General features: G+C 44.9%; 2 protein-coding genes and 1 long non-coding RNA gene across 6 annotated transcripts; 2 read left to right on the top strand and 1 right to left on the bottom strand.

Moving 5' to 3' along the window:
• Nucleotides 1-28,932: 28,932 nt before the first annotated feature.
• HLF (HLF transcription factor, PAR bZIP family member) lies at nt 28,933-70,071 on the top strand. Of its 3 annotated transcripts, none has more exons than XM_006263281.4 (4): nt 28,933-29,139; nt 30,627-30,962; nt 61,721-61,941; nt 65,495-70,071. In XM_006263281.4, exons 1-4 carry the CDS (start codon nt 29,028-29,030, stop codon nt 65,708-65,710), a joined length of 885 nt encoding a protein of 294 aa, XP_006263343.1. In that variant the 5' UTR covers nt 28,933-29,027; the 3' UTR covers nt 65,711-70,071. The 3 variants fall into 3 exon arrangements, with proteins under 3 accessions (XP_006263343.1, XP_019349939.1, XP_059588057.1); XM_019494394.2 differs by having other exon boundaries at nt 28,935-29,139; nt 65,492-70,071; XM_059732074.1 differs by lacking the exon at nt 28,933-29,139 and adding an exon at nt 29,501-29,775 and having other exon boundaries at nt 65,492-70,071.
• A 29,298-nt stretch (nt 70,072-99,369) lies between these two features.
• On the bottom strand, nt 99,370-126,069 carry MMD (monocyte to macrophage differentiation associated). Its single transcript, XM_014601886.3, has 7 exons — nt 125,930-126,069; nt 117,024-117,105; nt 108,112-108,272; nt 106,662-106,736; nt 105,362-105,463; nt 104,383-104,452; nt 99,370-101,674 (listed from the first exon to the last, which is right to left on the bottom strand). Exons 1-7 carry the CDS (start codon nt 125,956-125,958, stop codon nt 101,474-101,476), a joined length of 720 nt encoding a protein of 239 aa, XP_014457372.1. The 5' UTR covers nt 125,959-126,069; the 3' UTR covers nt 99,370-101,473.
• Nucleotides 126,070-126,102: 33 nt separating this feature from the next.
• LOC132252083 (uncharacterized) lies at nt 126,103-142,301 on the top strand. 2 transcript variants are annotated; one of them, XR_009463808.1, is made up of 3 exons: nt 126,115-126,508; nt 127,058-127,403; nt 139,664-142,301. It is a non-coding gene; the product is annotated as an uncharacterized LOC132252083 (long non-coding RNA). The 2 variants fall into 2 exon arrangements; XR_009463807.1 differs by lacking the exon at nt 127,058-127,403 and having other exon boundaries at nt 126,103-126,508.
• The last annotated feature ends 1,878 nt before the right edge of the window (nt 142,302-144,179 follow it).

The following is a 144,179-nucleotide window of genomic DNA, read 5'->3' as shown; positions in this document are numbered from 1 at the left end:
ACCACTTAACTGCTGCATCCTTTGTAAAATAGGCGTGACATGCATAAACTCAATTTTAAAAGTTTTCATTGATAAGGCCCATCAACCATGTCAATTCATTAGGAAAGTATTTACTAATAGAATTAATAAAAGGCCCTTTGGTAGAGGAATTGGTCTCAAAGTCATTTCCCAAAATGTAAACGTCCCCATTTTCTCCTGACTGGCACGAGACGCAACGTTGGGTAGCAGCTTACTCATCGTGGGCTGCGGTTGTTGGAATGAACCGACTGGGGGACTCTCTTGAAGCGGGCGACCAGGAAAGCTGCGTCATGCCTGGTCTTAACTGTAGGGAAAGTACAGATGCTTCTGAGAGCTGCATTTGATTTGAATTTCCCTGGAAATGTGGAGGTTTGGAAATGCTCTGTTGCATCTGAAGGGAAAACACTGATCCCATTCTGAGAAGCGAGGCTGTTTCTCAGTCAAGGTTTTGGGGACATATTTAACTGTGCAGATTTGATTCTGTTTCCAAGCCTGACCCTTAGGAAGGTTGGGGAAGAGCAAAGGTTCTGCTCTATGTATTTGTAATAAATTAAAGCAAACAGCTGAGAGCCTTGATATCTGGGGGTTGTATTTGGGGGAGCAGTCTGCTGCTAAAAAAAAAAAATCTATCATATGTCTGCTTAATCATAAAGCACTGGTGAGGTTTTTAAACTCCTCCATGCTGGGAAGATCCATCAGCCCACCGGGAAGCTCCAAAGTTGTGGGGCAAAATGTTTCCACACCTGAAGGCAACAGGAGTTTTACTGCTGAGTTCACCATAGCCAGGATTTCACCTCTCTGGCCTCCAGAAGTCATGAAAGGCTCAGAGGTTGCAACTTCTGTGGCTTCTTTACAGCACTGGGCCCATTAGCTCTTCAGCAGTCAACCCTTTCATGCCCCAACTGTATTATATATCCTCAGGAATCAGTCCATTAATAAACCTTGTGCAGGCAAACTTATTAAGCTACGTGTGATTTTAAGGGAAAAGAAGCAAAACAATGCCTACAGCCTCAGGGTTGAACAGTAGAAAGGCTCATCATGGTGCAAAATCCATGGGAAAAACCAAAATATTGGGTTTTCTTCTACTGTGGGCCTAAATAGATTTATTTTTTGCAGTCCCGGAAATGGGAATGACTTGTCTGTACTTTCCAATCCCCATGGTAAGGTAAAGCTGAGACCTCCAGGTCTAGTAAAAGATTCAGTTCCCAAAATAGCGTGCCACACTTCATTTATTAAGCACCGTTCCGTGTCGCTGTGGACCTGACCATTAGGTGCTGTAATTAGTCACCATGGGAGTTGTGCATCTCAGGTCAAAGACAGCTGCACATAATTGATGTCATGGTTTATTACCGGGGCCAGAAAAGCCCATTAAGCAAGTGGCCTATTGCTCGCAGAACATACTATTCCTTTTAAAAAAGAAAGTTATAATTTGAAATGAATACAACTTGATGTAATAGAAAAGGAACTAGGACACCAAAAAGGGTTAGGTAGCGCAGAGTTCACTTGTTACATGACTAACAAAAGATGACCCCAGAGAGGGATGATATTATAATTAAAGGTGGGGAGTGGATAAGTATAATTAACCGTTGGTCAGTTTTCCATCTGCTGGTCTTTGGTAGCTATTTAGATTCATGCCTGACTCGCATTGATTTCAGTGGAGTCGGGTGTTTCCATACCGGTGAGGATGTGAGCCTTAGTATTTTCGCTTTAAATCTGAGAAACCAAGCTGGGTAATTGCTAGTAAATATACAACATGTACAACAGCACCGAGGCCTTGGAGACTAATTAAGAGGACCTGAAAGGGCATTTTCCATCTCTAAGTCTAGGACTGTTTAACAGCCCACTCACACTCATGCCTGCTTCAATCAAGGTCAGCTAGCATTGCTGGCCCTGAATGTTATTTATATCCGAGGATACCTTCCGTCGTGAACCGAGGTACAGCGAAGCGGAGTGAAAGGCCCCAGTCGCTCCGATGTCTCCTACGAGACAATTCATTATCCCACCAGAATGAAGTTTCGCTGCAGCAAGAGGGCTCCGCAAAACTAATCCTCCAGGCAAGGAGCAATAATCTTGAGAGGTGTTAAATACAGGACATGAGGCTGATTAGCAAACTCGTCTTCTCCTGCGTGGCTGAGAGGAGAGGGCTTGTCAGCGTTTCAAAGGGAGGGATTAGGAGAGATGGCTGGTCTCCTCTTTTGTTGCAGTGCAGGCGGGGGAAGAGAAATGCATAGCTGGGAGCAAGGAGAAGGCCGTGCAGAATCCAGCTGGTCTTGGGTCAGGCTCCCCTGTTGTTGGGGTGTGCGGCAGGACCGCGGTCCCTTTCCTAGGGTAGGTGAGGAGGAAGAAAACTTCACCTCTAGGTCTAGTGAAATTTAGTTTGTGGAAGGGGAGGAAGAGATGAATTAAAACCCATCACTCAAAAAAGCGTTTTGCTCTGTGTACACATGGATGTACCTAGGAAACTCATTCACAGAATAGGTGTGTTTTAAAGTGGATCCAAACCTAGGTGCCCCTCGTTATGGGAGCGTGCAGTTGTGGTAGCAGTCTGTATACAGGCTCTTTTTCTCTCGACTTGTTCTCCTGACCTCCTTCCCAGTTGCATCAATCTCTCATTTGCTTCCCAGGTGCTTGGGGCTTTTTTTCTTTCTCTCTCTTTTCTGCATCACCCTTGTCCTCCCTGTTTCAGTGGTGTAAGCCAGGGAGGGAACCGAAGCTGAGAAACCACCCAGATGGGTGAAGCCGAGTTGCTACAGCGCAGGTAGCTGAGATGGGCACAACCCTGTCCCAATCCAGAGGCCCGTACGGCAGGGAGGGGCCAGCACAGGTGTTCCTGTGAGTCAGATGAACCCACACGTGTTGAGCCGCATGGCCCTGCCAGAAGCAGGACTGGTATTTACTTGTGTTTTGCAATGGGGTTGCTGGATCGTCAAGCCAAACTTTGCATAAAACCTTGAAACAACATCCCTGCCTCAAATGGAGCAAAATCCAGGGGACAGCGTGACCCTCAGTGGGTTTGGTTTCAGTTTTTCCTTTGCCTCAATGGAGACAATTCAGCTTCCACACAAGAATTGTGGCACGAGTGTGGGGTGCAGGCAATACGCTATGAAGCAGATCAGGCCTCTGGCCCCTTGCTTCAGTTCCTTCCCGGTGGGCTGTTGCTCTGATTGTTCAGGGATTAGCATGAATTCGCATTAGCTGGGCCAATCTAGAGCCTCACGTTAATAGGGGGAAATGCCTTTTTGTAGGGGAAGGGAGACACTGAATCGCTTTTTAAGCTGCTGCTGGATGCAGTAGGAAAGCAGCTCGGGGGCGTTGTCACTCCTGTGGAGAAATGGATCCTGTTCCCAACTGGCGTTGGCTCTACGCAAACCCTGCCTGCTGCCTAGCTTCCTTCCCTCCTCAGCTGAAACTATTCCTGACACAGAGGCTGTTAACGAGTATTGAGAAAAGGAAGAGGCTATTAGCCAATCTCACTGGTGCTTCCAGTTGCTTGGCCCCTGGATCGGTGCACAGCCCTCTGGGAAACTTCTGCTAACCGTACAAATCAGGCCACCGTGCTCATGGCTTTTCATCTGCCTGTTGCAAAGCAGGTAAGTACTGTCCCTCTGGAACATACCTTAACCATACATCATTGCATAGATGTGGGTGGCAGCTATGGACAGGCCAAGCCACTTGCAAGGCTGATTTGGGTCAGCACTGGGGTAAAACTCTGGCTCCATCAAGCTACTTAGATGTTTTGCTGTGGTTTCCTTTGATGCCAAAATTTCTTCCCTTGACTTTTGTGCTCAGGGTCTGGAACAGACTCCCCCCCAGAGCAGGTGCAAAGCATCTTCTCTGGACTCATTCAAAAGGCGTTTGGATGCATATCTCACTGGGATCATTTGAACCCAGCAGACTTCCTGCCTGTGGCAGGGGGCTGGACTCAATGATCTTGCAAGGTCCCTTCCAGCCCCTAATGTCTGTGTCTGTGAAACCATAATTGGTGCTCATGAAATGGCAATTGAACCTCTAATTAGAAGAGCACTATGGGATGACCCTGTTTCCACGCAGAACTGGCAGAGCAGCATAGCGCTGTGAGCCTGCAAAAACTCCACTGACCTCTCTCGTCGTAACAGGAGATGAGCGAGGTTATTGGAGTGGAAGAAACAAGCTTCTATGAAAGCAAATGCACCCTGTAGGGAAACCAATTTTAAAAAGCTCCTGGTGACCTTTATTACAACTTAATCAGCAGCCATCAGTTTGTAAAGCAAAAAGCTTTCCATTTGGGGGGGTTGGTTTGGTTTTGTATTTTTTTTCTGGAATCTCGCATTGCCTTTGCTCGTGATGAATAACGCTGTGGCTCTTTCAATGAGCTTAAAATTCTGTGCTTCTTTCACTCATTAGTTGAAACTTGGGTCACATCGAACTGTTTTAATCATTTTAGCAGTGCTGCTCGCAGCGCTCGCGCTGAATCCCAGCGCTGGAAATTCCATTTCATTTACCGACATATTCCACGTGGAGTCCATGAAACCAAATCTTCGCTTCCTTCCTTAAACTGTTGGGCAGCGGTGTTAAGCAGAAGCCAGGTTTCGCCCCCAGAGTGGCTGTTTTTCCAGTGGTAAGAAGCAGTAACTTCTATGTGTAGGTTGCTCCTTCATTTACATTTTGTAACACTGAAAATACTAAATCCGTTTCGGAGACTTTGATAAAAAATAAGCTAGTGTAATGTTAAAAAGTGCTTTTCCCACCATCCCCAATAATGCGGAAGTTTAAAATGAAACGTGTTTTTCTTAGTCACGGTAACTTTTCCCTACAGTTATGAACATTGGCAGCTTATAGCAAGAGTTGCCTCTGGTTGCTGCAATGTGTGCAGCAATTCTTGTTTTCCTTTTCCCCTCACTCCCCTTGTTCTAGACTGCTGAAATGTTTCTAAACTTTCAAGATTGCTAGAGCTCTACAAACGTCTTCATCAGACCCTACAAACCTCATACGTCTTGAGTCTTGATCCAAAGCCAATTGAAATCAATAATAGTACTAAATAAGGTGCAAAAAAAAAAGTGTAGGATTAGACCCCGATGAATGCTTTACAGAAGTATTTGTAACAAAGCATCTGTAATAGTAAAGATCTGTACCAAGTAGAGCCAGGACGGGGTAGCTCAGGGTATTGTCTGCGGGCCGAATAGAGAGCGAAGTATTATTGCACCTCTATTTTTTATGCAATGTGATTTTATTTTTAATTTTTTTTTAAGAATTTTGGACTTGTGCATCGCTTGCTTATCTGTTTAAACTTAAAAGCAATTGAAGATGAAAGTAAATCTAAATATAGCATTACTAATAAGCTTGTGTTAGTGCATTTACTGTATCAGGTGGAGTTCTGGTTTTTCTACCAGTCTTATAGTAGTTCTGCTGATTTTTGTTGTTGTTACCCTTAAGTAATTGCAGGAGTAATTCCTAGTAACTGTCACTGTAGTAACCTCACTGGGATCAAAATTGGGTCCTGTGGTAGTAGCAGGTTGCATGTAACAAGCTGCAAAGGTCTGGGCCAGTGGTTCTCGACCAGTCTGATGCTAATTAGCCGACCTAAGGCACCCCACAGGACTGGCTGCATTGCTTCTGGGTTAAGCAGTGCAACTTTAAGCAGAGCAGTATGCTGAAGGGCAGTCAGTTTATTGTCTAGACCAGTGATTCACTCCACCAGGGTGCCACGAGATCCTTTTAAGGGTGTCGTGGGGTGCTTTGCAATATTGCAGACAGCGACGTACGCTCCATGAGACAAACCCAGAGATTTCAAATAGGAAACATTCTGCCCTGGCATGCTCTTTCTGAGGTCTCAGCCACAGAAGAATTGCTCTCTTAGAGCACTTGTACACGTGGCCATGGGCGACTGGTGCTTCCTGAGTCTGGGGGGGACACCAGCAGCCAATCGGTAACCGGAGGGGGAGGGGTCTCCCAGCTGCCAATTGCCAACCCTGGAAGTGCCAGCAGCAAAACCGGAAGTGCTGCCGGCGCTTCTTTCGGTGCCCCCACTCCCTGGCCAGCTAGGGCCAATCAGGGGGGGCACATGCCCCCCTCCTTCCCCCGCGCTACACATTACTTATGCATATGATGAAAATGTCACTTTGTATGGCTTAATGGCATCACACTGTACACGTGCATGGGTTTGGGGGGTTTTAAGAGAGTTTGCATCATTGCAAACTAAACTACATTCAGATGTCGTTTAGTTTGCAATGCTGCATTGCAGCTATTAGCTTGCCCCCCGGCTCCGAGAGAGGTGGGCAGGCACCACAGAAAAAAGGGATTGGGTCCCTCACCACTTCTGCCTTTTGCAGGCACCTGCTGAAGGCAGAACCAGCGACAGGCCTGATCCTTTTTTTTCCCCAGCAGAGTCTGCCTACCTCTCCCGTGGCTGGGGGGGAGCTGCTGGCAGGCTGAGCAGCCTCTGAGCTGCGTAGGGCCCCAGTCCTTCCCTCTGCAGCAGCATTGCCCCACAGAGCTGCCTGGGTCAGCTGCTAGCAAGCCAGGTGCTGCCCCAGCTTGGGGTTAAGGAAGAGTTGGATCGGGCCAGGTGCTGCCTCTGAGCTGGGGCAACACCCGGCCCGCTAGCAGCCCACCAGGGCAGCCCCGGGAGCACTGCTGCCACGGAGGGAAGGACTGGGGTCCCCTGCAGCTCAAGGGCCTCTCAGCCCACCAGCAGTTTGCCCCACCGGCCATGGGCAGGCTCTGCTGAAAGAGGGGCAGGGGATGGGGAGGAGGGGTAGGATCAGGTCCCTCACCATAACAGTGATGGAAAAATAAAACCCCTAAATTGAAACAGTGGTCTTCAATTAAAAACCCAACATTTCAGTTTAGGGGGAATAGCATGCAACCCGTCATGTGTACAGCACCCTTACCTTTCCATAGGCGAAGCAAAAATTAAACGCTATATTTTTCGAGGAGGACCTTGAGTCTAAAAAGTTGAGACCCACCGGTGTAACAGGCTTTGTTTCAGGAGGGATCGCTCTCTGGCAGCTTTAAAGATTCCTAATTGTAAATCTTGGCATACATGGTCTTTGAGTAATTTCCAAGTGATTGGCTGCATCAGAGCTCCAGTAAAATACATACAGGCAAGCCCTGCCTAGCACTTTTAATTGGCCCCTGAAGAACCAAGCGTTAAGCGAAACGAGCAGTAAGTGAGACCAAAAGTATCTGACGACCCAAGATGGTGACTGCAAGTGTTTTTAATGACCCAAGATGGCGACGGCGAGCGTTATAACGAAGCTCGTGGGCGCTAAGTGAAATCGGGTATCAATTTAAAATGAGCGTTATAGTGAAACGGCGTTAAGCGAAGCAGTGTTAAGCAGGCATTGCCTGTAAATAAACTAGTCCTACTCGGTAGTCATCCAGAACAAGCAATGGTGCCATGTGCAGACTGGCAGTAATATAAGGCTGCAGCACTCCAAGGGTTTAATCTTAAATGCTAGGAGAGTCATGAAGACTTCGAATCCATATGATACTTTGCAAGTGTTCAGCGCCTGGCAGGATCTGACCCTTAAAATCTAATTAGGATTGAAGCAGTTTAATAAGTGCTTGTTTACGAGATCCCTTAAATTCATTGCCAAAGCAGACAGATTATATCGATCTGTAATGACCAAGATCAATACGGATTCCATTAACGGACAAAGGCTCCGAGTCTCTTCTTTAAGAAGATCTGAAAGACGAAACACATTAATGAGAGGTTTAGAAATACAGATTGCAGCCACAGAACACATTACCAGAAAATACAGAGCCTGGTTGTCAGGTGTGGGAGACTCACAATCCTTCAGCAGGGTGAGGGAACAAAGCACTTACACATAAATCATTGGCAAACCAATTATAGCTGATGCTAGTGAGTCTCTGTTTGGTTTTCAGTGAACAAATCAAACCTGAGGTGCAGGGTTCGACATGCAGTAGGAAGAGATGAGAAAGATGCACCATTTGAAATCCAGACAACTGTAGCTCAATTCTGCCATGCAAACTCATGCAAGTAAACCTAATGTCTTTGGTGAAACTATGCATCCTTTTCCTGTTCCTGTCTCCAAGATCTTCCAGCATAAATATGAAAAGCAGACATGGGATAGGAAGGAAAACAGTGACACAGAGAGATTTGCTCGAGTTTACTTAAGTCAGCGGCAGAGACACGTTAGAGCAGAGGTCTCCTACCTGCCTAGCAGTAGACATATGCTGTCTTTCATAGATTTCATACACATTAGGGCTGGAAGGGACCTCAGAAGATCATTGGGTCCAGCCCCCCGCCCGAGGGGCAGGAAGTCAGCTGGGGTCATAGGATCCCAGCAAGATAAACATCCAATTTTCTCTTGAAGGCGTTCAATGTGGGTGCTTGAACCACCTCTGATGGCAGGCTATTCCAGACCTTGGGGACTCGGACAGTGAAGAAATTCTTCCTTATGTCCAGCCTGAATCGGTCTTGCAGTAGTTTATAACCACTCGACCTCGTCATCCCTTGGGGCGCTCTGGTGAACAAACGTTCCCCCAATACTGGTGGTCACCCCTGGTAAACTTATAGGTGGCCATCAGATCACCCCTGAGCCTGCGCCTTTCCAGGCTAAAGAGCCCCAGGGCTCTCAGCCTGTCATCGTAGGGTCTGTTTTCCTGACCTCTGATCATGCGCGTGGCTCTCCTCTGGACTCTCTCAAGCTTCTCCACATCCTTTTTGAATTGTGGAGCCCAAAACTGGACGCAGTACTCCAGCTGCGGCCTCACCAAGGCCGAGTACAAGGGGAGAATGACGTCCTGGGATTTGCTTGAGAAGCATCTATGGATGCAAGCCAGCGTTTTGCTCGCTTTACTAGCCGCAGCATCGCATTGCAGGCTCATGTTCATCTTGTGGTCAATCCTGAACCCCAAGTCTCTTTCTTCTGCAGTGCTAGCCAGCGTCGCACTGCCGAGCCTATAAGGATGCTACAGGTTTTTCCTCCCAAGGTAATTTCTTGATTAAAGAAAGCTGAAGACATGAACATACAAAACTTTAGGAAGGAAAACCATCCTTCAAATAAGTATTTCAAAGGAATGTCGTAGTACAGGAAGCAAGAGTCTCTTTCCAGTCTCTCCCCACCTACCACCCTGGTGAACACCTGGGTGAGATACTGAGCTGCATTTTTTAATTGTGGCAACAAAGATCTTGACCCAGCAGGGATGGGGCACCACCACATGGTGTGTGTTGTGTTGGTTGACCCCACCACATGGTGTGGTGGTGTGTTGGTTTTGCACCACCGTGATCCTGAGTTGCTGTGTGGCCACAAGCATAGTGAGGAGACCTGAGGGCCTACTAAAGCTCCAGCCCCTTGATCCCAGCTGCTTGTGGGTCATTGAACCAGCTGGGACTTCCATAGTGTGATGTGCAACCCAGTGTCTACCAGGCACAACCCGACCCAGCACTCCCCCAATGTCAGGGCTTCCAAGGAAATCCTCATATAACAGCTTTTATCATTCTCTTCAGACCTGCCACCAGGTGACTGAGCAACATCCCAAGCTTTTAGGACCCCTGACAGGGCTGTGGCAGGTTGACCCGGCTGAAGCTCTTGCTCCTAATCTAGCTCCTCTATACCCTCGTGATCTCAAGATCTCTCCTGCTCATCCCACACTATTTTCCCTGTGATCTGACATTAAAGCAAAGGTATTGCACTGCAAAATGATTGTGAAGATACACTTGGTACCTTCCCAAGAATAGGAGCTGAGAATGGAGATGGATGCTAGGACCTGGTGTCGTACAAACTTGGTGGAGTTTGGGTCCCGGGTTTATGGTTCAAGTACCGACACACTATGTAGCTGTCTGCAGAAGTGGCTTTTCCAAGAGCCAACTGCATTTTACAAGCTAAGAAATCAGTTAGACTATGCCAGACTAGAATAATGAGGCTTATTGTCAGGAGTGAAAGGCAAGCGAGCTGCAGTCGAGAAGCCTTGCTTAACAGGACCGTAGTGGACTTTCTTTCCTGAAGCTCGGAGGTGCATCGACTGATGGGCTGGAGTTCCTGCTTGGACACGGGGCGATGGGAGTGTTTGAAAAGAATGAAGTTGTACAGGCTAATTTCACATCTGATATCACAGAAGTATCATGAAAAGAAGATTATACTTCATGGAGTTACCAGGAGAGAAGCCAGGTCCATGGCATCTAGGAACAGTGGGTGACACCTGTCACTATTACAAATATTAGTCCTCCTGATGGAGAATAGTCAGCATTTTTATTGGGCTTACCCTGGGGAGGTCCTACATCCAAGACTGCAATCTCTTCAGCGTGTCAGTGATGCACAGTGTATCGTTGTACGTCCTGCTCCAGAACAGCAAGAACGTGCATTTCTTTTCACTGCCCTGCGAGGTGTGAATGTGGTGCACCCACAGTTGCACCAGCCATTCTGCACGTTTCACACTTAGGTTGCAATTTTATTTTTATTTTTTTTGACAGTGATGATGAATGAGGAACATTAGCTCCTTTTCATAGCTGAGGAGAAGCGACTTCTTTATAAAGCAGCTCTGATAAGCACTGCAATGTAAAGCTGTGCTCCACAAATGGGTGAGTGACTGCGATGCTATCTGGCATTATTAATGGCTCAGGGCATTAATATAACGTATCGATGCCTTCTGGCAAGAAATCTAGCTGATAATGGAATAAATGTGTTAAATGTGTTGCCTGCTGCCTGACTGGGATTTTTCATGGGCAGTAAATTTCACAAAATGGTGTTCAGTAAAGGAATAAAAATTAATCCTAGCCACAAAAGAAGGTGAAGTTACAGACTTCAAGCCAAACTCCATTATAAATCTGGAGTAACTCATCTAGCTTCGGTGAATGCTTTTGGGCTTTGTGTAGGTGGAAAGGGAGTATTGAGGAATACAAATAACGTTACACAAGAGTGAAATAGAGGTCCTTATTCCACCGCCGTTGAAGCGGATCCAGAGACGTCCATTGTCTTCTGTCCGAGTGGATCAGATCGCCAAGGAATGGGACATTCGCTTCCTGCTTCACAACGTCCTTTCTGGCTAAGCCGACGGACTGACTCCCTACCAGTAGTTGCGCAGGCATCTATTGTGGGTGGAGGTCTTCAGAGACCTAAATCCCCCTTTTATTTTTCCCCCAAAATGCAATCTTAATCACCCAAAAAATAACTAGTTCTTTCTTTTGGTGAAACTAATATTGTCACCTTCTGTTAAAATTATTTCCTAGATCAATAGGAAGGAAAAGATCAGAGTCCAGGTTGGTTCTAGTCTGGATGGAACAATAACGCAAAGCTCTGAAAGACTCAGAAACCAATATGTGAGATCAGCACGCTCTTTTGCATACCGCTCTCCTGGGACTGATGAAAATCAAATTGCTTCGGAGTGCATAAAAATAACTTCTTTTTTTTTAATTCTATTCTTGTAAGCGGTGAGATGTTCGTAAGGCAGAATAGAACAAAGATCAATTCCCGTTTTGTGCTACGCTTGTTTCCCAGGATAATGGCTTTCCAACTACAGTCCATTCCAGTCCGTGATAGAGCAGATGACAGATGTAAAACCTGGTTCAAGATGCATGCAACGAGTAGGCAGTGTTCAGCCATGAATGTGAACATCTGTTCTGAGTTACCGAAATTCCAATTGAAAAACAAATATTTCCACTGTAAATCAACCAAGGCACCATTCAGGGTGTTGTAATGTTGTAACAGATGCAGAAAGATCCTGGCTCTACTCTGCCCTGTGGCTTGGCTCTTTCTTCACGATCGCGGAGACTCTATTTATTTACACATCTCGGAGTACACATTTGGAACGTGCTTTTACGCATGCTTACAATATGCCTGATGTTACTTCAAAGCCAATGGTCACTTGATAGGCTACTCTTCTAACCCATCTGCTACTATTTAGCATGAACTTCATCCACAGCTGGCCAGACGCACACGATCTGTAGTAACACTTAGCTTAAAATTCTTCCGTCTTTTTTTCCATTAGCTATACATGGTCAAGTCTTCGCTTCAGCCTGACTAGCATTTTTCATTCTCAGATCCTTTCTGCTTTCCTTCAGAAAGGACTCAATTATGTGCATTTTCTGCTGTCTGTAAATGAAGTTACTTTTCCTTATCGCTCCTTTTAATTCATTCCCATAAACTTGATGACTCTCCCAATGGCTGAGTCAGAAAAAAATATTAACTTGAGACCAAAGAAAGAGAATTTCTAAGTAAGAAATTAGATTTGTTTGAAAGGCCTGAAATTTGGAGCTGGCACTTAAGAACGTTTTCTTTTTTCCCTCCGATGTAATGGGCACTGGCTGCCAACAGGATAGTTTGGCTGACTTAGCTTCAGTTTGTGATTTCAATACTTCCAAGATTTCAGGTTTGTGTTTTAGCTGCAATGGGCTTTTAACTCTGAACAGCATTTGGCTTACTTAATGTCCTATTTGTTTTTAAGTATTTTATACTTTTTACTTAATTTACAGCTTTTAGTAGGATCCTAAGTGGAGAAACGATGAACTTAAAATACTCGATGTGCTAGGTCAGCAGAATGCGCCCAGACTCGATTGCTCCTGCGTCTCTCCTCCTCTGAAACTGCTGCACAGTACACCGCGAACGTAAAGGAGCTGCTTTAAGGCTCCTTTAAATGACGAAAGCTGTGTATGGCCATCATGGTGAAATCAAGAATTGGGGCCTAGAGTCGCTATATGCCTTTGACCCTAGGTAATCATACCCTGTATCCCCATTGTTGTCTGCTTGGTTTGTCACTTTGTTGGCAACAAAAGTGAAAGTTTGTGAAATCAAGAATTAAAGAGACACTAACGGTCATCTAGGTCAACCCCCCGCATGGATGCAGGATGCTTTAGTCCTAAACCATCCTAAATGGAGGAATCTGCACAGGCATCTTGTGAACCCCCAATGAAGAATATTGCATCGGTTCCCTTCCCTTCGCTCAGGAACTTATTCCACTGCCCTTGAATCCAGCCTCACCGCTAGGGTTTCGTGACACGTGATCTAAATTTGTTTTGCTGCAGTTTAAACCATTACCACATCCCCTGCCCTTTGTGGAAAGAGAGAAAATGTTCTTCATTATCTTCGTTGGGGGCGGGGGGAGGTCTGCTTGACAGTGCTTCATTTTGAAGGAGTTGCTCTGAAATTGCCTTAATTGGCGACCGTTGCAATATTTTAAGAGAAAATGGGTGTTGGGTACCTGTGTTAAGCATGGATCTACAGCCTAGCAGTCCTGTTGAGCCATGCAGTCCTGCCAGATTTCTATACCCAGAGAGATGGGAATGGTAGAAACACCTCTTCCCAGGCAGCGGTGCGTTTGGTTTGGGCATTAAAATATCTCCGTGGAGTCGACAGGGAAGTCACACAGCTAAAACTCTTGGAGTGTTTACCCTATACACAGCCAAAGCTAATTATAAAAATATAGGTCCCCACTTTCTAAAGGCACTCTTGTTCATTAAAGCATAACAGTCAAAAGTCTGCCTATATTAAAGATAGCACATTAAACTTGTTTTGTTTGACATTTCTCTTGTGAAGGGATTCAAACACAAATGCCGTGTAATAAGACAGAGCCAGTATGTCTAGGCCCTTTTATGGCATAGCACATTTGCTTTGTACACTATTAATTGGACCTAAATTAGGCCTCAAAAGGAAAAAAAATCTCATTAAAATTTTGATTAGTGATGTTGGCAAGCAGCCATTGAAAAACCCTCTTATTTCTTCCTTTGATAAAGTTTGAAAAAGCAATAACAAATAGTCAAAATAAGATCACAGCCTGCTTTCCCATGCCAATCAAAATAATGTACTCTCTGGGTCAGAGGCATTAAAAAAAATACAGGAGGACACAGATCTTAAAGATATCTTGCACGCGCTGTTCGATAGGCCTAGAAACATATAAGTGCAATTTATACCTTGACTGTATAGAGTTGTGGAAAAGGGGGTAAAAAAATCACTCTGCAAGGCAATTCATTACTTTTAGGATAGAAGAAAACATTTCAGAAAGGATTGGAAACAAATGGAGTCAAAATATACTTGTATTATGCCCAATGCATCCAGAAAAGATTGCAGCCTAAATCCTTGATTGCACAAATGTATATGCACAGGAGCATATTCGAAAGGCTTACGGCGCAGTTAGCAAGGCTGGAAGAAAATGTAACACACCTGAGCAGTTACCAAAACTTTGAATGCGTGGGGTGGTGGTTGCAGTTCACAAGCTTAAGTGCCTACCAAATATTGTCTCTAGGTCCTGCGTTTCATTTTTCATTAAAAAAACCCAATTCTATTCAATAAACCAGAGAACACAAGCTGAGTGTTGTTTCAACTGGTAAAGCATCTTAAGGCTTCTTTAAAGTTTTCATCTCTTCACTACAAACTGTCGTCCTTAGAGTCATCTATCAACTTAAGGAAAATTATTTCAAGATCTATGGTGTATTAAACATGACGGGCTCATTTTTGGTTTCAGTGTTATCTGCACAGGCACACAATCGGTGGCGATGCTGTGGATTCTCACCGGTGTAATACTTGGCTATTCAGTTATAAAATGAGTGCTGTCCTTGGCAACCGTAAGCAGAAGAGCGAGCAAATGCTTTCCCGTGATAAAGCTGCATGTAGATGAAGAGAGATGGTTAATATTACAGCTGCCTTTAAAATGCCATGCACTTCTTGTAACGAGGGTCCCTTAAAAAGCTAAGACAAAAAGGTAATGTGGCCTTATGTTTTATAGCCCGCCTCTGTCTCTGGGATTCTTGCTGGTTTTTCCAAAAAGAAAAGCCAGGCTTTCCTACAGTGCTCTTATTTAATTGCAACACCCTGACCCAGGAGAACTGGGATCTGTTGACTGGAAAACTTCAATTCTAGTTGGATGTCATGGCATTGAATAAGGGAGTACAAGATACAACAAATTACAAGCATAGATAAAACTCCCTTGTAGTTCGTTTCTGCCTTGACAACTTCATCATCCTCCCATACCAGGAACGCTTGCTGACATGAACCTCATCCTGTCAGGGGAATCAGGATTATCAACTTCAGTGGGGAATTTTACTTAAAGTTACATGTCGGGGTCAGATCTGAACCCTCTCGCTCCTTTGTTTTATTACAGCCCTGCTCAGGGATGGGGGAAAAGTTTTAATTTTCTTCTTTTTAGTGCTGTTCTTTCATCTGTTTAAAAATCTCCAATAAAACAAATGTCAGCTTTAAAAGAAAACAGCCCAAACATGTCAAATCCTCAAATGGTCCCGCCTGCAACAGTCACTTTTTGCAATGAGGCAAAAGTGGTGCGGGAGAAACGAAACCAGGCTGCCTCTGAAGCCAGTGGGAGCTCTGCCCTTCTACTCCGTCGGGTCCCAAATTGAACCAGCCTTTCTTTGCTTCCTTTCAAGGGTCCTCGCTCACATCACCTTGTTTCAATACCAGCTGGTCTTGCCGCTCAGTTGGCTGTGCTCCAGGTAGCCTACCAATAAGGCTGTCCCAGCTTCGTGCAACAGCAAGGACCTTGAAGCCGTGTCCGCTGCACACCTGCAGGCTCCAGCAGGCTGGCTAATGGTTTACAGGGTTCGGTGCAGCGTCAGTCACAGCCCAGCTCCCCAGAGCACAGTATTTCTTCTAAAAACACTCGGTCGCTCTGCAGAATAACTCTTGCTCGGTTCAAACCAGGTCAATCACCCATGCAAGTAAATGTACTCCCTCTGCTCTCGTGTCAAGGGCTGACTGTAAACTTGGCAGAGAGAACTTATTAATCTTTCAACTCACCGTGTGGAAGTGATGACTAGTAATACCTATTTTTCTGAGAACTGAAATGCCGTTTGGACCCACCCCAGATTACTTCAGAGAAGTTTCTCTGCCATCACCTAGGAGCAATTTCAAACTTGTCTCTTCCTCATTCAATTAATCCGAAGGTGGGAGGTCGCGGTTCATTTGTGGAACATTTTTCCTTTGGTGCAAAATCATGTCCGCTTGCTCAGTTGCATGCCAAGTGGCCAACACGCATCAATTTAGAAGCAATTCAAGGCTGTCAGTAATGGCTTTTGCTCAGAAAGCCAAGTCAGGGCTACTTCCAGGACATAATTCTTGTCTTTAATTTTAGTAGGGCCAAGATGCCTAATGCTTTTGACTGCGCCTCCAGATTGCTGCACAGTAGTCAGATGTGCTCGCCTCCAGTGCATTGCTCTATGTCACTGAACTGTGCCTGGCTGGAAGGGACTCGCATCCTTTCCTCCCAAACTTGCCCCATACCAACCTGGCAGCATCTCATCAGAAGTAACAAACAATACTCTTTAAGCCACTTCAAGCTAGTTTTCCTCTTCTTCCAGCCTGTTGCATGCCCATTTTGCTCCCTCTTGTTCTAGAGGCAGGTTTTGAAGGGCTGAAATAGAGGCACGAGGCTGTCTGCAAACCAGAGTTGCGCTGTTCATCACCTCTTCATCTTCTGCTAAGTTTTCATATAATAGCTAGTCGTCCTGGGTTCCTAAGTGACCCCTTCTTTGCTTTCAAAGTGGTTCCTTTGCCCTCCTTTTGCACCTAGATTTCACATGCAGGGAGGAGGGTCTAAAGGGAGCATCTGCTGAGCTGCCCATATCCGATCTTTGGACAGCTTCATCTAAAGCATAAAGTTTTTTTTTCCCAAATGTGCAAATGCGATAGCTCTTTTCCTGTATGACTCCAAGGCAGAGCAAGATGGGCAGATAAAAGGGCTGGGCACTTGTGCACCAACCATAGTGTAAAATGACTATGCAGAAGGTGGGGGAACCAGGTTACAATACAGCGAGTTGTCTCGTGCTGTAGATAGGAGCGCAGCGTCTTCAACTGTGCTGAGGACAGGTGAGCAACCGGCATGAAGTCGTGAAGGACTTCCTGTGCATCCGCTGCGTCGCAGGAACGGTTTTGTGGGTTTGCTCCTAGCCCATGGCAAGGGGAACCTAAACCACAATAAGTTACCCCTAACTTACTCACGATCAACCCGTTCTGATCTGGATCCTGCCACACGCCTCGTCTCCCCTCCCGCTCCCCCTTTGAACAGGTACAGCTCGTCTGCTGACCTCCCTCCGGCTCTCAAGTCCTGTTGTAAAACTGCATTTTGTGGAGAGACTTTATCATAAACCGATTCCCCTGAATGCCACGTAGCATACACGGCACTTACACGCGTCAGGCCCTATAGCAGGAGGGCGGCGGGGAAACCCCCCTTGTATTTCCACAGGCCTCCTCGTGCAGCAAGAGTTCCCAGAGCAACAGCGAGGCAATAACGGAGTTAAAACACAATAAGTTTTGATGTAAAAAAAGCAATTGGAAACTTGTTTTGCACATTTAAAAGAAAACTGCTTAGCGAAAAAAGAACTGGTAACGTTGCAAAAAGAAAAAAAAAGCAAGAATCTGGAGAGCTCTAGAAACAAAACGGTGGGTTTGATCTATGACGTGAGGAATACCAGATCTGTCTACATCTAGTCAAGCTTTTCCCTCCAGCTGGGAGAGCCCGAGGCCAGATGCAGAGACGAGGTGCCCTTCGCTAGTGCTTGGACGCTGCACGGGCAGGACGCTCCGGGAGCCGACGCCGGAGCATCTGCCGCATCCGATGCCATCGCCCTCGTGCCGCGACCGTTCCCCGAGAACGCCTGGCATCGCCGGCTGTGGCAAAGGGCCCCCAACACGCGACGACCAGCCACGAAAGCTTGCCGCTTCCCCAGCTCCTTCTCGCCCACCCTCCTGCCCAGTCTTTGGATGGGTTGAGGCCCGCCGGCCCTCCAGCCCGCACCCCTGGGCGTGGGAGCGGGAAGGAAAGTGAGCCCTTTGCAAAACCCCCCAAGAAAGGAAACTTTGCAAAACCCCCAGCTACGCGGGCAGGGATGGGGGGTGGACAGGAGCCAAAGAGTGCAAAGTGGGGCTGCAAGTGACCCTTGCAGCAGCCCTGGGCGAGGGGCCAGGCTGCAAACTGGCAGCGTGGGGGGCATGAATTAATTCGGTTCAGCCGCACGAGAGCAAGCGGGCGTCGGGGCTGGTCTGCAGGGTGCATCCCCGGGGAGGGTGCGGTCGGGCGCAGCAAGCCCCCTGCGCGAGGCCACGGGCCCGAAGTAGGTCACCCCGCGCCCCACGTGACGCCGCCGCCCGCGGGCGGGGTTCCCGCGTGACGCAGCGCGGGGGCGGGGCTGCGCAGGGCAGCGCGGTTTTTAGGTTGGCGGCTCGGCGCGCCCCGGGTGGCAATGCGGGCGGGCGGAATTTTGGAGAGTTTCTCTTTGCTGCTGCTTTCTGCCCCCCAGACCCATTTCCTCTCCCCATCAGGTGCTTCATGGGGGGCCTTCTGCTGTGTCACCTCTGCTCAAATGAGGGACCTTGCTCCACCTCAAGTCTTCCCTGCATGGAGCAGTTCAGAAGCAATCAGGGCTGGTGCTAGAGATGATTTCTTTTTACTAGGTTTTTTGCAAAAAAAAAATAAATAAAACAACCTTTCATTGCAAGCTTTGGGGCAGAAGCACCCTTTTCAAGGCATAGGAGGAAAGAGTGCAACCGTTCTCCCGGGTAGAAATGCAAGGTCGTATTTTGCAGGAGAGGTGAAGGGAGTACAGTCTCCTGTTTGGGACAGCTCGCTTTCCGTGCAGATTAGGCCCAGGGAAAAGTTGGACTAGTCTGTTGGGTTTGGGGAGCATGCGGCGCCCACCCGCGCCAGTGGCCCATCCGCCGCTTGCGGACCTAGCCCTGCCCAAGAGCATCTATGCCATAAAAATTAAAGGTGCCTTCAAAGCCGTTCGCCCAGCGCGGGGACCCCCGAGTCTGGCAGAGCGAAGAGGCCGAGTCGGGAGCAAACAGAAGTGACTCTGTCGATGGTCAGGCTCTGAGCCAAGAGAGAGTCTCAAATGCAGCCCCAGCAGGTAAACTGGATTTTGCAAATCCTTCCTCCTGCTTATCTAAGGATTACTGTGAACAGAAGGAAAGAAATGCAGGGGCAGGACTTATTAAGGGCCTTATTGTTCTGCGGCGGCGCGTATGCACTGGTGTAGGTCTGTTGACACCGGTGGGGTTGCATCTAATTCATGTTGGGGAGCACGGGAGACGGACGCTTGGCTGTTAAGTTGGTCCCCTTTGACTGAGTGGTGCTGCGTTTGCAGAGGCAAGGCTTTTATAGATATTTGGGACGCAGCTTTCGCTGAAATATTAACATGAGATGTGCTGCAGATTTAGATTTAAGAGTATTGGCATTTGGGAAAGGAAAATGAAGGATGTCTTTTACAATCGGAGAGGATATGCATTCCAAGTAGGAAAAGTAAGGTCTATTACCAGTGCTAATATGTTCCTCTATATAATATTAGAATCATAGAAAACGAGGGCTGGGAGGGATCTCAGGTCACATCTAGTCCAATCCCCTGCACCAAGCAGGGCCATCCCTGACTACATCATCCCAGCCAAGGCTTTGTCTAGCTGGGCCTTAAAAACCTCCAAGGATGGAGAGTCCACCACCCATTCCAGTGCTTCACCACCCTCCGAGTGCGAACGTTTTCCCTAATATCCAAACTACACCTCCCTTGCTGCAACCTGAGCCCATTGCTCCTTGTTCTGTCGTCTGCCACCACTGAGAACAGCCCTGCTCCATCTTCTGAACCACCCTGCAGGGAGTTATCAAATCCCCGCTCAGTCTTCTATATTCAGTGCTTCTGCACTATATTCACATACTGGTATGCATAAGAGAAGCTGAATGTCTAATCGCTCCTCCTCTTCTTATGACTTCCTGAGGATGGAGGCAGCAAGCTATTACATACTTAAAGTAGCTGGATTTCTGTATTTTTTAAAAAGTCAAATTGCATTTTTTAATGCTTCTTCCTAGCAGAAACCATATGAGGCACTCAGGGTGGTTTGCAGCATTATTCAAGTAGCACAGATTGAGCTTAATTGGAAAAATGGTAACCTTGAACTTCTTATGGGAGGCCAAGTTTCCATCATGAAAACACCAGAAAAAGAAACATCAATATTGGTTTACTTGGTTAATCTTTTAAAGCAAACGAGACATGTTTTATATGAAAACAAACAAATACCTATCTTGTATGGTTTTGCCTTATAAAAATATAAACTAGCCTTTTTGTCTGGGTGAATATTAGGAATAAACTGCTGTTTTATTGTTTGGCAAATGCAGAACTACAACTAGGGGTTGACCGATGAGGTGTATTAGGGAGTGGAGACCTTCCTCAGGAACATCTGGCATCTGCCATAGTAGGAGATACGATAGCATATGATTGTGGACAAATCACAGCTTGTAAGCATGTGACTGTTCCCATGACACTTGCCGATAGGTTTAAAAAAGTCTCTTCGTGATGTGACCGGGCAAGGAGGCAGTCAGGTTTGGTTAAACCAGGGCCGGGCAAAATGCGGCCCGGGGGCCGGATGCAGCCCGCCAGGCCATTCTATCCAGCCGGCGGGGACCCTAAAAATTTAGAAAATTAATATTTATCTGCCCCTGGCTGCCTGTCATGCAGCCCTCGATGGCTTGTCAAAACTCAGTAAGCGGCCCTCCGCCCGAAATAAGTGCCCACCCCTGGGTTAAACGATGGTGTAGCCAGATGATTGCTTTTAGTGACTCCCTGTGGCAGAAAGATGAGAACGGGATGTCACTGAAAACTCAGAGCTTGCATCTGCCCTTTGGCTGCACACCCGATGCGAAAGAGCGATTCCCTCTTCCCTTTGTCCCGTTCGCGGCAACGTGCCAAGACCTCGGTGAGGCTTGTATTTGGTCGCTGGAACCTCTTGCTGATGCTTGTTCTGCATCTGCAGGTTCCAAACCCAATTTATTTTGAAGAGTGTTAATGCTTTTTGATGTCCAATATGGAAGCCGCCCAGCTTGTCTATCACTTATATTTAATTCGGTATCTTATTTCATCTGATTCTACTGAGTAGATTTGTGCCTTAAGTGGATAATAACCAGAAAAAGTTCAATACAGGTAGCTCTGCCCTTCCTTCTTGAGCGTTCACTTTATATCCGTAGCCCAAATTAAAATTGTTTGTCGGTGGTGTTTCCCAGATTCTCTATTACCTTCACTTCTTATATTTCTGTTGACTCTCTTTGTTGCTTAATACCAAGTCTCATAAAGGTTCCCTTCCTTATTTGTTTATGTACCTACTGAATAGGGAAAAAAAAGGCCTGTACAGATCTACACATGCATTGCCAATCATTCCCCTCCTCTTAATGTCATTCACTCTGTACTTATGTAATTAAAAGTCTCCAATAACTAGCAATTTGGCCGTCTTAGGCATCATTGCTATGTGTGTAATCATTTATTAAACCGGTGCTTTTTTTCCTGGTTGGGTGACTTGCAATACGTTGTGCTCTTGCTATCACGTTACTCCTTGAAACATCTCCCGTTTCAAATCATAATGGCTTTCTTCCATTTTAGGGTTCTTTCACAGCCTCTTTAATTGTTTCCTTAACTACCTCTGGTTCTGAAATGGCTAGCGATCACTTTAGATCACCAGATTTTTGCTATACCGATGCTATCATACTGTTTTGGTTGTGGGGGGCTGAATTTTTGGGTGCTTGGGGTCAGTTTGATTGGTTGTCCAAATGTCCATTAAAGTGCCTAAAGTAATACACAGGCACCGTCTTAATATGCTTTATCCTGGTGGTGAACGGAGAAAGTCACTCTCCCTCACTATCTGACAGCTCTCAATCAACGGTGTGCTTTTGTTTTTAAATTATAATAGAGATTCAAAATTCTCCTCCCCCTCTCAACACATTCCTTTAATTCATCGTTTTTGGATGTTTAACAAATGCAAAATGATTGAGGGGGTGATGTAGATGAACAGAGCTAAAGAGGGGTAGCCCAACCCGGCTACATGATAACAAACAGAGATGGGAAGTGCAGGGACACAGATGACTGCAAGTGTTTGAAGCGTGAAAATGCCGTAGCTGGGGTGGAGCTGGAAAACGGTAAATATTGACTGCTCACTTGCGGTGGCAAAGGGTGAAATCTAGGCGCACAGCAAAATAACTGTGTGGGGAGGTAGGATCCTAGACAGAATTGATGGGGAAAGCTCCTTCAGATAAGGAAAATATGGACTAGATCTTAGGAGTTTGATCCCATTGCACTTCAACAAGTGGTTGAAAGTGCAATTCTGCACTGAAATCCTACAGTAAAGCTGCAAAATAACGGCGAGGCCAAGTGAAACGTTGATGCTGGAGGCCAGAGCTGAAAGGATGTCAGCACTAAAATAAGTCAAAACTTGGGATCAATAAACTTGGGATCAATAAAATAGGTCAAACCTTGTGTTCAATGGCTGTCTAACCCTAAAGAAGTGTCTAAACCAGGGGTGGGCAGTTATTTCAGGTGGAGGGGCACTTACTGAGTTTTGGCAAGCCATCGAGGGCTGCATGACAGGCAGCCAGGGCCAGATAAATATCCATTTTCTAGATTTTTTAGGGGGCCGCGGGCCAGATAGAATGGCCTGGCAGGTTGTATCCAGCCCGCGGGCCGCATTTTGCCCACCCCTGATCTAAACTCACCAGCCACATCCTTTCTTGTGACGTGGAAGTCCCTTAAGCAGTTTTGCTCGGTTCTTTCAAAGCATAAGTGAAGGTGTCTACCTTCAGTATCAAAATCTACGCTCTGGGTCCCAAATGGATAGTGGTGTCTACCTTGAAGGCCTTAAATTTTGGAGAGATGCCAGAGGTCCTTGTGCCAACATTTCCAGGTGGCTCCCCATGCATAAGGCTGTTTATTACAGATCTCCTTTCCAAGGCTCCTAACTCTCCTCATAATTGTACAGACAGCCCAGGCGCCTAACTCTGGATTTTTGGATTCTGCTCCTAGAGTCTGGGCTTAAAAGTTAGGTGTTGTGGGTCTTAACTCACAAGCACCAAAGTCCTTTGGATGCGGTCCCATACCATGCAAGATCTAACTTCTGCAGTGATTGAGTCCTTGCTAAATAGACTGCATTCTTTCTGACCCAATGCCCCATCTCATGTCGATTTATCTCACTTGCTTTCAAACCATAAGATCCCAGTACCAGGATTACTTGGATGTTTACTTTACAAATATATCTCAGCCCTTGCTATTTAGCTAGAACTTGTTACGGGGCCGGTTTGTTAATGAACTGGAAGGAAGAAAAAGCTGCTTAGCTGCACAAACAAAATTCAGAAGTGCTATTATACTGGCAGCTGCCAATAGAGAGATATACTTGATACTTCAAATCCCCCAAGATGGAGGTGAAGCCAAAGTATGGGGTTGAGCCAAGAGGTGAAGGAGTGTTCCCCGGGATCGACGGCATGCTGCCCTCTTGCAGCTCGGTCCTGATCTCACTTGTCTTCCTCTAAGCTTTTTCCCTTGTTTTTCCAGTTGCATCTGGAGCCTTGCTGTATTTTGGGTTGGGGTTTTTTTTTCCCTTGCACGCTCAGCTTCTGCGGTCATGTGATTTATGTGAAAAGCAGCTCTGGGGCAGGGAGGAAGAACATTAAGGTTTCTTTCTGTCATGGCCACGGAGAACTTGAAAGCATGAATCCTAGAGGCTTCAAAGCCAGAAGGCAAATAAAACTTGTTAAAAAAAAAAAGAGAGAGAGCAAACTACATGACTTTTTTAACCCAGTCATGTGGGGTTTTGTATGTTTTAGTGGCCTGACTCGTGATTTTTTTTTGAATGCTTGCGGTTGAGAATTGCTGCATATATATACATTTTTCTCTTTGAATTTGGTCGGAGCTTGCGGGTGGAGGGCTGTCAGCGCCAGATCGGTTGGGCTTCTAAATTTGCTTAAGAAGGGAATCGGTTTTTTTAGGCGGCGAACTCCTCGTCTCCACGTTGGCTGCGTGTTTATTCGGGCCCGTTGCAATGTTGGGTTTTTTGCATGAAGGTTTGTGTAAGAGGTTCCTTCCAGGCGATTTCTGAGCATGTTCCTCTATCCTCATGCTTTGATGCACCAGAGTAGGTCAAAAATTTAGACTCGTTAACATGCCTTCTTGTTACTGTGGAAACTAATCTCCGTTTGCAACCCTCCAATCCAAGCCTTGGCTCAATGGTGTGAGCGTGTGTTTCAAGTAGAAGTGTTACGCGTGATAGACAACTCCGCGTTTCTCAGGGAGGTAGTGCAAAGAAACCATCCATCACAAAACAATGGATGATGATTTTGCAACACTTCTGTCCTCCCAAAGGGCCACTTTTTCTTTATTAAGCCTTAAGGCAGTTGACACCAGCATCAGAACTGGATTCTTGTAGAAGTTGGGCTGGCATTAAGGATAGGAGAAGCGGGGCAGCGCCTACTCCAGAGAGAAGATAACGGTGGCGAAAAAGCAATTTCACAGCTGTTAAGTATTCATCCTTAACCTACAATGATTGTTTTCTGCTAAAATTGATGATGATGATATTCGGTGGCAGCAGATGGCAAGCTGTGCTCTCTGCTTGCAGGATACAGGTCAAATTTGGTGGTTTAGAAGTTCCTAGATTAGTTCGTGTTTGGGTTCAAGTGCAGTTGGCTGCTGGTCTTCTACGATACTGCAAATTGTAGTGGCAAGAACTCAGTGGTCGTCACAATCTGGAAAGAGACTTGGGGGTCCTGACGGACCACGAGATAAATATGAGTCAGCAATGCAATGCTGTGGCCAGCAGAGCAAACCAAATTCTGGCGTGCATCCTCTGATGCATCTCAAGCAAAACCAGGGCAAACATCCTCCCGCTTTACTTGGCCATGGTGAGGCCGCAGCTGGAGTATTGCATCCAGTTTTGGGCCTCTCATTTCAGGGGGGACATGGAAAAGCTTGAGAGGAGAGCCACTCGTATGAGCCGAGGCCCGGATGAGGAGAGGCTGAGGGACCTGGGGCTCTTCAGTCTGGAGAAGAGAAGGCTCAGGGGACTTGGTGGCAGCCTACAATTATAAGAGGGGTACATCAGGACCTGGGGGAACAGCTGTTCACCAGGGCTCCCCAAGGGATAACAAGGCCTAACGGCCATAAACTCCAGGAAGGCCGATTTAGACTGGATAGAAGAAAAAAGTTCTTTATGGTGCGAGTGTCCAGGGCCTGGCACAAACTCCCCCCAGAGGTGGTGCAAGCACCCGCTCTGGACTCCCTCAAAAAACATCTGGATATTTTTCTTGCTGGGATCACTTGATCCCAGCTGACTTCCTGCGTATGGTGGGGGGTAGACTCGATGATCTCCCGAGGTCCCTTCCAGCCCCAAATGTCTGTGAATCTCTCGTGGAAACAGAAACTCTTTCTGGACTGAATATTGCAGAAGAAAAGCGGAAGGAGAATCTAGTAATGCAGGCAAGTCGAGCACTTTTAAACTGTCTGAATTAAACTTTTGCTCCCAGCTTGCACGTCGGACTCTCGTGGTTGTGAATGTTCATCAAACCAGAACATCAGTGTTTTTCCTATTGAAAAACCTTAACAGAGGAAGTTTGGGGGGGGTTTCTAATAGGCGAGAACATGAAGAATGTGTCAGAAGTAAGGCAGCTCCGGCTGTAGGTGGGCTATGTCCGTGGAATGGCAACTTTCCGGGAAGACAGAGGCGTCTACCAAGGAGAAACCTCTGAATATTGATGATCTGAATATTCCTGTCAACTGGGCAGTAATAAATGCAGAGGGTTTTTTAGCTTTTGAATTCTAGGCCAGTCCAAACAAACTGTAAAGATTTTCCTTCGGATAGTCATGGAAGAAAAATGTCAGCCATCCTTTTTTTTTTATGCTAACTTTCCAGTGGAGAACAGGTACAATGATGCTGGCTCCTCTTTTCCGTTTTAGATGATCATTTCTGCTGCAAGTTAACTCCAGAAATGTTGCTTTAGTCCGGAAGGATATTCAAGAGTGGAAAAACATATCAAGTGCCCTTTCAAAAATTATAATCAGCAGATCATATGAACCGCTCTCATAGGGAGAACACTTTGAAATTAGACTGAAGCAAGATGGTAACATTGATTTAAAGAGAACCAGCACCAAATTAATTCTCCAGTACAACGCTGGCAAGCTGTTTTGAAAAGGCCTTTTGATTTGAACAAGCTGTGTGGAATTAAAAACATTCTCATATTAGGGTCAATGGACAGGAGCTATTCATCCTACAGTGGGGAAGTTTTTTAAATTAATGTATTTTCTTAAGAAGTATTAAAAGAACATCTCTGACGCAACTTGGAGGACATTCATGACTTATCTAGCCAAAAATATTCAGTTTTGGGAATGTGATTAAGAGGGCAAACCTCTCTGCTCTGAAGGCTACTAAGTATCATTTTGTTATAAGTGACTCACCAGGGAGGACAAGAGATGATGATTTAGGTTTTGTTTCTGCAGAACAAACAGCTCCTGCAAGCAAAGGCAGAATTATACTTAAACCAAAAAAGGTAATTGGATTTTTGAATGTGATGAAGTCTGTTGGTGCTGCAATAACAGCAACTGCCCTCAAACAATTCAAAGCAATGGGCATTGCATTGCACGGCTTGAAGCCCAAGGCCATGACCGCACATAACTATAACTATAAAAGGCAAATGCAACCGAGTTCAGAGAGAAGTCAGAGCCTTAACAAGATTGGTTTTTCCTTTTGTCTTGTGAAACACTCAATGTTTGATTCTCATATTTAGCGAGTTTATACATCTTTGTGACATTATCACACTCCTGGGATTTAAGGAGCCAGTATGTGATGAACTGGTCTCCAAAGCTCTTTCTAAAGAAGTGGGATGGTAAAGAAAGAGAAGCATGCCATCTGCTTCATTTCAGTACTAAGTGCCAGACGTCTACGATGGTTTGGTTTCAAAGCCCAGGGATTCAGAACTAAAAGTATGTGAAGGAGACAAAACTTGGGCAGGAGAAACTGCTCTCACAAAAACTCTGCAACTAGATACTCATTTGCAGCGTGGTGTTTTGCCATGATCCTTTAGGTCATGAATTTAATGTTGCAAGTCAAATGTTTCGGGAAGTTGTAGGGTTTATTCAATGTCCGCTGTATCAATGAAAAGTCTCAAAGGATTTGCTTGGAAACTATCCTTCTGATAAAGGATTCACAAGTACACTGGCTGTTGGTTTTTGTTGGGGTTTTTTGGGTGGGGAGGAGGGGTTAAGGGACTAGCTGATGAGTGTGAAACTAAAGCTAGCGTCCCACGGGAAAACCAGTTTAGATTATATAAACCAGAAAGAGAATGATTATTAGGCTTGACTTGAACAGTTAACTAATTCAGAAAAGAACTGGAAAGCCTGATATGCTTTGGATATTGTCATACTGTCACCCAAGGAAAGTGTTTTTTTACAACTAAAAGTACATAAACTGGGGGTTTTTGTATATCCCCAGAGCATCAACTGTGCCCCTCAGCAACTTAAATACAATGCTTTGCTGTTGCAAGGCATTAGACGATGGAAAGCCTGGTGAAGAGACTTCCTTTGGCACAAGTGACCTGGATCTTTTGCAATGAACTTTAAGCTCTTGGCAAGTGGCTGAAACCTGGAGCAAGCCCAGAAGCATCACCGGAGTTTCCTTGCAAAAATAAGCTTTCAGCCTCGCTTCCAAAAGTATCCATCATGCTCAAGATTTTATTAACCTTGCCTGCCCGTGTCCTGAGTGGAGAATGCAGTTTTTCAGCACTTAAGCTAAAAAGACTGGTTTGCTCTCTACAACGGCTCGGTCTCGGTTGGTGGGTCTTCCTTTAATTGATAGCCAGCGGCAGACAGCATTGATGTGAAAGAAGGCATCCATGAATTCGGTTGTATTTTATGAAGGGGAAATGAAACGCGTTAAATAGCTGATAGTTTATGGGGGTGAAAGGGAGAGGGGGAGCTTTTAAAAGACTAGTTGGATGCTGTGATCTTCCCCCCCTTCCCTCCCCACCAAGTGCTTCATTTTGGTTCATGCTTGCATTATCATCTGTGAAAAAGAAAGCTGAATCTAACACTCTTCATATTTCATTGCAGAATTGGAAAATGCTTTTTGGGAGGAGAGGGGCCAGAAATACTTCTGTCTGCCCCGAGAAACAGTCGAACGTCAGCGGAGGGCGGGTGTCCTGCTCCTCTCCTGGTCTTAGACGTATCGCTCCGATGAAGGTGCTTTCTTTTGGATGCGGATCGCAAACCTCCATCCACGCACCTACCCTGGCCAGACTTTGCCGAGCGCAGCCGCGGAGGGCGTCGAGAAGCCGGCCAGCAGACGAACATAAGAAGGCGCTGCCTAAGCTAACCCAGGAGAAGCGCGTCTCCTGACCATCGTTGGGTATGCGGGTTGTGGCCGTATCGTTGTAGAGCAATCGGGACTCATAGTCGAGGTTAGACGAGCACCTGGCTGGGGGCACTTGAGCCCAGCGCTCCTTCCTGCCCAGGGCAGGGGGTCGGACTCAGTGATCCACTAGGTCCCTTGCGACCCTAGAAATCAATGATCTCCCTCATCAGACCAACTAGAGGAGATTTCCCCACACCTTCAACTCTCCCGTGAAGTACGAACTTTCATGTCTACCCAGGAGACCGTGGACGGACCATCTTTTCCCCTATGCCTGAAGGACGGTGCTCGGGCCTGAAAGCTTGCAATGAAAGAAATCTTTGTTGTTGCAAAAAACTAGTTGGTTTAGTACAGATCTCCTCTACTGCCAGTCCTGATGCCTTCTAGCCATTGCCTTCAGGTTTTCCACCGGGGAGCGGGGGTCCCTTCTCGCCCACCCCGGCTGCTGGCGGTGCTGGAGGTGGCCCCAGGGGCCAGCGGGGTTGCACGAGAGCGCCCCAGGAGCTGCTGCAACAGAGGCCGGTAGCAGAGGAGGCATCGAGGGGGGACACAGCCCTGACCCTTAGCCGCCTTCGGGCCTGGGTTCAAGTGTCGCTGCCCTGCTTGGGGCTTGGGCTCGTGGGGGCCTGAGGGGACCCGCCTGGGACCCAGAGGGCAGCCAGCTGCGCCCTCTCCACGTGCCCCTCTTACAGAGGTGATGGGGGGGGGAAAAATGAGTGGGGCGGGGACGTGACACAGCTGCGGGCTGCCCGGGCGGGGCCAGGCGGGAGGCCCCGCCCCCTCCCGCCTCCCTGGGCGGGGAGCTGGGCGCTGACGTCACTGGCGGCCGCGGCGGCACATGGACGGGCTTGTGGTGTGAGCCGGCGCGCGCGAGCGGAGCTGGGCGGGCGGGCGAGCGAGCGGAGCGGAGCGGAGCGAGCGGCCACCATGGCTCGCCCCGTGCCCCTGGCCCCGACCCCCGCCTTCCTGCCGCCCACCTACGGGGTGCTCAAGTCCCTGCTGGAAAACCCCCTCAAGCTGCCGCTGCACCACGAGGACGGTGAGAGCCGCGGGGAGCCCGGGGCGCGGGCAGGGGCACGGCGGGAGGCGCCCGCGCTGCCTTTTTGTCTTTCTTCCTTTTATCCTTCCTTCTTTCCTTTCTTCGTTGATGTCTTTCTTTTTACTTTCTTTCTTTATTTCTTTTTTTCTTTCTTTCTCTCCTCCCTTCCAACTTGGGTGCATGGCAGCCCCTTCCCCTGGGGAGAATCGCTCCGTCCAGCCGTGACGGGAGCAGCGTCCACCTTTCCTCCCAGGGATGGCTTGGACATGCTGGGGTAGTGAAGTGTGGGCATCCTTCTTTTTGGGGGGGGGGGGGGGGGGTCCTATTTCTATGTCTTTCCTATTTCTATTTCTGCCCTACTTCTCATCTATTTAAAAAACAAAACAAAACACCTGCGAAGTGTATGTGGATGACTGTAAATCGCTAGGATTGCTAAAGCGGATGGATGGCAACTTGAGCGCGGAGGGGGAAGATGAGCTGAAGGCGGCGGATTCGGATTTAGCGGAGCCGGGGGGTTGTGATTAAAAGTGGCCAGCCCCTCGCCTCTGACACTCACGAGGACAAGGAAGAGGCTCCTAGATTTCAGCCCCCCTTTCTTTTCCAGGCTGTCTACAATGTTGCATCCCGGTGCTACTTGTAAGATTTATTTTTTAACATCTGTGTGATGTTTTTTAACATCTGTGTGATGTCCCCGAAAGAAAAGTACCATCATAAATAGACTCTAGAAAATCGCAGAGCTCAAGCAGATATTTTCTTAAAAAAAAAAAAGGATGTTGTTAAGGTGACGTTACTTTTTAACAGACCGTGTAGGGCATTTCCTTAAATAGGATGTTTTAAAATGAGCGCTTTGTTCATATTTTGGTATGAGCACTTGTATTTTTTTCTGGCTGTCCCCTGACCGTACTTCTTTCCAGCCTATTTTGTCATTATTTTAAGCAAGCCATTTCCAAACCTGAAGTAGTGGAGTTTTAATTATGCAGATGATGCCCTGCACCTTACGAGACCAGTTCTTGTAGCCTGAAAAGATGCCAAGAGGGCATCGAATTCAATAGCTACTTTTGTTTGCTTGAGGACTGAAGGATTGGGTCCTCTGACTTGGGTATTTTTGAGGTTTTTTTAAGGGAAAATTGTTGCTTTTGCAAACAAAATATCTGGCAACATGTCCTCTGTAAGTTACTTTTTGCTACTCGTTTAGGAGCTCTTAAGTAATCTGTGAGCTCTATCAGAGGGGACGTTTGAAGCCACATATGCCAGCGTGTTCTTCACTTAAAAATAGAGTGAAATCATGAAAATGCAGCTAGATCTAGCAAGGTGGAAATTTTAACCTGATCCTAAAATAAACACAGCAAAGGAATTGCTTCTGCAAGGAGATATTAGTCTCTGCAAGAGGGGAAATGTATCTTCCTGAAAATCATAATGATAATGATTCATTGCTTTGTTCTTCCATCTTTACTGTATGGTTGTGTTTTGTCGTTGTGTTTTTTAAGCATTTGGCAAAGAAAAAGACAAGGAGAAGAAGTTGGATGATGACAGCACCGGTGCTACAGTTCCCCAGTCAGCTTTCTTGGGTCCAACATTATGGGACAAGACACTGCCATATGATGGAGATACTTTCCAGTTGGAATACATGGACCTGGAAGAATTTCTTTCAGAAAATGGTATTCCACCCAGCCCGTCCCAGCATGACCATAGCCCGCACCAGCCAGGTCTCCAGCAAGCTACCTCAGCAACCCCCTCTGTCATGGACCTCAGCAGCAGGGCATCTACATCTGTCCATCCGGGCATGGTGTCTCAGAACTGCATGCAGAGCCCAGTCAGACCAGGTAAATCGACCGTAAACCCCCCTTAAGGTTTTTTTTAAATAAACATTAGTTCTCACTGCATGGCTGACACGAGCAGCAGAGAGAAATCCAGCGTGAATCGAGTCTCTGCCAGGGCCAGGAAAAAAAAAAAAGAAAATCTGGAGAAATCCTAACCAGCTCTGCAGGGATTTTTTGTTTCAGTTGTGTCAAGAATCCGTGGGAATTCCATGGAAACTTGCCTGTCGTCTTTTCCCCCCACTGGCAATGTAGCTATTAACAAGCTAAAAATACAAACCAATGTAAAAATAGTAATACACAGATGCCACAGTGTCAACTGAACAGGGGAAGGGAAAGGGAGAGGGACCAGGAGGGAGAAGTGTGCTTGTATGCTTACCAGGACACGGTTTGGTAAGAGAAGAGCCTGGTCAGGGCCCAGCTGCTTTGGTGGTGAAAGTAGGGTGGGAGGATTCTTCTCTCCGAAATAGGCCCTATCGGCATAAGCCCTGCATTCCTGCATTGACCTAAGCAAAAGGTAGACAAAATAAAAACTGGAGCTGCAATAGTTAAATATCAGACGTGGAATAAAACAAAGCTACGGGCCAGATTATGATCTCAGTTATATTAGCATAAATGGAGAGGAACTCTGACTTCAGTTGTCAGTGCCAGATTTAGATCTGTGCTAAACCATAGGGAAAGAAGACATCTTGAGGCTGCGCTCTGATTGGGGGGCTTGATTCAATGAGAGCCTTTCATTCAGTGTGATGGACTTTAAACCATACCCTTAGATAACCCCGTATAAATCCAGAGTAACCCCACTGGATTTGCATGAGTGTGGAAGAGATCAGTATCAGATGCAAAATGCCAGCATAGATGTTTCTGGGGCAAATGGAGCAATATGAGCTTCCACGGCTTTGCGATAAAGAGCTTGTTCGTGTTTCAGATTGATTTGGATCCTGACCTCTGCCTGTGTTTGCTAGAGCTGTGTGTTGGGAGCAGGAGACCACTCCTCTCCTCTCTGCTTGACCGCTTGGCAGGGAGAGCAAGCAGTGTCATTGTCAGAACCAGCGGAGAGGAGCTGAGAATAAAGACATGAACAAGGAAAGGCATGGGGAAGTTAATGCGCGCGCGCGCACACACAAAAAATCACATGCATTATTCAGTTCTCATTAAAAAAACTACAACACCTAGCAAGAATCTTTTTGGGCCAAGATAGAAAGCATGTGCAGAAATGCTTCCTTCATGCTGAGTGGCTTTTGTCAGGTTTAAGAACCACTTATCAGTGATTGATACTATTTTCCCAAGTGAAATTATGCTTAGAGTTGGGAATAGGAAAAGCAGGGTTGATTTTTACTTTTTTTTAGTTGTCCCTCCCAAGTCCCTTTGAACTACCCGCACGTACGTATACCCGACACGTTCTCGTGTCTCTGTATTGACACACATGCTTAAAAGCAGCTAATCCCTCACCAGTCCTCTTTCAGAAGTCCCTGGAGCTGAGCCAGCCTTTTAATGATCATCTGTCAGAATTTATTTGTAACCTATGGTGTGGGTCAACTCTCTGCTTGACTTTTTTTTTTTTGTGCAGTCCATTGATTTTGTTGGGTATTTTTTCCCCCAAGCTGTTAGCAAAATGATTTGGGGCTCATAAACTTTTCTCAAGGGTTCAATTATACATGTATTTGTATTGTTTTAAAAGGGGATCAAGCTGTCTAGGCCAGGGGGAAAAACACCTTGATTTTATTTTTATTATTCTGTGACCTCTTTTCTTTCCTAACAATAATATAGTTTGTGTTTCTTAGATGAGGAACTGAGTTCATGTTTATAAATGACAGTATTTTTTTTTTTCCATAGCATAACTGGATGCAAAATAAAACCAAACAGGTCTTTAAACAATAAAAACAGTGCTAAATCGCAGTGATTTCTTTTTCCCCTTCTAAATGCAGTTTGATAAAAATCCTATTTTCAGTCTCTTTTGAAGGCGCATCGGGATTCTACCTTGAACGTCAATATTTGAGCCAGTCCTTCGGTTTTTTGCTTTGAAACCTGGAAGGAACGGTTTTGCAGCTAAATGATGTGTGCTCTAAAAAAATATATTGGCACGGAGGCACTTCACTTACACGCCACACGAGAACTTTTCAAGTTTCTTTTTCAAATTCTCTCTTGATAAATAAGTCTTTTTAGTGGTTGTGGGCTCCTTTTCCTTCTCTAAAGGGTTTGTGTGGTTATGATACCAGTAAGAATTAATTTTTCACGGTCTTAGTAACATTGGCAAAACTAACACGTCCAGGTGATAACCACATAGGGCAGTTATATTGAAACACTTTTTTTTATTTGGGGTGTTTGGTATGTATCCTCTGAGTTTCATTTAGCCTAAGATCACTGGTGCTGTCCGCATGGGAGTGGAGAAACTGCTTATGCAAAGGGCCAAGTCCTGCTCACTTGACTTCAGACATCCTATTATTTTAAATAGACCTGCTGTCATGAGTAAGCCAAGTCGGATTTGGCCCATCGTGTGTGACACATTCATCCTAAGACACGTATGCCTACACGTGCAGGTTGTGTGTGCGCGTGGATATGCACGTGTACGTGCATGTGGGGTTCCAGGTGAGAGGGGTGTGTGTGTATGTACGGTACCCATGTCTGATCAATGTGAAATGTTTGAAATGATAAAAGTACATATTATGTGTGCACGTACTGGATTTCAGCCACTGTGTGAATGACTCCTTTAGATCCTAAAGAGAAATACATATTTTACCACCACTGAAAATAATCCAGCAATTTGCATTCATGTTTGCTGAGGAACTCGGTCCAGCTCAGCAAAGCTAAACTGACCTTGGCTGTGAATTCGGAATTACTGAATTATAACTGATTCATTTTCCTTGGGCGGAGGGGGACCCAAAAAAACACTTTTTCTTAATTAGACTGTATGTCTTGTGGTTGATGGAGAGGGGTCTTTAAATCTATTATCTTTTCTCCAAGCTGTAGTGAAACATGAATGAAATACTGCAACCCGGAAGCGTGCGTGCTTATAGGAAATGCCTTTTTTGTTTGGAGTGCGCTGAGGATCCTGGTGCATTTCTTTTTCATAAGTCAACTTTTTGTTTAGTAATACTGCTGTGTGCTCTACGCTGTTTCAGCTTGCCTGTGCAGTCTTGCCCCCTTCACAGATGCATAGTTGCACTTGGAAACATGTTCACGTGGCTGTCGGGAGCAGTCCTCTGATTAGTGGGTTTAAATCACAAGCCACTTCAGAGAAAAGTTTCTCCATAGCTATTTTTTTTCCCCCCCTTAAGTAATTTGTTAGTACAGGACAAATGTTTTGTTGGTGCACGTCATTGTAGTTGTTCTCCGGCTTTGCAGAGCCGGTACTGTTTCTGGCAGTCCTACAGAAAATCCACGTTTAGCTTTGGGGCTGTTTTTTATGAATCTTTTACTGTACCGAGCTGTTGTTAGGATTAAAAATGTTTAATGTTTTGCAGTCACCAGGTGATAAATGGCTGGTGATTAGCATTTGTTCCCCTGGGTCCATGAGGCTGGTCTAGGATCCTAGCCTGATAAGTTCCTTATTTGCTGGTGTGTAGATTGTGCCCTGGGGGAGAGCACGCACATGTGCGACCTAGCTGTGCGTCTCACGGGGATGCCGCTGACCCCACGTACTGAGCAATGACTGACACTGGCCCAATGACATCAGCTCACAGGATTAGGCCCCCAGAAGGGCTACTCTGGGCTTGGCAGTGCCATAAGAAATATATTCTAATTGGGATCTTTTTCCTCCCTTGTGCCTGGAAAATGCCATAATTTGCTTTAGTGTTAAAATACTAATGCAGGAGGGAGGGAGAGGTGTCATAGGCAATGTGTGATAACTCCTCCTCTTATTTGGCACGTAGAGACCAAGTTGCAATGTCAGAAATGAGTGACTATAGGGAAGTTTCCAGTTCCTGCTCCTAACTTTCTGGTTTCGGTACTAGAGACAGCAGCCACCTAGGAAATGGCCTTTGTCTTGCTCCATCTAGTTTCTCAATGGCCTGTTGAGAGTGACTTAATAAGTAGGCTAACCCCAGGATGGGTGTGTGTGTGTGTGTGCACGCTTGTACGTGTGTTAACAGCCCCTCAATTCTGGCCCGTCTTTCCCCTCCCGCATTTCTGAGCATGACCTCTTCTTTCAGAACAACCTTTCCAAGCCAGCTGAGGGTTACAGATTACCAGCAACCAGATACATGCAGGCTCTCATGCTTGCTTGCAAGCAGTTGCTGCGTGCTGTCTAGTCCATAACGTGAGCCCCCTGACTCAGAGGCCGAGGACGCCAGCACCTGGCACCCCCGTGCGTTTTCTGAGCCGTGGGCTCCACGTGGGGTTGCAGAAAGGACCAGCTAAGCCACAGCGCAGGGCCACGCTGAGCGCTGCTGTTCACATTGACTCTCACGTGCGGCTCTGAATGGCTGTTGCCTGCATGACCATGTGCTTTAGGCACGTGGCAGTGCCCTGTGCAGGCTGCTCAGCACGGCTTTTGCTAGAACGGCAGCAAGCGCACACACTGGGCTGTGTGTTCGTGCCATTACCAGCCTATAGTGAAATCGCCCTGAAATGGAAAAGTTGAGCTGCCTGGGCTGCATGTGCCAGGAAAATGCAGTATGCAGAAGATATCCACAAAACTGCATGCTGGATCAAAAGGAAGATACAGAATACATTTTGGCGAATACAAAAATAGACCGTCACATAAGAAAAAGTGCTGATGCCCCAGCCTGGTTAATACTAGAAGCAAGAACACTGGATCTCCTCCTTCCACAGATTTAGCTTGCCTGTCCACTGTTAAACAGTTGTTATTTGTTTAATAAATTGCTGGATCACGGGAGAAAAAACAATCTGCATTAACGGGGGTTACAAAGTTAAACCATGAGAAGCAACTTTTGTGTGAGATGATTTGGAAAACCTCAAAGGGCAAATTCTGCATTCCTCACGCAGGGTTGGGCTTGCAAGACAAATGGGTTTACTTGAGTAAATGCTTTTCATTGGGAGGTGCACAAAGGGCCAAGCGTGACTCTTCTTGTGTTTAGATATTTGGGGGGAGGGGGTCTGGGAGCAAGCCAAGTGCACCGCAGCCCGTTTGAGTGCTGAATTTGCAGTGTGTTGTCCAGAGTTTTGCTGCCCCTCTGGAGGCGTCTTGCAGAGTGCTTGACTGAGTGATTGTCTAGTTGGGTTATTTGATTTTTTTAAGAGGCGAGCATACCCTGAAGTCGTATCGCAAAGCAACATGGTGTGGTTGAAAAGGGAGACCTCATGGGGAGCTATTCGTGAAGAAGACACTGATGGTGTTTGATTAGATCTAGCTCCTCGTAAGCGCATTGTATGGTTGTAATCTATATTTGTTTGGAAGTAGAGGGGCAAGACGGGATAATGACAGCTAGCATCTGTGTCCAACTCATCACGCTACGTCTCACGTGGTCCCGTGGATGTCAGCGGGGCAGCTTTCAGCACACTGCCCAGCTCGAGAAAGGGATTGCACCTTTTACCCCTAATTTGTCCCCGACTAACAAATTATGGAGGAATGATGCAGTCTTTTCTCCTGTTACTCGTCTTCCTAGACTTTTCTTGAGGTGGGGGATTCACCCTGTGTTTCTAGACATACCCAGAACAGATCATGACATGATCAGAAGCTCAGCTGGCTACTGGGGCATTGCTAGTGTGGCCCATTCAACACACACATTAAGCACTAAAATGATTTTCTTGGGAAAAGGTCTTGTAAGAACGACACTGTAGCTGTAATGGTTCAGAAATTATGCGTGAGACAAGAATTTGTTAGGGTGATATCTTTTATTGACCCAACGATGTAGTTGGGATAAAGTTAGACAGGCTTTTAAGTGCAAGACATTCTTCACGAGGTCTGTGACCATTTCACTTTTCTTGGCAGTTAAAAATGTAATTTTTTTTTTTTTTTCCATGCACATTCCAGAAAAGATCAAGTGATTAGAAAAGTAGCATTTCAGCCAACTGATATTCAGACAGCTGTGTTAAGATCTTTTCTTTTTTTTTTTCTATAAAGCTCTCTGGACAGTGGAAGTGTTGGAGGAACATTAAAAAAACCCAGTATTTCATATTCGGTGGCATTTAGTTGCACACATTACCCTTTGGATATGTGTAATTTTGAGAAATTGTTGGTAAGATGCACCGTTTCACAGCTAGAATGAATGTCAGTCTCTGGGGCCGTAACTATAAGCCGGCAAAGTCAATGGGAATTGCCTACATAAAGCAAGGCTGAATCTGTCCTGAGAGGATTGGGATTGACATGAGTTAATACAGGCAGGTGGGGCCTTGTATATTGGTTTTTTCCTCCTGGAGCTCTTCCTTGAACTTACTTGGCACCGGACTTTCACTAAGACTATCGAATGCCAATTTGGTGCAAGTTGTGCTGTTTTGCCACTTTTCATTTCCTGATAAACTTAAACCTGTCACGCAACTTTCAGCACTATTAAATCACCGCTGCTGTTGGTCTAGAGAGTTGTTCCCGCTGGTCCAAGCTGTATTTGAACTAAAGGTCCCCAGGGCCCAGTTTTGCTCGGGTTTATATATGCATGCAATCCTTTTTTCATTCTGCTGTATTTTTCCATGGCCTCTGATTTCTTGTCCTAGCTACACCAGAAGTGGTTTTGACCATAGGCAGATAGGTAGCCCGCTTCTGTTTAGATGACATCTTTTGCAGTATTTAAAAGGCTGCTGAAATTGCAGCACTTGCTCATAGACAAACACTATGCATTTAGGGTTGGGTTTTTTTTATTTAGGAGGAAAGACTCCCAGTCTCATTAGGGCGTTAGAAAGCCCTGTTGGATCTCAGTACTGTGATGATTGGAACGAGAGTACAGATAATTACTGAAACAAAACTTGCCAGGTGCCTACAAACCAGTGAGTTCCTTAGAGTAGCGTGCATTTGTCACAAACAGACGCCAGAATGAGCCACGCTGGGCTGTGACTAAACATCCTCTTAGAAAATGTAGGTATGTAAATGCACAGGGAGAAAGGTATGTTATTTGGCAGAGGTTTGATGATGATGATGGGGAATGGCAAAAAAAACACTTATTTTCCAGTTAGCAATCTCGACCTGCTGTAAATTCTTTATTCTGAAACACGGCTGTGGACGGCAGGTCAATGATTAAACATATCGTTGCAAAACTAGTGGGTACTCCGGCTTTAATACACAAATGGATGAAGATGGCTCTTTGTCCATCGCAAAAGTCATTACTCTGCGTAGCAAGAATTGGACCTCATGCTTTCTAAAGCACTTAGCAGCTCCCTTGCTGCTCCAGTACCTGCACACGAAAATGCCTGTATTTCCGGTAACCTGGTAACTCAGTAATCACGACACACATGAGAGCCCTAAAAACAAATAGCAAATGCTGTCTAAACAGAATCCCACTAGCAACTGCTTTCAGGGCTTTGTTTTGCACCAAGATTTTTAGCTCGTTTTTGAAAAAAATGAACGTGATGTGAAATGTGTTTCAAACACAAAGCCTCTGCGTAAGTCACGTGAAGGAGTAAAAACCATTGAAGGACAATGACGTTCCTGAAATAACAGCACGCAATCTTCCAGCAGCAGAATATGCCACTCTGGTTGTCAAAATATGCAGCAGAAGAGGGGATGCATGAAAAATAGAGGCAGGAACTTGGAATAGCTTGATCTTGAAGTCTACAATATGGAGTTTCACAATTTTGCCCGATAACTTGGCAGGAGCTAATACGTATCTGGAAGAGGTCAATTTGGTTTCTAGCATGTGCTCTCCAGTGAGAAGTGCAATGACCACGTCTGTGTGCTTAGATTTGCACTACTGTGAGCTAAGCACTTTTAATCGGGAGTGGGAAACTATCGGACTCGGGGCAGGGGGAAGCCGTGGTCGTCGTCAGACAATGGCATCCTCCCTTTTCTTCCGGTCGCAAAGTAGCCATTGCTAAAGTCTCAAGGCTGTCATAACTACAGCTGCTCCGTGCAAGGAGAAACTTGGTAATTTGCAGAGGGGTTTTTTAATCGTAAGTCTCGCTCTATTTTTTTCTTAAAGCCCCAGCTCCTGGAGTCCTGTGATTTATATACGAATGCTGGCTTTCCTTTACAAAATGCAACTGCCTTATCTTGTACAGTCATCGAGAAAAATCTTGAAAAGACTGAACCCACGAGGCTAGAATGTTCCCAACACTTATTATTTTTAAACGTCTCATTTTGCAGCCAACAGCATGACTACTTGGGGCCTGACTCATGGGTTTTCAATGCTTGAATTGGTAAAATTGTGCGTGTTTTTTGAGCTCTTACCAAGACCCACCTCCGCACCCCATTACTTTCTCGCGCTACTTAGCGAAAGGGGGAGTCCTTGATCCTGAACCCCCTTTTGCAGCAAAACCCTCCCAGTTCCCTGGCAGGGGGCGCCTCGTTGGGACTGCCCTGCTGTCCACCACATCCAGTTTAAATTTGGGGCTGCTTATCTCAAGCGTATCATCTTATCAACAGTTGTGGCAACACAGGCAGGAAAGTGTCCAAGTGACCTTGCGTGTCTGTATTGCCATTTATTCTTGCGGTATGCTTCAGCTGGTCCTCTCCCTTTCGTGTGACATGCTCTAACCAATATACATTTCCACTCAAATATCGGCATCTGGACAGGGCATGGGGGGGTTAGGAGCGTGGGTCTTGAGAGGTGGGCTGGAAACTTGGGGACTGAAGAGGAAACTAGATTGAGAGGGAGTAGAAACGAAGGGAAGATTTGTTTTCCTGTTGGCTTTGCAAAGTTGTGCAATTTAAGAATTGGATTAACCTGATATGACTTTGTTTGGCTGCCAGATTAGATATGTTGAGTTTCTTGGCATTGTGCATTGTACAGTACACTGTGTGCCGTCAATATGGGTGTGTCGGTATAATGCCTTCATGACACGACAGTCTTGCAGCATAATATAACACACGGGTACAGCACCAGGCAGGTTTCTCTCCCCCTCTTGTTAGGGCAGTTAAAAGCTTGTTATAGCCCCTCTCTACCATATTTCCTACAAGCCATTCCTGTATTTCCATCAAGTCACTCCAAGTCCAGCTTTTGTAGCTGAGCCCTTGTTTGACATAAAAATCCTGTGGATGTAGCAGCAGCAGCATAAAGGGGCGCACAAAATCATATGTCAAAAGGGAGGATTGCTATATGAAGGGTAACGCAGTGGATGACATTCGGACCCATCTGTGCTTCAACATAAACACACCGTTTATGGAACGGGTGCGGTGCTTTTTTGGTTTTCTTTTAACTAAGTGCCTGAAGGGTAACTTCAGAAACCTAAAATCAGGTCCAGATTTAAAGAGACTTGGAGTGCTGGCCTCACTGCACTCTGACAGGGCCATCTGGTGAAGCAAAATTTTCACATTTAAAAGTATCTATTTTTCCCCCCCCCCCCGTCAGCTGCACACTGGAATTATTTTAACTCGGCGCATCCATATGTTTCCCCTGTTAGGGTGGCCCTGTATTCCTGCAGCACCCCTTAAGTCACAGGTATGCATCCAAGTAGGGCCTTTTGCTATAACTTAAGTAGCAAGAGGGCTACGAAGCCCTAGCCTAGACAAGATTAAATTGCTAGAAGAGGCTCAGTACAGAACTTCCAGCCCTGGAAGAATGGAGCTAAGGTGGCTTCAAGGCATCATTTCCACATTTCATTTCTGGGCTGCACCGGGGATTAGAACAGGCCCCAGCATATAAGACTAACCCCCGGGGGGGGCTGCCCAACTCTGGCAGCTGGCCAGGTCTCCACGGTGGTATGTGCTATGGCTGCATCCCAACATGCCCGTCCTACCTCAAATCATGTTCCCTACCGTGAGGCTTGCAAGTGGGGCCTCCAAAGATTGCTTCTCTTTCAGGAGCACCTCGTGCTCAGAATGAAAGGTAAATGCATTGATTAAAAAATAAATAAAAAAGCAAGGTACACCTAAATCTTTGTTTTGTTGTCACATTTTAATCTTAGCTGCAAGGCAGGAACAGCCAAGCTACCCTTAAAGATGATCTCAGCACCCCCATTCTGTTGCAGATTTTCACAAAGCAGCCCCTGACGTTGGGTGCCCATACTTTGGTTGATGACTTGACACCCTTGGGCACTCCCCGTCCCTGGAGTGACTGGGGATCGTGGGTTTCAAAAAGCAAGAATCCTAAATCTAGAGCACCCAACAACACGGGGCACTCGTGGGGGGGCAGAAGAAAAAGCTGACCTTGATGTTGTACAGGGTCCTTATTGCTTTTTCTCCTAGGTTAGGAAACTTTGTAAAGACCATGCACATGCATTCATTTACATTGGCTGTCATGTTGTTGAAACCCTTGCTAACCGCTACCCACCCTGGTTGCTTCAGCCTGTTGTACATACTACAGGTCTGAGTTCAGGCACCAAGGCAACCTGCAGCTGGTTTCAGAGACCATAGGCAAAGAGGACACTTCCATGCTTGAGCTACGTTGTGAGGCAAGGGTACCTGCAGCCAACCTGCTTCCTCCTCCTGATGGCAGGCAGGTTGGGCAAAGCCAGACTCATCCAGCAAGAGCAGCTCCCTGGGTGTGGAAGTCCTGAAACCTGGCCTCAGGTTTGAAATCAGTTGTAATATTTTACATTAGGCAATGATTGACTGAAAATGTGACATTCACCATAGCAGAGGGACTTGAACCCAGGAGCTCCCCCTTTCCAGGTGGGGACCAACATCGCTGGACTGCAGGGCCTACTTGCTTGCTCTGCTTCTGGCCCCAAGTCCTTGCATTCCTGGCTGTAGCTGCACGGTTTTGGAAGAGCCACGGGGGTGATGTTCATTCCTAGTCCAAGGGTGCATCCCTCAAGTGTCTGGTCATCACCAGCAGAGTTGGATAAACTCGACAGTGTTTAAAAGCAGAGTTCCTTAAGGAGAACACCTGCTGGTTGGACAGGAATTTAATAACAGATGTTGAACTTTTGGGAACCTTCAGTTCCAGATTTTTTTAAGCTGATTTTTTTTCTTAAAGGACACATTAAAAATGAGCTTCATTATATACAACTATATATACAAATATATCTTCAGCTATTTGGACTTTATATGCATACACACACACACACTTAGATGAAGTCAACAGTTTCTATTTAAACCACACTGGCAACGTGTTTGAGTAAGGCTTGCTAGATCAGGGCATTTATGCAGTCAGCTGAATTAAAAGGTAAATAAAATGTGAAAACAAGGCAGTAACTTTGAACTCTTCAGGCCCCATCTTGCAACCGTGCAGTAGCGGTCTGAGCTTTTAATGGACAGCTCTGTGTAAAAGCATCTGTTTTTGTATCACATGAATCATGTATGACTAAGCTGATGCTAGTTCTGCAGTTGCTTGGTCACCTTGATTTGTCTCAAAAATTCAATGATTGCAACACAAAGACCTTTATGATAAAGTTTACTGTGTTAGAAATAGAGGAGTCCAATGAGTGTGGCTTTTTTTTTTCTTTTCTATTTTTTTACAATGCCTGCAAACAGACAGGGAAAGAGTAAGTGCATTCACTTAACAAAAGAGGGACTCAGGCAGGTGGGAAGGGATCATCAGTCCAATAAAAGAGAGAAGACCGGAGGTGTCATTGTCCCCCTGTGCGCACCTCTCGCTCTCTCTCCACTTTCAAGGGCTGCAGCACGTGGCTTGATTATCATCTTATGTCTAGAGTGAGTAAGCAGATGGCATTTTCATGCTGGGTCCCAACTACTCGTTCGTCCTTCACTGGTCTTATCTGCAGCAGAGCTTTACTTTTGAGGTCACGTGTTTGGAGGCTTTCTGTTTTGTTTCACCCCGTGACGTGCTCTTGAGCATAGGAAAGTGAAGCAGTCGCATGCACCTCCCTGGTGCCGGCTAGGGCAGCTGCTGCCTCTCCTTGGGACAGTTACTTGAAAGCGATTCCACGGTGCAGCATCGTTTTATCCCAAGGGTTTTGAAAGCACGGCGCTTTCAGGCAAATTTTGCTGGCCTGATCCGTGAATGGTCCCACATCTCTCTATCAAGGAGGGATGGCGCTATAAGGCCATCAGACTCGCCATCAGATCTGGTCTTTAAAAAGTTTCCTAACCCAGGAAAAAAAGCGGCAAGGACCCCGTACAATATGAAGGTCAGCTTTTTCGGATGGCCGACTGCATAAGGCCTTAGAGAATATGGCCCACCTGCCAATACTCACTTTTATTATTCTTATACTGGGCAATCAGGCCAAGCTCCAGTTGACTTAGGGTGCTGAGGACAGCCTTCATCTTCCAGGTGGGCGCCCACAATCGGTCCACGCCTAGAAGGTGCTTGAGCATCCTAAACTATTGATGCTTTCTGCTGCTTTTCAAAGAACGGGTCTTGCATGATCGTATGAAGAGCCAAATCCTAGGATATGCTGCTCTTCTGTAACCGATGGGTGGTGGTGCTTAGCCCCTTGTAGAAGGTGTTCAGCACTTGGCAGGATCGAAGCCTCATTCATTTCGAGCAACGTCTGTGCTAATGTTCAAGCCAGCCCCTCAACAGTTGCAAAAGCGCCTCTCCTTTCTCTGCAGCCCTTCAGGACGTAGCCTCTGGCTCGTTCCTCCCCGCCGTCTCACGTTTTTCCAGAGCTGCTGGTGTGTACAGGCTGAAGATCACATTTACCCAGCACAAGGAAATCAGCTTGGCCTGACTGACTCCTCCGTCACGTGGCTGCAAATGTGTTCCCTCTGTTCTGCCAGACTGTGGCTAGCTGAGCAAAATACAACGAAGCACTGGGCTTTGGGCCAAACTTTTATTTCTGCTTGGAGTGCACAGTCACATATTTGCTGTTTGGCAGGACATCCATACCGGGGTATATTTGGATAGTAACCTGGCATTGTTTTGCTGCTTTTTTTTAATGTATGCAGGTAATATAGCAACCCCACTAACGTTTGGCTTGTCTCCTCGAGAATTCCCTGCATTCGCGCTGCATGCACTCGCCCCAAACCTATAAACATGGCAGGGAAGAAATTAAAGTTTGGACTATTAAATCTCCCGCGTGGAAACAACTCCTGGACAGCCCCGCTCCTTGCCCCCAACGTACACAGCTATGTTGTTGCTCTTTCTGAGATCAAAAGCTTCTCCAGGATTGATTGAAGTCCAGTTATGGAAGGAAATAGCATTGTTGGAACTCTGAAAATAGCAAGAATTGTTAAAGTAATAACGTCTGTCCTTGTCTGTCTCCATAATCTTTCAAACTTTTTTTTTTTTAAAGTGTACTGTGAGTTTTGCTTTGTTTTTGGTTTTTTCCAGCCTGAAGTGGAAACCACAGATTGTCAGTGCAAATACTAGTAAAAGTCTTGTGGGTGATAGCGGGGGTGGTGAGAGGGGTGTGCAGTTAGACGAGCAAGGATCCATCTCCGGCATTGGGATTTAAGCACTCTCCTCCACCCCTTGCTCGCCTTCCTCGGAAGCTGTTTGCACGCAGTCTGACTCATGCACAAAAATAAAGCTGGATTTGATTTTAACAGTCTAGGAGGCTTTGGGTGCCTGGGGATAACGGCTTTTATGATGCAAATACATTTATTTCTCTGAAAAAAAAATGCATTTTTTTCAGAATTGAATGTCTTTTAGAAATCTGACATTGTTGGATGCCTCAACACGTCCGATGGTACCGCTATACAAAAATACTATGCAGCGTTCAAAATCACTGAAGAAGGGTTTAACCTTGTTCCAAGTTGTAGTAGTTCAGGCTGTAGTTGCAGAATATGCATTGTTTTATAAAGGGCTATGTCTCCTTAAATATACTTTTACTCTTTTTTTTTTTAATACATAGAATTTATGTGGAAAACTTTTATTCGTTTTACTGGACCTGTAAGTTGTGTCTGAACAAATAGCTTTTGGCTATATTTGAAACACCCGTTCCCACAACGGCCATCTGGCTTTCCTTCCGAAATCTGGAAATGGTTCCTTAACACGTGTACTAGGCACCTTCATTAGTTTCTCGGGTGGACTGCAATGGCCAAAAGAGCATTGGCCCAGACCCCCAGCCAATGTAAAGTGGAAAAATTTTCATTGAAGTCGATGAAGCCACAGTGATTTAGGATTTGCCTCTGAAGTGAAAGGGAGCTATGGGAGCTCATCTATCTATAGGCATCTTTGGGAAATGCACTTTCAAATAATTAGATGTAGGTTCAAATACTGTGTCGAGGTTTGTTGCTAGCAAATGCCCAAGACGTACAGTACCTGCATACCTCCTCCTCTTGATTTATAGTTTATTTGGTTGGATGAGCATGCCTAGCAATTTGACTGTCAGTGAGAGGCAATTGAGGTGTGAATATACATAAAAGATCAGTAACTCCTAGGCCAGGGGCGGGCAATTATTTTGGGCAGAGGGCTGCCTACTGAGTTTTGGCAAGCCATCGAGGGCCGCATGACAGGCAGCCCAGGGCAGATAAATATTCATTTTCTAAATTTTTGAGGGGTCCCGCGGGCCAGATAGAATGGCCTGGTGGGCTGCATCCGGCCCCCGGGCCGCATCCTGCCCACCCCTGTCCTAGGCTGATTCAAGGCCTATAGAAATCCATGGAAAGCCTAACTGGACTTGAGAAGGCTTTGGACCAGGCCCCGATACAAAGGCTGGGCTAGATGAACCTGTCTGTCCTCTTCTGCTGTGAAACCGGGCGGGGAAATCCAACGAGTTAAATTCTAAAGCTTATTCCCTCTCCATTAAGGCCAATATGTGTTGATACAGATGAATTACTAGTTCAGTTCAGCCCAATTTAAAAGGGGTTAGGGGAAGGGAACTATGCTTCGGATCCTTGGAATTGCCTTCGCTGAACTAGGATGCAGATAGGCCCACGATTCTCCATTTGGGTGTTTTGTCCCAACAAAACTGTCCCTAGGTCCACTATTCATGCCCTGTGGCCTGACCCGTATCTTGGCTAAGCTCCCCTTCCCCCCCATCTCTTCGCAGTCTCTTCCTTGGCCATGTCAGCGATGCATCCACATGTATTACATGATTCACTTGAGTGGTCACGGCAGAATAAGAAGGCAGGATTGGGTGCCATCCATTTCCTTTTCGAGTCTTGCATGCCTGTGCTCGGGCTGGCTGGCTTGGGCGCGTGACCTAGTTCACTCTGCGGAGCGGGAGGTGGCTTGGAGGGCTCTAATCACCTTTGATCTGATTATACTGGCTTGAACCACTTGTATTAAAATTGTGTTCCTTCATGTGGATTTTTATTTTTTATTTTTTTTAAACATAGCTGACTTAAGAAACTAAACAGCAGATTCCAGCATGATGTCACCTGCCTCACTTAAGGGCCTGGTCCAGAGCCTTCTAAGGTAAAAGGAAAGATTGTCAATGACTAAAAAGGGCTTTGGATCATGCTTCAGAGCATCAGTTTTAGCATCTGAGAACCAGCCAGCTCTCTCTTCTTGGGAGTGCCGGTAGTGCCAAACACGCACGCAAAGCACCGTAAACCAGGGCCCCACGCCTGCTCTGGGAAGCAGTGAGCCCGGCCGGTCTTCAGCTCTGAAAGAAAGCAAAGCCATCAAGAGGACTCAATCCATAGAAATCCCTGCACCCATTTTAATGCCCCCCCCCCCCCGCCCCCACCCCCCGCATGCAAGCTTTGTTTTTGGCTCATGTTAAATTTGAATGCACCGACTAAGGTCTGAGTCGCATATGCACCAAGAGTAGGATTTCATCTTCACGTATGTTTGCATAGCAAACCACCAGCAGAAAATTGGGCCCTTCGTGTCCATGTGGACTGCTGAAAATTGATTAATGTAAAATGGTTAATTACTTTAGAAAATCATGGCTTTATACATTAGGGGTGTGCAAAATGGGCCATGTTTCATTCAGATTTGGATTCGGCCCAAATCGGGGACAGCGATTCAATTCGTTGATTCAGATCACTGTCCCTGATTCGATTCGGCCGAATCTGAATCTGAAGATTCGATGCTGATTCAGAGAATCAACAATCTGGCTATAGACATAGCATTAAATGTTTTTACTTTATACCTTGAGATACCAGCATGGCTACTGAACACTGTGATGCTGGGGTGCATGGAGCGTCCCACAGGAGCATGGGGGCGGGGGGTCCCCCACGTGCTTAGCAGCAAACCTGGAAGCGGACCAGAAATACTTCCGGACCACTTCTGGGTCCTCTGTGGAGCGCATGAGCGACCCCCCAGCTCAGCGATCGGCCATGGGGGGGATCCCGAGTGCCCCCCCAGACCCAGTCCAGTTGCCGGGAGTGGGGGGGGGGGCAGCGCGCTCCCCAGCAGCCCCAGAAGTGAACTGGAAGTGCTTCTGGTCCACTTCTGGGTCTGCTGCTGAGCACACTGGGGACCCCCCACGCTCCTGTGGGACGCTCCATGCGCCCCAGCATCGCAGCATTCATGAGCTGCCTGCCACCTAGAGGTATGTAGAAAAAACATTTAAAGCTGTGTCTATGTCCGAATCGCCAAATCTTTTCTATTCGATTCGGAGAGATTAAAGGGTCTCCTGATTCGGTTCATATTCGGAGATTCGACCACTGAATCGGGCCAAATAGAATCAGGGTCCAAAGTTTCACACCGCCGTATTATACATAGCGCTGTACCGAGCATGAGACCGTTCATTACAAGTTGAAGCAGAGATTTTGGAAACAGCTGGGCAAAGCTAATCAAAGCTCTTGAATTCTCATTTTTCATAAGACTCAGTTTTAGAACAGGAAATTTAATTTCATTGTTTTAGTTATTTGATGAGAAGAGTTTATTAATGAAACATTGAGAGGTTCTATACTATTGTATCTGTATGCTGCCAGTCAGTGGTGTAAGAGAAATTATATCTATCTGAGTCTCACATGAGCCAGATTTCTGTAATGGTCCCAACACACCAGGTACATTTGCACGCTCACTCGTTTTAATTTATTTTCTCTGTACTATTTTTTCCTCGTGGTCCTTGATTATTTTGTATGGGGAGAGAAGAGGGAGATGGATGGTTTGTTAAATTAAATAAAGAGCATGTTTGGCATATAAGCCAAATAAGGTACGTTTTCGGTATGTCGGGCATGTTTTAAAGGTTATAAGAAAAAATGAATAAAATGAAGTAGCTAGAGACGAATCTGATAATCAGTATTTGTACTTTAGAGCCACCTATCTCAAAAGTGTTTTACAAATTTTGATTAAATCGGCTGCACGGTACCCCAGTCATCCAGGGAAATTCTCTTACACCCACGACATAGAGAGGCGATCTGACACACAGCAAGATCAAATGACAAGGTCAGAACCAGAGTTAAAATTAGCTCACAAGCGCTGAACTTTCAAACATTGAATACTAAACTACATACCCCTTTGGAGTCACCCCAGTTGAGTTTTCCTGTTTCCTTGGGCTGTATACTTTTTTAAGTGCATTTAATGCAGTCTTTGTCACTCTGGTTAATTTTCAGTGCAGCAAAAATATTTAATCTTTTTTGGTGCCTTTAGGCAGTCTTGCAGGTTTTTGGACCCTATGTTGCACATCTGTTACACTTATTCTGTCCACAAGTCCATGTTGTTTCTTTGCTTATAGACTTTGCTTTCTTTATTTTTGGTGAAAATTGTAAAAGACCTGAAACAGGAATGTTGTGATTTTCAAAGAAGCCTGAAGTAGTTAAGTACTTAATCCTTATTGCATTTTAATAAGTTCTAGCACCTGATTGATTGTAAGTGTTTTTGAGTATCTTAGCCTTTATCAATAATCTCAGAAACACCTGTCCATGGTCATTTAAAGCATTTTCCATTCAACAGCTCCAGCGATTCTCAAAGGTGTCCTTGGCAGATCTCCTAAAGCTCCTGAAACACATCAGACAGGTTCCTGTTAAGCAATTAGCCAGTTGTGCAGAAAGAAGGAAGGTGTTTCTTTTGCAGATTAATTTTTCCTTTGCACAACTTAACTCATTCCTTCCCAAGTTTTGGGAACTATATACATTTGCCAACATCGGCTGTTCAGTAGCGGGGCCTGAAGGGATAAGAAGGGAGCTGAGCTAACACATACTGACTCACAAAGAGACTCTTCATCTGAGTCGAGGCTAGTCCCTGGTGTAAGGCTATGAAGAGTCAACTTGCTTGTGAGTTTCTCTCATATTTCTCAGCCATTTTATTGCCGTTTAAAAATAAGTTTCCAAAAATCAAATGCCGTTGCCAATGCAGGTAGATGGAGGAGTCCAGTATGTGGTGACTTAAACTCATTGCAATGTACTATAAGGTAACACTAAATATTTCCATTTAAATGAAGCTCAATTTTTACCAAGTTCCATAAGATTGAATACACGTGCATATACGGGCAACCCCCGCTTAATGCTTTTTCACTTTGCACTGTTTCACTGTACCACTCATTTGACACTGATACCCAATTCCATATAGCGCTCAGCGAGTTTCATTATAACACTCGCGGTCGCCATCTTGGGTCATTAAAAACTTTCGGTTTCGCTCAACGCTCGGTTTTTCAGGAACCCATTGAGAGCGCTAAGCAGGGGTTGCCTATATACCAGATTTCTTTGACGTCCGCCTGCTTTTTAAGACAGAATATGTGCACAATTTTTTATGGCTATCAATTCCAGATGTGTGTATGAAACTCAGAGAGGTTCACCAAAGAGACACTTTTGTAGTCTTCTAGATCGTAACTTATTGCACAAATCCTTTGGTCGTGGCTACTGGAAGTTGTGCAGTAGGGGAGCAGCTTGAGTTCTCATGTGCTGAGTGAGAAGAAGAGCTAGGCATAATGCCAGTAGAAGATGAGAGGATTCACTGACTTCCTAGACTGGGTAACTAAAGAGGAATAGTTGGGTGAACATTCATTGTTCTTCCTATCAGCCCACCCAAAAAATAACTGACAGCTATCATACAACCCAAGTCTGTCTCCTATGACAGTAGGGTTGAAGCTTACAGAGAACTCGAACATCCAATCCCCACTAAGTGTCTCGATGCCCTACGTGACTAAGAGTCCCCATCTATGAAGAGTGCAGCGTCTTTCCTCTAGTGAAATCCCCTGAGGCAGACCGCGGCACCTTCCTGGAGCACTGCTAACTTCAACGTACATGTGAGGTATAACCTGGCATCAGGGCTGCTTGTTTTGGAAAGTGACTGGAAACACTTCAGAAGAGTAGATATAAATACTCTTGGCTTCAGCGCAGAGATGCCAGACCTTGAACTGGCAGTCAACCTGCACTTTGTCTGCAGCTGATTTGTTTGTGAGATCACCTTTGGCGGTTGACAGGCCTTTCCCCAGTTTTCTTGAGTAGCTTGAAGTGAGTTCCTGATTATTTGCTATCAGTTTAGCTCACTATTTTTCTATTTTTTTGGTACAGAAAAGTCTACAATACAGAAACTGGAGTACAGCATAATCAGTACTGTCCACCCCACCTTCTGTGTTCCCTTTTAGCTGCACGCATGCATTGCCGCACACAATAACAAATCATGCCGCGCAACAACGGGGGACTTGCGTGCACCTATCTGCCGGCCACAGCGCAGGGGAAACCAATTACAGGCGGACTGAAATGGTGCACGCCAAAAGGGGGAGGCGGGACCAATTTGGAAATGGCACGCTCGTGGGCCGCTACACCTTAGAGCAGCACTTTAGACCGCTACACCTTAGAGCGAGCCGACAAAATACGTCCCACCAGGCCATTCTATTTCGCCCGCGGGGCCCCTAAAAAATTTAGAAAATTTATATTTTATCTGCCCCTGGCTGCCTGTCATACAGTCCTCGATGGGTTGCCAAAACTCAATAAGTGGCCCTCCGCCCAAAATAATTGCCTGCCCCTGCCTTAGAGGGAACATTGCCCCCTTCCCCCCCCACACACTGAGCGCTATGGTGACGTGTGTTAAAACTACATTCTTATAGTGGTTTTTGTTTGGAGAAACGAGTGTGTTGCAAACAACATTAATTGAGCTTCATGTGTTCAGCCACAGTAAAATATATTTTGTTTTGTTAGATTTGTCGCACGTTATATGTGAGTATCGCTGGACAAATTGTAACAAGCCAGGTATTAAACCTGTTTATCTCTGCATAAAAAATGGCAGATCAGCCACAAAGTTGCTTCATAGATTTCTAAGGTCGGAAGGGACCTGGTAGATCATCGAGTTGACCCCCTGCCTCAGGCAGGAAAGAGCGCTGGGGTCAAGTAACCCCAGCCAGGTGCTTGTCCAATCTCTTCTTGAACACCTCCAAGGTAGGGGAGAGCACCACCTCCCTTGGAAGCCCATTCCAGATTTTGCTTGTTGAAAAGTGGGATACTTCCACGCTTGTTGATTGTGGGATACTTCCATGCTTTGTGGCATGGAAGTATCCCACAATCATTTTAACACGCGGGCAGTTGGCGTGTTACCACTTGTTGGGTGTTACTTGCCTACGACATGCGACAAATACAGCCTCTGCCGGAGGCTCAAGGTGTCAGACCCGGACACAAACAGCAAAACTGAGGCACACAGAGGTCAATGGACCTGCTCAGGTTCACACAGCAATTAAGCAGGAAAGCCAAAAACTAGTCCTCATTCCTAGCTGCTAAAACAAGCACTCTCTAAAGCAGGTAGAAAGCTTCAGAGAACCTCTCGCTTGGGTAGACATTTCCTTCCGACACGAGTTCGGCTGCTGAAAGAGGTGCATCAGACAAAATGTCCTGCGTATCGGAGATGTGGAGCGCTGTCTAGGTGTGAATAATGTGGAATTATGTACACACACAGATCTGGGCATGAGGAAGCATACATTTCTTCACCCATGAATGGATTAGTTATTTCTGTTAAGATGCACCAGGACATTGGGTTGTGTTCTTTAGAGGGAACAAATACCTGGTGGTGCTGAGCACTGCCTGTCATAGGAGACTGACTCCTAATGTATCCTTATGCCCCTGGAGCTCTATATGCCTCTTCAGTGCTGTTTTCATTGTTCCTTGTGCATTCGTAAAATGAGACAGGAAAGATGTGGCATAAGCTTAGCCATTAAAAGATGAGACTATCCTCTTACATTATAGGCAACTCTGTTACTTCCACATTTTATGTCCAAAAAGGGCATGAAAATAAAAGAAGGGCATCTACATATCTGAGTTTTTTAAATAATAATTAAAAAAATTGTCTCGGTGTCAGAGAAAGCAGAAGTGATGCATTGTGACAGTTGCTGTAGCAACACTACCTACTTCATGAAAATGGGAGTTAACAGGAGTGAAAAAGGTAAAACCCACATCATTTTCTGAGCACATGCATTATTGCTGTCCTCAGTGGCAGCTCTCCAAGCCTCTAGATGTTCCTCCTTTTGTTGGTTTGCACATGTCTTTTTCTCGGGGCCAAATATTGCCAACTTCATTCATGTAAGGTCTGCAAGATTTGATCCTGTCTGCCTAGATGATAGCATGGTGCCATGCAGGAGCACAGTCCTGCAGGATGCCTGACTGTAGTAGCCAAGTGCACAAGAGGAAAAAGTCTTAATGACTGCAGTCACCCTTGAAAAACCTACCAGTTCCCCAAGACTGCTAAACAGCATTATCTGTATTTGCACCTTTAGATATTTCTTATGGAAAATATGAAAAGGGCAACAGCAGATAGGGCCCAATCCAATGTTTTTGGGCTTGGGGAGAGGGCCCGATCTGATTTCTTTGGGCTCGGGGAGATACGTTCAGAAGTTTAAGGGTGACATTTGATAAAACAATCTAAGAAAAATACATTGTCACTTTTCACCTGTATAGATAACCCCCAGCCAATGCCACTGTATTGTAATAATCAACCATCCAGGAAGCTGGGAGACGATAATGCTTTTTTAATTGGAGTCACATTTACTGTGCTGTTAAGGATGTTGGAAAATTAAAGAAGTTTAGCAGACCACACAAAAGAGCTTCAGTCATTTCCAACATGGATGGTAGATGTAGAGTTGTACTGTACACGATATAAGTATATCTGCTAGGACCAGGTTTCAGTAGTGAAACATTGTTTGAACATCATATTGAACATTGGGATTGGGGACTAATTTTGAACTCTCCACCTTGGGTGGTATGGAGAAAAGTGACATGCGAAAAATACACTTCCTAGTGGCCAGCAAGTGGCTTATGTGGTGCCTTGCTGATAATTCTCAGTGAACAAACTTGCGTGCCAATGGATGAGGACGTTTGCTAATTGTGCTGGCCTAATAATCATTCATCATCATGTTTAATTTGTGAACCTCTAGTTTGGCAGCTAGGCAGGGATGAGTTGTCCTTGGCAATGCACCTTCAGGCACTACTACTGTGAATTGTTTTTAAAACAGAGCAGCCTTGAGTTCCCCACATCCACTAATGCTTCCTCAAGGCATTATGGGAAATGATCACTAGTAGATGGAAGGGGAATTGCATCGTGAATAGACTCCTCTATCTCAGAGTGTTTTGATCTAGGTTTTGACTCTCAGGCCACATCCAGATGAGCGTGGTCATTTGTTTCCCCGGGGATAAGAATCAGTGGCGCACCTCGTCCCCAGGGAATGCCCGTGCTGCGTGTGCTCTGGCGCGTGGCAGGCAAGGCTCTGGCTCTGGTTTTGGGTGGCATGTGCTGCCATCATGTGCACCACCCACCCTGCTTTTTTAAGGCACGGGGTCTTTTTGACCCCTGGATCTCCTGGGGTCACCCCCCCCCCCCCCCCCGCCATGCTTCAAGGTAGCAGCACGAGGAACGGCTGCATGTGGTGCCACATAGTGCACGTCCATGCTCACCTGAACATGGCCTTGGTGTTCAAAATGTGCGTGTGGGGTGAAACTATGTTAGATCCAACATATGTACTAATAGGTGAGCTCTCAGGGTGGGAGTCATAAACAGAGGGTTTCGGAGGGATTGCTTTCCACGGCATTAGGTGTGAAGTGGATCCTGAACCTTTCTTCTGTTCTGCAAGGAGATCATTGCATATGAAAGACTGAGAATGAGACCGAACTGCTGGCCGAGGGGATGGCACGGGACACGTACCTCTGTTGCAAGTGCCTTTGCAAGGACGGTAGTTCAGCGCTTCTCCATTCTCTTTGAAATCTCACTCCTTGGGCTTTTGAGAACAGCTAGCAAAGGAGATGAAAAGATTGGGTTTGAGTCCCATAGCTAGGTAATAGATACGCAAGGCAGAAGTAGCACATCTCTTGCAAAGGCACCATGCGCTCCGGAGCGTGTTTGGCTCGGAGCAGACATACTACCCCGCACATTCACTAGCCAAAGTTGCATGCACGTGTGAGCTGAGTAAATGGAAGAAAAAACAGGAGAGCATGAGCAAAGCCAGGATCTTCCAGGGCTCTAGGCTAATCGCACACTGGCACTCACATCACTGCAGCATGAGGACTTGCACTATCTTTGATTTTAATTTAATATTCTGTGTTAAGGCACGCATATGAGCACCAGATGAGATTATTACCTGGGGGAAAGGGATCAGGTAAATCTGTTGTTTATGGGTTATGTTTATTCAAGGTGGAGAGGGAGCTTCCAGTGGAAGGGAAGGTGGACTAGGATTATTTTTTTCAAAGTTTTTTAGGCCTCTACATGAGCCTGCAAATGCTGCCCCAGGCTTTTCCCCTTAGGAAAGGAAGGGACATTTGAAGATAGGTTAGTGAATTGATGGTAGCAGCTAAAGCTACTCAAGGAACCATTGCACAGTGTCCTAATGTTCAGTACAGCCAAGTCAAATACAAACCAAAGTGGAGTATGTGCATGCAAGTTCATTCATAGCCCCCCTCCCCATTCCTCTGTTCTTCACTGGCCCCTCTACCCCATGCTATCACCCACTACATATTGTATGTGCCCCACTAACCTGGGAGCTGAGCTGGCCTACCTTTGAAGAAAAGCTCACCAGAACGGTTTTGACGCAGTCAAAAGTTATTTTTCTTGTCACTCTATTTTTGGAAACCGCTGAAGTATCTTAGCTGAAAATTGAAAAAACCAAAAAACACCCACACATCTAATACACGTCCATGTGGACATCTATATGTAGCCTGCAGCAACCACCTAGCAGGCGAAATATTAAAAGCAATGGTACAAGTTTGGCAAAGGTACAAGCAGTTGAAGGCAGCGTGATCTTAATAACCTTAATAATCAGACCAACCTATAATTTCATACAGGCACCACGCTGGAAAGCACACGGTACCCAGGTCTGAAATGACTTTTTTTGAATCACTAAAACATAAGATCGGCAAACAACACTCTTGCCTCTCCAAGTTTTGTGTTTCTAGTCGCTCAGCTGACTGTTGTCACATCCTAGGCACAATTCACCTGCCGCTTTCTTCAGACCTTGGTACTGGTTAGCCGCAAAGACCAGCAAGACCAGCCGTTTTCTACAGGGCAGAAATGGCCATACTGGGGCAGAGAAATGGTCAAAATGGTCCTGCGTCCAGCACTGAATTCTTCAGAAACAAATGTAATGCTTCTTAAATAATTGGAATAACATGCTTAAGGGGTGACGTTTCTTTGAAACCTCTAGTTGCCCGGGGTTGGGTTTTTCCTGCAGCCTGAGGACTGGTATCTCCTGCACCGTGCATTGCCACTCAATTTAGTGTACGAGTAAAGTACGTTCTTATTATCTATGTAAATGTTTAGATTTCAAGACCGCACTAAAACATTAATAGTATGAGTGCTAAGTGAAAAGATAAAATGTGGTTTATATTAATGGCACCTGGCAGTTATCACGCAACAAAGCTATTGCGATACTGCCCTAAAATAAATTGCCAGGCTTCCTAGCGCTCCTTTCATTTAGCCCCTCTCCCTTCCATTTTTCTTGTCCTGATTACTGCATGGGATGAGAGCGGTAATAATAGATTAGGGTTTAAGCGGGGACAGGCTGTGATTTGGTGGAAGAAAACTACCCTGAAGAGCTGGACACCTGCCAAAGGGAAAGAAGACTCAGAAAACGTATTTACGCTGCAGTCGTGATTCTCAAGGGCAGCTCCGCTAGAAGAGGATGTGTGTCTGTGTAACGGACACAGCAGAACCGACAAACTCAAAGCGCATTTTAGTTGGCAGAAGGAAGTCTGGTAACTGAAAAGGGCCTAATTTATTTCTTGTTGAGCTTCTAACAATCCTAGTGAATCCCCTGCGTGCAGACAGGGAGGGGAAGCTAGAACAAAATAGAAACGATTGCAATATATTCTTGTTTTTCTCCCCCATTTTCATCTGCATGTTCTGAACTGCAAGGGGGTGGGAAGAGAGGGTTTCCAGCACTGGAGTAGATTTGGGAGAAGTAGAAACTGGACTTTTTTTTTTTTAATGTTGTGACCACTAGTAGGCTCTGATCCTGAACTCGCTCTCTGGGCTGTCTTGCAATACACCTAAAAAGCCGTCAGCAAATAAACCCATGACAAGAGTTTATTCTGTGGTGTTAGTGTGCCGTGTGCTGTAGCACTCGCAACTGGAGACAAATGTTCAAGTCTCCTCCTACTGAGTTATCCTGTGCCCTTGGGCATGTTCTTTAGTTATTTAGGTATACAAAAATATTTCCATGCCTGCCAGTTGGGCTGTTTAATTAGCCACGGCAGCAAATAAAAATTATTACATCTAAGCAGCTGTTTGATGACTGAGGTCAGCGGTTCTTAACCATCTGGCCCCACCAGTGGGCTGCAGATGGGCGTAAGGGTGGATGAAGAAGCGGGGTGGGGAGGTCAGTCAACCCTCCTCTGAATATTTCTGGCACCAGACTAGATCATGCTTGTAATCCCTAATTTACAGGAATCAGTATAGCCTCTGTGGACAGTTTTGACAGATGGGACTAATTAATTAGCCTGGTAAAAGCACAATGCAAATGCATCTATTCTGCTTCTGTTCCAGAGCTAGCAGGATGCGCTGAGCTAGTACAGGTGCAGGGGACAGGGCCTGTGGGGCGACGCAGAAGAGGTATAGAGACTGTGGAGCTATGGGGGCAAGAGGAAAGATGAAAAGTGGGTTTGCAGGGAGGTGGGTTGTGGGACAGGAGGAGGTGTGGGGAAGGAGTGGGGAAATGCGTAAATGGTCCGAGGATGGGCTGCAGGCCTAGGTAGAAGATAGGAGAAGAGCTGCAGGATCTAAAATTCGGAAAACCACTCACCAAGGGGACACAAGTTGGCAGCTTTGATCCTTTCCGCAGTGAACATGTACAAATAAATTGCCACTAGGCTTCCCCACTGCCAGCCACAGCAGCAGTGTCTCTATGGGTCATGAATGCTAAGTTATCCTCACTATTACACCTCGTCTACCAGTCTGAAAAAGTTTCCACCATTGCTAATGCCTCCTGCCGTCACACTGAGGGTGTTTGCGAAGACAAGGTGCCAGTGGGGTCCATGGCTATTAGGGTTGCACAGATGTGTTGTGAGTAGGTTTACATGGCCTGATTGCCAAGGTGGGAGCACACTTATGTGGCCTGATTGCCAAGCTGATTGCAAAGCCCGTGGAAGCCTACAAACACTAACGCGGTCATCGCTGAGCCCCAGCAGTGCTGCCCCAGTGGGAAAGCTTTCAGACAACCAGCTAATGGGGTGTGACTCCTGCAAGCTGGACCTGAGACGCATCACTGGGGCAGCCCGAGCAGAAGTTTCTACAGTTCCCTATAACTTACTTCCAACTTGCTTCTTTCTTCAGTGTCAAAGTCTTTCCCAAAAGAGCTCAGCACTCAACATCCCTCAGTGCAGCGGTCACATTTTTCCAAGAAACCGAGCGCCTACCACCTCCCATTGAGAACAGAGGGTACTAAGTACTTCCAGACATCTGACCCTTCATTACAGACCCCTATTGAGAAGCTTTACACTGTTCTGAAAATTTGGCTGTATTTATCGGGGCTGAGACCTTTAAAAACAAAACGAAAAAACTCTGGCTCCTTTTGCTCAGCGCTGAGATGTCTCGTGTCCGCCTGGCCTTGGCAGCTGGTACCATGGGCTTCCTTCTTGGCTGACCGCTCGCACACCACAGCCTCTGTGGTCTGTTGACCATCTCTTTGCTGGATGTTGTGACAGCTGCAGTGCTCGCTGATGCGAGGATTAGTCCGCTGGGAGGCACGTGACCTTTGGAACAGTGTTCTCATTTGACCTACCCCTGATCGGGAGGCATTGTAGAGCATAAAAATAACACCCTGCGCCAATCAATGCTGCAGAAGGGTGCACATCCCAAGTGCCATGCAAACAGGGGAACGGAGGGTGTCGGGCAGCATAACGTGAGCCCACGTGCTGTACGCTTGCAGAATAAGATCTGCACTAACTCCGCTGCAGCCCACACGAGCATGTTGAGTTACAAGCTCCAGCACCACGTAGATGCAGTGGCCACTGGCCAGTAAGCTAACAAAGGCAGGTTCCTGGCTAGTTTTACTGGCAATACTTGATAGAATAAGAGAAAGACACAGTGCCAGGAGTTGCCTAATGTAAAACACTGGACAAATAACCGATTTTCCTTCTTCTCATGCTGGTTTTCTTAGTTCCTCTTAACACTACTGTCCTCAGTGGCATTACTACTAATTTCTTTTGGTGTAACCACGCTGAGAATTGGGCCATTAGAGCAATGAACCTTTCCAAAGCCAGTACTTTTGGATGTCTACATGATTCATATACATGTAATAGTATTCTTCTTTTTTTTTTTTAACTTTGAAGTACTGACCAGCTTTGGACATTGAATGAATTTTGCATTGACATTGCTTCACCAGTGTGCACATTATAGGCTTGGAGCCCTTGTCACTAAAACTTGTGAGTCGGTAGATGTGGAAGGCGTGTTTGTGAGGAGTGTGTGGAAGACTCTTTAGACTTGCTCTGAAATTTGTTTTTTCTCCTTATGGAAACGTTCCAGTTTTCGACTAATACCTTCCCAAACAGTGTCAGATAAAAGCCTTATTTTAACCAAAATACTGCGATGGAAAAAATAAATTTTCCTAGGGAAGAGATGATACTTGGAAAAAAAGAATCAAACACCTCCTTTTTCATCAAAACCAGTTCACAAGGAAAATTTTGCCCAACCCTAATTGCGACCCATACTTGTATCAAAGACCTTTATATGTTTATTCACAAAATGAGTTTCCAACGCTGAGCTGAGCTGGAAATGTGTCTCTCTCTCCTTTGAAAGCATATGCAGGCCAAACACACAAAACATGTTTTGTATTGAAATAATTTAGTTTGCAAATTGGGAGGAAGAAATCGTCCTGGGAACAGGGCATGAGTTTTGGATTCAAGAAGTCCAGATTCAAATCCTTGCTGTTTTGCAGACTTCTTGTGTGCAAATCGTGTAATATCCGTGTCTCCATGTCCCATCTGTAAAATGGGTTAGTAGTCATGCCCTTCCTCACAGGTGCTTTGGGTTACAAGAGTAAATGGGCGAGAGCTGCTCATATACCGGGGTAATAGGGGGTGCATATAGATGGATAGATAGCGGTATCCAAATTTGATCTGGATAAAATGTAGAAATATTTAGAAAACAAAGCTTGGTTCAGTTTCATTAGAAAGCTAGAGGCCCTTTTCAAAATGCTCTATGCTTTTTGAATCCTGCCCTTCACCAAAAAATACATGAAAGTATTCAGGTTTTGGTGCATTCCTATTTTTAATGAGGAATTTACAAGATCTCTGTGTTTGTGCCTGCGATGAAAAATATCTGCCTGCTCTAGTCTTCGAGATACAAATGTGCTGACATCAAAGGAAACTTCCCTGCATTTAATCCTTTAAATAAGCCTGTTTCTTCCCCAGTCCATATATCTCAAATGAGATTAGCCAGCCATTTACAATAAGGCTACAAAAAGTGCCTTTAGCTTTACTGAGCCTTTCTGGCTGGCTTTCAAATAGTTAACAACCTGGGGGTTTTTCCACTTTTAAAGGCATAAGGAGGTGTGAGACAACCGCGGTTGTTTTAAGCTGTGCCCTGTCCACCCAAGGGAAACGGCAAGCCTTTCCATGACACTTTATTTTTTTACACAAGCCAAAGTCTGGTATGCTCTGCCTCATTCCTTAATTTTTTTATTTTTTTTTTACTTCATTTTGCTTCACTTCCTAAAATGCATCTGAATTGAATTTGCCTTGCTACATGAAAAATAAAGAAATCTATTAATCCCGCACCGCAGCCCGAAGTCAATAGCAGGGCTCTCTGGAAGGGAACAAGTAGGTTCTCTCTAGTAGCGTGCATGCTCTTTGCGACCTCTAATGATTTGGCACAACGATTGCAGCTGCTGCTGCTGGGCTCTTCCGCAGCAAGCTGTGCAACTGAGTTACTGTCATCCATTTGGCCATGCACTGGCTTGAAGACTATTTCTGATTTTATTAATGAATCACAACAGGAAACGTCCAGTTTTCAACACTGTGGTCTTGGCAATAGCGTGCCACATCCTGAGACAGACAAGGAAGCACTTTGCTCTTGGTACAATGCTGGTAACTGAATTATTTCTCATGTAAATTGATATTTCTTTCAATAAAGAGGCTTTGATCCTCCTGTGTTCTTCTCTTGAGCCCTTCCTAGCCTTTCCTGAAATCCGATTTTTATCAGTGCTGTTTTTAAACAGGAGTTACAAAACTCTTGTTTTCTGCGACCAACCCTTGGTTTTGCCCTTTGCAGTTTCCCCCAAATATTGTCGCTGCATTACATAAAAGAATATGCTGTGAATGCCCTTGATGTGGAGTTAGAAATAACATTTAAAGAATTGGGGGCTTTTGGTACTGATCTGTGACTGCTGCAAATGCATCAGCAAATATGGACACGTTAATGGAAGCGGCAGTCTGTTTGTAAAGTTATAATGAAAGCCATTGTCTCCCCAGTGACTGTACTAAAATAGTCAAAACGCTGTCAAAAATAGACACCTCAAGTTAGACTCCTTAATCCAAAGTCAATGGGGCTTGAACTCCTAAGTCACTTAGGTGCTTTGGAAAATCCTACCCTTGGGCTCCTAAGTCTTTATTTCAGTACTGTATCTGCCTTTAGGCTCCTAGTTCCAGAAACTTTAGTTAATGTTTTTAAAATAGATTGAAATGCAAATGCTGCCTGAACTGGAACTACAAGGTCTGGCCCAGAATGAAATATGTTACATTTACCTTTTGTAATGATATATAGACCACACACACACTAACTAGTAAATCAGATCTACATAGGATTTTGCATCTGCAGGTTATATGGCATAACCACATAGATTCGGTTTATATTAAGGAAGTTTTCATCAGTCACAAGTGGCTGAGACCTGAACAGTGGAAACAGGAAATGATTTTTAATCCGACTGTTTAAAACTCTGGGGCAGAGGGTGTTTTATTCCATTTTTCACACCCCTTTAACCCACATCCACAACAACAGTAGAGGAAAAGTCCTCTTTGTTAAAGGTTATGACATTTTCCCACCTCTGCAAAGAAACAGTTACCTGGTCCTCGCCAAATATCAAGAATAGGACAGATGATACTTGGTATTTCTTAAGTCTAAAAAAAAAAAAAAAAAATGCCAGAAAAAAGTTGCCATGGGGCATAGCTATACATGCTTTCTGCTGTGCAGGTAACCTTTATGTAGCCTTTAATATTGTCAGATACTTGTACCGTTTTTTGTAGCATTTGCACAAGAATTGGAATTTGTACAGTCCATCCTAAAACTTTCAAGAACGAGGTGTTTCAGAAAGGCTTTTGCACCAGTTACTGTGCTGCCATAAATGCAACGTACTGTTTCAACCCCAGCTAAATTTGCACCTTGCTTGAAAAGGACACATAAGCAAATGTGCTTCCAAGAAGAGTTGGGAAGAGTATTGTGTAGGAGGGAAGAGCAAGGGATAAGAAATCAGAGGCGATGCTTAACCACAGTATCTCTGGAGGATACTCAAATATTTTATAAGGAACAGTTCATTAAGGTTTTAAAGATGCTCTAAGGTCTGTGACCATTAACATTACTTGCTTTTTGGTTTATAGCATGCCTTAACACTTTCTTTTGTTCTTGCAGGTCAGATCTTGCCAACAAATCGTAACACACCAAGCCCCATTGACCCCGAGACTATCCAGGTTCCTGTAGGCTACGAACCTGACCCCGCAGATCTTGCCCTTTCCAGCATCCCTGGCCAGGAGATGTTTGACCCTCGTAAACGCAAGTTCTCTGAAGAAGAGCTCAAACCGCAGCCAATGATTAAGAAAGCCCGCAAAGTCTTCATTCCAGATGATCTGAAGGTAAATTGGAACTGGTGACCACGTTGGTAGGGAGCAAGCGCTGGCAGCTCTGATCTGAAAATGCAGGCTCTGAGCCTGAATCTGTTTTCGTATGCTGATGTGAATCTGCAGTGACTCCTCTAAACCCAGTGGAAGTATGCTGTGGCATCACATCAAAGCATGAATGAGACGGAGGGGAAGGGTAGTCTTCCTGGTTGAGGCCCTAGACTGTAATTTAGGGGACAGGTTCATTTCCCATGTCTGCCAGAAACTTCCTTTGTGACCTTGTGCAAGTCACTTAAGTTCAGGTCTTTATTTTCCCAACTGATACATCCTTTCACCCACTTTCGCTCTGTCTCACCAACCTAGGCCACATCTTCAGCACACCCGCAAGCCATCTGTGCTGCTCTGCTCTGGTTATGCTTCCTCAACTAGAAGCAATATAGCCTCTTCTACGCGCTGCCGCCTTTAGGTAGCATGAGGGGAAGGACAAGCTAGTTGGTACCGTCACTCACCTTTGCTGATAAGCCTGTGCCGTGCAGAGGCAGCTCTCGTGCTTGGGGTCCAGTAGGCTATCCACAGCAGTACGCCCAAACATGGTTTTAGGTTGTATTAAGGCAGGATCAGACCCATGTCTTTCTGAGTGTCCGCGCAGTGCCAAGCACAGTTGGACCCTGAGAAATGATGAAGTGAAGTTCCCAGAGTTGTGCAGCAAGCTTATCGTTCCCTTAGCTCTGTTTGCAATGGAGGATAAGCACAACACTGCAACCTCGCTCTCCCTGAATCTATGCGGAAGGGTCTTAATTAATCCAACTGTTGTACAGTGTGTCAAGACAGCGAGGCCAATATTTTGGCCCCCTGTTACATGCCATTCTCACTGTTGCATTGGAGGAGGGAAGGGTACATGTATAAATTTGCTATTAAGCTTGAGCCTTTGCCACCACCAAATTTATCCTCATGACTGCATTTTCCACGGGGCTTTGTCACCCAAGGCTGAGCCCTGCCATACTTTAGCGTGCGAATGAGCCAAGCCCCATTGATGTCAACAGGGGTCTCTGGATTTAGCTCCAGGGTCATGGATTGACATGTGTTTACATCAACGTGAAGGTGTTCGGGAAAGAGCGGATGTCACGCGCTATTTTTGCCCCTGAGGAAAGCACTGCCAATATCAAGTGTCACTGCAAAAATCATATTTCAAGTGGTAACTAAATGAGGTGTCGCTGCCTCTTCCTCCACAGCATCCCCAGCTTTCATTCATACATATTTCCCAATAATAGAAAATGACTGCACCCCAAGCCAAGTCTCGCAGTGCCATCAGTGCCACCCCACTGAGAAGACGGTTTGTAGTGAGGGGGCTAGCTGCATAAAATGCGGTCCAAGTTAGACAGCTTACCCAAGTATCAGAAAAGTGGCGTTTGCCCCACAGCTGTGATCACTGTGCTGTGTTGTCTCCCATGTACCACTATATATCAGGTTACATTCAGAGTACGCTGGGAAAGTAAAAGGAGATTGCCGACAAAGTCACCCTTGGAGTGTTTTGTATTGGAGAGGGATAACTTTGGTATCCTCCCTACACAGAGACTTTGAGTTTCAGCGTACGATTGAATGCAGAGTTCGGGGCCTCCTTGCTCATCTGAGATCATCATATTGGTTGGCCTTGGCTCTTAACCAAATGCTGGTCCCAAGCCTGGTTTCTGCCCCAGCATGCAGACTGGCTGTTGAGTCCTGGAGGAGGGTAAGAAGATTAGGCCAGACAGTTGTCTCTGGGCTGCGTGTGATTTTAAAATGCCAGCTTTGCCTCTTTCAGGCATGGGATTAAGGGATTTCCCATAGCAGTCTGTTAAAATAAAGATGGGTAAAGCCTTGGAGGGGGGGAGGAGATGCACAAAATAATAAATTCCTTCAAGCTGATTTTTTAAGATGTTTGGTGGGTCCCACCTAAGGGTAGGTGGAAGGAGATTTTGATATGCTAGGCCCCGTTTGCCATTTCCCTGCACCTCGTAGGCTCCGTTATGCAGATACAGGAGGTGTAAAATTCTTCCACGCCACCATGGACCCATTTTGCAATGGCTTGATGTTGCTGCCAGGGCTGCCACAAGGTGCAGAGCAGCTTATCAGGACTAACCTGCTGAGTGCTGACAGCAGGTGCAGTGTTAAAATATTTGCCTCTTGCATGCAGCCTGAGGACGGGTCTCAAGACCGAGGTGATGTTCTGCTCCTGCCCGGGTGCAGCAGTTGTTGCAGAAGCAAGGGAGAGGGGGGAGCCTCATGAGTGCCTCAACCTTGTGCTACCAGGCAGTGAAATCCATAGGCGCTCTGAGCGGCGTTAGAAGTTGAATTCAAGTGTGCTAAGATCCAAACAACGCCAACATGACTGCACACTTCTTTCAGCCACAGGTTTATACTGTCAAAGGGTGGAAGAATCAGGGGAAGGTAGCTGGTGACGTGTCTTCTTTGATACGCAGTCTAAACTCCTAAAGGCAGCCTGAATTCTTATGACGCCTTAACACTGTGTACAAACTAATCCATGAACCATGCTCAGGACGGCGTGGGCAGCTTCTGGCAAACGTTCTGGACATGAACCCGTGCATGGTTGTAAGATGGATGGAGCTGCAGCAACCGCAGTCGGCTTTTATTGCAGCCTAGCAAGCTAAGCACAATGGCTGCTATAAGGATCTGTGTTCCCAGCACCTGTTTATGCTTTCCGTGTCAGGGACCCCCTTCTTTTAAGCAATATGATATCAAGCAATAATCAGTCCCTACCTTAAGGACTTGCAGTCTCCTTAGATATTGGAGAAAAGGATGCAGCAAACAGAGAGTACAAAGTAAGTGGGCACCAAAGCTACTGAACTGCTGCTATTTCGTGAGAAGCTGAACAGAAAGGCAATGGAGAGAAGGGGAAGGTTTGAAGATCGAGGGGAACTAGAACAAGGGTGGTGAGAGAAGAAAGGTGGAGGATAGGTGGAATGAGAGAGAGGCGAGGAAACTGGAGCAGACGAGCTTTGGCTAAAGCCAGAGCTGTTTGGGGCATTCTAGATTTGCACTTCCAAGACCTGAGTCAGTGGCACTGATGATGTTGCTCTCATTGCACGAGGTTTTAAATCCACTGAAATCGGTGGCAAAATTCACTTCGACCTCAGGAAAAAGCTGAGGGCTCCTGTTCCCCTGATCTGGCAGCTACCAGCCCCCTCCCCGAGCTCAGCCCCTACCACAGATGCTTGGCGTGGGAGTAACCCGAAGAAGAATAAGGTGTGTTATTGCTAGATATGCTCCAGGTGCCCATTCGTTTTTCTTCAGGGAGCCAAGACAACGGTGAGCTTTATTATAAAGGCCTAATGGAGAAGTCTTCCTGCGTGCCCACAGGAGGGGCTACGGTATATAGATGTAGATGCCACCCCGAGGACTGGCACCGTCGGTATGCAGGGGGCAGTGCAACAACGGTCAGCGAAATACCCGCGACCGAGTCATCTCCACGGACTGAAACGTGACTGAGAAACAGCTCGGCGCTTTGGGTCGTTCTTGGTTTGCTGAAATCTAATATCTCCATTTCTTTCTCTTTGTGCTTAATGAGCAGGATGACAAATACTGGGCAAGGCGTAGAAAGAACAACATGGCTGCCAAGCGGTCGAGAGATGCCCGGCGGCTGAAGGAAAACCAGATTGCCATCCGCGCCTCGTTCCTGGAGAAGGAGAACTCCGCCCTCCGCCAAGAGGTGGCCGACCTACGGAAAGAGCTGGGCAAATGCAAGAACGTGCTGGCGAAGTACGAGGCTCGGCACGGCCCCCTGTAAACGCCGGGTTGCTATATTTTTTTTTCACCTCCTCCTTTTTTTGTTGTGGGTTGGCATTTGCCTAGATGGACAATGTGTTTCCTGTTTGATAGCACCACGCCCAAGCCACCCTTTCTGTCATCAGCACTTTACCAGAAGCAGAAACAAAACTGACGTACATTATTTTTCGTTTGCATGCGCGCGCGCGTGTGTCTGCATGTGCGCACGCATGTGTCGATGTGTGCGTGCACATGAGTGTGTGCGTATCTCAGCACTTCCCATTTCTATGAAGCCCTTTTCAAAGGGTGCCACATTTTTACCTGGACTGTTGAGAACTGCCATAGTAAGCTTTTTACTCTATTTTCTTTTTCTTTCCCCCCCAGTGCTGCTTCAGATTAGGAATTTTATGTTATTATAACCAGTTCCATCCTCCTGATTTACTTGGAAAGATCCCAGTATAAATAAAAAAAAAAAAAAAGGACAAAAAAAAATAGATCTCAGTTTTCAAGAGTAACAAGCTATTGTTTAAACATGTCTAATCAGAAAAGTTAACAGGCTACTAAAGTGCACAAAAACATAATTTTACAACTACACTGCAGAAATATTAATTTATAGATTGCTTTTGTTGTATTTTAAGTTTTGGTGATAATTGTCTTCAGATTTAAAGTGCCGTTAGACTGAGTTAGTTATACCTACTATAGCTCCAATAAAGACTTATTGATATCTGTTAAGTTTCCTTTCATTTCCACAATCCCCAGATAGATAGGAATATAATTAATAGACCACAGAGTGTGTATTTTGCACTACCTGTACCTAAAGCAATAATCCTATTGTACGCTAGCGCATGCTGCCTGGGTGTTCCTAGTGGACGTAGGATGATTTCCCTACCTAATAAGAGTTTTAAATGTCTTTTAAATTAAAACAAAAAAAGAAAATTAAAAAGAGACCCATTGAGAAGAGCATGCTAGAAGTATCCCTGAAAAAGGGTCGTGGGGGAAAGCGAGATGGAGAGAGGACAATTAATTGAAACAAGAACAAAATTAAAAAGTATCAAATCAGATTTGACCTTGACATTTTTTAGTTTCAGGTAATTTTGCACTTCTCAGAGTTCCAAGTTGTGATTAAAGACTTAAATACAGGGTTTGTTTGGGGGTTTTTTTTCCCATTTTTTTGCAATATTTTCTGTGGATTCTCGCTCACTGGTTTAAAATACCTTTTATTCAATTAGAAGAGACTATTTTGCAAACCCAACTTTCCTAGTGATTGTCATTTTGAATGTGTCATGAACTGATGGCTCTGAACTTTATTCTGTTGCTCTAGCTCTCTGTTTGCTTTTGAAAATACGTTCTGTTATAAAGTGGACTTTTGAAAATGAATGTAAGAGACACTGGTGTATTTCAGAAGGGGATGGTGTTGTCATATACTGTGGTTAATCCAATCAATTTAAATGTTTACTATAGACCAAAAGAATAGATATTATAAAATGTATAAAGTTTATACAGAATAATTATAGTATGTTTTTGTACAGTATTTTTCAAGTACAAATACTGACAATGTATTTTGAAAGACATATATTATATATAGCAAAGAGAAAAGAAAAAAGCTATTCCATGTTTAAAAAATATATAGCAAAGATATATATTCACCAGTATTGTACAGAGAGGAAATGCTTTAGTTGGTTGTTTTTTTTCCATTTTTTTTTTAACTTTAATATTTTAAGCCTGCCACTGACACATCGGCATGTTTTGCGCTTTAAATTAAATTTTTATGAAAGTAATATGGCTTGCCAGGGTGCTTCATATTACTAAAACATAAGAGGCTTTATTATTTTCTATTAGAAACATATAAACGTTCTCTAACACTGACAAAGCACAACATGAAGTTCAGTCAAACAGATATTGGACAATGCAATATTTTGTAAAGGCAGAAAAATAAAATTACTCTCACGCTCATTTAAAATCCGCTGCTGCTAGAATTGGTTGCCATCTGAAAACCTTTATAAATAGCCTTGTTCATTGACTTGGCTCTACGTACTGCAAACATGTATTTACATGTGGGAAAAATATGGTGCTACATTTCTGGCGCTCAGTTTTCTGGAGTTTTTGACCTTTTTTCCACGTGAAAAGGTTATTCATTCCATTAATTCATATTACTGCTTCAGGAGATTGTTACAAAGGACTCAACGTTTTGTTCGACATTAAACATATCTGTTCACCAATGGCAATTTTGCAGTTTTCTTCCTCAAGCATGTACCCCAAATCGTTACAGTCCTTTAACACAGGGTCCCTTTCTTTCCGGTGGCCCGATTATTTCAGCGGATTGAATATTCATGTGCTGCAACAAAGTTCAGAATGAGGAAAGTGAATTACTTCTCAGAGGCCAGTATAAACTAGATGAGATGAGTGAACTATTTGGACTGTAAGTGTTTGATACAAGTCAATCCATCTACTGACTGTGAAACAAATGGATGTTTCTAAAAATGTTCTTCGGGAGCGGCAGGGTGCAACACATCATCCAGCAACAGGGATGCACTCTCAGCAGCAAAGTATAGTGCAAGGGTGATTTATTGTTAGGGCCATTTCAACTGCAGAGGTTGCCTTGATGATCATCAGCTGGTACATCAGTAGCTAGGAAGCCCGGGTGGATTGTCAATCCGTTTGTCAAAACGCAAAAGTATAGCTGCAAAAAGTATAGATGATCCCTTGGTCTTTCTTGGGGGGAGGTTTGGGGAGAGCAATTGTCTGGCTATCATAGATGACACTATTGGGGCCCAAGGGTGGGAGGATGAGCATGATAGCCTTTACGTTGTGGGCCAGAGGTTCCTAGCAGCTACCTCGTCCAACACCACCAATGTTTCTGAGTCTGTTCAGGTGCCTTATATCTCAGAGTCATCCATGCTGCTGTCATAGAAGGAAGGTTAGCCAAATGGGACCTGCACAACAACGTGAAAACACAGTGTTTGACTTGGAGAGACTCAGAATAAAGCAGGAAGGGCTGGTCAGTCCATAAGCTAATACTAGAGCTACACCCTGAAGTGCAGCTAGCACTAACGTTATGTCAATGTTTCCATTAAAGCCGCTGTTGCCACCTCCACTTCTCAGATGTTTATAGCTCGGTCATTTAAGCTAGGGCCATCAAAGGAGCCTAAGGGAGTTAGACATCCAACCCTTTTAGGGGGATATGTGTACTGTCTCCTTTGAAAATCCCAGCTTTAAAATCCACAATCCTAGACAGAAGGGTTGGGAGGTTCTCAGTAGGTCATCTAGATGTCACTTAGGCCAACCCCATGCTCAGGGTAGGATCCTCCCTAACTAAATCATCCCAGTGCATGCAAACAATTGGGATACAACTTGAAATACATTTTTTTTTCTCCTAGGTTATATTTCCAAGATATAATTTTTTTTTTAATTGGCTTGTATTCAGCTTAGAAAGGCACTGTATTTAGGATGATCAGGATTCGGATGGGGCAGGTCTCCTTGCTCCACAGGTATGCATAGGTCTGTCGGAGTATAAGGTTGCTTAAAAACATCGAAATAAGTCATGCTAATTATAACAACAGCTCCAAAAAGAGCCCCTTTGCAATCTATTAAATAATAAAAATGAACTTAAAATGCTTGTTTCTTGCTGGATCTGAATAGTAAATATTTGGAGTGGGGGGGGGTGTATGTTTGGTTGTTTTTTTGGTTTGTTTTAGTGTTGTTTTTTTTTAAAATGCTACTTTTCAAATAAAAGAAACTAATTTTAGACCTGGTAGTAGTTCTCATCACCCTGGGAGCTGGGGTTTTTAGCACTCAAGAGCCAGCATCGCAGAATGAAAGTTCTGACTTTAATCCTCAAAAGCAAGAAATTCAGAGCTAAGGGAACCAAGCTGGGACTGATGCTTAACTCATTCTCCTGTGCCTCCCTACTGTAGCACAAATACACTACCTAACGTCACACGAGCTCTGCCCAGGCTCCTGTGATATCGCTACAAAAACTGGATGAGCTAAGTACTGAAAGAAGAGCCTTCATTTCTGAATTAACTTGCTTCTGTGGGTTTGTTGGCCTCTGTCACTCAGAATTGCTTTTTGTGTGTGCTTTATAAATATATATATATATATATATATATATATATATATATATATATTATAATTAAAAAAAAAACAAGCGGTGCAGTTTATTTTTATTGTTTTTTTTTTATTTGAAATAAATATATTTAAAAAATAAATAAAAGTGATCAACCATTGTATTTCTGGCAACACCACAAGACAGCAGCTGTTTAAATACAAGTTTAACATATAAGATCAACTTAATTGTATGACATGAAATGGATTGCATCCTGTATGCTGTTCAGCCCAAATCTTTGTCTGTTATTCTTAATGTTTAATAAACTTTTAAATTTTTCTTCTCTCAGCTGCATCTTTCTTTAGCGTGTCAGAGACCAGCCTGGACTCCTATAGCCTGTGCGCAGCCTATGAAAGGTCCCTTCGCACGTCCTGATGGCTCTGTCACAAATCTGCAGCATCTCCTTTTCATTGCAATGAACTGTTCTTCTGTAAAAAACAATGTGAAAGTATTCCTAAACCCCCTGCCATTGCAAGCCATCCAACCTTTGAATCCACAGCTGTTTCCCTAGTGGCTAGCCCAGGGGCAGGCAATTATTTTGGGCGGAGGGCTGCTTACTGAGTTTTGGCAAGCCATTGAGAGCTGCATGATAGGCAGTCAGGGGCAGCTAAATATTGTCTAAATTTTTTAGGGTCTCTGTGGGCCAGATAGAATGGCCTGGCGGGCCGCATTTTGCCCACCCCTGGGCTGGACTCTACACTTTAACTGCTAGTGAGGGTTGAGCATTTAGGATCCTTGCTCAGGACAGCAGGTAGGTTCCTATCTTTGTGGGCCTGCAGTAACGCCTGGCATTATTTGCTTGAACTATCTATATGGTGTGCACAGTGACTACGGCTTAGTGGACTTGAGCTAGCCTGGGGACTAGCTAGCGAGCTGCAACAGAGGGGGACTCCAGTTGGGCTAATGAGCCTGCTTCTCAGCACAACGCAATTGCACCCTTGGATTTAGGCACCTCATTTCTACATGAGTCACTTTTCGATACTTATTTTTTGTGGCTGGGGTGAGGAGTGGGAGTGCTAGGCCACAGGGGGCTGAGAGGTACCAAATTAAGCAACAGCTTCTGGGAACTTACTATAAAGACCTTCAGCTCTGTCTCATCTCAGGGCTCGGCGGGGGGGGGGGGGAAGGGGGGGTCTTAATAAATATTCCCTCCAACTCAGAAGGGAAGAAGCAGCAGAGGTGGTTAATGGCACGTCCTCCCATCCTTTTCACTGCTGCACCAGTAGGTCAGAAGTTTGTCCGTATTGTCCGTGCTGCAATGGAAGCTTGTTTTCTCCCTTATTTTTGTGTCTTCCCATCTGTTGTATAGTGATCTCTCTCTCTCTTTCTCTCTCTCCTGTCCTTTCTATGATAGTAATCGGACTACCCTGACTTGGCCCGCTTCTCGGGTGACCAGTCATACATGCATTCAGTAAATGTTTTGTTACTAGGCGCAGTTAAACAGGGTTAATACACAGCCAGCACAACCTTTAGAGACATGACTTAATGCATCCATGTGCTTCTCCTTGACAGCGGAGGGGTTGCTATGTTCTTGTCCTGTCTAACAGGCGTGGAGGACCAGGACTCTGATCACGCCAGAACTACCATCAGACTGGAATAATTACTGCACTGCCACTCCCATTGTACACCCCTGGAAGAGGTCTGAGCTTTTGAGAACAGCAGTGCATTGTGTGGGCTATCTTCAATTTGTGGTCCATTTATAACCCCCAGATCTTCTGTGGTGCTGGTGCCTCTTTTGTACTGAGCGCTAGCTCTCTTTCTCGCTCAATAACTTAGGGTTTTTTTTGGATGCAGTCAGTTGTAACAATAATTAAAGTAGTAAGTGCACTGAGTACTGGGACTGAGGAATACACTGAACTAAAAAAAAAACCCCAGTCTGGGTTCTTTCTGCTCCTTTTATCTTCACCAGGAACAGCTCATGGTCAAACAAAAAAACCCTCATTTGCTATTTGGGTGAGGAAGTCACAACCACAGCAAGCAGGACCGTGGCTGATTTTGCTACTCCGTGCTGGATCAGCAGTGGTGCAGGACCTTGGGGGCTGTGACGCAAGAAGCTACAGCTCTGGGGCCAGATGTGGTCGGGACAGAGGCAACAAGACCCACTGTCACCTGTCTGATAAGCACCATTGGTGTCAGCACAACCTGGACCTTTCATGAACTCTGGCACATACTTAAAAGTATGCAGGGTTTAGTGCCGCACTTGCCCAGTAGCATCTGTATCTTGAACAATGCCAGCAGCAGTGTCTCCGCAGGAAGGGGAAGCTGTGAACTCAGCTTACTAGGAACAGAAGGAAGGCAACCAAAATCAGCTCCTTCAGCAGATGCTTCTTTCAGGCAGGATTCGGGTTATGGCGCCCCTTCTCTGCCTTATTTTTCTTCAGCCTGGCCCGCAGAGGAACCTAAAGCAAGCTAGAGGTTGCTGTAATGTATACCACCCACTCCCAGAGGCCAGCCAGAGCACAGCAGCTGCTCCCTCTCTTGCTCTCTTTCCCATCCCCAGCACAGCCTCAGCGGCGAGGCCAAGTCGGGACAGAGTGACATCAGAGCACCCCGACCCAGAGGCAATTCATAGCTGGACACGAAAAGTCAGATTCTGCCAGCTGAAGACATGAGCAAAGAGAAGAGTTTGGCTCCCCTCGCTGGGCAGCGCGCGTACAAGCAGCCCAGCTGGCAGCCAGGAATCAGAGGACCTCTTTTGAAGTGCTGAGATACTGCCTGTCCTAGCCGGCGAGCCATAATAGCTGCTTAATAATTATTTCTGCAACATCCCCTTTGCATTAATAAGGATTAAGCTACAACTGGTGTCTTGCTCGCCCCTAATGGCACAGCTCGCGCCGAGATGCAGTCGAGCATTTCTTCCTCCTGACCTGCCCTGTATGGAAAAGCCGGGCGGTGTGGGAAGCTGAGGTCAACCAATCATTAGCCCTTCCCTACACTTCATTACCACCCTGGGTCAATGCTTGCTTCACTGCCTTCCTGTCCTGGGAGGCAGGAGTAGACCTCACTAAGCCATTTGTGTTGTTTTATCCAACCAAACTTTTGTTTCATGGCCTCGCCACCCAGAGAGGCGCTTAATAGCTGCTCCAAAATTTTCTCTCTATCTCTCTCTTCCTTTCTCAGTGAACTCATCCTGCCTCCCTAACATGGATCGTCAAGCTGTGGCCTACAGAGCACGTTCTGGCTGGCCACGGGGTACAGCCCCGCTCTTTCACTTGTTCCTGGTTGCTAATAAGCCCATAATGGAAAAGTGCATGCAACACTTTCTTTGGGGCATTTTTGTCCCCTTTCCACATAAATGATCACTCTAGTTGCTATTGGGTTATGATGGGAATCACAGGCAAGTGATGGTCAGCATGATCACACATGGGAAAGGTGGTAGCTTGGATCATGAGCCACTCTCCCTTGTTGGATGTGGTTAGCGCTCAGGAACCCAAAGTATATCTAGCCTAGCATTGGAGGAGAGAGCCCAGTCTAGAGGAGTATCAATCCTAATACAACAAGGATAAATGAATGAGCAATTGAGGTCGACTGACAGATACCAGATGTTTGTCTACGTAATGCAGGCTGGATTTGGATGTGACCTCTAGTCCCTTACTTATCTAGATGCCATGTTCTTTTCATTGAAAGCAATATTAATTCAATGCTTAGGGTAGACTCAGATGCCTAAGTCTCTCTCTCTCTCTCTCTCTCTCTCTCTCTCTCTCTCTCTCTCTCCCTCTCTTGGCTTTTTTTAAATTTTTTTTTAAATCTGGAACCTAAATACTTTCCAGGATATGGGCCAAAGAAACTATTAATGTGTTCTGAGCTGTAAAGTGAGAGGACTCTTGCACATCTCTTCCTGAAAAAGATTAGATGCATCCTGGAACGTGGCATTACATAAGCAGAGAGATTTAAGCCACCATTTTTGGGGGGGGCGGTGCAAGAGCGCTTGCATTATGGTGAATAACAAGAGGTGTCGGCCTTATGCCTCAAGTCGAGCTCATCTGTTTTGAGTTGCATCATCCCCTGATGGCTCATGGAGAGGACACCTTTACCCTACAAATATAAAATGTAAACTGCCTTTGTTTGACCATGGCTTCAGGACAACAGCCGCAACCCCGACCTCATGGTTGGCTGTTTAGAGCAGCAGCATCAAAGGTACAGCCTGTAGGCTGGATCCAGCCAGCATCTGGCCCCATCCCCATGCTGGCCCCATACGCTGCCTGCAACATGCATCAGGCCCGCCCTATGCTCTGTGAGGCTGGTCTCGGGCACGTTGTGGGTGGCATGCACAGCTGGACCGAGCACAGCTGCACATGGCACGCCAAATCAGCCCCATACCCAGGATCCAGCACAGCCTGAGGACTGACCTAGTGCCATTCATCCTGCCAGCAGCACCTGATGAGTGTGACACCCTTGCTTTAGAGCCACCGCACTGACCCAAGCCCTCTCACCCTCCATGGGAGGCAAAAGAAATGTTGGTTGTGACCTTGGAGCCATGTCGGCACAATAGCCCAGCTGCAGCACCCTTGAGCATGACTCTGTGCAGGCTGTTTCCTAAACCACAAGTAGGCTAGCATCTGTGTGGCACTTCAGGTGGCCCATTTAGCCCCCCCCCCCCCCCCCCATGACTGACAGTGCCTTTCTGTGCCAGCCGAAATGCGACTATACCTATATTGTTTCTGGGCTAAAACGCAACCCAGACGGACAGTGCGTTTGAAAGTACCACTGCTGGGCTTGGGATATAGGAAGAGGGAAGGTCCCATTGTTCAGCATCACCCCCTTTCATTGCCCTGAGCCCTATCTTATTCTGTGCTGACTCTGGAGAGAAGGAAGAGCCCATTGCATGGTGCAGGTAGGATGTGAGGCTTATAATAGGCAAGGTTTCCCAGGAAATGAGGCTGAATAGGAGCTACATGACCCTGCCTTATCCACTACAAATATTTAGGACAACTAACTTTTGCCTGGGTGAGATTAGTAAATCAGGCAACAGGTATTCAAGGCAGCAAAAAAATAAAGATGAGGCCAGTTGTACACACTTTCCTCATACAGCCCTGCCCAAGGAAGTCAATGGGACGATTCACAGGAGCCTCTCATGAGTTTATTAACCCGCCACACCCCAGGGAAGTAAGCATGATGGCTATTTTACAGAGGGAAAAATGGAGGCACACAGGCATTAGGAAATATGCCCAAAAATGTTAGCCAACGCCCATTGGAAACTCCACTGAACTCACCAGGCGCAGGATCAGGGCTTTTCGGAGATAGGGACACAAGGACGCTAGTCACAAATCGTTGGGAGGGGAGGAACTGGCCAAGGGTAGGGAAGCCAATATTGGATGCCTGGCTTTCACGTTCACGTTCGTCACAGGCTGCGCAGAACGCTGTCTGCTGAAAAGCGTATAAACCTGGAAACTAAAACTAGCATTGCACTTGGCGTTTAGTCATTTCTGTTTCTCCCCGTCAATCAAAAGCCTTTGCCTTTCAAAGGCTTGCTTCTTGCCTATAAAACAGCAGGTCCTTGACATGGATTCATCTGTTCACACTCCCGTTTGCTCATACATTGGCCTGGAGCAGATAGTCTTGCTTAAAAATATATCCTCACTGCAGTGTGCCACTGTGCTTGTTTCTGGTGCTTCCAAGATCGTACGGCAACTGAAGTCGATGCCTTTCTCAGCACGGTTGAGCACTGTCAGTTCAGAGGCAACGTCGCATCTGGTGTGCGTTGGGTGAGGTTAAGTGTTACAGCATGGTCCATTGGATGTAAAAAATGGGCCATTGTTTCCAATGAATGCAAAGTGGATGGCGCTGACGTTGAGGCCTCAGTCCAAAATCCTGTTTAGATTAAGACACTGCACCTCCTGTTAGTGATTCTTTGTTAAGTTGGTGTCGGGCTCTCCGTCTACAAAACCCGTCTCTGTGAGCGATGAGAAATCAATTCAAAGTCAAAATGTTGGCTTTGAGGATAAGCACTGCCCGAGAGCTAAATGCTACTTGTGCTGCTAAGCAGAAAAGCAGCTCCCACTAGGGCTAGGACAGCGAACGCTTCCCTCTGATGTGTCACTAGGTCTAAATGCACAGTGCAAACTACATCTCTGCAATGAGAGTAGACAGGGGAGGGGGGCATTTCTTTTCCGCATGTACTCTTGCAACCTCTTTTTTGGCCTCAGGGCTAGGAAAAAAAATCACCCCTCTGCAGTTTGCCTGACTGCTGATTCATGGAGACCCTCGGTACAACTCCTGCCTTTCAGCTTCTTTGTCTTCTTGTGGGTTTCGTCCAGTGGGCGTTAATTAGAGTACGCTCTTTCCTGCGTGCGAGTGGTAGGAAAAGAAATAAATGAAAAGGCATCCTAGGAACGAGAAGCTGCTGCTTTGTTTCTAGCTAAAGTGAGGCTTAATGAAAAGAAATTACAATTTGAGGGCCAGGCAGCCATGGATAAAAATCAGAGGAAAGGATTTGAAGCGATGCTCAGAGGCATCAGAACTGCCTTCAGCCCGTAGAGAGGCTATATCGACCTGGCCTCTAGTGCAGGAGTGAATGGGGCCATCGGAGGAGGGTGCGAGCAGTGGAAAGGGAATAATGTGCCAAATGTGAACTTCTCCCTCAGCAACCAGCAACCTCAGCCTGGCTCTCAGACACCTGAGCATTGGCCAAAGGTGTCTCCTTTTCCTCCCTAACATAAGGACAGAGTTAAAACTTACAATATAATGTGATTTTTTTGAGGGTTGAGAATGGTATGTGCATGGGATTGTTATACATGCAGAAGATGTCTGGAACGTGCACACAGATGTGCGCACGTGAAAGCAGTGACAAGGATGTGGTGGGCACAATGGAGTTAGAGGAGGAACGATTTCCCAGATTTTAAGGGTTTCTGCTGCTGCGTGTTCTCCTTAAGCAAACAGGAACAGGTTGCTCTCTGTGGAAATGTGCATACGTGTGTTTAAGCAACGTATCCCTTCCTAGCTCCTCTACCCATCTCTTTTTACATTGGGAGCCATTTGGAGAAAGATGGTGCCTTTTCTTTGGAGAAAAGAAAGATCAATGATAGCAATGCTCATGTGCAGCTCCATCTCCAAGTTGCCCCATAGCTGCAGTTTTAAATTGCTCTGGATACCGTTGTTGCCATATCAGACTGCAACCTCTGGCTTGCTTCCCAGCAATCCATCTTTTACCACAATCACATCACGGCACAATGTGCAGCCTGATTTGCAAGCTCCCGAGTTGTCAGTAGCTTCTCCATCAGGTCAGCGGACTGCGTGTGTCCCGCACGGCGTGCAGCTGTTTCTACGTTTGCATTACAGGAACGCCGACCAGGTATCTCTATTGTGACTAGACGGTTATTCATGCTTCACATCCAGGTTCTGGAGTCACTTCCTGCTGGTTACTCAATCTGGGGCATTTTAGCAAATCTGAAGCACCAGCCCAAACTCATCGTTTCAAGGGGAATGTGACACGCACACAAAATGCCACGGATCCTTTTTGCAGCAATACAGTCTGCTAAGTGGAATCAAATTCCCCGAAAATCTTGTTATGGCTCCACACCCATCACAAAGGTGCTCAAAGAGTCAAAAGCCCCCCCATACTCCTCAAATGTGTAACCATAAATCTCAAATATCGGAATACCCCAGGATATGTCATGCTCTCCCCTTCTTCATCATTCCCTCCTGGCCCCAGGAAAGTTGCTACTGTCAAGACAAACACTGATTAGTTTGTGCCCGAAAGCTTGCTAAGAAGAATTATTTCCAACTATTTGAGTTGGTCTAATAAAAGATATCGGATTTACCCAAAGAACCTTGTTTGCCTGATTAGCCAAGCTTTCAGAGACTCCCACAACAGAAAGCAAACCCAGAGAACAGCCATGCAAAATCCCCATTACGGAGGCTTCTCCCAGTTCTGTGATGATGATGATGATGGGTGGGTAGCTAGATGTAATGGCCATTTGCTACCATGTTAGGTACATGCCGTTCCAGGCTAAAGTTCATGTAAGCTACATTGTAAGGGCAGCTGGTCATGGCCTAAAGGGAAACATCATGAGGTGCATGGCAGCCTGCGGGTCAAATACAGGGGGTTTATAAAGTCCCTGTGCAACTTTAAACTGTAATAACTTTGGATATACACATGATAGACACAAACTGTAAACAGCACTTGAAAACATCATTCATTAACTCATATAAAAAAAACTAGAAGTCTTGGTTCTAAAATGATACCTTTTATTAGACCAACTGGGAAATTGCAAGAAAAGAAGTTGGGGGTTTTTTTTAGGATACTGTAAGCTATGCATAGGGTAAGGATCACAAATGCAATTCATGAAACCCCTCAGCAGCAACTGCAAAACGTTTTCTATGAGCTGGAAAAATCGGATGCTGTATCAGAAAACATGGCCGTTATGTTGAAGTCTAAAAATTTGAGCTGTATTGTGTAAAAACATAATGCATTATGCTTTTAATTGCCAGTCACAGTTGGCTTCTCTCATGCGTCCATCTGAAGTTATTAAAGTTTAAAGTTGCACAGGGACTTTATAAACACCTTGTAAAAGTGACAGGTATCCTAGGTGTGCAGTCTGCACTGCTGCTGCGTATCTGCTTTCAGGATTGAGCAGGTGCCGTTGCAGCCCTGAGACGGACAAATACACAAGGCAGGGGGCAAGCTCCCTCTCTTTGGCTAGGCAGCCAGTCTCAAATAGTCTTTGTAGACTTGTACAGAAAGGGAAGGACTGGAAGATTTCCAGAAAGCGGGGCTCAGAGTCTATCTCTGCTGTACCCTGCCTTCCTGCCTCCTGCGCTGTCATCCTGTCTGCATCAGGGCACTGGATTTGTCCTTCATCTCCATGTTCACTCAGGACCAGGCTGTGACTGTCTTCCAGACCAGGGGGTCCCAAACTGGTATGCGTACCACAAGACATCTCTGGGGAGATATACAGGAGAAATTGTTTAATTGCCAATTATTATTATAATGAAATGTGAGGGGTTAAAATACAAAACGTATGCTGGTAGGGGTACGTGAGCAGCTGGTAAACCTGGAAGGGGGTACACAATAAGAAAAAGTTTGGGGACCTCTGTTCTAGACTAAAGATCTTCAGTTTTTCTCTAGGTCACACTCGGAAACCCACCTTTTATAGTCGGCCTATGCCAGAGTATCCTGAAAGTCTCCGTTCAATCTGTTGAGGACAGTTTCCTGTTTTCAAGGCTTAGTGCTTTGGCATTTTGCAGGAGCCAGATTCTCCTGGAGTAAGGGAAATCAGCTGTTGAAATCTGGGCCCCCAGAGGGATGGTCAGAGCTTTAAAAGGGTTAGAAGGGTGTCACGGTAGCAATATGAATGCATCACATCAGGTGCTGACCTCAGGCAGCCTGCATTTAAATACAGGGGCCTATGAGCTTCATAAACAGAACTGAGTAACAAAGCCTCAAATATCTTATTAGCACTACGATCACGGTTACAGGAGCACCTTGAACAGCAGCACAAAAGGAGATCGGGGCGCCATTGTGTTATGTACTAGGCAACTCATCTACATAGGAACATTTTTTTGCAAGAACCGTGATAAGAAGTGAAAGCACATAAACTCATTTAGACAGAGCATGGTTTTCTAATTAATCCAAAATTGCTCCAGTCAACTTCCCCATGTCACCAAGCCATGACCGCCCCGCTCACAAGCTAAGTAGAGAAGACGGACAAAGGTTGGGAAGGGAGGGGAGGTGACTTTGCCAAGGTCACACAAAAAAGGGGCAAGAAAGGGAATGGCATGAAGAAAGAAGCCTGAGACAGCTCCTGGGAAGAGAAGACAATGTACTTTAGTTTGGGATGGGGAAGTTATAACCATTAGTGCAGGGAGTGGGAAGGCCGGATCATGCCTATGACTAAAGAGAGGCAGAATGACGTCGTCCTTAATGCCAGCTCATTTCTTTTGGCTTGTGCCAAATGCTGGTTGCGTTTGATTCCCTTCAAATTACATGCAATCGAGGGACTCTTCCTATTCTGGCATGCACACAAGGTCCCCCTTGGACCTTGCTGGAGCAAAAGGGAGGCTGACAGATATCACTGCTATTGTGCTGAGCCTTTGGTAAAGTGTGCTGATAGGCCAAAGTGCTGGCGTTAGGCACTTCAGTCTCTTCCGTGCTTTAGCCCATAGCTCGGGGGATGCTAAGAGAAAACGAATCCACCTGAGAGAACTTCTCTGGATCTTGCTGCTAGGACCCTCTTCTGTAGGGTCTCGCTGCACCCCCGTCATTAGGATGGGAATAATGGCACTTCACTACCCTACAGAGCGTTGTGAAGATACGTCTGTTGGACGATGGGATATTGCAGAGAGAGGGGCCTATGGAAGTACTTACAATAGCTGCTTCCAGGTGAATGCAATCTCTCCCTCTTCCTCCAGCAAGAAGTAATGGGGATGGACCCGTGATAGCAATTTGGTAGAGCCCTGCATGCTACCCTACAGCCTTCACCTCTTCTGACTGCTGTTGTACATCATGTGAGCTGAAAACACTGTATGCAGATGCTCCACACGTCACCGATCCCCAACGTCAGACTGGAGCGCAGGAAGCGGGAATGTCGTCTTCTAACAGCGAGCAATTATACTTGTCAATTGGCTTCCTGGAAATCAGCAGTGATTTCCTGGCCTCGCACTCTCACTTGATGCTGGTTTTGGCTTCTAGTTATCTTTTCGCTTCCCCTCTGGAGTGGGTCGATAATCCCTCTAATTCAATTTCTCTTTTGGAAATTTGGATCTTTAAAATCCATGTGTAGATCCAAAGACTTTTTTTTACTAACAGTGACCATCTCCTATTTCATTTAACTGTTGACGGGGCAGGGAAGAGAGATAGGCAGCCATGCTAGTAAAACTTTATTTGCTGCAGGTGTTTGAAATGCCGCTGAGGAAAAGCCCTGCTGGGTTGTTTTTTTAAGGAGAAAGGTGGCAGCTCCTCAATTATATTTTATGGCTTTCTCTTGTGTGTGAAGCCTGTGGATCGAATAATAACTGTTAGGAGATGGAGCCAAAGTTTTTAATGAGTTTGGTTTGCAAGGAAAATAGCTTCTAACTCTTTTATGGGCTTCCAGTGTATTTAAGCCATGAACACTAAGAAGTCCGCAGTTCTAACCAGAAGGCTAAATTCTGCTGCTAATGATGTTAGTTTACGGCTGGGTTAATGCTGCTCTATGGGATGATTCCCAATTTACATCAGTGCAGCCAAAAGCAGAATATGACCAGGGTCAGTCTGGGGAACCAGCGGGCAGGATTTCATGCATAACTGCCCAATAGCTATTGCTCTAGGTGGCAATTACAGCCATTAGCACTTCCAGCTGTGCCCTCTTCTGAGTTTAACAGCTCCAGGGGGCCTTGCAAGAGTCAGCAATTGGATGGAGAGTCTCAGGGTCATGTAGGAAGTGGTGTTTTGAGTTAATGTTGGATAAGTACATCTGCTAGAGGAAAGGGAGGCTTGTGGCATGCCCCGGCCCTGGGATGGGGCTGCTGTGATGAGCCAGGCAGCCTGGCCACAGCCCCCACTTCCCCCTCCTTCCCCATGGGCAGCATCTCCTGGCTGCTAAGCCCCCATGAGCATGGACACCGACCCCCGTGCTGCCTGGCTGGCCACAGAGTTCCCCACTGCCCCAGCCTCTGCCCCTGCCCCCCCTGCCCTGCCCAAATGTCAGGGATTTTACTTTACTCGGCTGATGGGAGCAGGGGGAGGGCGATCTGAGCCAGATTGGTATTCGGCTTCCCCAACTGGAATTTGCGGGGAATTGCACATGGGACTTCATTCGTTCGAAAGCCCATTGCATGCAAACACAAACCCAACGCGCCAAAATAAACCAGTTTAAAAATTTTCAAGCTCGTTTAATTAAGGAGGATTAAACGCCATGGTGTGTACAAGCACCCAATAGTGCCAGCTCTTAGTTTTCACTTGTTTTTTGACTATAGAAAGATGAGAGAACAATTCTGTTGTTGCAAAGAACTCTGCAAGACTACAGCAGGGCAGAACCGACGCTTCTGACGCTATGCATACCTTTTTGGAAACTCCGGGTTTATCTTGTGAATCATGATATGTAACACGCTGGTTGAGAATCGCTGGCCAGACAGTAAACTCACTGCCCTAATTCATGCTGCACTGCCCAAACTTACCCATATTAAATCAAAGCAGTGTAGCCACTTCAGTGGGAGACCTTGGTTAGGCCAAATAGCACTACTAAGTGATAGTGCCAACTAGTCTGGCCTTCAAGCTAATTCGCAAGGCCATGTATCCACAGATATTTTGCTTCTAATTTAGGAAGCAACCTATCTGGAGCAGTGCTGGGGATAGTGCTTAGGGACAGACATTATACATAAACTGGTTCATGTGATCCGTAACTGGTTTAAACTTGTAACAGAACAGACATTCAGTGCACATAAACCAGTATCAAACTGGCTGTAACTAGTTTGAGATAAACTTGGTTGAATGTGATATCAGACTTAACTGATTGAGCTCAAACCAATTTATGCAATGTCTGTCCCAGACTTCTTCCTGGTTTAAGTTTAACCAGACTCCCCCAGCATCCCAGCATACTCTCTGGGCTAGGTTGTGCTCTCTGATCCAGAGCAGGGCTGGCCCCACCATCTGCTCTCTAGCCCAGGCAGGGACCAGTGGTGGTGAGACACTGGCCAGCACGGCCCTGTTAAGGCAAAGGGGGCAGGGAAGGGGTTAATTCTTCCTTCCTTCCCTTCCTCTCCCACTGCAGCTGGGGTCAGCCTGTTTGCCAGGGAGCAGAGGGGAGGGGGCTGCATCAGTGGCCCCGGGGGCTGGAAGACCCCAGCTGCAGGGAAGAAGGGACGGAAGGAGAAATTAACTCTTCTGCCTGCCGCCTTCACCTTAACAGGGACATGCCGGGGCTCTTCCCCCTGCATGGTGGGCCACAGGGGTGGTGCCACCCCCAGCAGGTGCAGCACAGTGGCAGGGATGCTGAGCCCTATCAGTGAGCACAGCCCAGCCTGGCATGCGTGGCTGATGGCTGTCCAGGCAATGGGCTAGTTGGGTTGGCTTGGAGGTGCTGCGGGGGCTCATGGGTCTGCAGCCAGCCCAGCTGTGCTCCAGGCCCACCGGCACCTCTGAGCCGGCCTGGCTAGGCCTGTTCCCAGCCAGCTGCCGGCTGCGCATGCAGGCGGGCTGGAGGAGCAGGGGGAAGAGTCCTGCTCTGAGGCCGGGCAGCCCTGCATAGAGCCCCCCTGCCCTGCACTTGCAAACCGGTTCAATCTCTGCAGGTTAGACTAACTTGCAAAGATTGAATCAATTCAGGCTTGGACTTTTTGAATGTCTATCCCTACCTTGGAAGCAGCCTCTCTAGAGCAGTGCCATGCACTGGGGATATGTTTAACATCCTGTCACAGCTTTCAGCACCTAGAGAGGGGTTGGTGCCTGAGTACCTTTGCATGTAAGAACCTCGAAAGGTGGTTTTAAAAAGCTCACCTTTACATACCTGCTTCCCTTCACTCACAGAAGTCCCTACAGCTTCAGCTGGGGTCTAGTTAAGCCTCGGTGGGATGTGGCCTTGGTGAAATAAGGCACATGACACTTGCTTTATTTGCTTGCTTCTCCATTCCCAAACCCTGCTTGTCACCAGTGCTTTCTCAGCTGTTTCAGCCTAGCACCCTTGAGGTGATAGCAAGTTCAATAGACATTGAAATATATATTTTAATCCTGTTGTAGTTGCTATGCAGGAAAGACTGCATTTGGAGGCACTGGAATCAAAACAATGTCCCATTATTGCTGACATCCAGCCAGGGCTGCATGAAGGCGGTGTGTTTCCAAGGAGCTGGCCTATTTATGTTCATATTAAAAAATGTACAACTGCCCCGGTCTGAAGACCCTGACGGGAATAAAGCCCCAATTTGTCTCCCTTGCCTTGCAGTTTGGGGATGACTACTTTGTGGTCAACCCCTATCCCAAAGCGGTCACCACTCAGTGGAAACCTGGCTTTTTGCCAGAGAGGACTTTTATGCAAATCATGTTCATTTGCCTAGTAGGAAATGAGCTTCCAGTTCTTTAAAATCTGGCTTCATTTAGAAGGAGTTTGTCCATCTGGATCAAAGCTGGGTGCCTAAAATGTAGGCATCTAAAATCAGAGGTCTCGTGTTCAGAGGACCTAGGCATATCTTTAAGTAAAGCCACTGATGGAGGATGATGTAAGACTTCAAATGCTTAATTTTAGACTAAGGTCAGATTTTCCAAAGGGAGTCGTGATTCGGGGGGCGGGGGGGGGGGGGTGAAGGGGTTTGGCTGGTGCACTCAGTGTTTATGGAAAAATACGTCAGGCTGGGCCACGCAGATCAGCAGGTTCTTGGAAAATCTTAGCCCTGGGTTTAGAAATTTGGGTTATTTTTTCATTAAAAAAAAAAAAATCAAGTCATCGACTCTTGCTCCAAGCAATTGTCAGCACATTCCTTCTCCGCGGTATATGAATTTGATGTGGAAGTGACCCACCCTTCTCCCGAGAGCTGTGGTTAATTAACATAAGACAGCAGATTTCTTGTGTCCATCAGAGTACTAAGGGTTTTTTAATGGCCTGCCTTTTTCTCTCAGCCCGTTTACCATTTCACTGAAGAACTAAAACAGTCACATCCATGCTGAAAAGAGTCTAAACTCCATTTTTCCGATATACAGGACTTGTATATCCCAGTATGAGTCTCATGGCTCCCAGTCTTAGGCCTGCATTATTCTCTCAGACTCTTTATCCTTCCCTTTATCCCCCAGTTTGCCCCTGCAGCTGAGACATGTGGGGCCAGTTGGTGTTCTCATTTATGCTAGCAGAAATCCATTGCAATCAACAGCATAAATCAACATCACTATTCATGATCTTCCACCCCATGAATCTACTTTATGTTGGTGTCGCTGCATACAGAATCTGGCCTGCTCCCGTGTGGGTCCCCTGCTTCCGTACCATAGATCGAGGCACTGTGATCCGATAAGGATCACGGTCTTATCTTCACTTCTCGTTCAACCTGCTTGAATCACAAAACACTAGCAGTGGCGTGTTTACGACGTCTTTATCTTCTAGCCAGACCGAGCAAAGCGAGACGATAAAGATCAGTCGATACAGAGACTCTGATCACAAGTATTTGCCCTTGAAATCCTTCTAGTAGGGTTGATTTGGAAAGATATTTGTGTGCAATATCTGCAGGATATATGAATATGAAAGGATGAGAGAGAGAAAAGAAATAGCTTTTCTATTAGGAGGGGGCACAAAGATAGAAATGAAAGCTGTTCAGCTGGGAGCCAGGGCCTAGGAGTGGGTGGAGTGGAGGAAGAGTTGTACCAGCCCCACAAGTGTGGGGAGCACCCCAAAATTACATCACTATTTCCTGCTTTAAAAGTGGGAGGTGGGGTTCCCCCTACCAGGAATATCCTGAGTTCCCAGATTTCTCTTAGCCTAAGATGCAAGGCCTCCAAGACGATCCAAAAAAGATCACAGGAAGTTCTGCGGTCCCTCTCTCCCATGGTTGATGCCAACCCAAGGAGTTATGCAGCTAAATCCATAAGTCAGCTGGGAAAATCTTAGCCGGTAAGATGCTTAGGACCAACTGTGGGTCAGCCGGACTTGACCGACTTCCATCTTTGCACTGGTCTAAGGGAAAGCAGCCCACAAGTCCCTCCCCAAGTCTCTCCATCTGCCCATAAAGTATAATGGTGCATTAAAAATAACTAGCGTGGCACTGCGGTAGGACAGGCAACTCGCTCGGTAAGGGTGCTGCACCTTGACAGACCCACGGCTAAAGAGCGAGGGCTAGGTGCTCCAAGAGGATCGGTTCCCTTCTAAGCGCACGGAGGAAGCAAGCAGGATTTGCAGGCTGCTGTTGGGTGGGCTTGGAAGCCTTCTCCAAGGGCCCTCCTTCAAGTAATCCCTGCTCCGTGGTAAGCTGGGAGAGGGAGGGCAGACATAACTACCTGCTGGAGCACAAGGTGATGGCTCAGTTTGGGGGCAATCTGTAGCAAATGGCTCTTTCTCCAGCCGGAGCAGTGACCACCCACCGGTGTGAGCGCAGCACGAGGACTACGTGATGCTGCCTCAGATACGCACTCGCTATGGAGATCCCTCCGCTCTGTCTGGGCACTGCCCGAACAATTCCCGCACGCCACCCCGACTCTAAGCAGGGCACACAAACTCTCCCTCCTCGCGCCTTGATCTTTTCCCAAATATTGAGTTGGCTTCTCTTGAAGACCATAGGAATCCCCTTATTAGGGATGAAGTCAAGAGTGGGCTTGGCCCACGCAACATATACACCTCCCATCGTACATGGTTTTTAAATATTACTGGTAGTTGGTGCCCTCTAGCGGCAAGCAGCGGCCGTGCTGAGATTGTAGCGTGTATGAGTACCATCTCTCCCTCCAGCTGAAAGCTTAGCACAGGCCAGTAATGGCAAGTTAAGATAGAAAGCAGTCCACGTACTATAAATCTGCTTCTGCTTTTGTGCCGGCATGCAGATGATGGAGTGCTCCCCCTCGGCTGTAAATTCTTTGCAGGCGCCAGGAGTAGCTGTTGCAGTCCGTGGCATAAAGCCAGCGTGAGAGCAGAGTCAAGTGCCATCTCATCTGAACTAGTCTTACCGTTTTTCCTCCGACACACGTAGGGAAGGATAGAGCCAGAACTAATTTGGGCCCCCTGCTTCCTTCCCATCCAGCCATTATACCAGGTCACAGCTGCAGGTTTCTGATATTTCCACTACTGATCCGATGAGGTTATTCCACATCCCCGAATCCCCGAGCTCTTTCCGAAAAGGCAGCGGGGACGCAAGGAGGGATAATTTGGACTTGTCTGGTAGAACGCCGTGCTTGGGTCCTTTCCACCAATGCCACCTGTGCTTGCTGTCAGCTCTGTCATGATAACCTGGCAGCTGAGTGCTGAACATGTCTGGATTAAAACAGGCTTCCCACTGATAATGCAGCCTTCCAAGGCCATTTGTACTCCACGGGGATTCAACCTTGCTACCTCATAGCAAGCATCTTGCTCCGCATTCGAGAACTGCAGCAGTGATTCGACTGGCAGCCAAACACTCAGATTGAAATGCTCTTTCCTCCCGGGGAAGGCAAGGACTCAGATCTGGGCACAAACTCTGTGTGTGAGGTCTTTTGCTTGTTATTAAATGCCCTCGGCGGCCTGTGGCATTGCTGCATTTTTGTCTGTACAAAGAATGACATGGCCGCAGGCCTTTTGTGTCCCCGAGAATCATCCTTTTGGGACAACAGCAAAGACTTAGGTAACAAAAGGATTCTGTTTTCATGCAAACCAAGGAGTTGCTGGCATTCAACTATCTGGTTGAATAGTCATGGGCATGGGAAGTGGCTAAAAGGGACCTCTACTGCTTGAGGCACATTGATGCACTAGGCCAGACCCAGCTCGCAGCACAGTGTCTTCTGGGCCATTAGTCTGGAAATTTGGTGGCCAGGGAGCTACCTGTGGGGAGCCCTCAGCCCTGCATTTTGGGCTCTGGTGCCCAATGCCAATGCACAGGGCTGGTGCAGGGCCCCAGGGTTCAATCTGAGTCCCTGGGACCCAATCCTGACATGCAGGGGTGGTGCTTGGCCTCAAGGCCCAATCCTGGCATGCAGAGCTCAGTCCAGCCCTGCATCACACACCTGGTCCACAAGCCAAAAAAACCCTTGAGTACCACTGTGCTAGGTCATGGGAGCTGGCTGGGACGCTACCTAGGCTGTACAGATGACATGGTCTGAGCACACAACCAGTTCTACTGGAATAAATGCTGAATAAAGCACCTCTATAGGTGTTTGAAGGTTGCGGTGCCTTGGATATGGGCTCTGGGCTGCTATTTGAATGGCCAACGGCTTCTTTCCATAGGGTCTGACCCATGGCAGGGTCTTCCTCACTAGGATCCTGACCCCACACAACAGGGCACCCCGATATAGCGCCCCCTCCCCCCTTTCAAGATTGTGCTTCACCTCTGTCAGCAGCCTTGGAAGAGGAGCTGGAAGACTCTGAGCTTTAAACTGAGCACTTTGCAGGTGCCTGGATTAAACATGAACAGAATATAAATTAACACTTAGAAGATGAAACCTTTGGCACAGAGTTAAAAAGAACACACAGTAAAACTGTTCAGGCAAGAAAACAAAGCTATAAATCTCTGCAAAGTGTGATAGGACACTTATTCTTCCCTAATGAAAGGAAACGTACATAATTGCGGCCTTGGATCCCATCACATATATCTCCATTTCCAGTCAAAATACACACTCAGATAGGGATGGGCTCATTTGTCCGCTCAGTTTATAACTGAAGTATGCAATGCATTGTATCACATGCTGTACTCAGACTCTCAGATGCTCGGATACGAGTCAATGAGCACCAGCAGAAAAAGAGACGGCAGACAGATGTATGATGGCCACAAAGCCTGTCAATTTGGGGCATCACCTATTACACAGGACTAGATCTTCCCACTTCTATTCCTCCCTAGAGCAGAAAAGATGAATCATCAAAACCCCTTGGGCACAGAGACAGGTGAGATCTATTCTTAATCGCATCAACATATTCTCCTAAATGCACGAGCATCACTTATTCATGTTAGCCTTTCTGACTGACAGCCTGCTCAGAGGCTAACTCCCTTAAGCGCATGTGAAAATCCTAAGCTATGACTACAGTAAACATCCACCGTGATGAAGAAAGGTATAAGAGATTAAGACTGGCAGATGGAAGGCTGTGGGGGGTCTTAAACAAAATCTTTAAGATGGTGTTTCTTTAGCCAGTTTAGCATAAGGTTTAATTTTTTTTCCAGATCCCATTATCCTAGAAACAGAGTGCACACTTGCATATGATTTAAATTCATTACATTCATGCTACACATTTCATTGGTCATACCATAGCTTAAAAGGTATCTATCTCACACGTATTCTAACACAAGAGATCATAAAGGGACTTCTTTTCTAATATCATATTTTTTATGTAGTATCTGGAGTACCTTATCTGGCACCATGGCCAGCTGTCTAGTGTTGGGTGCTGTATAGAAGTGCTACAGCATTTTTTCAGGTATCCTGGTTGTAGCCGAATTGGTCTAGAGGAAAAGGCAATCAGGACTCATAGTAGAGATGATATCTTTTACTAGACCAACAAGATTTTTGCAAAAAATGTCCTTAATTGCAAGCTTTCGGTTACAAACACCCTTCATCAGGCACTGGAGAAAAGATTGTAACTTTGATTGAGAACTTTACAGTCTTTTCTCCAATGCCTGATGAAGGGTGCCTGTGCCTGAAAGCTTTCAATTAAAGACATTTTTTTGCAAAAGTCGTGTTGGTCTAATAAAGCATATCATCTCTACTACAAGTCCTAATAGCATTTTTTAAACTGTGTGTTGGGGGCTTTACTCTTAGCTGTGCATTTCAAAATTACAGCACAGGACCTACAGCAATGGATGTATGCTTTACAAAAAAAAAAACTACTTAAAGTAGCATGTTAGAAAGATTTGACCGGGTAGTTGGGCAAATGGATTTATCTCATGGAACACCCAGATCAATAAAAAGTGTAAATATAAAAAATATCATGTTCTAAATGCGTGCAAGATATGTGAAAATCCCTTTCTCAAAAAGAAACGGAGGTAGAAGTTTTTGTGATCCTGAACAGACGCCCCCTAGTATTTGGGTCACTATAGAGTAGCCTATACATAGATTTTGATAAACGTGTATAGACATATATGTCAAATTTCATGTATGCAGATATAGGTGGATAGACAAAGAGCATATTCACAAACATACATACAGGGTGCATCTACACGTGCGCATTTACTACACAGTAACCAAAATTACTGTGCAGTATAGGCACACATCTACCAGTGCATGTCTATACTGTGCACTACATATAGCGACTTATGCTGACTTAATTAGTTACTATGCAGTAACGCATGTGTAGACAACTTATTGTACAGTAACACTGTGTGAGTGTGTGTATGTGTGTGGACTAACTTGGGACTAACTTTAGTTCCAAGTCAGTCCACACACAGCATTAATGCGCTTCAATGTCTGCACATGAAGATGCCGGCCTATTCCCACTTAATGCGCAGTAATTTACTGCACATGCTGGCATAAAAGCATGTGTAGACATGCCCACATTTGTGTGATGTGCTACATATACATCAATGCATGTAATACACATGTACACAAGCTTCCTGTGGACATCTCTAGTGATCGAACCATGACAACGAGCCTGCTTTCTAACACAAGGGGTCATGCAAGAGCTATTTTAGCAAACATCCCTATTCCTTGAACCTCTGACTGAACTGGGAACTCAAATGACTTGTCACTTTCTGCAATATAAATACTGGATTGAACTGTAGCCGGAAGGAAGGCACCTACAGAAGCCTGCTTCGCTTGCGTGTTTAAGTTGATGTTATTGGCACTGAAACCACTGAGACACCAACTGCATATGTGGTACGGCCAGTGAGAAGGCACAAGAGTCACTAAAAGAATAGGGTGAAGAGGTGCGGTATCCCCCCAAGGATATTAATGCCTCTGCAGAACTTTAGAGGGTTGACAGCACTGCAATTCAAGCAATGCAAATGCACAAAGGGATGCACAAAAACATCAAGGTTTCCATTTCTTTTCTTAGCAATTGAACAGCTTATAAAACCGGTGCAACAATCACCACGGTTCTGCTCTGCTTAAATCCATTTAGGAGTGGAAATCATATTTGGCCTTAAGGGGGAAATGGCCAGTGGCTTTACATCCTGGTTGCCTGAGCTTGATAGTACGATGGCTAACTAATGTCTAAGCAAAGGGAAAAGTCAGATTTCTCCCTGGGTGGGTTCACAGGCTGCCACTGACTTCTGCGATGTACACTCTGTACAACAGCTATTTCACTGACCTTAATTCATACTGGCCTCAAGCCAGGTATTTCATTGCATTAAAATGAGACATTACATCCTTCACAGTAGCAGTCAGTTTAGGAACCTGGCAGGATGCCTGCATTGGTACAGTCTATAAAACAAACCACTCTGAACCCAGCCTTGTGCAGGCAGAAGAACATGAAAGACAGCTCGAGGAAGCCTGCGTTTGATCCAGGAAATGGTATTGTAAGGATCAGATCGAGTGGTATGAAGTGGGCACTCCCAAATGAGCGTTGTTTAACTGGAAAAGTTACCATGGATTGAATGAAAACTCACACGGGCAGATCCCTGATTTCAGGGTACCCATTCCCATCTGAAAAAGCTTCACACGTTGTCAGTCGAGACTCCTAGCCCCCAACACAAATAGAAACAAGTTATGGGATAAGCAGTTTTCACCAGGCTAGCAACACCCTCAAGTTATGACGATCTCACTACAGCTTGAGACCACTTGAGGCACGAGTTTAAGTCCTTCTCCAGACTTATACCAGAAGGCATCCCCTCCACTCAACCCAGCTGTAAATGAGTATCACGTTATTCAGACCAAAGAGTGAGAGGTGCCTGGATGTGATGCTAGCTCAGGGGTGGGCAAAATGTGGCCCGCGGGCCAAATATAGCCCTCCAGGCCAATCTATCTGGCCCACGGGGCACCCAAAAAGTTTGGAAAATTAATATTGATCTGCCCGTCTGCCTGTCATGCGGCCCCGATGGCTTGCCAAAACTCAGTAAGCGGCCCTCTGCCTGAAATAATTGCCCGCCCCTGTGCTAGCCATATCATTCCCTTATATGCTACTGATTACAGGAAGCGGTGGGCTTTAACCACCCTACCTCTACGGGCTGCTAGGCACTGGAGGACTTTTCAACCTTTTGGATCCATACTCTACTCGTCCGCTGTCCTCTCCAACCTCAGCTTCCCTTTGCTCCGTTGCAATGGACACCTCTCACCCCAAATGCTGTACCACTGATTCCTAATCTGCAAAAATACCTGCACTGACAGGCATAGCCACTGGAAACTATGAGCACACAGCTTCCTAGGGGCACGGTCGGCAGAAAGCCCCTGGGAAAAGAAATGAATTTCTCTGGGCCTCTACAATGGGGTATGGCCTGGCTGCTGATCTGCACTTCGATGCCAATCTAAACCAGCTGCCAACATCTCTCTCATCCAAGACAACAATACAGAGCCTGGTTCTGAAGCCAGGGGCAAAATCCACTTCCTGCCAGCACTGAAATCGCTCACAAAGCTCCCACTGACTTCAACGGCAGGAGAATGGGACCTAAGTGCCCCGGCACAGCGAGCGTCTGTGTTAGTCGGTGCCGCTCCGTACCACTCCGCATTAACCGTCCATGCCAGCCCCTCTGAGTCACCAGGGCAGAGAGCATGGGATGGATAAGAGTGTCCTTATTTTAAAACAGGAAGGACTATTTTGGGCAAATCAGAGCTGCGTTGAGCATAGACAGACTAGTGATCACACTTGTAAAGAGGCTAAGACACAAAGGGCAAGCGGAGACAGGCCACCTGGCTCCAGGTTCCTTGCTGCGGCCCGGGATCGCTGCTTCTTAGAAATGCGTCCCTAACAGAACTGGAAGATACTTGAGACTGAAAAGTGGTTTCTCTTTTCTGGGTTCCCAGGGAATCACAACACTGGGCTTCAAAGTGCACAGAAAGTCAAACAACTTGTAAAAGTATCATTCTGACCTCCGTCCCTGAAATGCGTCGTCACCCCTGGGTTGGAAGTCAATAGAGGTCTGGCTGGCGTGACGGCTCACCACGGAAAAGCTGCGCCAAAGCAGGTTCACGCTGTACTGACTCACCGTCCACGCCAGGACCGAGGAATCCAGGGGCTGACCACACCCACACGCTTGCTGGCAACATATAACAAAGGGCCCGATGTGATTGGCTCATGCAGCACCAGGGGGCAGGAAGTTTTCCTAGGACATGGGATGTCCCTAGGATGTATGCTGAATATAAATGTTCTTGTACTATGCCAGGGTTTTGTCATTTGGGTAGACGCCAACTGCAGCTCATTTTCTCACTGGGGAGATGGAAGGTGCCAGCACCGATTCTACTCCAGCAACATCCTGAAACTTATCCAAACCTTGCAAATGCAAATAGCTGGCTTGCAAGCCCCAACCGCTATGCTATAAGTGCAAGAGTATGATCACCAGCCCATATCTGCTGATCTACGCCTGGCAATACTGGTTCCAGAAAAATCTTACTGGACTTGCTATGGGTTTTGAGGCTTCCTCCATCAATGGCACTTGTTCAGGCTGGGTCTTCATTATGAATTATCAACAAGCAAGTCGACTGGGTCAGCCTCTGACTCACTCAGCTTCAGCCTCGGCTGTGAGTCATCACAACGTCAGCTGGAGCTGGAAAAGGCCCTAATTGCTCTGTATAAATTATAGTCGTACGTCCAGATGATGAAAGTCCCTACGTTGTTGGCTGTCATCGATCCTAGCAGAGGGACCAAAGAGCTAGAGGTGATTCCCTGATATTTAAAGTCAAAGTCCAATAGTGAGACAGACCAGGTACTCTTGCAGCGCCAACATCTCTGCTATAGATGCACAACCTTCCAGTCTCCAGGGCTGTCAATGAAGCACTATTCCCTAGCATGAAATTCATCTGATTTCTTTTAAAGTGGGCATACAACTGAGCACCCACAATTGAATACAATTGCTGCACATGCCTTTTTCGCAACTCTATTGCAGTGACCTACATTATCCGCTTAAGCAGTTGAGTGATTTTCTTATCCTTAGGAAAAGGCAGGAGCAGCACGTCCCAGAAAGAGAAGGGATCTTGCTGTAATGGGACCCTTAAAATTACCAGTTGAACTGAAGTTCAAGTACTACAGCCTGGGCGTGGCTCAGGAAATGAACTCCAGGGCCCAAGGAAAAGGAAAAGGAAAGCTAAAGTCATTTAGAAAACAAATCTCTAAACCACATCAGATAGCCTACGGTGAACTGCTTCCGAATAGCACAGCAAATGCTGGGTGAGATAAGGAAGGATCCACCGAGGTAGTGGGGTTAGCTCATTGAGGAGTGGCAACATTAACATTTCATAAGCGGCGGCATCCATAGGGAATTAGGTGGCCCAGATGCAGTTGGCCGTATAGCCACTGTACCTTCGGTAAATAGCTATACCTATTTTTAACCCAGGCTTCCCTTAGCTAGACCCACAAGTAAGGAGGAGAAGGATGTCAAGCCAAATGCGAACCTCTAATGTACACATATAACTCCTGCTAGACTTCTGGAGCTGGCAGCATCTCTCTTCGGTCAGAATTGGGCTCATTCAGTAAAATCCCCAGTGTTGCTCAGCACAGATGGCTCTTCACAGGAATAACAGATAAATCATACTTATTTTTCAAAATAAAATTAGGCAGGGGTCATAGTGTATAAAATTCTTTTTCAGACTGCTGTAAAGATCATCAAAGCAAGGAATAGTCTAGGACAGGAGTAGGCAACCCCTGGCACGGGTGCCAGAGAGTGGCATGCAAAGGCATTTTGCTTGGCACTCATGTCTCGGGGCAGACGGTGGGAAAGGGGCTGAGCTGCGCGGCCACAACAAAGATCTGGCCTCTAGCAGCTCCCCTGCGGTCCACCCTGGCACACCAACATCTTGTAAGTCCAGGTTGTGGGTGATTTTTGGCACTCTGCCCAACGTTGCCGACCCTTGGCCTAGGAGAGCAATCATGGAGGAAGCAAAGGCAGCAAACTTTTGCTTCCTTTAGTTGCCACTAATATTGCTGAGACTATTTTAAACAGTGACAAGAGATGTATTTGAAATGATCATTTTGTCCGCAGAGGAACACAAAGTTGTGCCAGATCAGCAGCAGCTGATGAAAATTCAGGCCGACTGGGGCCGATGACTGTGGCCCGAGTAAAAGCTGAAATGCTGCATTTGCTTGCTGACCTCTGCAACCACAAGCCTGCCCTGCATAACTGAAAATGTGATTGCCCTTGGTTTTAGCTCAGCTGCGCTACATGGCACAACCTATTGCGGCTGAACAACACGTGCAGACGTCTTGTGCACGGCACAACTATTTTCATGTCCTGAGAGGGCCACGGGGCTAGGACAGCTTTCAGGCACATCTGGTGATAGGGCAGTTGCAGTGAACTTTTGCTTTCTTTAGTATGATTGCTATTGCTAAAGTTATTTAAAAAAACAAAAAGGCTGTGGTGAAGCACTGACTTTAGAAACGCCCATGTATGCTCACTCTGTAGAGGGGTTACTTATGTGCCTACTAATTCAGTGCATTGTAGGTATGTATTTCATACGTTAGAACAGCATTTCTATGCATTCCACCACTGCATAGAAACATGTCTGCTGGGAACACAGGAGTCTTTTTGCTAGGATGGCATCTGCTGTCTAGAAAGCTATCTCCATAGGCCTTAAATCTTCTCCACAACCCACTAAACCCTGAAAATGCAAAGAACTTGAAAGCAGAGGGAAGATGGGTGGATAGTGTAAATGTCTAAAGGGAGGGAAGGAAGGAAGGAGCCTGTCTTTGAGGTCTTTTCTTCTGCACATTCCCCATTAAGCATAAAGCAGTGCCCTTCCCAGCATGCCATGGATAAATTCTAGGCAAAAAAGTGGCCACCTTAAGGAATCCAGGATCAGGATATGCTGCTGAAGTCCAATGTGAACCACTAGTGAGAGTATGCACTAAATTACACGTGGCTGCTTTGCAAGTACATGTACACAAAGGTGCCAGCAATGAAGGCCAGATTGGCATCAACTGCAGGGATTATATCAGCAGGAAATGGAAGTGTCAGTCACAGCCCTTGAAGTATATGGCCACTCATCTACCACCAACTATGCTGTTGAAGCCACTGATGCCATATGTGGCAATTGGCATCCATATGTGGATGCCACCTGCCACATATAACATGGGGCATATGTACTGGGCATTGGGATACTCCCTGATGGTGAAGAGGCCACGAGGTCCTGGAGCCATTGGGAAGAAGCATTTTGTTTGCAGGGGTCATATCTGGGTGGAATAAGGTCTACACTAAACTACCTAAAGGTCTTGCCAATTTGATCTTAGCATTATTTTAACATGATTAAATTAGAACCACCAAACGTCCTATGACCTGATTTAAATGTTTGATATTGATTTGATGTTTGATAATGGGGCTGGCAAACCAGCTAATATAAGGTGACTGCAAGGAGGTTAGTGCCCACTACCATATTCTGGCAGGTCAAAAGCTTTGTACTCTCCCACCCAAACCTGTGCAACACCACTCTGGTGCCAGGACAGGATGCATAAGAGAGCAAGGTTCTCATGTGGGCTGTACAGACGGAGGAGTTTACGGGTCGAGAGTCAAGGTCTTCTCACTTATATGAAAACTAAAGAGGAAGGCATCAAAAGATAAAGGAGCACAAATCTTACTGAGCACCAGTGCAAAATAACGTAAATGAAATCCTGGCTTTGCTGAAGTCGATAGTGAAGCTTCTGTTAGCTTCCATAGGACCAGGGTTTGACCCCCTAGCCTTTTCTTTTTTTTTTTTAAAGAGGATTTTGGTTTCTTTATAAGTAATGACTCTCCTGATTTTGCAAGGGAAAGGTTCAGTAACTCGACTGTGCTGGAGACAGGCTGATGACAAGGACACTCAGGTAGGTAATGAAATGTCACCGCTGTCTACCAACTGCAGACTGCCACCTGCTTAGAAATCCAGACAGCTCTCTTAAAGACAGTCATCTTTCTTCAAGGCTCTTCGTTGGCTTGGCAAAATGAGGTCCCAGTCCTGTAAGGTAAACTTCCCTGAACTGCAATGCAGCCGAGTGCTCAGTATCTTGCAGTATTGGCCCTGGCTAGCCACTTCCCTCCTCACTGAAAGCAGAATTTGATTAGAAATACATTATGACAGGTAGTGTTACGGAGGGAAGGGGTATATGACATCCAGATGTATTTTGAAAGTATTTGTGGGGCATAAATTACAAATATTTTTTACGTTAGGCATATTTATGTATAATAGATTCTAGCCAATGAACTAGGTTCATACTTTATGAAGATAGAGACTCATACTATAAAGATGGATGAGCAAAAGATTTTTTTTTCACTGGTGCCCCGCTTCTCAGATTAGTAGCATTTACCCTTTCAAAGAGAAAGACCAGCCCTGTTCATTACGTATGTGCTACTCCAAAGGAATAAGGGTTTTTCTAGCTGAGCAAAGCTGGAAGGAATAACATCGTATACCTTGCACCCCCTAACATCAGCAAATGAGGTTATGGCCACCTGAGCCAGCTCATGCACCAGGTGCAGTGTAGCTACAGCAGCATGGAGCTCAACTCAGGCTGCAAAACCTACCATAAAAGTGATGTGTTTGGATTGTTAGTCCACACTCGGTTCCAAGCTACAAAGGTGAGACTGTGGCCAAGAGCCAAGCCGGCTATTATTAGTTTATAACTAGCTAAGGTACGCCAGCATGATGCTGCAGCAACTGCAAGCTAGATATGGGCTTCAAACACTCACATCTGCCAAGACCGAGTGCCATCTTTAGACATTCACCTCTCCAGCTGGATCAGCTTTCTAGTTGAATTGCTTGGTGGGTCATTTTAGATGCATTTTAAAATACAGTTGAAAAGTATAATGCCCAGAAGTGACCCTGAACAAGCTGGCTATTTAGTGTTCCTATGGAGTTTAGAGTTGAGCAGAGCCCTAACGCTCTGCTCAACTTTACACAAGCGACGTGGATATTGTTAATAGAGATTCAACAAAAAGCTTCCAGACCAAGAGAGACGGGGCTCGCTGTCCCATAGGCAGAAGAATGCTCAGGAGGAAGTTCTCTCACCCCGCTGAAAGCAATTGTCTAGTATAGAATAAATGTCCTGTATTCCTGTAAGCAGGGAGAAGAGAGTTAAGCACACAATGAGAACATGATAGCTACAGATACATAATAACTCTGGAGGTTAAGTACACAAGGTCTAAATAAGGAATCATCATGGAAACGATTCAGAAAAGCAATCCACACAAATAGTAAGAGAGCTGTAGGCTAATGTACCTGAAAAGCAGAGGCGTGCTAACCTACGCTAGATTGCATTAAAATCCAGCATTATCTGCTTAATAAAATCATTGTTTGGTTTGCTCAGAAACATTCAGAACAAAGGGTGCAATAAAAGCAACATGACATCCATCTGTTTAAGTTAAAATTTAAATGCCAGCATGCAACATCCAGATCGCCACCTCTTGAAAGCAATTTGGTTAATGAATCAAAATTCAGAATATAGAGAAGAGTCCAAAATGATGCACGTGTTAGGATGAATAGACTTTTAGTTGCTTTTATCACAAGTTTACATTACAAGCACTACAAAGAAACCTGTTAAGTAACACCCTTTAGTGCCTACTGGTCAGAAAAGCTTCCCATTTCAAACCAGTTGGGGTGGAAGAAAAAAGGAAGAGACCGAAACAGCAGTGTTGTGTACAAAGAGAAATACAGAATTGCTGATTAAGCTATTCATTTGGACTGAGTAAGCTGTTATCTACTGCTAGCTTATCTAAGTGTCTGAAACATTCAATGTTAGGGCACATCTTTTCAAGGCAAGCTGCAAAATGTTTTGTACTTCTCTCTAGTTCCACAGAAAAATTGGGCTACACGCTTTCCAATGCCCTTCCCCCTCAAACGCACAACTCTTCTTGATGGTCAGATTCAGGCAAGTATGTGCTTTGATGCCTTTGGAAAGAGACCGTGTTTTGGCGGTAGTTTTGTGGGTAGCAAGACACTGAAAAGTAGCTATGCATCGACTTATTTTTCAGTCTCTAACTATTTGGAAATACCTACTCCAAGCACTGAAAATATGGAAGCATAACAAAACTAGATAGGCACCCAAATTAAGCCTTCTCTGATTTGGAGAGATTCACGTAAGGTCATCTGTGGGGAGGAGGAATACGTTTGGTGTAAAATGAGCTTAACACATCTTGATTTCTATTGTTATCAGAGTAGCAGGCGTTTTCCTTTCCTTGTGTGACTGAAGGCTGTTGTGCCATAAGATGAACACGAGTAACAGATGCATGAACAAGTCACGGGGGTGGAAGCTGTGGTATGAGCTTACCAAAGCGATAGGCAGACATTCTGTAAGTGCTTGCACACGCATTTTTACCCCACAGTGGGCATGTCTACGTGTGCCTAAACCTAATGAGCCTTGTGCGCATCTACATGTGGACGCGCTAATGCGCATTAAATTTAGCCATGAATAGCCAAGTTGCATTAGCACGCATGCAGACACGCTAATGCACATTAATGTGGTGTCCGTCCATTGACGCGCACTGTGTTAATGCGCATTAGCACGTATATACGTTCGCTAATGCGACATAGCTAATTGCACATGAATATGATACCTGCTTTATGCAGGTATCAAATGTAGGCTCGAATAGCCTAAAATTGTCATTTTAAAGGCACATTAAGGGCACGCATGTGTACACATGCGCCTTTAATGAGCCTTAAATTGGGCTAATACACACTGTTCTACCACTGTAATCCTTCATGTCTACTGAACCTTTCTGAAGCCTGCTTTCCCCACACAAAGAATGCTTTCCGATGGTTTTCCTTTCCAAGTATTTTGAGCTTCAAAAGCAAGTGAATAAAGCGTAGCTCCTTTAGGGTTAAGTCTAATCTCTGTGGACCTGCACCAGGGCAGCAGCAGCATACCACTGAAGAATATTTGCACCAATTCCTAACCAAAGCGTCTTCAGTGGAAGTTTCAAAGTTGATTTTAGTAGAGGCGTTTCCATTTAGCCACGCATACTCTCTGGACTTTCCAAATTGCACAAAAATGTTTATTGTTTTAGTCTAGTACATTCAGTCTTATACGGACTCGAATACAGTAGTTCAAAGTTTTTTGGCGAGGTCAAATCCTTATAAACCCTTTCTCGCTTTTAAACACACAAAAAAAATTGCCATGACAATTAAAGATAATGGAACAAATGAAAGCAAATTTCAGTTTTGATAAAGCTTAACATTTATGTATATATTTTAGTGGTTTTTAATATTACTGCATTTAAACAGAATAGACAAACACACAGAAGTGAAAATATTAAAAGACATACATGTCAAAAAAAAAAAACTGAGGCATCCAGACATTTGAGACTGTCGGAATAGAAATGATCTGCCCAGTTGTCCCATTTGTATGCTTTCAGAGCAGTGAACTGGTCTGGAATACTGGTGCTGTTTTCTGATCACCAGTTAATACTGAACGGCAACTCAGTTTCAATGCCTTGCTTTTAAAATTTTGCTGCTTCCTGCAAACAAATTTTATACAAATGTGCAGATTCTAAAATATGCAAACAACTGATAAGTCTAGATGAGATATTAAATAGTCCCTCAAAACCATCCCTATTGTACTAGTCTATTGTTGAAGACAGGCAATATCCAGAACAAAATCTGAAAAAGGCAACACGTTTTGTTTTTAGTTTTGAAACACTGACATGAAAAACTGAGTAAATTAGAAAAAGGATAAAGTCAATCTTAATATAAGACATTCATAATATAGTGGGACAGGATACAATTAGTGGAGAAACGATCAGCATTACAATGAGGCTTCTACATTTGGTTATTTAATGCACGTGTTCTACAATCATGACTTGCTACCACATTTTATTTTCCTGTACAGAAAATAGCAATACGTTTAAAGCCCTGTTTTGCTCTTTGTAAAGTCCCAGATCAACAAGAGGCGTTGTATCAAGTTCTTCAGGCTTCCCTCCCTAAAAGGCCATGTGTGAAGAACCATTAACAATACTTGTCAGCAATTGCAGTGTACCAATTTTTGCTGGGATTTTCAGAAGGGCATCCAGGAATTCAAGTCGCACAACTCCCATGGGATGTCAGTGGAAATTGATGCCATGGTCCCTTGAGAGCCTTTTGAAAATTCCAGCCTATTTCAGCACCAATAGATATGAACACTTCTGGACAACTGCTGACTCTTCTTCAGTGTAATTTGGATGTTCAGATACATAATAGCTGGCCACCTTCCTTAATACTGCCAAGTTTTGAGAGGTCTGCAACTCATTAATGCAACTGTCTCTGTAGACAGCATGGAATGGGATAGGAATCTTAACACATTTTACTGGTATTAATTATTTCTCTGAAGTACTTTTGCTTCTGCCTTTGATAAGCCAGGCTAAGCATACTCTAGCAAGCAGAATGTTTTCACATTACAGCTGGCCAGAACTACCTTTTGAAATTCAATTGTCTTAAAACTTTCAATACAACTACACTTGTCATAAAACCATTGGAAGAGGTATAATGTTTGCTTGTCAGTACATTATGTGGAATGTAACCAGTTGCTGCAAGGTTTTGCAATATGAATAACTGCATAGATGACAGTTGCGTGTTTTCAGTTCGAGAAATGTACTTTTAAAATTTATAAAACACAAAAAAGTTTCTATAAAAATCACGTTATATCAAGATGACGGGTGGTAAAACTAGGTTTATCCATCCATGATTCATGATTATTAAATGGCTAGTGGAAAAGTGATAGAAACCAACAAAAAAAGGTACATCGTTGCTATTGCACTGACTTCACAATTTGAATCATTAATTTAGAAAATCCATGTATTAAAAACTGTAGATTTAAACTAGAATACAAAAATTCAGGTTTGTAAACATCAGGTAGCCAGTTCTCTAATGCGGAATGGACTATCTGTACTGTAGTACAGTATCTTGGTTATTTACAGTACTTGCTGTACGAAGAGCAATTCCAGGACACATTACACAATAGCAGTTCACAGTAAATGTGTTCAAGAACTACCAAAGTCAGTGCAGGTTTTCCTGTGCAATTTCTCAATTCCCCAGAACTCCTTAAGTCAAATAATACTGCTACACGCACCTAGTGCAGGGTTGGTTTTTCTGTTTTGTATTTATCATAAATGGCGAATAATGTCTGCGGGGCTTCTGTAAAGGTATTTCCAAATGGCATAGTAATGAACTGCAGCGGCTGTGGCTACAAATATGTGCCAGATGGCATGGGCGAAGGGAATGATTCCGTCGCTCTTGAAGAACACCACTCCTGTACAGTAAATTAAGCCTCCCCAGGCGAGCTCTTGAAGTCCATCAGTGTTGTTCTGTTAAATGGACAAGGAGAGGGGGACAAAAAAAGAGTTAGCCTCCAGGAAATTAAGCTGAACACAGAATTTCAAGAAGTCACCATTAGTAAGAGGGGACTTCATAACATTCAGGAGGACAAACAGCATTATTTTGACACCTGGCTGCCGGCTACATAATATATTATAGTTGTATGAGGGGAAGCTTCCAAGCCTTTCCATGCAACAGCTAACGTGATTAGAACATGCAGGGTAAACCGTCCTAACAGTTTATAATTTGGGCCTACCATGTCTTTCCACAGTCATCCAATTGCATTGCTTGTAAAAGATTTATACTGTTTCATCAAGTTCAAAAGTGAGCATTTTTGCCTTTTCATTTATATTTAAAATCCGTCTCTCCATATTTTTGGCAGTTTGAACAATAAGACTATCATAATAAAAACGTACAGTATGAATGTGTTGTTTGAAGGTTTACAGTTTACTGCTATACAAACACTATCAGGGTGACATGATCAAAATTAAAGCAAGCTGAAAAAAGGCTGTGCGCCAGGGCCCCAGGGAAGTGCACATTATATTTAAGATCCAATTACAGTGTTAATTGTGCCATAAATAGTAACCTGGCCACAGGTTAAAGCCAATTTATGGCATGATAGTATAGCTAATGAGCCACAAAAATGTTGAACATTGCAGCTCAGTTGCATCATGCCTTAAACTGAAAGGGACACAGCCATCCCATACCTAATCGGTGCATTTAGGCTAGGGGCAACATTGAGTCCTGGACTCAGAGTCCCTGCCAGATCCCTGGAGGGGGGTGAGAGGAGTGCCATGAGCTTGACATCAGGGAGCATCTCCCTGATCTTGGGCTCACCATGTCTGGACTTTTTAAAAAAGTGAGTGCGCAGCAAGGAGCCCCAGCTGCACCCCTGCTGTTTCATGCTCCCAGAGTGCCCATGGAGACAGCAGCTGAGGAGCTGGGCACTGTGCTCCATACCTGCAGGCACTGCTTTACAGAATGCAGTACAAGCAGCTGGGAAGTCAGGAGCTCCCAGCTTCCTGTACCCTGCACCACATGCAGAGCTCTAAAAAGCACTGCTGCTGCAGCTTCCCTGCCACGGACTTTACACTCTATGCCAGGCAGCTCTGGCCATGTGGGGGTCAGAGACCCCTAGCAGGGTTTAAAGTCTAGTAGGTGAAGCCCTTTGGCTGATCCTCCACACCTGACAGCCTGACCAGAACATGGAATTTGAAAGACAGATGATTGTTAGCTCTGATCTCATCAATCAGCTGATTGTCAGTCTGGGCCCCCGATCTGCGTCCCTGGTCGAGTTTCACGGCCGGCCCATGCTGACTGTTGGCTCTGCCGAACCTGCGGGAACTCCTCTTTCACCTTATGATTGTGATCCTGGGCTCCTCCTGCACTGGCATATAATAATAGTGTGATTGAGATCTCATCTCTAATGCCAACGATCATACACTAGAAGGCATGATTGTTGGGACTGGAGCTGCCTGTTATCCAAATTTGATGTACGCAATGCTATTAACTACAGAAGTAGCATGTGCTAAGCTTGTTGCACCTCATTAAGGCTGCTCATATTGTTTCTCACAAGTCTGTATGGCTCTAACGGCAGCATTGATACTGGAAGCTTTCATCAGCTCAAGGCTACTTCAAAAGGCCTGGAAAAACTGACAGCTCCCAACCAGTGCCACCAATTATGCACTGGAAATTCAGTTAGGGTGCAGAGCACACAGAAGCACCAGAGTGCCTATGTAATGAGCCAATGTGCACATAACCAAATTTTGTTACAGTGTGAGCAATGAGTAACCACTTGAGGCTGGTATGTTATTCACTCAAGCAAATTATGTAAGTCTAATGGATATACACGGAGCATACTTTATTACGATTTTGATATGATTATTGATATGCACATAGCAAAAGTCTGGTACATGATTTTAGATATCTTCAGATTATCTTCTCTATTAAATTTTGTAGAGTTACTCAAAGCACAAAAGGAGCTGTTATGACCATTTTATAGGCCCTACTGCACAACCCAGGAGGATGAAGGGGTTTTTGTTTTTAATATATTTCCGAGTTGCCTGGTATAAGGACACTACAAACAGATCAGTCTTTAACCAGTTGCATTCATTATTCTGGAGGTGCCTCTAATAAGAGCCAGAAAATCTTCTAAGTTATGTTTAAAAAGGAATGAGGAGCCTATTTGCATTTAGATTTTAAGCCAGATCAGGAAATAAACTGCTCACTTATTAAATAATCCAAACTGAAAGCACACTGCCCTGTAGGAAGCTGTAGTACCCTGCAGGAAGTTTACATTTCTAAATTAAAAACTTTCTTCTGATTTTCCAAGGGAAAAGAAAGCTTTAAAATAGGTTCATAAATATTAAGACCCAAACACATTGCTCTGATACATTTATGATAGAAGATAATTGAAACACTTTGATTTTCTGCCACTCTAATACAAAAGTACCATGTTTACATGATAATTATTTAAGAAAGAGTCTGTAAACTGGATGACATTTTACTGGACGGTTGTTAAGCTACAAGCTAAATGGATGACTTAAATATATCCGGTACTTCTGCACCTAGCATTTAGAGTAGCTTGTTGGACTGAAATTAAAACCTATTCAGAATAAAAAAAAAAAAAAAAGGAACTTTATTGTAAGTCTGTTGCTACTTTTAAAAGAAAGCTCATGTTAACAGACAGATTCCTTACCATGGATGTCACAACCAGAGCAGGAGAAAATCCCATTGCTAAATAGAAAAAGAGTTCAACAATCTTATACCTGAAACAGAACAAATTAGGTAATTTAGGAAACAGACAAAGTGAATGTTTCAAGCATATTTAATCTTTTCTTCCAGACAAGATAAACATACACTTTTTACATTAACAGTTGCCTATTACCTACCAAAAAGTTTTGTACAAAGATGGATATTATCAAGGTTTCAAGTTGCATAATATTAACATTCAATTTGCATAACAGCAGACTGATATTTTTCTAACTATTGGAAAAGGGCAGCATGCTAGAAACCTGGCAACACACCTGTCTAAACATCTGCCAAAGACAATGATGTCTCTTCATGGTTTGGAGAGGTACTTGCAAGTACCAGTCAGTCTCTTGCGGGGGGGGGGGGGGGGGGGGGGGGGGATATGCATTATTTAAAACCTTTTTCCTAATTTGCTGGAATAAGGTCAATGAGTGAGACTCAGTCAAGGAGGCAATTACAGCAGCTTGAGGAAACAACAGCGCAAACTAAGCAAACCAATAAATCAAATTGACCATTAGTAAAGTTCAAGAAGGGCTTAGCATTCTTGTGTGTTGTTAGTATTCTTGCAGTTCAATCCACCTATAACTTAGTACTGCAATACAATCCTATCCAGAATATATTAATTAATAAAAGCATCTCAATTGCCTCAATCTCTCTCTCAAATACCTCCATAAGATACTGAAGAGTAAAACATCTGTTCTAAAGATGTAAAGTTATTGTAAATTTGTGTCCATTTGATCATCTATAAAGATCTATTGACAAGATGTAAGCTTGCATCCTTCTATTTATGTATTTCTATATTTTAATGAATTTAGTTCAATATGAAAGATGAATAATGAACTGATGCATTACTGCAGGAATACTTTTTTTAAAAAAGCAAAAAGTTCAAATTGAGTGGAAAGTTAAATGCAAATTATAATTCTTACTTTTCATGGTAGAGAAATACATAAATGGTTCCTCCAGCCGCCATTAGCCAGATAAACCAACGCATATGAGATGCCAGAGGTCCAAGCTCACGAAGATTTAACCTGGAAGCGTGAAGATTACAATAAATAACAAAAGTGATGAATGTGTGGAACTTACTGACCTAAAAAAGAGGTGTTTTGTTTTGTTTTGAAATGATGTACAATTTGCTTAGATACTAAAAAGGAAAAAGTCCTGCAAAATCTTGGAGAGGTAGGTAGTTTTAGTTTAACTATTAGCTTACATTCTCAAACAAGGGAAGTCCACGTTCCAAAGAAGGTGCAGGTAGGGGAAGGAAGAGAACTTCCTTACTTCCAAAATCACTTCCTGCCATCCATTTAAGGAGCAACAAATGGTATTGGGAGAGAGTCAATCAAGAGAATTTGGAGACAGGTATGTATTTATAGAAGGGTTGAAACCCATTATACCTGTGTAGCATCTTTCCCATCCACTTTTTAAACTCAAGTCCTTGCAAAATAGTCAGGTACCAATTTCAGGATGGGATTATGGAGGCATATCAGATGACTGCTCCATGCATGCAGCCAGTTAGCAAAAGAGTAGAAAAGCTGACAACAGAATTTAATACTCCTGAACCCAGGCTCCTGCTCTAGCCACTAGCTAACTACCTTCTTCCCCACCCACCCCTCACCACCCCCAAAGCTGTTTCTGGTCCCCAAGAAGTATTTCAAGAGTATTTGAGAGTATTTCAAGATGTGAACATTATATCTTTAGAGAGATTTTTTCACTGCAATATTAAGAACAGGCTACAGAAGCAGGGAGAGAAGCAGGGAGAGAGAATATGGCAATTCATATTCAAATTCAGAATTTGGATAATTTGGTGATCGATAAACTGAAAAAAAATCATTATTTAATTCCTTTCCTTCTGGCACTCAGAAATGTCCAAGTCTAAGAATGGGGGAACAGGACAATCTGTGGCCCCACTTATACTCCTTATATAAACGCTGAAGTGTTGAATAAAATAGGAATGTAGTTCAAGTTCTGAGTATCTCCGTAAATGAAAATTATGAAAAAAATATTAAGGAAAGTGACAAAAATTGTATATTCCCCTTGTATTACAAAAATATGGCAGTGACAGGATAGTTGGACCCTGAAGGTTTATGCCATATTCCATTTCATTCTGGCAGCGTGGTCAGTCTAATCAACTCCCCCCCACCCAAAAGCTGTTAAGGATTATTTGGAAGTCACATTGATAAAACACTCGAGGAAGCATTAGTTTTTGAAAATACAGATCAGATGTCTTACCAAGGTGCATATGATGCTGCAATAAAGACATAGATCATCATTCTGTCACACATGTGAAAACAATGTTCCATTGTCCTAATAAAGAGAGAATAAATCACTAAGACAGAGGTTTGAGAATGATTTCATGATTCCTTTGATGAATACAAAATAGCAAGTAAGCCTTCTCTGGCATGAACATCAATGTTAGCTGCTTTTACTAATGATAGGGTAACTTTCTGAGTGTGTTCCACCTCCTTTAGTACACTGCAAGAGGAAGAGGAGGACCTTCTGGCAGCGCTCTGTGCCATGCTCTCCAGGCTGGGTCCATATTTGTGTTCCACTGACTAAGGCCCCAGGAAGCCATATTCAGGCCAATAAGAGCACAGCAGCATTTCAGCCAAGTCGTTCCCTCTCCCTACAGCCTCCTTGTTAAAACACAGACGTAGCGGGCTGATGTACCATCTCTGCTAGCCAGACTGACAGGCGGCAGGAAGAAATCTTAATGACACTGCTTAATTTGTAGCCCTGTGACAGCACAGCCAAGAATCTACTCTGTTTTGATGTTGGGAGACCAGCTTTGAAGTATTACTTTCATCTGGTCAACCATGCATTAGCTTGTAAGCGTCTTGGCAGGTTATACATCTACCTCAGTATACTGTAATGTGCCAGAGTCCCTGACAAACTCGCATTTCTATAACCGAGACTAAATCCACCTCACATTTAAACCTAGCAGTCCTCTCAGGCAACTCCGTATTTGCAATGCAAATTCCCATTCATGCCAGCATTACTTTCGGTTAATGTTGCTAGTTGCGTGGTTTTGTTGTACAGCCCTAGGAGGATGAACAACTTCCACGTTTCAGAGATGACAAAGATTTCATTATATAGTTAAAAGCGATTTAGGATTACGTGTTGGAAAGCGGTGTGTGCGTACACAGCTATTTTAAAGAGTTGTTTTCAGCTTGCCCTTCTCCCAAAAGGGCCATCGTTACAGGGTGTGAATGTAAAAGCCTGACTAAAAGTGACAAACTGATATTCTACATAAACATCATCAAGACCCGAAGGCAGCAAAGTAATTCCTTCCCATCAAAGTGATATCTTTAAACAACAATTACTGTTACAAGAAAAACATTTCTTGTTAATCAGCATGGCTATTTTAGGACTGTCACCTCGACATGGAAGGCTTGTGCAGAATAATAATTAATTAGGCACTGAATTGCAAACTGTCTGCAACAGAAGCAAGGTTTTCTAAAGAAAAAACAAAACCAAGCACTCCACGACAGGTAAAGGTGCTCCTACAATAGTCTGCAAAACACAGTAAATGTTAGGGAGGACCTACGGGGACTTATCTGAGATACCAGTTTCATTCCTAGCTCACTTCCTGGGAGTGATATGAGGTTACTGATTCAGAAGCATATCAGCAGCGGAATGAACAACGCATTATGGACAGCACAAACACAGCAACTGAGCATACCTTAAGTGACTCTTTTTCCAAGAAACTATGTGAAACACAGTCGAGACTATGAAGAGTGCGCAGAGGCCTATGCCGTACATCCATGCTGTTATCTTTTCCCAGCGATCATCTGAGAGCCGATGGAGGAGGGCACTACCCACAATGGCTGGGACAATGAGGAACTAGGAGAACAAGAACATGGTTATTCTCTATCCCTAACCAATATAAAATATCACTGGCCATTTTAAACCCACTGCTGAATTATGGAGCCCTCTGGTTACAGTAGTCGGGCAACAGCCAACAGATCCAATGATACACTGTATTGTATTGGCACCTACATCTTTCTACACATGCCCTCATCTTCATTTTACCCAGTATTTATTAGCTGTGTGGCAATTCTCTAATGGCAACACCTTGAAAAGGATACAAAACCCAATTTAGATGCTCAAATGTTTCATGAGTTATCATTAGTAGGTAGTAATTAATTCTACCCTCTCCTTGCAGTCTCGTTTAGAAACCATCTGTAACCTCATTAGTCACAATGCAAGTGAAAAGACTCTCAACCCAACTCTATTTACAAGCCCACTTATACCCGGGCAGATGATATTTTGCCTTTACAATTGTTTTTCCAAACCCAAAGCAATAGTGTTAAAATTTATTTTTTTTTAAAATCAAAGTAGATGTTATCCAAATGAAGGGCTGGCTTCTGCCTTGAGATGTAGGCATAGCTGCCACTACTGTCCAATGGAGTCCAATTCAGTACATGTATCCAATTAAGAGAAAAAGTTGCTCCTCTGCAGGCCAAGCAAGACACAGACTGAAGTCCTACTGAAGTCAATAGGCTTCAGATACCCACTTAGCTGAGCTGGTGCCAAACAGGCTACTGACACTGAAATTGTGTTGTATGGCAGAAACTTCCCCTTGTGTAAATGAGGTGATACATGCCATGCCAGTGTAACACTCTTTAAAGAGAAGGGCAATAAATGGTACCTTTAAAGCACCTTTATTCTATAAAACTAGATCCATACTAATGGATGAATCAATACAATTATTTCAGTACCATTCTCCTCTGACCAAAATAGAGACATACCGCTATGAAAACCTGTGCATAGACCAGACTTTCATAAGTAGCAGTAAAAAATTTGTCACAGATGCAATTAAATATTTAGAAGGGGTTTTTTTTCTGTACTCTTGATAATAGAACAAATTAATCTGTTAGGCCAGCCTATATTAAGGCATAGAAAATAATTCTCAATTCACAGCTCCAATAAGGCATAACCTACTTATGTCATTTTTCAAGGCTGAAGGAACAATCTGTATGAATGATCATTGAAGACATTTGAACTGTGGATTTGAAAAGGCATTTCAAAATCTGAGGAATGGAGTGTGCAATAATTTACAACACAAAGAATAGTGCCTGCTACAAAAGTACTCAGTGTGGTAGAGGCAATATCTTTCATTAGGCCAACTAGATAGCTGCAAAAAATGTCTTTATTTGCAAGATAATAAAAGATATCACATCTACCACACCGACTGCTTTTGCTTTTAGACCAACACAGCTACCACCTTTATCCCTGCTAAATGAGTAATGATTCTTAAACAGGTACGGTAACAATTGCATATAATATCTATAATACTTTGTGCCTTCTATCTGAAGGCTCTTTTAGAAAGATTAGTAATTTTAACCTAATATTTTAGGGCTTTGCAAGCTGATACTATTATATCCCTAATTCCACAGCATTGTGGACACATTTCCCCTCTTTTGAGCTCACGCTGAATGCAAATTCCACAAAATTAAGGATTGTCACAGGCCATCTAGTCATCAGCGGTCAACTTATTACATGTCATTTAGTTTCACCCAGATATCCCAAGGATTCTAGCTAAAGCCTTTCTTTAAGTCTGCAGGAGACTAAGCTGCGCGCCACAGGCAGAGAACAAGGGACAAGAGTGCTACCGATGAGGCCCCTACAATCACTCGAGGGAACCGATTAGGTGACTTCCTCCATTCTTACGATTTAAATGCAAGTCACATCTAAATTCCCTATTTTTATTAAAAGCACAGTACGTTCAAACTCTACCAGTATATCACCTATGATATTAAGCTTTAGATGTCAGTATTTAAACAATAAGGCAAACACTTATTCAGGTAAATTACAGAGCATTTAAGACAGAGGATATTTCCAGCAGTGGGTTAGCCAGGTACTTTTTAAGCAGTGACGAATATATTTACTTACTGCTGCTAAAACAAAGTGCCGGTTTATGTTACTACATTTTCATTAAGGCTGTTTTAGGAAGAATGCAACTGCAGATCAGTGCACGGATGAAAGGTATGAACAATAAGTCGGTTACTGCCCTCTTTTCTTTCTCTCTGCTGCTCCCTGGCCCACCTGTTTTCTTTTTGGCTTAAAAGAAAATTTCCACTCCTACAAATGGATGAGCCACACACAAGAAGGACTTATCCTTTCTTCTGCATATTCCATTTAGAAAGAACCCTACTTCACCTTTGTCCAGTGACGGGTATCATGAGAACAGTTAGACTAAACAAAGGGTGTTTTATTACTTCGGGATTTTGTTTCAAGTTTTAATCTAGCTGTTTTACGTCAAGCCAGACATGAAATTCTGCTGTTTACTGGCCTACTAGAAAAAGGTTCTTTAATGGAAAACTTCTATTCAATACAGGCTCTAATAAAAAAAAAAAGAAAGAAAGAATTACATGTACATGTGTATTATCATCCCTCTTTTGAAAGCAGGATATAGCTGCCTTCACAGAACAGTGATAAAAATACATGTTTTCCACTAATGCTTTTAATCCTTGCTACAAATTTCTCAATCCTCAAAGGCAAAGAACTGACAGGTCCTTCAAGTTGATGCATACTAACAAACTAATAAAAAGGAACTATTTCTGATGGAGAGTGATAGAAATGCTGCCTCATCTTAACCTACTGTAACACTGCTAAGTTGCCAGACAGTGTTCTTGGTGTTAAAATTTGCTGAAAGTTATACTTTATTTATGGAGTAAGCGAAATGGCTTGTGCTAGTGCTAGAAAGACACCAACTTCTGACTATCCGAAACCAAGTCAGCATTAAGATAAATTGATTTGCCTTTGGAAGTATCCCCTTTCCTAGCTTTAGCACCTTACCTAAAATAATACTTGCTGAATAAAATAACATAGGGTTGGGAAGGAACTTTGGAGTAGAGACTTCTGCTCAGTTTTACAGAAAAAAAGGCCAGAAAGGAGTGAAGATGTATTTGCTTATTTAATGGATTGTCATTTTCAAAGATGCCTAAAAGATTTCAGGGGCTGAATTCCCTGTGTGCCTGGATGAGCTGTGGGCACTTAATTCTTGCACCCTTTAGAAAATGTCACCTTGCTATAAGAAAGTCATTCATAATCACAACCCATGAGATCAAAAATTAAGTTAGTTTCCTGAAGTACTGGCTAAATATCATCTAGCAACTGTTAGGCACAGCACCAGCTATAGGACAAGGAAGGATAGAGAAGCAATAAGTTTGAGTCATCAATGGAACCAGTAACCCCTAAATGTCAATAGAATCACATTGTCAGAACATGCATTTTCGCTGAAAACAACACTTTGCAAAACCTAGCTGACTTTGCTGGAATCTCCTTTTCAAAGAAAATTGTCGAGAGGCGGGGAATAGAAGAATCGGGGATATCAAAACAATCCATTTCCCAATTTTTTGGAATGAAACATTTTAAATTTAACGTACAGTACAATGCATTCAAATCTGAAAGTAATGCTTTCTTTTGTCAAGACGAAATGTTTTGATTGGTCCAGAAGGGGAGGTTTTTCTCTCCTGTGAGTTGTTCCCTCACCAAATATCAAAACAGGTGGTTTGATTCCAAATCTGGAACAAACACAATATCAAAATTCTTTATAACAGGATTGTCCAACTGGCAGCCCATAGGAGACCAGTGTGCAACCTCTCTCCCTTGGCTGTGTGATGGGGAGGGGGCATGCCTCCGCTGCAGCATGCATGGTTGGCAGGGAGTGGGGAGGCAGGGATTCTGGAGAACTGCGCAGCAGAGAGGTGGGCAGACAATCCTGGCAGGGCTGCATACTGCTGGTGCTGCCCATGCGGTAGCGGTGGAAAGTCCTAGGGGGCCTGCTCCCACAGTGTAGGATGGGTGCATGCCAGCGCTGCCTTGAAGTTGGGCAGCCCTGCTTTACAAACCAGGACTTCTGTCTTGTGCACAGCTGTAATGGGTCACTCGCATTCAAGGTGAAATCCACACACCGCTCGTGTTAGGAGGACGCAAACATCTTTATAGACTGTAGGAGCTGGGATCTGCTTTCTATCATTGCAGTGTAGCATAGCTACAGGAACTGTCTGTGTCCATTACAGTTTACTTGGGTTCATCAGCAAAGTAAGGGGAATATTTTGCCCCATTTCTCCAGGCCAGTCCCTTAGCAGATCTGTGTCACACCATTTGTGACCTTTGTGGCTCAATCAGTGGCTATGCCAATGTGCACCCGCTCATGAGTTACCTTCTCTTCACCTCCAGCAAGGGAGGAAAGTTTCATGGAGCAGGGAATTAATAGCTTACGCTGTGTGTGTACAGGGAACAGTGGCTGTGTAGAAAGAAGGGACTTGGCTCCAGAAGCACATTTCACAGCCTGCGTCAGTCCTCCCTTCCATCCAAGAAGTCAGCCGGGATCCCACAGCTTCTCTTGGACTTGTGCAACCTCTCTGCTTCTGCAGTACCAACTCTGAGGTATGCAGACCAGGACTAATATTTTGAATGAAAGAATGCGTCCTTATATGACAGCAAAGCAAAGACTTCAAAAAACTAGTAGAAACTAAGTACTGTTTACACTGTTGACCTCTGTGTAATTTAGTACAGCCCACGCTTTCTGTTCAGTACATGAGAAAATTTCACTCCCACATCAAACAAAGCTTACCTTACAACTCAACTGCGACCGTCTCCTGCTTCACTCATACGCAGGTTCCTTCCTGATCCTCTAACTACTGAGCTGTCTTTTCAGTGTTTCTACTTTCCTCTGTTTAGCTGCCTTTCCTGCATCTCAGGAGTCTAAAGACAACTTCAGTGTTTGAATTTAAGCTAAAAAAATCAAGACATTAAAAAAAGCCATTCCAAACAGCATTTTCTACATCTGACTATACTACATGCAGGTACCTTTTCATCCATTTGATGGTGTTCCATAAGGCAATCTGCATCCTAACATTTTAAACATTATTTTAAAAATAGCTGCAACTAACAGACACTTGCAAGTATTTAAAATATTGCACAGCAAAGGTATTAGAATGCATGTGACTTAGTATTTCAAAGCGTATTAAGCTACTGTTAGGCCTGAGCAGGAAACAGAGACCAATCCTACAAACAGCTTAGTACATGAGGGCACTTCCTGCTTTTGAAGTTATGGATAATGCTTTGTAGCACACATCTAGAGGGTTCTTGTACTATACTGTATTTTGGGATAAGCGAGTGAACATTTAATGTCCACCAGAGGACTAACTTGTAACACGGCACTGAATATTTGGGACATTTGGTCTCCAAAAAGCAAGCCCGCATAGGACAGCCAACAGTCCATGAAAAATTGATCACAGAAAGGAAAAGGCAGCAATGGCTACCAGGAGAAGAAAAACAAAAAACAAAAAACTTTCCCAGCTGTTTCTTCACATGCTCAATTAAAGTTTTAAGTTTGAAATTTGGATTCAAAGATTATGCATATTTGAGGAACACCAGGCAATAAGCTGAAACACTATACACACATTCATATATATCCATCTCTTCACCCCCCTCCTACCCTTTGGTTTATTGCAGCTCACTTATCTTAGCCTACTCAGCTTAGGCCATTTTAACATTACACATCTACAACCTGATAAGGAGTTTGCAGTATTTCATGACATGCAGTCTGCAACTCTACCAGTAAATGCACACATATATTTTACTAGAAACAGTGGCATTTCCCAGAACAACAGTGACATATTAACCACAGAGCAAATAAGCAGGTATGACATGCCTGATACTCTACATAGATGAAAAGGCAGCAAGACATTTAGAAATTCAATTTGGCCAGTAAAGGATTTGGCAGAAGCATCAGGAATTAAGCTACATTACGGTTACGATAGGTAACATTCTGTTACCTCATCCCTTTGGATGAGTAAGCATGCATTACATAATTTTCTTCCATGTTAAGAAGATGTATAGCTTTAGCTAAAGAAATAAATCAAGGCCTCATTTTGTATTTGTGAATCAGAGCAGGGAAGTGTAGTGATCCTAGCAATGTGGAGTTCGATTTCAATAGTTTGATATACTTCAATTAGCATAACAAGGGATACAGGAAGGGTACTTATGAATAAAGATTCGTTAACTACACAAGGCTTTGCTGTCTGTTAAACACGCATCTGAGAATCACTCACAGAGGCATGCAAGAGGATGCACTCTGGTAAAATGGATGCAGAAGTCAACCATGCTTCAGACTTTGGGGTCAGGCAAGCAAACACATGGGCTTTAATAAGAGATTGAATTAGACATTTCTTAATGACTTGATTTTAAGTTCTCCTTTTCCATAGAACTGGAAAGTTAGTTTTCCCCCCAAAAAGCAAAAACTATTGTTATATGTCAAATCTGTATACACTGTTAACTCCAGCATGGTATTTTAAGGTTATGAAAAAAATGTGCATTTACTAGACAGTCCAGATTATGTGAAGCAGTTCAAAGTTTACATATGGCACAATGATTAGTGTGCCTTTCAGAATGGTTTCACTAACCAATTTACAAGCAGATTCTTTATCACGTCATTCTGTTCCACTTCCATTCAAACAGCCTGTACCACAGCCTCTTACACGTGTCTAAAGTTTTACTGATAGATCTCCCTTGTTCCTCTACTGCTGCAAAACAATCCTGAGTAATCATTAGCCTAGTAAAGAGCCATTTTCATGACACTTTAGTCATCCTTTGATTGGACAGAGTTAAAAAAACTGCACACAAAGGACACGCCTAGACAAGCATGGATGTGCAGTACGTGGCACTGCAGACCTGTCTGTGGAGCCATCCATGCTGCACATGCAGGCAGGCGTTCCCCACTCTGTTAATTTGCAGCATGAGGAGGGTTGACCCCAGGAGATCCCAGGGTCAAAAAAACCTGTGCCTAAAGAAAGCGGGGCAGTGCATGAGGCAGCAGTGTGTGTTGCCCAAAACTAGAGCCTGGCTGGCCGAAGCCACACCCCAGCTGCTGACCAGACTTTCTGTTGCAGGATTGCTGCACCTGCAGCTCTTGGAGTCCCCCAGAACCCCAGGTAAGGCTGCTGGGACCAGCACAGTTGCTGGCCCCAACCTCCTCTACTGCGCCTGGGCCAATGTGCTGCATGCCAGATTGTGCATGGCACAGATGTTCCCTGGGAACAAGCAGCAGCAGCACACATTGTGCCACTGCTACTTGTCCCTGAGGAAACATGTTCCTGCTCATGGGGATGAGTCCAGAGGATGCAAAGCATTTAATGCAGGGGTGGGCAATTATTTTGGGCAGAGGGCCGCTTACCCTGTTTGGCAGGCTGTCGAGGGCTACATGGGTTGCCCCGCCCCTTGACAGGTGCCCCACCCCCTGGTCACCATCTTGGGACCAATGTCCCAGGGCCAGCATCGGTGGGGCCCAGAGCAGGGCATGGGCCGGCAACGGTCTGTGGACCTGGGTTGGCCTGCACCAGCAGGGAGGGGGGAGCTGGCCTGGCTCCATAGAGCCCCTGCCAGCTGGGACCCCACACTCCTGCCACACTGCTCTGGGCCCCAATGGCACTGGCCCTGGGACACTGGTACGGGCCCCATGCTCCCACTGGCTCCCTGCCCACTCACACCCAGTGCCCCCCAGGTGGGGGGCAGCACTCAGCCCCGACCACCTGCTCGCCAGCAGGGAAGCTAGTGCTGAGCATGGGGAATAGTGGCCCCTCGCCAGCCCCATGGCCGGTGCTCCCTGCCCGCACGGAGCTGTTTGGAGCAGGCACAGCTTGTAACCCTCCCCACTGCCAAGCTGGCAGTGGGGCCGGGTTACAAGGTGGTGCTGAGCGCGTGCGGGGGGGAATGGGAGGGCTGCCTGTGCCTGCTCCGGACAGCCCTGTGCGGGCTGCGAGTGCCTGCAGCGCGGGGCACTGGCCATGGGACGGGCGAGGGGCCACTTTTCTCCATGCAGGGAAGGAACCTGGGGAAAAGCTAAGCATGGGGGGGGGGGGGGGGGGGGTGAGCAGCTCTTCCCCCGCCCCATGCCCAGTGCTCCACAGTGCAGGCGCTTGCAGCCCGTGTGGGGCTGTCCGGAGCGGGCACAGGCAGCCCCATGCAGGCCGCAAGCAGCTGTAGCTTGGGGCACCGGGAGTGGGTGGGGAGGAGCCACTTCTCCCACCCCCCACACTCCTTCCCTGCTTGGGGTTCCCCCCCCCAATGCACTTACCTGAGCTTCCCATGCCGGGGCAGCCACATGCTCCCAGCTCAGAAACCGCAGCTGGGGCTTCCAGCTGGGGGGCAGGCCCTGCTGTTGTGGGAGCCCGCCGGGCTTCCCCATTTTTGACAGAAACCAAGGGCAGAGAAATATTAATTTCCTACATTTTTTTAGGGGTCCCGTGAGCCGGATAGAACGACCTCGTGGGCCAGATCCTGCCCGTGGGCCGTATTTTGCCCACCCCTGATTTAATGTGTACTTGTTTTTTTTAAGTGACCGTTTGAGCCCTTGTACATGCAATTGAGCTACGTGCATTTTATGGTTGATACTCGCACCTTTTTAGATGTATAGATGCTAACCATCTTACCAGCCTCTTATTAACTATTACAGTCTTGTCCAAGCTTTCAGATCATTCTATTTATGTTAAAAGCTGCAATCATATATTTAAATATGCAAAGGGAAAAGACGACAGAATAGATTAACTGAAGCAAACTAGAAAGATGATGAAATTCACTTACTGCATGTGTGTAGCAGTTAGCAGCATGTTCATAGCAAGTAGGTTTGTAGCGGCTATTTGCTGGAGCTGGGTGGTTCATGAACCTGTTGAAATAAATGAGGAAAAAAGGTCAGCAACTACCCCAAAGCAGTGCCTAAGCAAGAAGGTCTGCCTTCAACCTAGTAACGTTAAAAACAGCAAGCCATGTTTAACATTTCTTGACATAGATTCTTTAAAGATAAAATATACACCTGAAAACTGAGGTCAAGATGAAATGCATTAAACCAGTGGTTCTCAAACTGTTTTTTTCACGGACCACTTGAAAATTGCTGAGAGTCTCAGCGCACCACTTAATAAACTTTTTTTAGTCCTACAAATCAAAGCACACAACTCATATTTTAATATCAGTAGTCTTATCAAGTACAGATATTCTCAATTGTTCTGCAACCTTTCTGTGGACCACCTGAATGGAGCTTGTGGACCAGTGGTGGTCTGCAGACAATGGTTTGAGAACCTCTGCATTAAACAAGTGTGTGCGCACGCGCCCATCTAACTAAAGAGAAGTAAATCCCCGTGTATATAAGGCTCTTTGCATTTAGTAGCCTTTGCATTCACGATCAGACTCTCACTGTTCCCTTGGATTGTTCAAACGACAAGTAAATATTTCGTCTTTATTAACATACACAGGGGCAGCAGCTCCAAGGAAGGGCAAAGAGAAACCCTGATCCATATATAACTCTAATTTTAATATGTATCCTCTTCTCTACAGCCCCAGCAGGCTTCTCTCATGATATGCAACTGTTAGAAATGAACCTTTTGGAACTAGGACAACTCGGATATTGCTGTTTCTACGTTTCTAAGGGGCTCCTGTTCTTTTGGTCCAAGTGATGCATGCTTAGGGTTTTCCTTTAAGGCTCTGTGCCACTTTCTATCTATAAAACCCTAAAAATAGATATGCTGCTTAAGGCAGTATTTAGATCACAAAAGCTTCAACGGCAAGCAAACAGTAAAGATCAGACTGTAACTTGTTGCCGCGGCTGTATCTTTTATTTGGGAATTTTCTGGGATTACCAGGAAAAGGGAATCTTCCTTAAATAGGTATGCGGAAGTTTAGAGGTCTCCCAAATGGAATCTTAAGCAAATTTAAGAAAAGAAAAAAAACTTGCCTTGCCAGTATTTTAAGAAATACTTAAAAATCATGAATAATGTGAACATACAGACATGGACAACCACTATGCAACTCTCTGGTGTATCATTCTAACATTTTTTTAAACCGCACACAGAGTTAAAATCAACACCATATAATTAGGATTGCTTAGTGTTCAAAGCAAAGAGTCATACCAAAGAAGTGCAAAACCATATTGTACCAGTGATCAGCAGTGCCCGCACACCCATGAAAACAATCTCTCATGCTTTCCCCAAAGTCCCAGTTTCCTAGACTTTTGAACTGGATCACTATTTAAAGCCATATTCTGAACGACTGAGTGTCTCAAAGGCTCCCAAAAGGCACCCAGCAGAAAAGAGCCATGCATGCAATTTCATAATGCATGCAAACATTTGCTCAAAGCTCAAAACTACTTTGTAAATATGCCCTTTTATAAGCTTTTTGCCAACATTTGTGCTTTTTGCTGGGTTTCTTAAACCAACAAACAGTCTTATTTTGATACCACAGATATTTCTATCTTTTGTTCTCAGACTAAACGCCAAAGTTGTGGCATTTGGAAGTTAATTCTTTTGACCAGAGATCCCCCTTTGTGAATCACAATAAATATTCAGCTCCATCCACAGATCAAAAGTCAGAGCAAGTTTACCCTTAGCACTCATGTTCTTTTTTCACTGGTATAAATAGGCTATTTAAATTATACTACGTAGTAAGCAATCCAAATAAGTGAAGTGCAATATGAAAATCTCCCCCCAAATTGGACCAGTTGAAATGTAATCTTTAGAGAAAGTTGCATTTTTCTGAGTTCTCTGCAAAGGGATGATACAAAGCACTAAGGCAGGCGCTCACAAATAAGCATTTATGGCCACCTGTACTGAATATTTACCGTTAAACCAACTACACTAATGCTCTAACAATGAAGGATTTAGCAGGTATACACACTTGTTGTAGTCCCTGTCGCCCCTACTCGTGCAAGACAATAACTGGACTGTCACATGTACCTATTTACAGAACATTAAAAAGAGGAACTGATGCTTGGTTCTCTATCTTTATTCTTATGTTCAACAGCTGTTAAAGATTACGTCAACATCCTGTAAAGATGGAGCAAAGTATTCACTTAGCTTTCTTTCCAAGTTGGGAAAACTGTTAAAAATAAAGCATTTGTGGGTTTATTTGAGTGTGCAGAATTAAAGTGCTCTCTCACAGTTAAGTGGGTTCAAACCCACAGGAGACTATTTCTACTGATTACATCTAGAATGATTTTACTAAATTTCTCCAAGGACCAGAGTGGTACCTTAGAGGCCTTATTACACACAGAAACAAAAGTCAACTTTAAGGCTTTGTGTATTAGAGGAACTGCAATATTAACCTCTGCAAAACAACCAAGCTATAAATGATTTATAGGATATTTATAAGTTTGAAATGGTTCTCTAGTATGACATCCCATTATCAGCTGCAATTTGATCAACCAGATCAGTGGTTCTCAACCTTTGTAGACCTCAGAAAATATCAGGTTTGAGTTTTCACTATTTTTGTTTTAATACAGAGCAATAATAGAGCAATTCTGTTGCAAAGACCTCAGAAAGACCACAATAGCTCAGAAGGCTTTTAGCACCATGGATTCCTATTTGAAATCCCTGGATTTATCTGGTGAATCATGTTGGCACACCTCAAGTGCTGTGGCACCTAGTTGAGAAGCGCTGACCTAGATGAAAGGAAGAGAACCATCTGCCTGGGAGATAATGGACCTCACAATGCAGTCACCCGAGGAACTGAGAAAGATTTTCACTACGGCTTGATTTTTACTAAAAAGGATTTTCTAATGGGACTATTCCCGGATATGCCCCTAGTGGCAAGAGGGAACGGTTACACGTGTTTTGCCAACAGCTTATTTCAGTTCTCCGAATGAATTCAGCTACACCGGCAAAAGCACATTTTTGCTGTTGTGTCTGTAACTTCACAAGGGCATTTTACAACATTTTTAGACTACATGACAACTTTATGCTGATAGAATACCTTAACGCACACCTGGCCTTGGAGTTTAGAAACCTTCACAAGTATCTACGTTTTTTCTAGAAGGCTCCAGGAGCCTATTTGAAGTTTTTCAATCTATCCCCTCATCTATAGCTATTTGCAGCGCACGCACAGAGAAAGTAAAAGATCTCTGTAGCAAAACGTTTATAAGAGCAGCAGCCTTGGTGAATAGTGGGAGATAGGTAAGAGAAGGGTCAGGCCTATCTGCAGATTGTATCTTTAGGAAATAACAATCTATTTACATACATATTTACATCTTTCCTCCCCCCACAAATACACAGTTAAACATTCATATTTTCTTTTTATGGCTGCAAAATTTTAGAACCATTTCCAAATCTACTTCGAGACCCATAGACAATTTCAGGCGTGGTTTATATGACATACTCTCATCCTTCCCTTTTACTGAATGACCTTTATGAGTCTATGACAGAGCGAGTATCAAAACTAGACCTAATAATGACTACTTGGTCCCATCACCTCCCAGTCTACATTTCTAGAAAGCCAAGATTTCACAACAGTTTCCTTGTGCCTTCCAGCCATAATTAAGCTCCTACCTAAAATGCATTCTTTCGGAGAAGTTAAGCAGAAAGATGGTGCACGTACACATGTGCTTTACTGCAGCTGACTAATTAGTTCTGCAATAAAGCATCCCAGTCTACACATGTGTCTGTTAGTGCATGGTAAATTAATCAACTCTGCTGTAGGATAGATCTGTCTGGAACCAGCACTATCCTACAGCAGAATAACTGCATGTGCTCAAACACGTATGTAGACTGTGACCGAAGCTGGCTGGGGCACAAGGGTGCTACAGTACAGGGGCTGCCTACCACCTAGCCTTGCACTGTAGCCCTCTCATGCCCCAGCCAGCCCCTCTGCTATCTGTCACTGCCACCATCCCCTGCCAGCACAGGGCTACTTATCCTCAGCTCGAATTGCTGTGGTCCCGGGTGCACGTAAAGATGCTGCGCCCGGGAAGGAGCTGCCTATGGCATGAACTGTGCCTGAGTTTATTCAGGCACATTAATAGCACATGTAGCTACACCCAGAGTATAGATATGTTAGCATCTAGATTTCATATTTTTACACAGGTCAATTAAACTACTCCCCCTTCACAGTACAGATAATCTCCAGCTCTCCCTGAAAAGCAGCACAATTTGAATGACACCTATTTGCTAAAAATCTGTCTTGCATCCGAAAGGATCTCCATCTGTACCAAATTTAAGTCTGCTCCTCATCAGTAAGCTACAACTGTAAAGGGCTTAAGTTGCTGAAGATGGGCCTTTCTTTACAACATTATTGTGACTCGTCTATAGCAAGCTCTGAGGAAGCCCTGAGAAACAGCCAAGTTCATTTCCTTTCTGCTAATTTCGTTAGGAGTTTGACGAGTTCTGTTATTTTTGTCCAGTGCAGGAAGAAAACAAACCTGAGGAAGGGAGTTTATTATGAAGAGTTTATCATGAAGGCAAATGTTACTGATCACTGGAAAAGTCATTTCAACATCATGTAAGAGGCAGACTCAGACAATTATCCCTGCACATAAAATTAGACTTGCATAAGTAGCATTGAGATGGAAAAGTAGGAGAATTGCTTTCTAGATCCAGTGTCCCAGGTTAGAGGTGACCGCGGGATGCTTGTTCTCAGCTCCTTGTTTAAAGGACCAGCGTGTACAAGATGTCTGGTGACTTCTGTGGAAGGCCAATGCTTTTTGTTGTCTATAACACAGATCTCCTACATGTTGCAATGTGACAAAATCTGCCTTTCCTGCTAATCCTCTCTCAAACACCATTTTTTTTTTTTTTTTTTAAGTGGAAAACTAGGGTCTGGAAGAATCTCTCACTCTTTAAATGAAAACTTTATGCAATTTATTCAACCTAAATCTGATCCTAAATCAGAATCAGGAGTGATATGAATCTATTACACCTCTATTTAAGGGAACTTTCCTGAACTGAATGTGTAGATTTGTTCAACACAAAAGCCAGACGCATGAAAATCAAGGGATATACAGCAATGGTTCACAAAACCAGGTAGTTCCAATAATCAATCCAGCAATGAAAGACTCTTTTTAAAGAGGCAGATTTTGGCACCATATACTAATAATTCCTTCAATGAATCTACAAAAGCACTGTTTGAGCATGAAAAATTATTTTCAGTGTTAGACTGCTATTTGGTTCATTCCCTGCATACAGCACAGAAGTGGCACACAGCAAAGCATTTGATCATTTGATCTGCCAACTTCTCTCACACAGCTCCTTTGAACTCTGTATAAACATCAGCACCAAGTGGGATCCCATCAAGAAAAAGCAGCATGGGATAGGATTCCCATTTTCTTGACTGCTGAATTTTACTAAAACTTAGTATTTATGAAGTTAATGGACCATTAGTTTAGAGACAGACGCTGCATATCCGGGGTAGGGATGTTTTCCCAGCTGGCTCTCCTAAAGGAAATTAATCCCCATATAAGACTTCCTCCTATCTGGTACCAGTCAACTGCATCAATCAAAGAAATGTGAAAGCATTACAGCGCACACAACATATTTCATGATAATTGAATTATAAAATGAAGTATTTCTCCAATTAAAATGGTCTTGCACCAAAGGAAAAATTAAGGGCTTTGTCTCTGAAGAATCACACATAAGAGCAAGTAGTGTCATTTTTTCAGGTGGGGACAGAAATGCAGATGGAACAAGGACTTTTGTTTCTTATGCACGCACACACAGACCCACCTACCTCCTTGAACGTTGGGTTTAAGATGTGCAATAGAGTCTTTTAATAAGGAACAGATTAATTTACTGTATTAGTTGGGGGGGGGGGAGAATTGAGAGAAAGGGCATCTAGAGTTAGCATTTTTTTTCATTCCCTGAGACACCAAAACATATGCTGTAAAATTAATTTTAAGGATGACTAATCTAGAATAGCTGTCCTATTACAAGAATAATGTTTTTTTTAATTATACAGTGTGTCATGATGGGTTCACAGAGTGAACACTGTGGTATCCCAAAGCAATACTTCACAAACTAAAAGGGTTTAAAAAAAAAGTTAAAATCAAACCTAGATCATTTTCATGAATCCAATATGCTAGCAGTGGGTTATAGACAAATCTCTAATAAGAACAGCTGTGAATTTCAGCCGATTACTGACTCCATTTAAACGTGGAATTATGCCTTGAAGCCTGAAGCGATAGCCCTTGTAAGCTTTCACCTTCATTAATAACTGCAAATGCTTTTAAGAGTTTCACAAGAAACAGGCTTTAAAAATCTTTTAGAGGTAACTATTTTTGGCCTTAATTACACAGACTGGACCACTCTAAACCCAATGCATTTCCTTCCATCCATTTAAAATGTGTTCTTTTGTGCTTTCTTATAGTGCAAGAATAGAAGGGCACAAAGTGCAAGAGAAGGAAGAGAGCTGAAGTGACTTTTCCAAAAAACATTGGTTGATAAAAAGTTAGAAAAATACGCTGGAAGGACAGACAAACCTGCCTCAGCAACTGAGTGGATTAAATGGGATTACACATGTCAATACCAAAGAAATAGGCAGAAGACATCAAAAGCAACCAGGACAACCCAACAGGAAGAAATAAAAACCAAGACTCTAAACAAACCAGTTCTGTAGCAGTCAGTCTCTAAGGTGCCACCCTAACCCTGCCTTCTTTTTAAAGGGAAAAAAACACTCAGATGGGATTATAAATTTTAAAAGATCAGTTCTACATAAAGTTCAAGATATGCAGTTTAGTTGCCCATTATTTCCTTCCCAGAATACAGAGGATAAATACAATCCTGTCACAAAATAAAGCTCCCAATCATCTGCAAGTGTAACTACCGCTGTTTACAATTGTTCATGGAAACATAATGGACAATCAGACGGCACTGATTTAAGTCAAAAGAACAAAACCAGCTTTTCAGTTCATTTACAGATACAGAATCTGGATACATGGAAGTGACCTCTCGGCAATTAAACAGATGATATTCTCGTCACATCTCATGCAACTATATAAACTCAACATAATGATGCGCTCAAAGTTTTCTCAAAATAGCCGGATGTTGAAGATTAACAGAAGCCCACGATATTGCAAAAATAGCTGGGAGATGCTTAGAGGTTTTCCATTATCTAACCTAAAGTTTACATCTCCCCAATGTCCTCACAGCACATCCCCAGATTTCTGTGTAACACAGGGAGACGAAAAGGCAAAGTTGAAATTGAGGAGAAAATGAAGAGGAACAGAAAGAAAAGCAAAACTCAGGCAATGCTACAGCACGTGTCCGAGCAGGGGAGCAGACCAGCACCGTTTCTTTAAGATATTATTTTCATTGCATAGCGGAGTACAACTAAAGTAATGGTTCCATCTGTCCTTTAGCTTGGGTTGTCTCTGCTTTTTTCCCCACCCTGGTCCCGAGAAAGACCACTCTTTCTGTGAAAAGTGCCCTAACCTCTCGCTCACCTACACAGTTGGTAGGAGAGAGAGAGAGAGAGAGAAAAGAAAAGGGGGTTGGCACATACATATACATACATATGTACATATCTATCTATATTGATGGATAGACATGGACAGATAGACACGGATATCATTTTGATAGACAGATAGGCATGGATATCAATGGATAGACATGGACAGATAGACATGGATATCATTTTGATAGACAGATAAACATGGATATCAATGGACTGACATATAGGCATAGATATCAATGGATAGACAGGCATGGATATCAATGGACTGACATATAGGCATAGATATCAATGGATAGACAGATATACAGACATGGACGGACAGACATGGATATCAATGGATAGATAGACATAGATTCATAGATGTTAGGGTCGGAAGGGACCTCAATAGATCATCGAGTCCGACCCCCTGCATAAGCAGGAAAGAGTGCTGGGTCTAGATGACATAGGCATAGATAGATATATAGGCATGCCCTTCTATAAAATCCCCCACCCTTTTCCACTAGCGTATGATAGATAGATAGATAGATAGAGAGATAGATAGAGAGATAGATAGAGAGATAGATAAAATGCATGCACGTATTTATATGCGATATATATATTACCAACCCCGGCTCCCTTTTCTACTAACATATCCAGGGAAGGATAAATCCCCCACCCTTTTCTACTAGCATATGGCAGCTTGCTGATTTATACACACACACACAAAATAGTATATGCATGCATGTATGTATATGCTATATTATATATATACTATATACGACTATGTATTATGCTATGTACTAGAGCGCATACTATGTATTATGCTATACTATATATAGTATAGCATAAACCAACCCCCGCCCCCTTTTCTACTAACACATCCCGGGAAGAAACACCAAAAAAAAAAAGCCGGCGGCCGGACCGGACGGGACGATGCTGGGCAGGATCCTTCCCCTCCGTCTCCTTCCACAGTTTTACCTCTTTGGCCCTTTCTTGGCTCAAAAGTCAGCCCGGCCCCATCTGAACTGCGCGGCCGCCTTCCTGGGCAGACCCCCCGCTCACCGGGGGGGGAGATGGAGCAGCGCCCCAAAAGTAACCCCTTCTCTCCCATCCCCCCCGCAGATGCTCCCTCAGGTTTAAACCCTATAAAAACCACACGTTGTCCCAGCGGCTCCTGGCGGGGCCTGAGCGCTGTGGCCGCCTGAGCTGCCCCCGCACCCCGGGGTGGGCGGGCGGCGGCGGCATCCCCCGGTGTGGGCGCTGCGGCGTGTGGAGCGGGACAGCGCCGGGCGCACGTGCCTCACCTCCTGAAGCGCTCCTGGAGCCGCCGCATGGGGCCTGGCCGCCGGCTCCGTCCCGAGGCGGCTCCTCGCCCTCGTGCGCGGCAGAGCGAGAGCGAGAGCGGGGCCGCCGCCGCCGCCAGCCCGCCCCGCTCCGCCCCGCCCAGCCCCGCTGCGGGCCTGGAGCCGCCTCACGGCGCGGCCTAGAGCGTGGGCGGAGCCTCCGCCGAGCCGGGCGCCGCCCCGCCCCCTCGGCCCTGCCCCGCCCCGCCCCCTCGGCCCCTCAGGCCTGAGGGGTGTCGGGCCGGGCAAGGGACTCCTTCAGCAATTGCGATGACAGAGAGGCACGGTTGTTGCAAGGCAGGTCATATTTGGGAGGCCCTAACGTGGGGGGGGTGCGTAGAGGTGTAATTGCGATGAGCAATGAGCACATTGGACGTTTGTTGCAAGCAAAATGTCTTGCTGTAGTATTTGGGGGTTAAAGTATGGGGCTGTCCGCTGAGGTTGCCGCAGGCCCACGGGTTGGGTGAGAGACGAGACAAGACGAGACGAGGGCTAAGTCCAGACAAGAAGCTGGAGGTTGAATGGATTCAGTCTGCACCGGTGAGTGCAAGCGGCGGAGATTGAACCGATTCGGGAGGGAACGGACGTGCACGTTTGAGCGTGGGGTGTGCCTGCAGTGGAGCAGGCCACGCGCTGGGGGCGCTAGAGCACACGGCCCTCCTGGGCTGGAGCAGACAGCGTGGGCCAAGCCTAGCCCCGCACCCTGCGAGGGAGGTGCAAAGCATCCTGGGATGTTGGGGGGCTGTGAGTTAACATCAATCTAGAACTGAACTTCAATAAACCAATTTAACTTGAATTAATTAAGCCTGGGTCTCCGCTCCTCCAAAAAAAATTCCTGCCCAGGCGTGTGCATCAAAGGTCTGGGTGGACCTCATGATCCAGGAGGACTGACCATGATCCAGGAGGATCAATGGTTGCCGCCACCACCAGTTAAGTCTGATACTACATCCGTCCAGGTTGATCTTAAACTGGTTTTGTCCATTTTGAAAGCGGTTTCTGCGCACTGAAGTTCTGTTGTGTTACAGATTTGAACTGGTTTCCAATCTCTTATACCAATTTATGTGTCATTTCTATCTCTGCGTTACCTAGCAGTTGTCCTGGAAAAGCAAGGCTTATGAACCTGAAGCGAGCTTTGTCATTTCGGCGGTTCCCCCCTCGCAAGTTTGCTGACAACCCAGTGTTATGTCGAGAGGCATGAACTACTCCATTCAGTGCAATTTTAAGTGCCGATGTTCCCAGTTGCTATCATGGGGCATTTGACTTTGTTTCGCTGCTAATCAAGCAGTGGAAATTAGGTTTGTATTCTGAAAATCTGTAAACACATCACCTTGTTTTGCCAGGGCGTCATCAGCTACAGCAAGAAAGAGCTAAACTCTTAAGAGCCCAGCAGAGTATATGTGATAGCAGTCTTGAACACAAGTGTTATCTCATGCTGGTGAGACTAATTTGGAAGGTGCCTTCCCTGCAATACCACTGTGCTTGGCTTCTGTTGCTTCTCCCACTTGCTTGCTTTTAAGAAAGTCATGACATGCGCTGGTGTGTCATCAGATTTTGGCTGAAAAGCAGGGGCGGATTAATGCATTAATGCATGGGGTGGGCAGCACATGCCTCCTTCCCTCCAGCCAGGCCAGAACCAGGGGCTAGGGATGGGTTCAGGGCTCACTGCAGGCGGTGGCGGCTTCCTGGGGCCGTCTCCTGCCAGGAGACGCTGTGGGCGGCCCTGCTCCCACTTCTGCTCCCGGCTGTCTGTGGGTGGCCGCCAGCACTAGCACCAGTGGGACAGGATGGGACAGCCCCGTCCTACTCTGCTTGGGCTGGCAGAGGAGTGGGTGAGCAGCTGGGGGTGAAGTTTGTGCCCCCACCAACCCCTGAAGCCTGCCCTGGCCCCGGGTGGACCTAGCCATAGCCCTCCGGTAGGCACAGAGGGAACCTGCCCTCATCCGGTGGGGGGCCTCCAATTTTCTGTTCACCCAGGGCCTCTGTAAAATTTTAATCCACCACTGCTGAAAAGCACAGCGTGTATGGAGCCCAAGGAGCATAGGTAAAAGCATGAATGAGGTCTTGTAAGTCGTTACTTTGCATCTATTCCAGCACAACCAGAATCATTCTCTTTTGCCCATATTATCACTCCTGTTCTTCAGTCTATTCTCCCTCAGCCATTTAATATCCCACTGTCAACATCTTCCACCTTGCCTCCAAACATTTAGATTGGTCTTTAACATGCTTTTTTCTTCCCAACTTTTCCACAAAAAAAAATAAAAAATCACCTTTTCCCTAAAAAGCCTCCTGTCTTCTGCAATCACGCATCTTTTTCATGTTATTTATATTTACCGGTGAACCCAAAGGAGGAAGGTTCTGTTGTACTGAACACTGTGCAAACAAATATGTACTGTACATAGGCCTGGTCCCTGCCCTCCCAATCCTAAGAGACAAAACTATATGAATGATGGAAAATAGGGTGAAGGTGGGATATCAGGAGAAGACGCACTCACATTTAGTCCTTCTTTACAGTTAAAAAGTTGCCAGAATTATTATCCTGCTGTGCACTTGTCTGATTTCTTGTGCGTTGCAGTTCCCTGTATGGTAGTTTTCAGGGATGCAGATTATTTTGCACTGATTCATTAGGTGAGAAACTTTGACCTGCAAGATTGACTTACCCCTGTGCTCCAAAACCCTGCTCCTCGTTGTTTCTAAAATACAATGTGATGACTTTGTTAAAGAAGTGTTCTTGGCATTGAAAACCATGGTGCCTAGAGCAGATGAGTCAGAATTGCAACAATTTCAGACAGTTCATTATTGAATATTCCCCTAGTTGATGTATGATGATGCAGTTTGTCCATTTGAAAAGGAAAGAGCCACATGTTGACGACGGCTAAGGGATTGATAAGAAGATATCAAAGCTTTCATTTCTAATTTTGTAGCTAGAATACAGCCCTCCACTGCTTGTAATGAATGCCAGCTTATTTCAGATGATCAGTTGCACGAAGTAGCCTCAGTCCAGCTCTTAGTAAAGAGGTGCACGCTTAGCCAAAACTGCTACTAACTGTTCTTATTGGCAGTCTCAGCAGAGAAGACAATGAATGAATAAATGAATGAACATAGGGGCCACTTGGGTTGATTTCTCTTTTTATTAGTAGTTCAGGCTTTTAATATGAGGGATAGGAAAAATGCACAAAACTTGCACTGGTGTTGTCTACCTGTCTGTGGAGGGAAGACTTCCTTGTAGACTATTCATTCAGCCTTTTGTATGAGCAAGGTACAGCCTCCCTTTATGGCACAGACCTCAAGTACAGTGATGGGATTGTGTAAACAGGGACACAATGGAGGAACCTATACTTACCCACAACACTAATTCATGGGTCAGTCAAACCGAAGAGGACTTGTTTAGGAATCCTCATTAACCCTTGCAAGATTAACTTCTCTTGGTGTCTGACCAAGCAGCAATGTTAGGCCAGAATCAAGTCACAAAATTTACTGACAAAATGAAAGCTCTCATGCAAAAGCAGAATTTCTTTATTTTGGCAATATAGATGTTGCTGTCATTAGCATACCGGATGCAGCCTGTGTTCATACGACAGATCAGTGATAAAAATCCTGCAACTGTGATTGCTCCTGCCGTTTAACAACAGACAAAGCAGACAAGCCAAAGCCCCTAAGATATAAAATGTACAGCTCACTTCTTGTTTAATGATGATATTGTACCTGATAGTTAGGGTCTTCAGCTCAGGTTCCTGCATACACATAAAAAATAGCTGGATTTCCTTGTGTTGCTTTGGGAGTTGTTTGCTACTTAAAAGTTAACGGAGAAGCTAGCTGAGCTGAGCAGTATAGGGTCTTTTTGCTAAGATGTTCTCATTGCTCCCACCAAGACTAGATTCACAAGAGAAGAGGAAGCTAAAAAGCCTAGAAGGACAGGTCTTTATTCCCTTGCTAGTGACAAAAGACGGATGTAGGAATGGCCGTAACTGAATGATGGCCTTCTTCATATTATTTATGTAGAATTATTACTGTGCAAATATCTGAAAAGGTAACTGTGTGTTCTCTCCCTATTCCCTTTAAAAATTCTTCCAATAAACTGGATTCTTACTAACCCAGGGGATCAATTTCTTCTTTGGGTCTTTAATATGAAACCCAGTTTTGCAAGAATGAAAGCTATGCATCAAGATAGGTTTCTGGTTTCTTTTTTTAACCAAGTTTCCCTCCCTTATCTGACAGCCATTTTTAAACAGTTTTAAGAAAAACAAATTTTAAATGTCCTCTTACATACACACTAGTCTATAGACTATTGCAAAATAAGCAGCGCCCCTCAGTCTTACCTAATTTGAGTGAATAGGTTCATCTCACTAAAGGCAGACTTAAAAATAGCTTTCGCAGGTCTAATAGAGCTAATTCTGGCCTGGACAATTTTTCCAGGCCAACAGATAGATGTATCAATGAAGGACTGGCAGCTTAGCATAGACTCACACACACTGAAAGCTATGAGCAAATACAAACCTGAGGTTACAGCACTCCTATTGCCAGCATGAGATTTAGAAGTAGATTGCAGAACTCCTGGCTAATATAATGTTACAGATTTGCTACTGGTAAAACAAGTTGTTTAAGAGAGGTGGGGCTCAGATTAGATTAGATAATTAAATTTTAACTTCTATTAAAGGTTTTTGTTGTTGATCTCAACAATGTTTTTTTCAGAAGCTGTTTTTTCCCCCATGATGAAGATGATAAGTTTTTATATCGACATTGGGCAATCATTTCAGGGCCTGATCCAAAGATCTCTGAAGTCACTAGGAACCTTTAATGTTATTAATATAATTACTACAGCTCAGCTGGTTAAACTGCAAAGGTGTCAGAGGGCAGCTGTAATTGTAAGTTATTATTCTGATTATTTAAATGGTCTAAGGTGAACTGACCTGTTGGATCCCTCTGTGAGCAGAGGGTTAAAATATTTACATTTCAAAATTTAGTATGTGGTCCAGGATCTCTGAAGAATAAACGGACATATTAGCAGGAGAGAGGGGTCAAAGATGCACAGACCCCTCGCTTAAGCTCTTGATCTTACACGTGCATCTCTTGGAGTGCCCATACAGTGCCCCATGGTCACTGTCCAAACAGGGCCATGTTTAAAGAATCTTGTATTACTATCAAGGCTTCAGGTGGATAAATGGCTCATGGAAGCACAAAAAGCCACCTACTTCGTCCCTTCAAAATCCTATTGATTAAAAATATAATTGTAAACAGTGTACAACACCACTTTCCCCCTCATTCCTTTAGCTACATAAGAATTCTTGAACAAATCTTTCTCCATGATCACAAAAAGCACAACAGCCACAGTGCTGCACATTTTAGCACAACTTTGAAGTCTGTAATAATGAAGTTTTTTCTACACTTTTGTTTGCTCTCTATTTACATAACCTGTGCGCGTCAGGCAGTGTTTTAAGGGAAGTCAACCTGAGTTGCACAAAGCTCATCTGTCAGAAAAATTATGCTTGCTGTCTAGAAGGAGAAAAAGGAAACAAACTGGTAGACTACCAAGAACAAGACTCCCCACGTTTTCTTACTCCCAAGCAGATCTAATAGCCTTCTCATTAGTTTGTCAACTTTTCATCCGTTAGACTTCTGTTGCACCTACCTCCATAGCAAGAATAATATAATTACCACACAGCACCCCTGTAAAGTGGAAATGCCATCATCCCCGCTGTTTCTATCTCCCCAGCTTTTAACTGTGGCATGTTATCGAGTGTTTGTGTTTTGGGTACCATCCCTAGCCGTGTGGGCAAGGGTTCCACGTAGCAATTCTTTTACTTAATAACCTGTGAATAGGGGAAGGGGTAGGGGATCTTGGGAAAGGGGCTGGACACAATGGCCTAAAAGACCCCAGGTTCTTATGATCCATTTTACAGAGTGGAAACCAAGGCACAATATATCCAATAGCTAGACAGGAAGACAAGATTACAGAAGAGCCTTTGCACTCAGAAGACTTGTGCTCAGTTACAAGAGTCAGGCCCCCAAAAGCATCCCAAGGGCCTGTGCTTACTTGCTCCCCAGTAGCACAGGCACACGCAAACTTGAAGGGAACTCGGGTTTACAATCTGTCTCATCAGAGAGGGATGACAGCTGACATCAGCTTTGAAAAGGTTCTACAACCAGTCCCTCTTTACTTTCGCTTGCACGAGTAACCTGCAAACCCACACAGATAAGAAATACCTGCATGCAAGTTTAAACAAACAGATGCCTGCATGCTCTGCTCCCTCCCTGCTCTTCAGCACTCTTTGGGATTAGGCCGAATCCAGGATCCTTTCTGCCCTTACATGTGACCTTTCCCCCAAATCACACACTCCAAATAGGCCTGTCTCTTCTTGAGCACCCTCCCATCTCAGCTGGCCCTACAATTAGACCAGTCACCGCTCCTATAAAAAGCATGCTCCTTTGTTCATATTCCCAGCCCAGGAGTCTTATATTTCTGTGAATCCCTTGGAGTCTGTGGCATTTAAGACCTCCTGTTTTCATTCTGCTTCAGGGGAAATACCATTGCTCAAAAAAACACTTCTCTCAGCACAAGGTACTGCCACTTAAGTAGAGCCTCCAGAGTTAAAGGTCCCTTCATTTTCCTTGGGATGGGAGATATGGGAACCCTGATATCGCATAGCTGGATCCCAAAACACTGAGATAAGGCTAAACAATACTGGAACCAGGATTCATAAACTGTAACTAGGGTCCCTGGATGGTTATGACCTGAACCGAGGATTCCTCTTTGTTGTGAAACCCCTTGTCAAGCCAGGAGAAGGTGTCTGGATGGAGTTGCCGCCATGTGGGTCAAAGAAAGTTGTTAATCACCATGCTTTTCTTTGGGTTCTTCATCATAAGGGGTGCAACCTCTATTATAGACAATTTGCAAATGGCAGTTGACCCTCAGCTTTCATTGGTTTATTAATTGCCACAGTATTGCACTACCTACATTTCTACTTTGCTATCACTGGAAGATTTTAATGTACATTGCATTAATTATTACAATACTAAAATATCAAATTAGTTATACCAGGTACCAATAGCAGAGTGTGGCAACATGGGGCTCCCTGCCAGCTACAGTGCTAGGTTCCCCACTTGCCTTTGGGCACGCCACCCACCTGACTCGCCTGCCATGCCTTGTTCTTAATTATGATGTTAATTAAGGTGGGAGGCTGCCCGTTCTTGCCCCGATGCCAAGGGGTGCTATCTGCAGCTCCATACCTTCCCTACACCACAGCCCATGCCTCGCAGATGGTATCCAGCTGCTATTCTTGCCAGCCCCACACTAGGCCCCAGAATCCTCCAGTTCAGACCCCTCTAAGATCCCTCCATTTCGGTGGCATACCCCACCTTCATTCAGGCTGCCTAGCTCCCTAAAACTATTTCCTCCTCTGGCGCATGGTCCCCTCGGGACCTTTGGCCACACAGGCCCTGGCCTCACCTCCAAGGCCAGTCAGGAACCCCAGACTCTCAGCTCTGGGTGTCCCTCCTGCAGCCATGCCTGGTCTCCACTCTCCCTCCTCAGGGTCTTTCAGGGTCATGCACCCCACAGGGCTCAGGTACCTGGCCCCCAACTACCTCCGGTGTTACTTAACCCACCCAAAGGTGAGGGCTAGGGTTAAGGCACCCCTTCTCGCCTTTCACCGGAGTGATAACTGGCCTGGCATTTCCTGGGGGCTCCCACACCACTGACAGCCCCACCAGGCCACCTACTCCCAGCAGGGGGCAGTTTCAGATCATACCCAGGACAAGGAGCCTCCAATCCATCCCCTACAGCTCCTCCTTTACCCCTCCTCCAGGGGGATACATGAAGCCTTGCAACCAGGCAGTATTGCTGCTAGGGCTGCCAGCAGGGAACTGCCCTGTTTATATAGACAGCCAGGGATCTAAAATAGCCGCTGCAATCAAGCACCTGCTGGCTGCTTGGCTCAGGTCTTAAAGTGGCAGGCACCCACAGTGCCCTGCCACACACCTCCCCACTTAAAATGGTACCTGAGGGAGGTTTCCCCTGCTGCTCCTCCAAAGCAGGCTCCCCTCAGAGCCGGTGAGAGCCCTCAAGTGGCGAGCACCCCGAAAGGTGCTCCGTCACACAGAGCCACACTGCACTGCTGTGATGTGCATTATTGTACAGACAGATCAACTAAGGCTCAAAGATATTAATTCCAGGCCAATAAAGACATTTAGACACCACCTGTGACTGATTTCAAATGCTTTTAAGGAGTTGGACCAAAGTGATCTGGCAAAGTTTAGTGGCAGAACAAAGAAAACAATGAAAAAGCTGCTATGCAGTTCCTCCGCTCAAAGCACTAGTCAGTAGTACTCTCACCATGCATTATGTTTAAAGAAAAGCATACACTTGTAGGAAATAACATAGCTTTTTAAATGCAAATAGGAAGCCGAAATAAAGACAGGTCAAACATGGGGCTTTTTAATCTTTCCCAACAAAAGAAATGTAAAGAAAGCGGGCTGTTGTTTGTTTTAATCCACTTATTCTAGGTAAAGCATGATGAATCTTAAAATCAGGGGTCAGCAACCTTTTAGAGTAGCGGACCATTTGCCTGTGACCTGGCTATGCTGTGGCTTGCCACTTGACTGCTCTAATCACCTCCCTGCTCTGTTCCCTCCTTTGCTCACCAGGTGCTGCTGAAAGCTATGGCAAATGCCAATAGAGAATAAAAAAATGTGGAATGAGGGCAAAGAGCAGGAGGCTTAAGTGGCTGCTTTAACACAGCCTCTTTAAATCAATCTGTTACCTACCCCCACCTCCTTTCCCTGCTGAATTAGACCTTTGCAAGCTGGATCCAAATTCTTGGCAGGCTGGATCTAACCCATGGGGGCGTACGTTGCTAAATCCTGCAAGCACAGTATCTAGGTTTCTGTCAAGTGTTGATGCCATCTTATCATTTGTCATCTTCCCAGAAAAACAGGACTAGAAGAGATTTCACATCAGGAGATCACCTGAGCCAACCTCCTGCTCAGAGCAGGATCATCCCTGTCTAAACCATCCCAGACAAATGTTTTCTAACCTACCCTTAAGCAGCAGCTTAATTTTCCCTTATATTGATTAGAGACCTTGAGTTCTTCTGGACTCATTGTGATCCAAAGCCAACTATATTTATCATCCACATTTTGTTAGTATGGTTCCAATATTCTCCTTGGTACAGAAGGGAGTTTTGCGATCTGAATGGAAAAACAAATCCCTCTTTGTGATTACAGTAGACTTGCACCATCTTCTTCCCCCTCAACCTTTCTCTAAAATCAAGTTTGCACCAGGCCAGTAGGTACCTGATCTAACTGAAACAGGTTGATATCTTTAGAGATCAAGGAGCGAGAAATAACTCTTCTGAGCCCAGGTCTGGATCAGGACCAACTGCCCACAGTACTGAGTTATCAGATGAATCAAGTCCCTAAATAGATTCATAGATTCATAGATGTTAGGGTCGGAAGGGACCTCAATAGATCATCAAGTCCAACCCCCTGCATAAGCAGGAAAGAGTGCTGGGTCTAGATGACCCCAGCTAGATACTCGTCTAACCTCCTCTTGAAGACCCCCAGGGTAGGGGAGAGCACCACCTCCCTTGGGAGCCCGTTCCAGACCCTGGCCACTCGAACTGTGAAGAAGTTCTTCCTTATCTCCAGTCTAAATCTGCTCTCTGCTAGCTTGTGGCCATTGTTTCTTGTAACCCCCGGGGGCGCCTTGGTGAATAAATCCTCACCAATTCCCTTCTGTGCCCCCATGATGAACTTATAGGCAGCTACAAGGTCGCCTCTCAACCTTCTCTTGCGGAGGCTGAAAAGGTCCAGTTTCTCTAGTCTCTCCTCATAGGGCTTGGTCTGCAGGCCCTTGACCATACGAGTTGCCTTTCGCTGTACCCTCTCCAGGTTATCCGCATCCTTCTTGAAGTGTGGCGCCCAGAATTGCACGCAGTACTCCAACTGCGGTCTGACCAACACCCTATAGAGGGGAAGTATCACCTCCCTGGACCTATTTGTCATGCATCTGCTGATGCACGATAAAGTGCCATTGGCTTTTCTGATGGCTTCGTCACACTGCCGGCTCATGTTCATCTTGGAGTCCACTAGGACTCCAAGATCCCTTTCCACCTCTGTGCCACCCAGCAGGTCATTCCCTAGGCTGTAGGTGTGCTGGACATTTTTCCTCCCTAGGTGCAGCACTTTGCATTTCTCCTTGTTGAACTGCATCCTGTTGTTTTCTGCCCACTTGTCCAACCTATCCAGGTCTGCCTGCAGCTGTTCCCTGCCCTCCGGCAGGGTAAAATAAGAGTAAAGAACTTTTCATTTAGAAGTTACAGGGACCTTCTGCTTTCACAACCTCAAGCTTGTAAGATTTCAGTCACAGAGATACTAAAATTCAAGATTAACTTGGAAAGAACAGGCATCAGGTTGTTTAGGCTTTTAACCTTTATACCATAAAAAGATGAGCAGGATTTTTTATCCTGCTTTTATGACTCAGTGCTGCATGTCTTTTTCCTTCTTTGGACTGCCTCTAAATTTCTTTTTGGCAGACAGCAATGATATATATTTGAATGCCAGTACAGTACATATATGGGCATTTGTGAATGTACAAGGGTGACATTATTGCAGGGGCTCTCTATACAAGGCACAGATAAAGGCCTGATGACGATGATCATAAATGCTGACAACCTGCAGCTTCCCTCAGCTTCTCCAAGGGTTGTCAAAACTCCTGAATATCAGGCAAAGCTGAGTGGCAAAACCTTCCATCAGGGGGTACATTTCAGCACATTACGGTGCGCCCATGCTGCAGTTCATACTGTCTGATGCTTACATTGCATTCTGTTACAGGGAAGTCTGTCCTAGTGGATTTGCTGAGTTTCTGACACTCTGGACTATAATTATCTCAGGGGGCTCGACTGGCATCTGAGTACTGTCAGCACCTCCCCTAAAAAGGCATGCTCACCATCAGTTGCCCTGAGATGTAGGATTCTTGCATCCACACCAAATGGAGACTGGGCAGGATCGAATGCCACAGCTTGTACTGTATGCAACCAGGGGTGTACAGCTGCTGCTCATTATATTTCCATACACCTAGGCCTGACCTCTGCAAATCTAAGGTCAGAGGTAGGAAAACCTGTTCCTCTATTCCTATTTGTCACCAGGCCCTTTTTAACCCCCCATTATGAATCTCTACTGTAACACACACATTGCAGTTTAAATCTTTTATTTCATTGAAACACCACCATACTTTCCCTTTAAAATTTGGTCTCTCACAGATCAGTTGCTAAGATTGTTAGTCTCCTGCCTGGTATTGTCAGGACACTATATCTCTACAAACGGTCATCTCTAGAGATGTTTTCCCCAATGTACTGGAGCAACTCTAATGATGCCCTTTCTTAATATACCACTCTCATATCGTGCCAGACTGTAATGCCCTTACTCCATTTGCTTCTGATATGAGGTGCTACTCAGAATCACAGAAATGTCAGGCTGGAAGGAACCTTAGGAGGTCATCTAGTCCAACACCCTGCCTAAGGCAGGATCCCTATCAAATCATCCTAGACAAGTATTTTTCTAACCGATTCTTAAAAACTCCACAAACAACTTTCTGGCACAACTATTAGGCCCAGCAAGAGATTTAAGGAGAAGGCCAATACCCATGGGTATGGCCATACTACAGAGGAAGGCAAAAGCTCCCACAATCAATACCAGTGTAACAGTGGGGTAAAATTCCTTCCTGATCTCAAATGTGATGATAGGTCTGCGTGGAAGAGCACAAGACTTTTAATCCAGGAACCGCCAGGTGTTAAATCCCAGCAGAAACATTACCACACCCATGCCAAAATCTCCAGGACTGACTTCAGCCAACACTCAATGCTTCTGAGGAAGACAAATAAAAAACCTTGATACATGTAGCAAAAGGAGGGGAAAAAATTCCTTCTGGCCTCATATGAGGACCAGTGAAGTCCAGAAGTATACGATAAACAGAAGCATGTAATAACCAACTAAGTGATTTAGTGAGGCTATCACAACCTGGACAAAAGCTGCCAGGCAGTTTTTACTCTCCAAAGGAGAGACATCTCCCTAAGCCAGAGTCAAGACTCCTAACGCTCCATGGTGGAAGAGTTTACCAGGCAGGGGATACTGTTAGGTTACATAGTGCATGAGAAATCACTACACAAGAAAGATAGTTATTAGGACCATCTTCCTGCAGCCCAGTGGATATTGGCTTTTCACAAGGTTTGGTAGGTTTTCTGAGCCATGCGACACTCACTGAGAAAAATCTTTTCTCCTGGGCACTGATATTTGATTTCTGGTTCAGCTTTTATCTCGTTAGGAACAAGATTTTTATGCTTATGTCATAATCCATTATTAAATGCATCCATATTCAAGGCTCTCTGACAAAGGAGAGCTCATCCAGAATGGTATCTGTGTTGGGAAGTAACATGGGCTTTGTAGCTTCCTTCCGGTACTGAATTTCTTTCACGAATATTTAAGCTCCAGCCTGATGAGGGAATACTGCTAAAAGAGCACAGTGCGGATCATATGACCCTGTAAATGATACCTACCATATTATTTAGGGCTGAGGGACCCAACTGAGATCAGGCCTCCTTATGCCATTGCCCAGAAGAACTTCCCAAAGCACAGACTGGAAGCGAAGGGGGTCTGAAGCTGCATATTGCCTCCCAGAACTGGAGCAATAAGAATATTTTACTGGGGACAAGGCATGTGCACAGATTTAGGAGCACAACATTTCTTTTTCCCATTGGTTCCTCCAAGATGCTTTCATGGGATAATTATTAATCACTATTTGTATTGTGATACCACATATGAGCTCTTGTCATAGACCAGGACTGTCTCCCATGCTAGGCTCTGAACAAACATAGAACAAAAGGAGGGTCCCTGCTCTGAGGCACTTACAATCCAAGCGGGACTTAATTTTAATATAAAATGTTGGCACCATTGGAAACGGGGAGGGAAGGAATGGGTGAGCCAAAGAACAGCCATGCAATCGTCTGATGTCAGATGACTGAGGATGTCACTCTCTCTCCAGAGTGTGCAGCAGAAACGTGGCACACCAAGAGGTGACACACCTAGGCTCCAATTAGGGTTTCAGCTGAATTAATGAAGCCTCAAAACCTCCTCTTCAGCAAGGCGAGAAAGCATTATTAGACATCAATTACTGATGAGGAAATGGAGTCACCGAAAGGCATGTGACTTACCCTTTGTCTCACAAAATCAATGGCCAAAAGAGTTCCCAGATTCCTAGTCTTGCTGCTCTCACCAGTACTGGAGGCATGTCTGCATCAGCTCCTAACAAGCCCTGACCAGCTGCTCCCACCCTGCATGTGTCCAGGACTGACAATGAAGTCAAGTAGGCAGTTTAAAATGGTCCTGACTGCCTGGCCAACAATGCTGTCAGGCTCTCTGTCTTGGAAAACCCCAAGAACAAAACTCACACCATCTACTCTACTTAATTGCTGGGCTTGGTCATGTGCAGAGCCCAAGGAAACGGGTAAGGCTGGATTCCTGGGTGAGTCCTGGGCTGAGCAGGTAGGTGGTATAGCCATTCCCCAGGTAACTCTGCAAGAGATGATCCCACTATTAATAGCACTTGCCACCTGTGTTTTTCTTTTCCATCTGCTTAATTTTCACCACACCCTTGTGAAGAAGAGTGGTACTGATTGATTAACCATCATTATTTCTGACTTACAGAGGAGGACACCGGGGTTTGAGAAGGGCTAGGCCTGCTTTCCCTTACGTTGTGGGAATGGACTGAAGAAGAAATCTTGAGGACCTGCACCTCTTAACTACCTGCTTGATACTTCTATTTTATTGCAGGAGCCAGATCCTTTGTCTGGTATGCACAAGCATCATCCTTCTGACTTCACCCGAACTACACCGATTTATACCAGCTGAGGAACTAACCCGTGATGTAGGCTGTAGGAATGGCTCAGCAGAAAAAAAATCCACCTAGCCCAGAAACTGTTCTAGGCCTCTCTTGAACATGCTGGAGAGCCATGTTATCATAACCCAAAGCACCAACGTGATGGGATGTTGTTACTTTTAATCATTTACCTTTGAAAAATCCCACTGGTTTAGACCTGACAGGCCACTCTGTGAGCTATTGTAGCCTGAAGACTGGAAGAATTTAAATGGATGTGGTGGGTTCTCCATCACATAAAATCTTTAAAGCAAACCTGGATACATCCTTACAAGAGTTGTCAGAGCTCCAGCAGTGGTTATGGCCCAGTACAGAAGTTATTTGGTTCAGTAGCCTATCATGCCGGAGGTCAGACTAGATGATTATGATGGTCTTTCCGTCCTTAAAAACAATGAATCTGTTAAATTAGTAGCTCCTTTGACATGAATGGAGCTCCTCTCATTTATACCTGCTGCAGGGCTATACTTAGGAATTCTCCTTTCCCTGGCAAGAACGTAACTAGCCAACTGGTAAATAAGATCTCAGATGGACACAAGAAGGTAATTAGCAATGAGCTCTGTCTAACACAGCCCTTTGTAGGAGATCATGAAATAAAAACTTAGACAAATAAATTATTGATGTGGCCTGGAACAAATGGATAAATGTAACCCATAAGGACATTCACAGCCACTGTTAATAACCTGTCAGACTTAATTTAGGAGAAAGGATCCACTATGACCACAGGACTTAAATCTGCTTGGCAGCTCCTTAATTCAGCACCAGCCCTATCTCAAGGAATAGCATGGAAACAAACAGTTTCCTTACTACAGCTGTGGATTTAAGGTTTCTGTAGTTGTTATTGGGGAGGTCCTTTGAGAAGGGATATTTAGAAGCTGTCCTTCAGTTTTAAATATTTAAGGACAGGCCTGGAAAAATAAGAGTCTTGGAAGAATTATACTGTATACATATTGGAAGAATTATATTTTAGAAAACAATCTACAGGAAGCTGGAGTAGGTGATATAATGGATCTTTCTCATTCTTTCCACAGCTGGGGGTAGCACTAGTCTCTCCCCCAACTGAGCAATACAAAGTACTTATATTTTATCATGTTGAACAGCTAATTGTGGTTTAGTTTAAGGTAAATTAGGGAAAGACACTCTTTATTTGAGCATAAAAGTGTAATTATTAGACAGTTATTACTGAAGGCAGAATTAAACCTGATATATCATGACTAAGGCGGGGTTAGCATTTTTTCTTGTTTTGTGGGGAATTTATATGAAAATAAGGAGGAAAAAAACATTGACACTAATTCCAACTTTTTGGATGAAAAACCAAACTCCTGAATTTTTTAGCCAAAAAGCAGGGGGTGAGGAGAATGAAGACTTGAGAAGCAATTTTTTTCGTGCAGCTTTGAAGCTTGGGAACCTGACTTGTAAAGAGGAAAGGTACCTGACTTACTGCTCCCTTGAGGCATAAAGTATTTGACCAAAAGTTAACAGTGCTTTTATCTAAAAACTGTCATTTGATTAAAAAAAAAAAACAACCAAACATTTCCTGTGATTTTGGTGATTACTTTCTTTTAGAAAGTTTGGTCAAGTTGAAATCCAAATTTCTATCAGTGGAAAAAAACAAGAGTTTCAACTAAAAATTGTCAACTAGTCTCTATTTAACTCTGCATTCAAAAAGAAGAGAAAAAAAGAGCTTTCCTGGTGCTATGGAGGAATATTATGGCCCAGTGCATCTGATTTACTAGTGAAATCACCTTGTCGGAGCATTTGCACTCGTGCAACGGGATCTGATAGTGTTCGTACTCTTACGTCCCACCCACTCTGTTTCATGGCAATGGCTGTGCAAACTTCAGAGCAGTAACGCTGTGCATTAGGCCTTGTGACTTCCTTCCCATGCTTGAAAACCTGAAAGTGAAAATAAAAGGTCCCAGAAGCATTGGGCACAGCAGTTCACTTTGTGCGGCTTTCAGTCATCAGAGCATTGCTATTTAAGGATGACTGATCCTCTTAAATTTCCAGATTATGCATGCTAAAAGAATGCTTCTCCTTTGTTTGAGATGCCACGCTGTAATGCAAACACCCCCACAATTAATATGCTCTTGAATCTTCTTTATGTCTCCAGATAAATTGACACTAATGTGGAAATTATGAAAACCAGGTCCCTGCATCTTCGTGTACTTCAACTTTGAAAGTATGAATATCACATTACAGTGATGATCCAGCTCCTCTGTGACACTGTCAGAGGGAATTAAGGCTGAAATTCTTAGCTGAGGGGGTGGTATCTTCAAGTACGCAGTGTTTCAACTTTACAGTGATTATTTTTAGTCAAGTAGAGCCTGCAGGCCCCATATGAGATCAGGACTCTATTCTGTTAAGGGCTGTGCACACATATAATTCCACCCACAGAATTAATTATAAGAACAGTCTCAAGGTTGCAAAAGCGAGCGCTTAAAAATTAGGAAAGGGCAGAATTAAGGTTGCCTGTGCAACCTAAGTTGGCCCTTTTGTGCGTATGCATCACGGGGCATCTTTATACCAGTGGGGGGCAACCTTTGTGGCAGGGCTGCCATAAAATAGCCCCACATCCTCTTCGAGCACCACGCTGAACTGCTTCCTCTGCCCAATCTGCTGCTCTGCTTTCTGCTTCCTGTGCTACCTGCTGCTGCGCCGTCTGTTCCCTCCCTGATCGACTGCATGCCACACGCGCAGGCTGCCCATGCCACTTGTAGTATGTGCTGTACAAGCTGGCCAGCCCTGAACTATGCAGTGGCATGCCACCATCATTTTCCAAAGGAGCCCTTCTTCGCTCAGTGCACAGGATGGAAAATGTCACTTACTGAGCAGTCCTTTAATATCCTATTTTCTCATTGTTCAGTGCTTGGCCTCAGGCTTTTTACCATTCATCCACTATTCAAACTCTCCTCCCAAGGAAGAATGACTAATGTCCTCATTGCCTTTTCTGTGGTGCTCATCACTATTATAGCTAAATGCTTCATCAGTATTAATTCCTCTAGTTTCATGACACCCCTGGGATGTGAGATGGCCAGTATTAGCCAAACTCGCCAGCTGGGGCACCAAGGCACAGAGATTAGAGATAAAAGTTTCCATGAATGATGAGCCTCCAGTTTGAAAGAGGGAGGACTAGATTTTTTCCATACATCTGACATCATATTCAAAGCATGGTTCTTAATGACTTCACTTTGTAGCTGCACATGTGCAGCAATTCTGCAAATTAGGATAAGAAGGTGGGCAACAAGAAAATGAAGACCATGTTCTTACAGTCAGTGGCTGGATGTGGGTGGAGAGATCTCGTTAAGCTGGTTGGAACAAATATTTGAAGAAGTAAAAAGAAAAACCGAGTACCTGAACACCTTGGGCCTGAAGTCCATTGTTCAAGTGTCACTGTTTCAGACAGCATGAGAGAGCAGAGACTGCAATGGGTTTCTGAGCCACTGCCTTTAAAATGTTACCTGACCCACCTACCTGCAAAGAGGAAGACCAGGAAGTCCAGAACAAAAGAAAAATGGCATTTACTGATTTCAACCTTTAAAACAAGTGACGGGGACCATAAACAGGGTGGCTGATCACACACATCCTTTTGCTGCTAAGCAGCTGAGCACAAATATTTATATGACAGTGTGCACATATCCAAGTCCCATCAATCCTACACTTCCACGGAAAACAAAACGTTGCCAAAAAAGGTTGTTAAACTTTGCTGCATGTGATAAGGTCACCATGAAACAGACCCAGTTAAGAGGAACTTGCTCCATCATACCCGGTCCAGCACGAAAGAAGAGAACCTGCAGTTCTACATTTAATGACTCAGACGCTAAACTGATGTTAATAGTCATAAGTCCCTTGAAGCTGGTGTAAACAGGCACTCCTGTATTTACTCGTGCACTAGCTGAGAATATGCCCTAGTTCTACCTCCCAAATATTTGACGCATCGGTGGGCATTTACAAATACGTTATGTTCTTTACCCAGCCCAACAGGATGGTATTTTTGGTTACGGTCCTAAAGAGAATATGGTGAACCTTGGCCCTGTCCGTCAGATACCTTTCTCCCCCTGCTACAGGCACCCTTCTAGAGCTGTGCTGAAGGATGAGAAAAGTGTTGGCTCTTTTGGGTCTCTCTCCTATTGTGTTGCCTGTGCAGTGCATGGTTACTTACTCTGCTCTTTGTGTGTCGCTGTAAATGAGCACGACAGGAGGGGATTTGAAGTGTGGCTTGGGTTAAGTACATCACAGTGCAGAAAGCCACTGCATGTGTTTCCCCTACCGGGCTCTGCCTACTCACAG

Source organism: Alligator mississippiensis, chromosome 8 (assembly GCF_030867095.1).
Source record: "Alligator mississippiensis isolate rAllMis1 chromosome 8, rAllMis1, whole genome shotgun sequence".
NCBI classification, from domain to species: Eukaryota; Metazoa; Chordata; order Crocodylia; family Alligatoridae; genus Alligator; species Alligator mississippiensis.
This window is presented reverse-complemented; position numbering and strand designations above follow the sequence as displayed.

Excerpts from the sequence above, each read along its gene's own strand:
- HLF (XM_019494394.2), top strand. The coding sequence starts at position 29,028 with ATGGCTCGCCCCGTGCCCCTGGCCCCGACCCCCGCCTTCCTGCCGCCC. Across the intron at positions 30,963-61,720 it reads GCAGAGCCCAGTCAGACCAG|GTCAGATCTTGCCAACAAAT; the intron begins GTAAATCGACCG and ends TTGTTCTTGCAG. Across the intron at positions 61,942-65,491 it reads TCATTCCAGATGATCTGAAG|CAGGATGACAAATACTGGGC; the intron begins GTAAATTGGAAC and ends GTGCTTAATGAG.
- MMD (XM_014601886.3), bottom strand. The coding sequence starts at position 125,958 with ATGCGGCGGCTCCAGGAGCGCTTCAGGAG. Across the intron at positions 105,464-106,661 it reads GCAGCATCATATGCACCTTG|GTTAAATCTTCGTGAGCTTG; the intron begins GTAAGACATCTG and ends TCACGCTTCCAG. Across the intron at positions 101,675-104,382 it reads CTCTGGTTGTGACATCCATG|AACAACACTGATGGACTTCA; the intron begins GTAAGGAATCTG and ends TCCATTTAACAG.